The 121896-nt window shown below is 48.0% G+C and overlaps 3 protein-coding genes, 1 long non-coding RNA gene and 1 pseudogene across 10 annotated transcripts; 2 read left to right on the top strand and 3 right to left on the bottom strand.

Moving 5' to 3' along the window:
• Window positions 1–2346: 2346 nt before the first annotated feature.
• Window positions 2347–15175, bottom strand: LOC148162843 (cytochrome c oxidase subunit 7C, mitochondrial pseudogene; annotated as a pseudogene).
• A 10768-nt stretch (window positions 15176–25943) lies between these two features.
• SLX4 (SLX4 structure-specific endonuclease subunit) lies at window positions 25944–47284 on the top strand. 6 transcript variants are annotated; one of them, XM_028117536.2, is made up of 15 exons: window positions 25944–25983; window positions 27870–28575; window positions 29994–30218; window positions 32254–32443; window positions 33280–33492; window positions 35489–35685; window positions 35807–36108; window positions 36655–36895; window positions 37378–37466; window positions 38277–38423; window positions 39065–39234; window positions 40183–42431; window positions 44726–44825; window positions 45370–45786; window positions 46187–47284. In XM_028117536.2, exons 2-15 carry the CDS (start codon window positions 28233–28235, stop codon window positions 46575–46577), a joined length of 5274 nt encoding a protein of 1757 aa, XP_027973337.2. In that variant the 5' UTR covers window positions 25944–25983; window positions 27870–28232; the 3' UTR covers window positions 46578–47284. The 6 variants fall into 6 exon arrangements, with proteins under 6 accessions (XP_027973337.2, XP_027973336.2, XP_027973340.2 ...); XM_028117535.2 differs by lacking the exon at window positions 25944–25983 and adding an exon at window positions 25987–26064; XM_028117539.2 differs by lacking the exon at window positions 25944–25983 and having other exon boundaries at window positions 26483–28575.
• Window positions 32563–50075, bottom strand: LOC114219930 (uncharacterized). Its single transcript, XR_003611487.2, has 6 exons — window positions 49710–50075; window positions 49248–49422; window positions 48108–48216; window positions 42979–43092; window positions 35834–36186; window positions 32563–35543 (listed from the first exon to the last, which is right to left on the bottom strand). It is a non-coding gene; the product is annotated as an uncharacterized LOC114219930 (long non-coding RNA).
• A 302-nt stretch (window positions 50076–50377) lies between these two features.
• On the top strand, window positions 50378–82793 carry NLRC3 (NLR family CARD domain containing 3). Its single transcript, XM_028117547.2, has 20 exons — window positions 50378–50683; window positions 61162–61253; window positions 61654–61715; window positions 62006–62189; window positions 62288–64037; window positions 65011–65097; window positions 67797–67880; window positions 68347–68430; window positions 69871–69954; window positions 71256–71339; window positions 71848–71931; window positions 72618–72701; window positions 73220–73303; window positions 73831–73914; window positions 74396–74479; window positions 76554–76637; window positions 77054–77137; window positions 77995–78078; window positions 78498–78581; window positions 78864–82793. Exons 4-20 carry the CDS (start codon window positions 62030–62032, stop codon window positions 78952–78954), a joined length of 3180 nt encoding a protein of 1059 aa, XP_027973348.1. The 5' UTR covers window positions 50378–50683; window positions 61162–61253; window positions 61654–61715; window positions 62006–62029; the 3' UTR covers window positions 78955–82793.
• A 1379-nt stretch (window positions 82794–84172) lies between these two features.
• On the bottom strand, window positions 84173–116091 carry IFT38 (intraflagellar transport 38). 2 transcript variants are annotated; one of them, XM_028117574.2, is made up of 13 exons: window positions 116006–116091; window positions 113263–113374; window positions 112277–112361; window positions 111244–111423; window positions 107800–107895; window positions 105255–105338; window positions 100798–100931; window positions 98398–98539; window positions 97255–97327; window positions 96335–96412; window positions 91551–91658; window positions 88561–88616; window positions 84173–85196 (listed from the first exon to the last, which is right to left on the bottom strand). In XM_028117574.2, the coding sequence occupies exons 1-13, from the start codon at window positions 116025–116027 to the stop codon at window positions 85050–85052; spliced, it is 1317 nt and encodes a 438-aa protein (XP_027973375.2). In that variant the 5' UTR covers window positions 116028–116091; the 3' UTR covers window positions 84173–85049. The 2 variants fall into 2 exon arrangements, with proteins under 2 accessions (XP_027973375.2, XP_027973376.2); XM_028117575.2 differs by lacking the exon at window positions 96335–96412.
• Window positions 116092–121896: the final 5805 nt, after the last annotated feature.

The following is a 121896-nucleotide window of genomic DNA, read 5'->3' as shown; positions in this document are numbered from 1 at the left end:
ACGGCCAAGGTGGTTCCAGGCTACAGGGCGGGGAAGGGAAACTCAGACAGCCGGCCGTCTCCTTCAGGGGAAGAGACAGGAGGGCAAGGAGGCAGCTAGGACGTGGGGGCAGAGTGCTAGGGAGGAGGGGCTGCAGAGCAGGCAGAGCTCCAAGATATGCAGCTGAGGAGGAATCTGTACCCGTGTGAGACAAACTATGCGAGGAGCCCGGGGCAGGAATCCCTGGAAAAGAGCAGATGGAACCAGACCTCACACAGGGATGGCCCTATTTTATGTTCCCATAAGCCACCATGGTAAAGCCTCCCAATTCATAGCGTATCAGGTAGAATCCTCAGAAGGGGATTGCCCCTCACAATGGGGCTAAATTAGCTGCAGACCAAAGGCCCACCCTAACACTGCTCAGAAGCAAGCCTCCAAAGAATCACCTGATGCCAAGGAACTTAACTGTGTGCCAGACCAAGATTAACTCTATTTGAAGGAATGCAACAAACCCCAGCAACCAACAACATAAATTCACAATGTCCAGTATTCAATAAGGAAACGGCCAGGTATATCAGCTGGAGTCCAGCCAGGAGAGAGAAACCACATGGTATTTTAACAAGGGAAGTTTAGTATAATTATTAACCATTTATAAGGGGTTAACTAAAAGGAAACAAAAGAGAACTCTACAGAACACCCTAGGGTGAAGGGAGGTACCCAAGGAAAGGATTCACACCTGGGAGGTAGGTGGTCACCAGCCCACTGGATGGTGAAAAGTTCACTGGGCTGTCCCAGGCCAAAGCTGGAGGCTGACGACAACCAGTGTGGGTGCCAACAAAATGAGATGGGAAGCTGTGTGCAGAGGTGCTGATGAATTCACTGGAAAGCTGCCAGGAGGCCAGCCAGGATCCCATGGAACTTGCCTGGCAGTGCCTGCCCCTTCCAGACATACAGAGAGTATCAGGGCGGGCACCACAGGGGTGCTGCTGAATTTGCAGCCAGGAAACTGCCTGAAAAGGTGCCACAGAAACTCAGTGGAGTGAGCTCCCATGCGTCCTATGTGCCAGCCTGTGTCATAGAACAGAAAAAAGCAGAACACACAGAACCAGGAAGAGAGGCCCCTTCTCCTCCAGCACCCCCAACGGCGAGGACTGGCATCAGGCTAGCTGGCAAGGGAGAAACATTCCAGCATCACAAGCAAGCAATGAAGCGTGAACTGGTAACTGCTATACCAGGCATGTCAAAGAGCGAAATACGACCTCCGACCTTCAGAAAGACCATTAGAAACTGACCTAGCAAAGGCAGAGATATAGGAACTGGCAGACAAGGATGATGAATATTATTTTATAAAAATGCTTCACATATTCAGGACCTTAGAGGGAAACATGTGCATGATGGAGAGGAAAATGGAAGCCATAAAAAGACCCTAGAGATGGTAAGAATAGTCACTGAAATGAAAAAACATTAGTATGGGATTAACATCAGATCAACACTGTAAAAGAAAAGATCAAAGACTTTAAAGACATAGCAACTGAAATGACTCAAAGTAATACACACACAAATAAATAAATAAAGCATACAGATAAACAAGAAGCACCAGACACTACCAAGCAGGCCAACGTGCATTAACTGGAATCCCAGAAAAAAGAAGAGCAAAAAGGAGACAGAAACAGTATCTGAAGAAATAAAGCAAAATTTCCCAAATATGATCAAGACTATAAACTCGCAGATTCAAGAAGCTCAATAAAACCCAAGGAGAATAAACCTCAAAAGACCACCACCAAGGTACATCATAATCAAGTTGTTGAACACCAGCGTCAAAGGAAAAAAATCTTTAAAGAAGCCAGGCTTTTAAAGAGCACGTTATGTACAGTCCCAGCCTTGGGTACTGCTGCGCAGCTCTGAGGACTGCCACTGGCTGCTGCCAAAATGTCACCGGAGACTTCAGCAGACACAGAATCTAGTACATAAGGTCTTTCTTGCCTTTGGAGTGCTGTAGGTGGTACAGCTCCCCTCTTGATTCAGCATTTCTCCCAGGGGTTAGAGGTTTAAACTAGACTCTGACCATCTCATACCTAGAGACTTGAGTTCTATCCAGCAGTTTGCAGACTGTCAGCTGTGGACTCCAGTAGGTTTCTAATAATTATGTGAACAATTTTGTAGCCCTCAAGTGAGACCATCTGTGAACTGGTCATTAATTGGCCCAGTCCCCATAGATGATAGCTTTTTAGAGTTAATTTCCTATTTTTTTCATGCCATTTGTTTATTTATAAATATACTATGTTGAATTCAAGAGATTGATCAATTTTTCAAAGAGACTGAACCTCTTCAAATGCTCCTTTTCACATCTGTTTAATGGATTAATTAAAACACCCTTATTTCTTAACCGGTTGGTATCTTACTATAAAAAAAGGGTGCAGCAAATTCAGATCCAAAGTACAAAGTCACCATAATTAGTAACCACCATTCAGTTTTCCACTGAAAATGGCAAATTCTTCCCCGGGCCCTCCTTACAGAGTCTCCTACAGACCACAGAGGTTGTGAACCTCCAGATGCTCTGTCCCAACACAGCGCTGTTGGAAGTTCTGTGAAAGGCACAGAGACCTAAGACAGTAGAAATGTTTGTTTCCTATTTTTATCCATATTCTACTTCCTAAATCTATCTTCTAAGTTATGCTTTCAATTAGGCATTGGTCAGGGGTGGATGACTCTTTTCACAGAAGACAACTAACCAGAGACACTTTCTTCAATGTCACAGACTGTCTACACGAGATGCTGCTTTGGAAATAGCTTTGTCATCTGAGAGACTTGCTGTGTGTGTGAGACTTTCATCAACGCGCTATGTGGCTTACAGATGGGAATTCAAGTAAGAATGAAAACAGGCAAGAGGGCCCTAAGGGAGAAATACAGAGTTATTACCACTCTGGCACACCATTACCGGAGGATTCTAAAATTCTGGTTTGCATGCTAGCATGTGACTTACATAGCAACAACAGTTCAGGTGCACCAGACATGGGCTCAGTTTAATAACTGTTCCCTTGACATCAATGAAATGACGTAATGTTGAAGACACACCCTGCAGGGTGCCCAGCTGTAAGAAGGAAGCAGCGGTCAGTGTTGGGCCATTAGCCCACTCTCAGCTCAGGGGCTCTGGGCCTGGTCTGACTCTGAAACCTTGGTGCTCCCTCCTTGCCTGATGCCCAGTCAGTCCCATGTAAGCCGCTGGCTCCTGCATTAACCTAGGGATACCTCACTTCTATCTGTGCATTCAGCAGGGATCTTGCCCACTGTAACAAACTGAATAAACTGTTTATAAACATGAAAAAAAAAGCACATTATGTATAGATAAATAAAGGTAAGAATCCTAAGTGACTTCTGCTATAAGCTGGAGGGCAATGGAATGACATCTTTAAAACATAGAAAGAAAGGGAAAAAAGGTATCACCAGGAATTCTTTTACTCTACCAAAAATATCTTTCAAAAATGAAAGCAACAAACTTTCATTTTCCAGTCTGGCATGTAAGGAGTTTGGAAGCGGCTACTACTGTCCTTACAATAAAAAAGCTAAACAAATTGAAAAACAGTTCTTCTTAGATCCATCAGAGAACTGAAGTCAAAGGATAAAACATTGCCCAAACAATCAGAGGAACAGGCAAATACAGAAAATCACAGCTTACTGGAGCAGATGCCTGGGGCAGAAACCAGGGCAGGAAAAAGCAAAGTATAACGGAAGAATCTCTAGAGGTTAAAAGTGGACAAGTTCAAAAAAAAAATGTTTTTTAAGATTTTATTTATGTATTTGACAGAGAGACACAGCCAGAGAGGGAACACAAGCAGGGGAGTGGGAGAGGGAGAAGCAGGCCTCCTGAGGAGCAGGGAGCCCGATGCTGGGCTCGATCTCAGGACGCTGGGACCATGACAGACACATAACCAGCAAAGAAATTGAAGTAGTAATCAAAAATCTCCCAATAAATTGAAGTCCTGGGCCAGATGGCTTCCCTGGGGAACCCTACCAGACATTTTTTAAAAAGATCTTATTCATTCATTCATTCATTTATGAGAGAGAGCAAGGGAGCATGAGGTGGTGGGGGGGCAGAGGGAGAGGAAGAAGCAGTCTCCCCACTGAGCAGGGAGCCCGCTGGGGTACTCAATCCCAGGACTTTGGGACTATGACCCTGGCCAAAGGCAGACGCAACCAACTGAGCCATCCAGGCACCCCTCTACTAGACATTTAAACAAGAGTTAATACCCATTCTTCTCAAAGTGTTCCAAAAAATAAAAATGGAAAACTTCCAAACTCATTCTACAAAGCCGGTATTACCTTGATTCCAAAACCAAAAACCCCACTAAAAAGGAGAATTATAGGCCAATAACCCAGAAGAACATGGACATAAAAATTCTCAATAAAATACTAGCAAATTGAGTTCAACAGTACATTCAAACAATTACCCACCACAATCAAGTGGGATTTACTCCCGGGCTACAGGGGCGGTTCAATATTCACAAATCAATGTGATATACCATATTAATAAAAGAAAGCATAAGAACCATATGATCCTGTCAATAGAGGCATAAAAAGCATTTGAAAAATACAGCATCCTTTCCTGATAAAAACCCTCAACAAAGCAGGGGTAGATGGAACATACCTCAACATTTTAAAGGCCATATACAAAAGACCACAGCTAATATCATCCTCAATGGGGAAAAACTGAGAGCCTTTCCCCTACAGTCAGGAACAGGACAAGGATATCCACTCTCATCACTACTATTTAACATAGTACTGGAAGTCTTAGCCTCAGCAATCAGACAACAAAAAGAAATAAAAGGCATCCAAATTGGCAAGGAAGAAGTCAAACTTTCACTATTTGCCGATGACATGATACTCTGTAGAAAATCTTAAAGACTCCACCAGAAAATTGCTAGAACTCATATATAAATTCAGCAAAATCTCAGGATATAAAATTAATGTACATTTCTACACACCAATAACAAAGCAGAGGAAAAAGAAATCAAGGAATCAATCCCATTTGCAATTGCACCAAAAATAAGATACCTAGGAATAAATCTAACTAAAGAAATAAAAGATCTGTACTCTGAAAACTACAAAACAGTTATGAAAGAATCAAAGAAGACACAAAGAAATGGAAAAATATTCCATACTCATGGATTGGAAGAACAAACACTGTTAAAATGTCTTTATTACCCAAAGCAATCTACACATTTAATGCAATCCCCATCAAAATACAACCAGCATTTTTCACAGAGCTAGAACAATCCTAAAATTTCTATGGAACCACAAAAGACCCTAAATAGCCAAAGCAATTCTGAAAAACAAAAAACTGGAGGCATCATGATTCCAGATTTCAAGCTATTTTACAAAGCTGTAGTCATCCAGACAGTATGGTATTGGCACAAAAACAGACACCTAGATCAATGGAATAGAGAACCCAGAAATGGACCCCCCAACTATATGGACAACTAATCTTCAACAAAGCAGGAAAGAATATCCAATGGAAAAAAAAACAGTCTTCAACAAATGGTGCTGGCAAAACTGGACAGCCACAAGCAGAAGAATGAAACTGGACCACTTTCTTACACCATACATAAAAATAAATTTAAAATGGATGAAAGACCTTAATGTGAGACAGGAAACCATCAAAATCCTAGAGGAAAACACAGACAGGGCGCCTGGGTGGCTCAGTTGGTTGAGCGACTGCCTTCAGCTCAGGTCATGATCCTGGAGTCCCAGGATCAAGTCCCGCATCGGGCTCCCTGCTCGGCGGGGAGCCTGCTTCTCCCCTGAACCTCCCCCATCTCATGCTATCTCATTCTCTCTCTCAAATAAATAGATAAAATATTTTAAAAAAACACACACACACAGACAGAAACCTCTTTAACTTTGGTCGTAGCAACTTCTTACTAGACATCACCACAGGCAAGGAAAACAAAAGCAAAAATGAACTACTGGGACTTCAGCAAGATAAAAAGCTTCTGCACAGCAAAGGAAACAATCAACAAAACTAAAAAGGCAGCCCATGGAATGGGAGAAGATACTTGTAAATGACATATCTGATAAAGGGTTAGTATCCAAAATCTACAAAGAACTTAGCAAACTCAACACCCAAAAAACCAATAACCCAGTTGAGAAATAGGCAGAAGACATGAACAGACACTTTTCCAAAGAAGACAGCCAGATGGCTAACAGACACTTGAAAAAATGCTCAACAGAAATATAAATCAAAACCACAATGAGATACCACCTCACACCTGTGAGAATGGCTAAAATTAACAACATAGGAAACAACAGGTGTTGGCGAGGATTGTGGAGAAAGGGGAACCCTTTCACTGCACTGTTAATGGGAATGCGAACTGGTGCAGCCACGCTGGAGAACAGTATGGAGGTTCTCAAAAAGCTAAAAGTAGAACTACCCTTGATCCAGCAATTGCACTATGGGGTATGTACCCAAAGGATACAAAAATACAGATTTGAAGGGATACATACATCCTAATGTTTATAGCAGATTATCAACAATAGCCAAACTGTGGAGAGAGCCCAAATGTCCACCAACTGATGAACAATAAAGATGTGGTATATATAGGCAATGGAATATTACTCAGCCATCAAAAATAAAATCTTGCCACTTATAATGACATGGATGGAGCTAGAGTGTGAGTGTATTACACTAAGTGAAATAAGTCACAGAAACACAAATACCATATGATTTCACGCATATGTGAATTTAAGAGAGAAAACAGATGAACATATGGGGAGGGGAAAAAGAAAAAAAGGAGAGAGGGAAACAAGCCATAAGAGACATTTTTTTTTAAAGATTTTATTTGACAGAGAGAGAGACAGCCAGAGAGAGAACACAAGCAGGGGGAGCTGGAGAGGGAGAAGCAGGCTTCCTGCAGAGCAGGGACCCGACGTGGGGCTCGATCCCAGGACCCTGGGATCATGACCTGAGCTGAAGCCAGACGCTTAACCATCTGAGCCACCCAGGCGCACAGCCATAAGAGATTCTTAATGCCAGACTGAGGGTTTACGGAGGGAAATGGGTGGGAGATGGGCTAGAAGTGTGATGGCTATTAAGGAGGGCACTTGTTATGAAAAGCACTGGATGTTGTATGTAAATGAGGAGGAGTCACTGAATTCTACTCCAGAAACCAATATTGCACTGTATGTTAACTACCTAAAATATAAATAAAAATTAATTAAAAAGTCAATAGTCTAAATACACCATTTCAAAGACAGAGACTGTCAAGAGCACCTGGCTGGTTCAGTTGGAAGAGCACACAACTCTTGATCTTGGTGTCATGAGTTGAGCCCTACAATGGACGGAGAGATTGCTAAAATAAATAACTTTTAAAAAAAGACAAGATTGTTAGAATGGATCAAAAAATACTACCCAACTAACTATATGATGTCTTCAAGAAACCCACTTTTTAATTTTTTTTTTTTTTTTTTTTGAGAGAGCGCAAGCGTGAGCAGGGGTGGGGAGCGACTGAAGGAAGTGGGGAGAGAGAATACCAAGCAAGCTCCATGCTCAGCACAGAAGCTGACACAGGGCCAGATCTCACAACCAAGATCATGACCTGCGGGGCGCCTGGGTGGCTCAGTCGTTAAGCGTCTGCCTTCAGCTCAGGTCATGATCCCAGGGTCCTGGGATCGAGCCCCGCATCGGGCTCCTTGCTCCACGGGAAGTCTGCTTCTCCCTCTCTCACTCCCCCTGCCTGTGTTCCCTCTCTCGCTGTGTCTTTCTCTGTCAAATAAATAAATAAAATCTTTAAAAAGAAAAAAAAAAGATCATGACCTGAAACTAAATCAAGATTCAGATACTTAACGAACTGAGCTACCCAGGCACCCCAAAACCCACTTTAAATATAGAGATACAGGGGTGCCTGGGTGGCTCAGTCATTAAGCATTTGCCTTTGGCTCAGGTCATGATCCCAGGGTCCTTGGATCAAGCCTCATATCAGACTCCCTGCTCAGCAGGAAGCCTGCTTCTCCCTCTCCCACTCTCCCTGCTTGTGTTCCCTCTCTTGCTGTCTCTTCTCTCTGTCCAAAAATAAAAACAAAAATCTTTAATAAAAGAAAATTTAAAAAAATAAAAAAATAAATATAGAGATACAGACTAAAAGTAAAAGGATGGACAAATACATACCATGTTAAAACTAATCAAAATAAAGCTGGAGTAAGTATATTAATTTCAGACAGAAAAAACTTCAGAGCAATGAAAATTATCAGACATAAAGAGGAGCATTACATAACAATAAAGGGATCAGTTCTTCAAGAAGACATAATAATCCTTCATGTGTATGCATCTAAAAACAGAGCTTCAAAATACATGTGGGAAAAACATAGAACTTCAAGAACAGACAGATGAAACCACTACAGTTGCAGACTTCACTACCCCTCTATCAGAAATGGACAGATCCAACAGGCAGAAAATCAGTGAGAACATAGCTGACCTCAACAACACCATCATTCAACTGCATATAACAGACATATAGAGACTACTTTATCAAGCAACAGCAGAACATGCTTTCTTCTCAAGCTTACATAGAACATTCCCCAACAAAGACCACATATGGGCCATAAAACACATTTTAAGAAATTTAAAAGAATAAAAATCATCCAATGTCTACTCTCAGTCCACAACAGAATTAAACTAGATATTGGCAACAGAAAAATAGCTGGAAAATCCCCAAATACTTAGATATTAAATAACACTTCCAAATAACACATAGGTCAAAGAAGAAATTTCAAGAGAAATTAAGAAATATTTTGAATTAAATGAAAATGAAAAATAGAATTTACCAAAATTTGTGAGATGCACTGAAAGCAGTGCCTAGAAGGAAATTTATAGTATTGAATGCGTGTATTTGAAAAAAAGATCTAAAATCAGTAACCTAAGGTTCCACTCTAGGAAAAGAAATAAGAGCAAATTAATTCTAAAGTAAGAAGAAAAATAATAAAAATTAGAGCAGAAACCAATAAAACTGAAAATAGGAAATCAAGAAAGAAATTCAAGAAACCAAAAGCTGTTTCTATGAAAAGATGAATAGAATTGTAAAACTCTAGCCAGGCTAAGAAAACCAGACGACACATATTACTAATATGCAAAATTAAAGAGAGGACATGGCTAGAGATCTCATGAACATTAAAAGGATAATGAAAGAATATTATGCACAACTCTATGCCTACAAATTTGATAACTCAGAGGAAATGGACCAATTCCTTGAAAGCACAATCTGCCAAAATTCACACAGAAACAGAGAACCTGACTAGTCCTCTATTTAATAAAAAAATTCAATCAACCATAACCTTCTAAAACAGAAATTATCGGGCCCATTTGGATTCACTGATGAATTCTACCAAGAAATTATACCAATTCTCTATAGTCTCTTTCAGAAGACAGGAGTAGAGGGTACACTTCCTAAGTCATTCTGTGACGTCAGCATTACCTTAATGCCAAAACCAGACAGTCTTTATAAGAAAGGAAAACCAAAGACTGATCTCTCTCGTGAACATAAATAATAAAAAAATCCTTCAAAATACATAAACAATTCAGATCCAAATAATGTATAAAAGGAATTATATATCATGACCCAGTGGAATTTATTCCAGGTATTAAAGGCTCGTTCAACATTCAATAATCAATTAAGATAAATCATCACATCAAGAGGCCAAAGGAAAAAAGTGGGATCATATTAACAGATGCAAAAGAAAACATTTCACAAAATTCAACACCCATTCAATTAAGAGGAAAAAAAAACTCAGCAAGGGGCGCCTGAGTGGCTCAGTCGTTAAGCGTCTGCCTTCGGCTCAGTCATGATCCCAGGGTCCTGGGATTGAGCCCCGCATCCGGCTTCCCGCTCCGTTCTTCCTCCCTCTCCCACTCCTCCTCATGTTCCTCTCTCACTGTATCTCTGTCAAAAACACAAAACAAAACAAAAAAAACTCAGCAAACTAGAAACAGTGAGGAACTTCCTCAACATTACTCACTCTGTAAGAGAAGACATATACACAATCTAAGCCACAAAGAGAAGCCAGAGACAAGACTCTTTGGGAAGGTAAGACATTCAAAAAACAGCTGTGGGGCGTGCCTGGGTGGCTCAGTCAGCTGAGTGTCTCACTTCTGATTTCGGCTCAGGTCACGATCTTGGGGTTGTGAGATTGAGCCCTGTGTCAGGGAGTCTGCTTGGGATTCTCTCTCCCTCTCCCTGCATGCCTCCCTCCACTCATGCTCTCTCTCTTTAAATAAATAAGTAAAATCTTAAAAAAAAAAAAAAAAACAGCTGTGTATATGGAGGAACTGAAAAAGTCACACACAAACTAAGGCAAAACACAGCCTCAGAAAAGACCTTAAACTATCACCTTGGGCTGATCCCTAAGCTCAGATCAAGTCGATCCAAATCAGTGAAGGCACTGCCCAGGCACAGAACCAGTCTGCAAGCACAGGTAGAGGTGGCTGTTTCCTCAAATACATAACTTTCAACAAAAAAAAGGCATACAAAGAAGAAAATATGGCCTATTCGAAAAATAAATTGGCAAAAACCATTCCCGAGGAAGCACAAACGTCAGACTTACTAGACAAACACTTTACTTTCTATTTATTTGACAAAGAGAGTGAGAGAGCACAAACAGGGGAACAGCAGAGGGAGAGGGAGAAGCAGGCTCCCCACAGAGCAGGGAGCCCGATGCAGGGCTCGATCCCAGGACCCCGAGATCATGACCTGAGCCGAAGGCAGATGCTCAGCCGCCTGAGTAACCCAGGCACCCCTAGACAAAGACTTTAAAACAGCAGTCTTAAATATTCCATTCACAATAGCATCAAAGAGAGTAAACTGCTTAGAAATAAACAACTAAGGGGGCAAAAGATATACACTGAAAAGTACAAATCACTGCAAAAAGGAATTCAAGAAGGCATATATAAATGCAAAAACATTCTGTCTTCATGGACTGGAAGACTTAATATTAAGATGTTACTACTATCCCAAGTAACCTACAGATTCATGCAATCCCCACCAAAATCTCAATAATCCTTTTTATAGAAATAGAAAAACCTATCTTAAAATTTGTATGGAATCTCAAGGGACCCCTAAATAGCCAACAACAATCTTGAAAAAGAAGGATAAAGGTCTCACACTTCCCAATTCTGAAACTTAGTACAAAGCTACAGTAATCAAAACCGTGTAATACGAGCCTACAGACAGACATATGGAACAACGGAATAGAGAACCCAGAAACAAACCCCTGCCTATAAGGTCAAATTATCTTCTACACTGTTGTAGGTTATGTCTGTATAGGAAAAAACAGCATATACAGCGTTCGGTACTATCTGTGATTTCAGACACCCGCTCCGGGTCTTGAAATGTATCCCCCACAGATAAGGGGGAACCAATGTATACTAGGCAATGGGATCTCTGGCTTCCAGTTCCACAAGCAAGGAGCTTGGAAACTGCCACCCCATCCTAACAAGTAGTAAAAAACAGCTGACTAAAAATCAGTTCTTCTTGGATCCATGAGAGGGGACGACACAGGCCAAACCGTTGCCCACAAAGTTGGAGGGACAAAAAGATGAATTCAGGAACCTTAAATGCATATTACTAAGTGAAAGAAGCCAATCAGAAAAGGCTACATGTGGGGCACCTGGGTGGCTCAGTCGTTAAGCATCTGCCTTCAGCTCAGGTCATGATCCCAGGGTCCTGGGATCGAGCCCCACATCAGGCTCCTTGCTCCACGGGAAGCCTGCTTCTCTCTCTCCTACTCCCCATGCTTGTGTTCCCTCTCTTGCTATGTCTCTCTCCGTCAAATAAATAAAATCTTAAAAAAAAAAAAAAAAGGCTACATGCTACATGATCCAAACTATGTATGTGGGAAAAGGCAAAACCATAGAGGCAATAAAAAGATCCGTGGTTGCCAGTGGCTCAAGGAAGGAGGGATGGATGCACAGGTGGAGCACAGGAGATTTTTAGGGCCCTATTTTTTTAGGGCATTCTTAAGTACTCTATACGATACTATAATGATGGATACTTATCATTATACATTTGTCAAAACCCACAGAATGTAAAACAGCAAAAGTGAACCCTAACAAACTATTGACTTTTAATTTTTTTTTTAACATTTTATTTTTAAGCAACTCTACACCTAACATGGGGCTCAAACTCATAACCCCGAGACCAGGAGTCACCCGCTCTACCAGCTGAGCCAGCCAGGCGCCCCCTGGACTTTAGTTAATAATAATGATCAACTCTAATAAATGTAGTAGCACACCCTTGTGGGATATCAAAATTAAAGGAAAATGTGGTGGGGGAGAGGAAGAGGGTATATGGAAACTGTGCTTTTAGGTCAATTTCTCAAAAAACTTAAATCTGCTCTAAAAAATACAGTCTATTAGTTTTTCAAAACTAAAATGAGGATAAGACTGACTTCTGGCATGACAACATGAAGAGTTATGCTGACCTGCTCCCCAGTAAAACTGATGAAAGCCATAAAACACAACTCTCTAAAGTGTCTGGAAATGGTCCTAAAGGTGAACAGCAAATAAGAACATCCACGGAGGGGCGCCTGGGTGGCTCAGTCATTAAGCATCTGCCTTTGGCTCAGGTCATGATCAGGGTCCTGGGATCGAGTCCCGCATCGGGCTTCCTGCTCTGCGGAAAGCCTGCTTCTCCCTCTCCCACTCCCCCTGCTTGTGTTCCTGCTCTCACTCTGTCAAATAAATAAAATCTTAAAAAAGGAAAAAGAACATCCAAGGAAATTCAAAATTTGATAAGAAAGGCATGAGTCTGAGGTATCTGAACCAAGACTGCTCCCTTCCTCCCCTAACCCAGTTCAGCAGCAAGTGGAGACTCCGCTCCCTCTCCAGACTACTATCATCAAGAAGACAGCACCCAGACAGAGGGCTCTCTTCCCTGGAAGAGCAGGACCTCAGAGTTTTATTTGGCCCCCAGCAGCCTGTTCCTGAAGCTAAGTCTCAGGCGAATGCAGTAAAGAGAGGGGACTCCCTTCTTTTGTCCAGCCCCTAACTCATGGAAGAGAGGCTCTATCTTGGGCAGGATGATCTGAGTGGACTGGGGATCCTGATCACCTTTGTCTCAGCTTGTGATGTGGTAGATCCATGCCAGGAGAAGCTGAGTGTACCTCAGGTTGCTGCCTCCCTCCCCCGCCAGCCCAGCACTGAGAATGGGGTGTCACTCAGAGAAAAGCTTACCACTGGCCTACCCATCTCCACAGTTCTGGCTTAGAGATTTTTACCTAGTATAGAAACAGGCCAGAAAGCATCAGCTCCTAAACTGCTCCTCAGGAACTGACTTCATTTACATCAGAGGGTGAAGATGTTGAAGCCCCAAGAGGATCTCGAGAACGGCGGAGGTTGTGATAAAAGGCAGCTGGGAGGAGACTCAAGATACAGGCTAAACCATAGGCCAGCTAGTTCACAGGAGAGAACAGGGAAATAACACATGGGAGGAGCTGTCTTGGGGTGAGAAGAAATGTCAAACACTGACTTCAGAAACTATTCCTTCAATGGAGCTAGAATTTAATAGGATTAGTTTATAGAGAGATTTATGGACCCTAACTGCACTCAGGCCACTGGTATACAGTAGCAACAACATGCCTGTTGAACTAAACAACACAGGCCCACAAGACAGAAATAGGCCTTAGGGGAGATAAGCGCCAATCTAGGCATCATGGGACAAGCTGAATTCACTTTCAGTGAGGAACACTGTACTGTGCTCCCGCCTAGGGGCACTTGTAATTTACACCGATGCGTTGTGACCGCCCTCATCCCAGAACAGGTCAGAGTAAGATGTAACCCGTAGTATAGCTAGCAGGTCTAAGAAATATTCTACATAGCACTTGGATCCTCCCTGTAGAGAGAGGTGAGCCCCGTTATATAACACACAACGGAGACCAGTCTCAGTACAAGCCAATGAGCTGAGATGGGATAGCTTGTTTTGTTCCCAATTAACTTAGAATCCAGAATAACCGAGTCATGGTCAGTTATAATGATGCCTGCTCAGGATAACATCTGGCATACAGACAAGGGTCAATTCTGTTTGGAAGACAAAGCAAACACCTCTGTAATTCATACTCATCTGTTTTGTAATGAAACTGAAATATACTGTGATCATACTACAATATGGTGTAATACTTGTATTGTTGGTAAGATTCAACTACCTCATGTAAGTAGGTCTATGGTAGTACTGATATTAAAAATCACATTTAGGAGTGCCTGGGTGGCTCAGTCGTTATGCATCTGCCTTTGGCTCAGGTCATGATCCCAGGGTCCTGGGATAGAGCCCCCAATCAGGTTCCCTGCTCAGCGGGAAGCCTGCTTCTCCCTCTCCCACTCCCACTCCCACTCCCCCTGCTTGTGTTCCCTCTCTCACTGTGTCTCTGTCAAATAAATAAATAAAACCTTTAAAAAAATATTTAAAAAAAAGGGCGCCTGAGTGGCTCAGTCATTAAGCGTCTGCCTTCGGCTCAGGTCATGATCCCAGCATCCTGGAATCAAGCCCCGCATCGGACTCCCTGCTCCACGGGAAGCCTGCTTCTCCCTCTCCCACTCCCTCTGCTTGTGTTCCCTCTTTCACTGTTTCTCTGTCAAATAAATAAATAGAATCTTTAAAAAAAATAAAAAACATATACAAAAAAAATAAAGATCACATTTATTGGGAGATTGAGTTAAAGCCTCCTTTAAGGGATCTACGGAAAATGGCTGGCCTGAGGAAGAACATATCTAGCTAACCTTCAGCTGATTTCTACACTAAATAGTTCTGCACAAGCTTATCATAAAGTACAAAGAGCAAAAATTCAACATAAAACCTGCTTTGTTTTTAATTCTTCCATACGCCAGATCACTCAATCTTTTCACAAACATAGGGGTTGCTGAATACATGCTGGCCTGAACAAACACAAAAAACACCTTCCCTTCTTTAAACCACTTGTTACAAAAAATGTTTTCAATGAAAGAACTAAACATAGCTGGCAAATATCCTAAACATTTCTGACTATTCATTTACCCCCTACCCTGTTCTGTGTGCCTAAGGGACAGCTGGGGACTCTCTGAGCACACACAGGAGACTTGGCCAAACCAAAGTGACAGCTTTGGCGGAAGAGCCTTCTTTGATCAAAGAGCACTGTGATTAGCCTGACAGCTCCTCACCTGGCATGTTCCGCTACAGGGCATGTTTGCCCTTACTGCCATTTAATGGAGCAAATGCTGAGAGCAGGAGTTTCAGGTGAAGAGTACCACATCCAGGATTGCTTCCTGCGGCCCAGGGACCACTGAGGGATAGCTGAAGCCATGATGGACAATGGCACTTGATGACTCCTAAATCACCCCTCTTTTGGGGGCTCCCTTGTTTTCCTTCTCGTTTACTCTTTCCCTTTCTGTGTTACACTTAATAGGGACCTTGCTTAGCCCAAGAGGTGTCACAAAAATAGTCACAACCACCTGCTGTACAACCTTAGAAGGGACACTTAGCTGTACCCCTCAATGGCAGATGACCCTTTTGACCACAGCTCCAGACCCCTCTGGGGGCACACATCAGATGTGTTACAGAACACATCAATGGTGAAAACTCATTCCAGCACTTCAGGATATGGGGCTACTGGGAGATATGACATTTCTTCACAGGAGGGTCCAATTGCCCTGGGTTGGCAGGGACGGAGGGAAGCAACAGAGGAGATTCCTGATCTCTACGTCTGGGTCTCAGAAGGTATGGGGAGTTGAGAACACTGAACTCTCTCCAAATTCAAATAAGCTGCATCAATAGGCCCTGAGTTAGTTCAGTTATGCTCACCAGGGATAACCAGCCCCTCAGCAGGACAGTGCTCTCACTCTTCCACTTTTGAATGTATCTCATGCACCACCAGGTCCCTTTCAAGAAGTAAGGCTAGAAGCACAAGAGCCTCCTGGGTCCTCCCGCTCTGTTCTCTGAGCAAGTGGGCAAGAGCCCATGAGGGGTGACAATTCCACTGGCCCACGTGAGCAAGGAGGCAGGGGTAAGCATGTTCACTGCAGTGTTGTGTATAATAGCAGAAAAGAAACACACACCTAAGTGCCACCTACACAGACTGAGGGTAGAACTAAGGCCTGGAACTACCTTGGGCCCACTCCCAGCCAGCCCAGGCGCACAGCCACTCATGACATTCACAAAGGGGCAGCAGCAGGTCACTGGATAACCATTCTCTCTCCTGCTGCCACCCTCCCCCGCATCACTCCATATCATCATCCCAAGTATTTACGAGACAACAAACTGTGGACGATGCTAGGTTCTGTACAAATCAAGTTCTACTCTCCCATAAGACATGCAGTTAGGGAAACAAAAGCATTAATCACTTCTGTTCCATAATAGAAAAGCCAAATGTATTTTTGGGAAAGGTCAAAACAGTATTTAACTGAGGTGAATGTAAAGTACTGATAAGAATCCCATGAGCAGACCGGGTCAAGAGAATCAGATTTCACTCTGGAGGGTGAAGGATTAGTATTAGAGGATCTAAATGTAGAGAGGGAACTCCATTACCAGCTGGTGGAGGAAACTGCTAGATGTCTCAGTAAAGTTTAGAAAGGCTCAAAAGACTATTACATTATATAGGAAATGCAAAAACGTAGCTGAAGATCTACCCTAAAAGAGGTTTTAATGACAATGTTCTCCAGGGGCGCCTGGGTGGCTCAGGTCGTGATCCCAGCCCTAGGGCAGGCCCCCTGCTCAGCAGGTCGTCTGCTTGTCCCTCTCCCTCTGTCCCTCCCCCTCACTCGGGCATGCATGCTCTCTCTCAAATAAATTAAATCTTTAAAAAACCCACAAAACCTATAGTCTTGAACTTAAACAGAAATAATAGGGGGGCTCCTGGGTGGCTCAGCTGGTTGGGCATCCAACTCCTGGTTTTGGCTTAGGTGATGATCTCGTGGGTTGTGAGATGGAACCCCATGTCAGGCTCTGGGCTCAGTGTGGAGTCGGCTTCAGATTCTCTCTTCAGCTCGCTCTCTCTCTCAAATAAATAAGACCTTTTAAAAAAACAGAAAAAGCAGGAACTCACAATATTTTCTCTGAAATAGATATACTTCCTAGCTCTGATCACTGACAAGGCTGGAAACAATGGCCAAACTGGTACCAAAGAGCATTCCTAGTACCAAGGCTGTGATTCTGAAACACCATTTCCAACTAAAAGAAACCCAGGTTTCCTGGAGAAAAAGCTGATTCCACGTCTGGGTGCAGGAAATGTGCCTGAAACATCCTGACATACCAATGGAGGAGTTCAGAACATGCCACCCCAAAATAAGCTGCTTTGGCATATTGACTATTTTGAATTAAAGGCACCTGAAAACAGCAAATGTAAGAAAAACACTCCGACCTACCTTCTTTTTCTTAAAAGCAGATGTAATTCCCATATAAGAGAAGTCCTCTCAGTATCAGGAGAGTAACTTTTTTTTTTATAATGAGTGGCCCCCCCCTTTTTTAAGATTTTTATTTATTTGACAGAGAGAGACACAGCGAGAGAGGGAACACAAGCAGGGGGAGTGGGAGAGGGAGAAGCAGTCTTCCCGCTGAGCAGGGAGCCCGACGCAGGACTCGATCCCAGGACCGAGATCATGACCCGAGCCGAAGGCAGACGCCCAACGACTGAACCATCCAGGCGCCCGGAGAGTAACATTCTTATCAAGGATAAAGTTGAGACAGAGAGTTCTATAACAGACTTTGTTAAAAATAATTATGTTCCTTATCTTCCTTACCATACACTTTAGTCACTTTTTCACAACTGCCTCTTCATTCAACCCAATACAAAAGCAAGTAAGTTTCATCATTTCTTTGGCTTTTCATTCCTCATGAAGGCTCCTGTGTCATTTAAAATTTGTGTTACAGGGTGCCTGGGTGGCTCAGTTAAGCATCTGCTTTGGCTCAGGTCATGATCTCAGGGCCCTGGGATGGAGCCCCATGTCCAGCTCCCTGCTCAGCGGGGAGTCTGCTTCCTCTGCCCCTCCCCCCCCACATGCCCACAATCTAATAAGTAAAATTTTTAAAATAAAGTAAAATAAAACTTGTATTACAAAAATGTATATGCCTTTCTCCTAATTTGTCTTATGTCAATTTAATTCTCAGGCCCAGCCAATAGAACCCTAAGAGGGTAGAGGTAGAAATTTTGCTTCCCCTACACCAGTTATCAAGCAAACTCAATGACTGCTAGGACTGTGTCAAAAGGACTCAGGAGCCAAGTTAGAGGCTCTCATTGACCAAAGATGGGATTAATTGGGCTTCAATAAGAACAGTAACTTCAAAGAATTGAAACCCATCGAATAATTAAAATCCATGAGTTGATGATATTTTATTTTCAAGATTTATTTGAGAGAGAAAAAAACGCTCACACACGGGGGGGAAGGGCAGAGAGAGAGAGACAAGCAGACTCCCCACCGAGTGTGGAGCCTGATACAGGTCCAATTCCACCACCCCGAGATCACCACCCAAGCTGATATCAAGGGTCGGAGGCTCAACCGGACTGCACCACCCAGGCGCCCTGATAATATATTAAAAGAAAACTTGGGCAGCTGGGTGGCTCAGTCAGTTAAGCATCTGCCTTTGGCTCAGATCATGATCCCAGGGTCCTGGGACTGAGTCCCACACATCGGGCTCCAAGCTCAGTGGGGAGTCTGGTTCTCCCTCTGCTCCTCCCCCCACTTGTGTGTTCACTTGCTCTCTCTCATACAAAAATAAATAAATATTCTTAAAAAAAAAGAAAAGAAAACTAAGTGGTCACCTTCTGAGGATGAAAGAGAACCAATTCATTCCTTTGAAAACTAGATAAAGGAATCAAAGATTTACCAACCAGTACATAAGGGGGAGTCTGTCCTTATGAAATGATTCCAGCTAATATATGAAAACAAAATTATAATTAGAATATCACTTATCATGCAATCTCCAAAGAAGTAATAGATCTAGCCACTGAGCATCGACAGCTATTCTTTTTTAAAAAGCCAACACCCAGACATTATATGCCTCCCGATAAGTGATAAGACACTATCTATAATCTTGCCAAAGGATTAAATCCTAGCCTGATAAAGTCTCTTGGGTCCAGCTTATAAATTTACAAGAATTACAGAGTGCAGAGGAACATGTCAAACTGTAATGCAAATATAATAAGCAAAATCCAACCTGAAAAACTCTACAAATCAACCTGCCAATGTCCTTCAGCAGATATAAGGAAAATAAAGGGATTGAGGAGAAACATGTAGATTAAGAGATTTAAAAGGCATACTGATTTTTTCAATGTACAAGACTAAAACTAAGGGGACTAAGGCAGGGTACTGGTAAGAATATACTAGGCATAACGGCCCACAAGATGCATAAAAATGTGGAGAAGAAAGGCAATGGGGTCAATGGACTAGAAGTTCCTATCAAGGTTAGAGAAAAGATGTAATAGTAGCCAATCCCCCAAATGTAAACTCCAGGTTCCCTGGGATTTGGGGAAGGAAGATAATTTGGTGAGGTGGTCAGTTTGCATTTAGACACATCTGGGCTGAGTCCTGGATCTGCTTTGTTAGCTTCGTGACCTTGGGCAAATTATTTACCATGAGCCAATTTCCTCATTTATAAGTACAATAATATTTATCTCATACAGTTTTTCAGAAGATTAAGGGAGATAATGGATGGAAAAGGCCAAAGAAGGTGCCTAGGACATTAACTCATAAATGTTCTTTTCTTTCTAGAGGTAAAACTCAGTATTTATTCAGGGCCAAGTTCAGATTTCAAATTAGTAGTTTCCTTTACTAAGGGGGCACCTGGGTGGCCCAGTTTGGTAAGCGTTGGACTCAGTTTCAGCTAAGGTGGTGATTTCGGGGTCGGAAGATTGAGCCCCATCCGGCTCCACACTCAGTGCAGAGTTTGCTTAGGATTCTCTCTCCCTCTGCCCGCACCCCCAACCCCTGATCTGTGTGCACGCGCTCTCTCAAGCAAATAAATCTTAAAAAAAAAAAAAAAAAAACTTTACTAACTATACGGAGCTTTTCAATCTTGATATGTTTTTACCTAGTTACATGAACGTAACTAAATGATGTGATAAATGATATGGGCAAATGAATACGACACATGTTAAGTATGACATGTAAATTTGCTGAAAGCCACTCTTACGAATTTTCCTTATACTTATAACCAATCTGCTGACTCAATGAAATATTAAGTGTAACAGTAAAGGGAATTTACTGGGAATTTACAAATACTGAAGATAACAGCTCCTGGCTATCTCAGTTAGTAAAGCATGTGACTCTTGATCTCGGGATCATGAGTTCAAGCCCTGCATGGGGTGTAGAGATTACTTAAATATTTTTTTAAAATACTGAAAATAATGCTCTATTTCTTAGGCTGGACGGTAGATACACTTGTGTTTGTCAGTATTCTGTTTATCAATATTCTTTACACTACTTATGTCCTTATGGTATACAATGTTTCACAATAAATTGTTTAAAGTGAGGGACCCTTGGGTGGCTCAGTCAGTTAAGTGTGTGCCTTTGGCTCAGGTCATGATCCCAGGGTCCTGGGAACGAGCCCCACATCCTGCTCCTTTCTCAGCGGGGAGCCTGCTTCTCCCTCTGCCTGCCACTCCCCCTGCTTGTGCTCACTCACTCTCTCTGATAAATAAAATCTTTAAAAAAAAATCGTTTAAAGTGAAGAACAAGCTTTCAGTCTTGAGTGTTTTCCCCTAAGAACTGAGAAAGGATTCTGGCTGCATCAAAGAACTGGCCAACTTTTAAAAAATAAAAGGCTATACCATTTATATGGTGTATATGTACACCATATATAACCAAAGGTTAATTATACCATTAATATAATCATTAAAAATAAGCAAACACACATTGTAACATGTATTCCACTGGATATACATGTCTATGCCATGTTTTGTTTATCCACTCATCTACTGATGGGCATTTGGGTTGTTTCTATCATTTGGCTATCAGGAGTCGTCCAAGTTTTTGTTTAAACAACTTTTTTTTTTGTAAGATTTTATTTATTTATTCATGAGACACACAGAGAGAGAGAGAGAGAGGCAGAGGGAGAAGCAGGCTTCCAAGGAGCAGGGAGCCTGATGCGGGACCCGATCCCAGGACTCTGGGATCATGACCTGAGCTGAAGGCAGACGCTTAACCATCTGAGCCACCGAGGTGCCCAACAACTTTTTTTTTTCAATTCTTTTGGGCAAATACCAAGGAACAGAATTACCAAGTCATTCGGTAATTCTATGTTTAACCTACTGAGGGACCACCAAACTTTTTCCACAGCAACTGCACCATTATGGACCTCTAGCAATGTATGAGATTTCTGATTTCTCCACATCCTTTCCAACACTTATTTTCTGAGATTTTTGAACTTTCTTTTCCAAGCTGTCCTATGGGACGTGAAGTGGTATCTCACAGTGGTTTTGATTTGCGCTTCTCTAATGACTGATGATGCTGAGCATCTTTTCATGTGCTTGTTGGCCATTCGTATCTCCTTTGGAGAAATGTCTATTCAAGTCCTTTGCCCATTTTCAAAGTGGGTATTATCTTTTTGTTGCGGAGTTTAAGAGTTCTTTATACATTGTGGATATTAGACCCTTATCAGATACGACTTTCAAATGCTCTCTCCCACTCTGTGGGTTGTCTTCCCCATCCCTTGATAGGGTCCTTGATGCACAAACATTTTACATTTTTATTAAATCCAATTCTTCTATTTTTGTCTTTTGTTCCTTGCTTGTGCTTTTTGTTGTCATCTCTAGAATCCAGGGTCAAATCAAGGTCATGATTTGTTTTCTCCTAAAAGTTTTATGGTTTTGTTCTCCCATTTAGGTCTTTAACCCATTTTGAATTAACTTTTGTATATGATCTAAAGGGCCCAACTTCATTTTTTTGCATTTGGATATTCTGTTGTCCCAGAACCATTCATTCAAAAGATTCTTCTTTCCCCAAGGAATGATTTTGGCATTATTATTATTTTTTTAAGATTATTTGAGAGAAAGCGTGCACGAGCAGGGGGAGGGGCAGAGGGAGAGGGACAAGCAGACTCCCTGCTGAGCAGGGAGCCTGATATGGGGCTTGATCCGACAACTCTGAGATCATGACATGAGCTGAAGTCAGATGCTTAACCGACTGAACCACACAGGTGCCCCTTGGCATTCTTGTCAATAACCAATTGCCCATGAATGTGTAGGTTCATTTCTGGACTCTCTATTCCACTGATACATATATGTCTTGTCTTAGGCCAGTAGGCAGTCTTGATTACTGTAGCTTTATAGTAAGTTTTGAAATCAGAAGTATGCATCTTCCAACCTTGTTCTTCTTCAAGATTGTTTTGGCTATTTAGGGTTCCTTGCAATTCCACATGAATTTTGAGATCAGTTTTTCCATTTCTGCAAAAAAATAAGGGCTATTGGGATTTTGACAAGGATTACACTGAATCTACAGATTACTTGGGGGAGTACTGCCATCTTAATATTAAGTGGAAGATGACTTAATCTTAACAGCAAAATTACAAATGCCATTATCAACTTTATTGGAGAAAATACTGTTTTGCAGTTGAGGGCGTACATCTGCATGGAATCTCCCCTTAAACTCACCTAACAAAATTAATAGAATTACATCACACAAAAGGTAGCAGTGGTAGACTGGGAGAAACGCAACATAACCCAGAATGACTTCTGTACACTCTGAAATGTAAAAAAGTCCTTCCATCTGATTTCAACAATTTTAGCAGTGTAGGAAACAGGGTTATACAAGAATAAATAAAAGTTTATGTGACCAAAGAACTGAGGAGACAGACAATTCTCCTTTGTTCAATCTGCTCTCTCCCCAACTCCTGCCAAGATAAATGAGAGGGAGCTGGGCAGGTTTTGGTTTTGTGATTTATAACCAAACCACAGACTTGGGACAAGGGCCTTTCACTTCTTCCATGGAACTGTTTAAAACATTAACTCAGTGAAAGATGCCCAGTTTCCAAAAAGGAAACATTTCAGGAGAGTAAGCAAGTGATAATCACCATATTCAACTTTTGCCTATTTCCCCTGGACCCAAAAATGATCTACTCCTAAGGGCTTTGAAAACAGAGCCTTTACTTGGAGTAACACTCCTTACACTGTGTCTAAAATTTTCCATACACTTCTGCAACCATTTTCTCTTTCTGATAAACTCTGTAAGGTTTATTAAACATAACCTTTTAATATATTAAATGTTCCTTCATGTCCCTGGTTTTAGTGTTTTAGCAGTGCAGTTCTGCCACAAAGGCTGGCAGTTAACATGTGGTATTCCCAATGAAGTAACATGGACGTAATAACATTGTCTCTGGACACGTCGCTCAGCTTCGTCACAGGCTACTTCTGCCCAATTCCAGTGGAACAGTGTGAACCTCAGAGTTTCTGCTGGAGATAAGTCACAATAGGGTCCAGGTCAAGGCAGCTCCCATGGTTCACCCCGGGCCAAAGAGAAAGTTGCCCCAGAACTTTGTTCCTTGAAGAGAGAAACTATATCTAACTCTAAATCCCAATAACCTCTCATCCAGCTTTTGGCATCTCTTTTACACTTAGCCTATAAGATTGGATCAGTAGGTATCAATTAAATATAGTGATCATCAGTATCTAATCTAAAGATCATTAGAATCACCTGCGAAACTTTCAAAAGATACAGGTTGTTAGGGTTGCCCAAGATTTATTCAGCAGATCAAAGAGTGGTATCCAAGCATTTCCAGGTTAACATATTCCACAGGTAATTCAGTTGAGAATCTAAGTCTTCTAAAGAACACTTCCTTCTCTAAAATACACTTTGACTAACTAATTTTCCTTAAGAGAATAATATGGCCAGATTTTTTTTTCTCCCACAGGGGAGGGTTTTCTTCCCCGGGGCCTCTAAGAGATCTGAGTCCTAAACTGGGCTCAGGCCCCACATTTCCAATACAACTAGACAAAAATCAGCACCACCTTTACAGCTGGCCTTCATATCAACCCAGTCATGTGTATTAATCACTTTTTTAAAATTTTGTGTCTTACCATGTTTTGACATCTTAAAAACCTTGCTGGTGGGGAGAGACAGCCCTTCCCAGGGCTAGCTAATTCCTAAAGATGGGGATCAACTTACTTGGGAGCAGCCTCTCACTCCTCTCACAATCAACTCCTTTAATACTCAGAGACCAGACCAATATCTTCTCAGCCCTAAATCATCCCAGGGCCAGGGACCAGGCAACCAGAGACCACTGCTATAGCCCAAAGCCCACCAGAATTATTGAAACTAGCCTAAACTGTTTCCTCTGGCCTGCCTCACCTTTCTCAAAAATGAAGGCTCTGACCTAGGTTTTCCCCGTCTCCTGCTCTGCCTCTTGATCAAAACCTTCCCTGTGGCCCCATGTGGCATGGGGCATACCCTCTTCTATCTGGAAATATAACAAATTCTTCCAATGGCATTGGCCTATGTTGTCACCCAGTCACCTCTATAAATTAAAACCCTGCAGGTACAAATGAGACACTCCACTCCAACCATGCCTCTGTACTGCCACTACTCTTGTGCTGTTCACTGAACTAATCCAATTGGAAACCATATTACAAAGTAATCTAGGTTTCCAAAACCATAAAGAAAAAGCTCTTGGGAGTCCTATTAGCATTTGAAACTCAACACTCGCAACTAAAGGTAGTATGACCCAGCAATTACATTCTTAAGTATACACCCAAGAGAACTAAAAACACACAACTCCTACAACATTGTTCACAGCAGCATTATTCATAATAGCCAAAAAGTCCACCAACGGATAAACAGAATATGGAGTATCCATACAAGGGAGTATTATTCAGCCACTAAAAGAAAAACCAATTCATGCTACAACATGAACGGACCTTAAAGACATTGTGTTAAGTAAAAGCCAGACCAAAAAAGGCCACAGTGGCATTTATAAAAAGTGAACAGAATAGGCAAATCCACAGGAACAGTCGTTTGCTGGGGCCAGGGTGCTAGGGGAGATGGGAAGGCAGAAGGGGGAGTATCTGCTCCTGGATAGAGGGATTTCTATTTGGATTTGCAAAATGTTCGGGAATGACATGGTGAGGACTGAACAACCTTACAAATGTACGAAAAACCAATGAATTGTACCCTTTAAAGAGGTGAATCCTACGGTGTTACGTCTTGAAAACAAACCCAGCTAAAAGTATTCTCGTCCTTCCAAAGCTGCTCCTTCTCCTGTGTTTAAATGGAACCACACTCCACTCCAGACGCTCAAGCCAGAAAGCTACAAATCTTAACTCGAACACCTAAGTACTTCTCCATCCTTTCCGCTCCAACCTCCACTCCAGGCCACGCTCACTTCTCCTGTGGATCACAGCCTTCTCCCAATGGCTCCCCCGGCCTCCAGTCTTGCCTCTCCAGATCCTTCCTCAGGTGCGCCGGGGCTCCAAGCACTACCTGCAGCTAGAAGGTCCTCAAACTGGAGCCCGCGGCGAACCCCGCCGGCGGCACTTGACCGCGCGCACCAGCCAGCCCCGAGGGCGGGCGGCCGCTCCCTCACGCGGCCACCGCCACCCGACCTCCCGGCCTCCGTACGCTCGCTACCACCTCGGCCGGGGGGTTCTCCGGCCCCGACCAGTTGCGCTCGGCGCGTCTCCAAGACGCTCCCTCGGGCAGGTGCGCCCCGAGGGGCCGTCCCTGCCTCCGCAAACATTTCCTGTGGGAACCGTGGTGGACCCAAACTTCGACTACATACTGCGGCGTTGCCCTTAACTTACCCTGCCTGTTCCTCAACTTAGCAGACTTCGCGGGACGCCGCGCACACTTAAGCCACTCGGGCCTCGAGCGCCGCACTCAGCCGAGCCACGCCCGCCTCGAGCCGTCCGGAAACGCTCCCAGCCGCGCGCCTGGACCGCGTAGGACGACGGGAAGCGGGCGTCTCGGGCCGCTCCGCGCCTGCGCGGGCGCTATCATCCGCGAGGGGCGCTGGTTGGCGCATGCGTAGGCGCGAGGTTCTCCGTTGAGAAGGTGCCTCGGCGGCGCCGGAGGTAGGAGGAGTCGGGCTTTGGGGCTGGGAGTCTGCAGTCTGGAGAAGGTCCAGTCGTCTAGGGCCTTTCTCGCTGCCGGGGGTGAGGAAGAAGAGCCTTTCTAGCTCGCGGTGTAGCGGCAGGAGCCGCGCTCGGGTGGAGGGGGCTGAGGCCGCCTGGAGGGAGGAAGGGTGAGGAGGGGATCGGGTACCCACCGGGTCACTGCCCGGGGGTCAGGCTGGTGATCGGAAATCGCCTTCCGGCTTCGTAGCCGCCAGAGTCGTTGGCAGTTCTCCCCCAGGCCTAGCCCCCCGCCCGCTTGCAGTGTGTGTCACCGGGTCAGGGGGAGCGGGAGGGTCCGCCCCGCACTGCCCACTCATTCATTCCGCGCCAGCTGCGAGCTGGGCGGCCCGGCGGGTACCGGAGCCGGCGTAGACTCAAGTCCCCAGCCCTCCGGAAACTTGCTGCGTCCTTCGGCAAATACTGAGCGAGCACGTATAGGAGGTGGGCTGTTGTCGGACTAACGTCACAGGCCCGTGGAGACTCCGCGGGGTGTGGAGGGTGGAATCTGCTCTAGCTCCGCACGTCCCACGGGCTCGATTCAGGCGCCCGGACACCGGTCGCTGCACTGATCCCTGCAGCCTCCTCTCCCACTGTACCAAAGTCTTTGCGGTTGAGTGACTGTACAAATGTTGAGCTTTTTTTTTTTTTACAAATCAGGTGTCTGATCAGCCAAAGAGAATATGGAGTAAAATAGATGAGTCTGTGCCCTCCTTCAGTTTTGAACTTAGTAGGGGACAGAAAATAAGTGAATAAAAATGTAGGTGTAGATGCCCTAGAACCACCCGCTTGGCTTTGATCTTAGCTCTACCACTTCAAAAGTTGTGTAAAGTTAAGCCACTTCTTCATTCTTGGATCTGACTCCTTGCTGTAAAGGGAAGACAGTAGAGTCTAAGGAATAGGATTGTTGTTAGGGCTACATGAGTTAGACTTGTAAAGCAATTAGACCCATGCCTGGCCCATACCGTAAGCATTCGATAAATGTTATTACAAATGATTGTAATTTGTTATAAGTGTGATTGTGAAAACAATGTGTGATGACGGAAAATAATGGGCGTGGAGAGGGTCCACTTGGATAAAGGATTAGGGGAAGCTTCTCTAAGGAGGTGACATGGAAAAGGAGGATGGGCCGGGCCATGCGAAGTAGATTACAGGTATGCCTGTCTGTCTGGCTCCGGAAAAATAGGTGATTAATTGGACTACTCTGATGGAGGAGATTGCACTTTCTGTCACTGGGTCATTCAATTTTGAATTCTAAATCCCACTAAACTGTGCCAGTGTAAATAATTATGCCCATAAGGCCCAGGCTTTGCGGTGGTCACCATTCCAGTCACTTGAGTTTGGAGAGCTTGTGCTGAAGTGAGAGAGGGTGGAGAAAAGTGGCCCTTTTTTGATTTGGAAACATTGCCCATATCAGTGAAGGATGAGCCTCTCCTGTCTTGTTTCTTCCCAAGCATTCAAGTGCGTATTCTCTCCATTGGCTGCCCTGCACATTAAGTTGCCTGTTGATAGGGCCTAAGAGTTTTTCTGCATTTGGCCATCATCTTGTTTCTGTGGTGACTGCCCTTCATGGGATTCATTCCCCAGATTTCAGTAAAAACCATACTCTTCCAAGATGCTCACGTTCTTTCTCTGATGGGTTTTTAGATCCCTCCCCCTGTGTTGTATTGTGATATCCTGTAAGACCACGAGTTTGTGTTAACCAGGCTGTGGCTGAGTATTTGACACAGATATTGTTACTCTGAGGACTTTGCACATACCCCACATTCTCTTGTAGCTTCCTGGAAGAAATGGCATAAGATGCGGTGTCTGTCTAATTACGTTTAGATGCTTTTTGTTTTCCACAGATGTGACATTAAATGAACCAATGTGTTTTATCACTATGGAGATCTTGGAAAATCACCTGAGTGTGAAGTTCATATGTATCCTATCTCAGAGGCGTCTGTTGGACAACAAAAGCTCTCAGATGTGAACTTTAAACATGCTGTTTAACAGGGACTCAATTTGAAGATAGGCATTTTAAATCCTTATGGAGGGGAAGGCACTACTTTTTGCTCAATTGTGCAAACTCTCCAGGTGTCCTAGTGAGAAGCAGAGAGGAGCCTTAATGGAGCTGCAAGTGTGAATGAGGCCCTGCTAGGCTTGTTCTCGGGCCCCCCAGATAGACCTCACACCTCTGAAGACCACCTGCAAACCTTAAAGCTGGCCAGATGATGGATGAGTCAGATGATGATTTTAAGGAACTCTGCGCCAGCTTTCTCCAAAGGGTGAAAAAGAATGTCACCAAGGAAGTGTCGGGGGAAAGGAAGACACAAAAGGCCTCCAACAGCACTCAGATAAGCAAACCGAAAAGGACCAAACCAACTGCTACCAAAGGCAAAACCCTTCAAGGCCCCAGGGAGAAGAAAACTCAGTCTGGCAGCCAGGCCCCGAGGACTAAAAAGCAAGGGGCACCCAAGGGGCAGAGGAGTGAACCCACTCCCCCTGAGAATGGAGAGGGAAATGTGCTTGCCTCTGCTGTGCTCCAGGAGGGTGTGCAGAGCACCCAGACAGGTAACTGGGCCAGAACCACTGCCAGGATGTTTCCAGAGAGGAAACCAGAGGTGACTACTGATCTAAACCAGGGGTCAGAAAACTTTCTGAAAAAGGCCAGACAGCAAATTATTTTGGCTCTGCAGCCTTGGTCTCTGCAACTTATCAACTCCCTAGACAATCTGTAAGCAAATGAATGGGCTGTGTTTCAACAAAACTTCATTAAGGAAAACAGGCAGCTCCCTGAGGACCATAGTTGGCCAACTCCTGTTTTAAACAGTGATTATAAAAAATATAACCCCTATGTGAATTTTCTACATGATTATGTTTGGGGCCCTGTGCCCTTTTAGAATTTCCTATTAATGTTTACATTATGTATTTGACACAAGTAACGTGAACATGAAAATAATGCTGCTTCTCTCATTTTCTTGAATTCCTTCCAGAGTGGGTAAGTTGCAGTGGTGCCAGCCAGTTAGGTAAGGCTGCTCAGAAGGCAGTAGGAAGCTGCCAGATAGGTTTAGATCTCAGGAGAATCTTTAGGTCCTTCCTTTTTTCCTCCAAACACCTTTGTTCTTTTCTTTTCCTTTGTTTGTTTGCTTGAAGCAGGTTTCCTACCCTGCTGCCTTTGGTGTACTGAACCATATGTTTAACATGCATTCTTCAAGCAGAACTGAGAACCAGCCTTGCATAGGATCTTTAGGCTCCTGTGTTCTGTTTCTAAATATTTCTCACCTTCACTTCCTGATCTTAAATGGTATTTTTTACTAGTGTGGTCAGCATGATCTCTCAATGGAATAGTGGTAAAGAATTAACTCGCAGAGACCGTTGTAAGGCTTCAGTAGTGTTACTAAAACATCATTGGTCCTTCAGGCCCCTTTGGGAGCAGTGAAAGCTATGCATGATTCCCCCGAAAACCGCCACCCCCCCCACACCTGCGAAATTGGCATAAACCTGCAGGGTCTTCATGAATCCCCACCAGAGGCCACCTGTGGACACCAAGTTAGAGGAGAACTTATGACCTAGGAAGATAAAAATGTTTGTCATTAATATTTCTTTAATAACAGCTTTATAGAAAGAATTTACATTTTGTAAAACGTACCCTTTTAAAGTGGGCAGTTTAGTGGTTTTAGTGTATTCACAGAATTGTATAATCATTACCACTGGCTAATTTTAGAACATTTTTATCACTCCAAAAATAAACCCTGTGCTCAGTAGCAGTCACTCCCTGTGCCCCCTCCTGTCACAGATATTTATGACAGGTCTATTTATATTACCTCCAACGGTGAGGCTACCAATAATCAGTCCTCTCACACTTGAGAGTCAAACCTCAACTAGTTGGTAAGGGACCCCTTGAAACTTGGGTCTAACCTGTATCTGATGGAAGAGTCTTTGTTTCTCCAGCTAGAACAGATGCCTGTGAATGTTTCCCTCTTTGCCAGAGACTGCTCCAGACAGCAACTCCCAGTCCCCTCCTTCCTGTCTGACAGTGACAGCACCAAGTCCCTCCAAACCCCGGACGGCAGAGTTGGTCCTACAACGAATGCAGCAGTTCAAGAGAGCAGACCCCAAGCGTTTGCAGCATGCTTCGGAAGGGAGCTCTCTGGAGGCTACACTTGAAGAAAAGGCCCCAGAGGGCCCTCCAGAGGAGATGACAGCAGGGAATGGTATGATGGGAGTTTTGTATAGTCCCATCAGGGTTAAGTTCGAACTCTGGAGAAAGGCGGGGAGGAAGGAACCCGCGTTCCTTGAGTTGCTGGTGGGGGTGTGTGCTCTGCCTGGCACTGTACCTTGGCCACTTCATTGTATCTAGCCAGAGAATGAAGGGTCCCTGGGGTCATTTAGCTTGGGTCACTTAGCTTCTTTGACAAGGTACCTCTTCCTCTTTTTATTTTGATTTTTTATTATGAAATTTTTCCCATAGAGAAAGGTAAAAAAAAAATACTATAATAAACCCCCATACCCTCAACCTGTACTTAACAATTGTTAACATTTTGCCATGTATTTTTTTATATCCCTAAATATATGATTCTTCTATACCATTCAAAAGTAAGTTCCAGACATCATGATACTTCCCCCCACAGATCTCCTACATGATCACGGTGCTCTTGTCACACGTAATTCCATAATATTGCCTAGTGTCCAGTTCATATTAAAATTTACCCACTTGTCCCAAGGACAGCTTTATAGCTGGTTTCTTTTTTCCTGAGCAAGGATCCACCAGAACTGTAAGTCCCACACACTGCATATGCTATAGTCCATAGTCTCTTAAAGTCTAGACTCTGGAACAGTCCCCTTGTCTTGTCCTGTTTGTGTTTGTTTGTTTTTCATGATTCCAACTTTCAGAAGAGTCCAGGACAACTGTCTTTCTGAATTTCCCACTTTCTAGATTTGTTTGTTTCCTCGTGGTGTTGCATAACCACTTCCTGTAGCCCCCGGAGTGCATCACAGGCGAGTAAACCAGAAGGCCGGGTGGCCCCAGGTGAAGATAGCTTGGCGCCAACAGTGTAGGTGCTGTGCAGGGCACATTGTACACCCCAGAGGCACGTCATATCCCTGGTTCTATTCTTTACCCCCTAAACGACATAAGCCCTCATCTCTGGTAAAAATATACAAAAGGGGAAGAAATAGGGCAGAAACTGTATTGACGGCCCTACGGCTAACAAGTCTATAGTCCCCTGGTAGTGCGTTTGCAGACTGCGCTCTGGGATTCTCAGGCTGCCTGCCTCTAAGGTCCACACAGGCAGTGGTGGGACATCTGCCATGGCATCAGTCCCTGAAGCACCAATGGGGTGCGTCGGAGTTTCTCAGCCAGGACACGAGCTCAGCACCTGCCCTACACGTGCCTCAACTGTTCCCATAGAGCTTCACGGGATACCCAGTAATGCTCAGTGCTCAGGACAGAAAAACCATTTCTTTGTTTAAAAAAAAAAAAAAATAGGGCACCAAAATGAATTGTGATGCTTTTCTAGCTTCAGTGGAAAGAGTGCTAGGCCACAGGAATATTCAAGAACTGGGGATTTATGAAGTTCTCCAATCCCCCTGTGAGTACTTAGGGTCTGCTCCAGCCATATCAGATGTGACAGAGGGCCACAGCGGTGGGCCTGGCCACTTGGGGAGCCACCTCCACACTAGAGTCAGTCAGTCCATCCTTCTGTCTGCTACTGGGAAGGAGAAGGCGTTTTAAGAAAGGGGTTTCCCTTTGACTTGGTTCTTCTAGAATGGGTGACAAAAGGTCATAGCAGTAGGAAAGGCTGAGCTTTGAAGAGAAAACCTAGACTTATTGGAATAGGAGTCTTGTAAGCCTGGAACGCCTGAGGTAGACAACTTTAGCAGAAATGAGTAAAATGCAAGGCGCATTCTCTAGGACCTTGCTACTCAAACAGTGGTCCTGAACCAGCAGTGTGTCCTGCCCCAGGAGTTGTCCCAAATGGGGAATCTCAGGAAGCTCCATCTAGACCACTGGTATGCGAACCTGCATTTTAACAAGCTTCCCGGGGGTTCCTATGCATATTACAGTCAGAGAAGTATGCCCCGGGAGCCCTGTTAGTGCCCAGCTCACTGGGCAGTACTGGCAGGGGGCAGAGCGGTGCTGGGTCTGCGCTCTCCACGTTCCCTCTGCTGTCTGCGCTGTGAGCCCTGACAGGAGGTGCAGAGGTCTGAGGGTGCGCTCCTCCTCATGGAGACCATGCCTCCTCACAGGGTCTGGGCCCGGGCTTCCTGCCACAGAGAGCGACGCTGCAGTGGCCTTGGCTCTGCAGCAGGAGTTTGGGCAGCAGCGAGCACCCACACACGAGGCTAACCTGGAGGAGACGGGGTTGTTCTTCTGTCAGATCTGTCACAAGAACCTCTCAGCCATGAACGTGACACGAAGGGAGCAGCACGTGAACCGGTAGGAGCAGCTTGACTCGCTTCTCTGGGGTCACCTCTGCCATGGGTGTGACAGACCCAGGGGAATCTGTGGTGGGAATCCTGACTGTGACCATAGCCCCTCAGTGTTGGTGTCAGCCTGTCCTTACTGGTTCTTTAAACGGCTTTATTGAGAGATAATTCCCATATTACACAATTCATCTTAAAGTTAACAATTCAATGGCTTTTAATTACTACAGTCACAGAACTGTGCAGCCATTACCACAGTCGATTTTAGAATATTTTTGTTACCCCCAATAAAACCCTGTCCCCATTAGTGCTCACTCCCCATTCCCCCTCTGCCAGCCCCTGGCAACCTCTGCGGATTTGTCTGCTCGAGACATAAGTGGAATCACACAGACGTAGCCTTTGGTGTTTGGCTTCCTCTCCTCAGCGTAGTGTTTTCAAGGTTCATCCAGGTTGGAGCACGGATCAGAATTTCGTTCCTTTTTATGGCTGAAAAATACCATCTTGTGGGTAGACCACATCTTGTTCATCCATTGATGGCTATGGACTGCTTCTGCCTTTTGGATGTTGTGATAGAGCTGCTATGACCTGTGTTTCTCCTACTAGTTCGAGTACCTGCTCTCACTTCCTTGTGGTACAGACTCAGGAGTGGGATTGCCACTGTCTGACCTGTTCTTGCTCTCTTTAGCCACCTTCACTAGCAGAACCAAAATTTAGGGTTTGGAGGCTGGCTGCAGGCTGTGTGGAGGAGTTGGCTTTGGGAGAACAGGTTGGGCCCACAGCCTGTCCTTGCTGACATGGACGCATGTTACCAATGGAGAGGGTTCTCATGTGTTTACTCTCTTCCTCCAGGTGCTTGGATGAGGCTGAAAAGGCACTGACACCCACCACACCTCGGATCCCCGAATGCCCAATTTGTGGCAAGCCCTTTCTCAGCCCAAAGAGCAGAATCAGCCACCTGAAACAGTGTGCAGTGAAGATGGATGTTGGCCCCCAGCTCCTGCTCCAGGCTGTGCGGCTGCAGACAGCTCAGCCTGACGGGGCCTGTGGCACACTGGCATCGAGGTGAGTCAAATGGAAAGGAGGAAAATCAGAGAAATACTCTGATTTTTTCTTTTTAAAGCCTTTTGTAGCTTTAGAGAACAGTAGAGCGCTAGAACCCTCCTTGATTCTGGAAATGAAACATTTGAGGAGGAAATCAGGCAGTCTCCACCGGGACTGAGGAAGAGAAAGATTCTGTACCTTCAAAGGCTTTGAAATGGTCCGTGTGGGCGTGCCTGCAGAAAGGACTGGTTGGACTGGTTTCCTGAGGTCCTTCCTGAGATTTTTCCATTCTCGCGGTCCTGGTCCTACCAGTGTCCTCTGGAGCAGCGTGGAATCTGCTAACGCACTTTACCGTGTCCATTCATCCATTCCGGTGTGGCGTGCCGTGGCTTCCGTCTGTGCGGCCCGAGTCTCCTACTGTCCACGGAAGAGGACTCTGCACAGTTCACAGAGTTGGCAAGAAAGAACCACAGGCTTTTTTTTTTTTTTTTAACATGCATGAATTAAATGCTTAGGTGTTGTAGTAGGAGGCCTCGCTCCTAGCTGGGAACAAGCCCTAGGACTGCAAATCACAGGCACACAAGCAGCTCCACTCCCCTCATATTGCCCCTGGCTCTGTGGATGCCACATTACAGGGAACAAACTAGTGCAGGTCCTGGACTTCTGTAGGTTTGGGCCTTCTCTCCTTTGACAGCTCTCAAGAGCAAAGGGAAGGCCAAGGGTGGTGGCTCTGTTTGTCCTGGCCACTGCCTTGCACACAGGCTATGGGCATCTGAGCCGGGCCCATGTCTCCGGAGACTGGAGTTGGCAGAGCTGGATTCTTGGCTGGTGAGCCTGTCTATATCATAGCACATCAACACTAGCATCTCAGAATTGGAAGCCTTAAGGCCCTAGCATAGACATTATCTAAGCCGTTGCTTGCCTTTTGCCAGGACTGGATAGGAACCAGCTACTCAGAGGAAATATATTTGCTTTTTCAATACCTGAGAAGAGAAACGAGATGTGTGTGGGTCCTAGAAGGTTGATGAAGTAGAAAACTCTAGCAAATGGCCACCCTCACCTAGGCTTCGAGCCTCCTCTTTGCCTGAAGGCCAAGCCTGGGGTGTGTGGAACTCTGGGGTAGTCAGATGTTGGGACGGCTCCTTGCCTTCTGGGAGGCTGTAGTTATCGTGTGGGGTTCCCGGAAAGTTGAACTCAATTAGGCCTTGCTTAGATCTTCCGAATTGATACCTGAGATTCTTGAGCCATCCCGGGCCCAGGGGACAGCATGAGCTTCAGCAAAGGGCGCTTTCTGGGGCACCCCCACAGCTGGGTTTGAGCTCCCAGTTTTTCTCTCACCTTTGCCTTCCTATTTCTTGCTCAGCTTGTTGGGGTTCACCAGGCAATCTAGGTTCTCCAGCTGGAAAATCCTTTAAGCAAATCTCCTCCAAGCCAAATGCTGCTGTACACTGACTTCCAGGCTAGCTGACCATGTTGGTGGTCGAACCTGGGAGGCCTTTCCTTCGGGCCTTGGGCAGAGGAAATGCCCACAGGCCCCGGCGGGAGGGGAAGGGATCCTGTCATGGCCAACGTGGCCAGGACTGCCTGAGGGGCATCTGAAGTGTCAATGGGCAGAAGTTGGTGGAATCCAGGAAGCTGACTCAGAGCCATTGAGTGCTGGCTCCTCTGGAAGGGTTTGGCCACAGCTAGGGTATGCAGGGACCACTCATAGCTAACCACTCACACCTGCCAACAGCTAGCTCAGCAGGGTAGCATCACGTAGAAGGACCCAGACCCTCCCCTCTCTGGACTGCACGGCACTTGGCCCAGGATGGTGTGAGCTTACACAAGTCAATAGGATAAGCACAGTGAACACCCAAAGCAGTCGATGTCTCTAATGGGTAAACATTTATCCCTTTGCTCTCCCACCTTAGAGGAGAAGGGGTCCAGGCCTCTCTGGTCCAGCGGGAACGCCCTCAGAACAGGAAGTGCTCACACCTCTGGCCTCGCTAACTTTTCTGTTTGGCTGCCTTTTAAGCTTCAGCAGTCATGTTGGAGGTCTGAAGCGGAAGGGAGCCACCAACAGGAAGGAGCTGCAGAAGAAGCAGAAGGTCAATGAGCCCGAGGACCTGCTGGTGGCCATGGCTCTGTCCCGGTCCGAGATGGAGCGGGAGGCCGTGCCCACGGTGCTCAGACTAGAAAGCACTTTCCCTGAGAGGATAAGACTGGGGGCAGGTAGGTGTGGCCCCTGGCTGGCAGTGCCTCGCCGTACCGCTGCTGGCCGAAGGTGACCACGGCTGGGCCTCAGGGTGTGTGGCAGCTCTGTCACTGACCCTGTGTTTCTGTTTACGTTCAGAAAAGAAGAGTCGTAAGAGGAAAGCACCTTTATGCCCTCCGCCGTTGTTAGTCCAGGACCCGGAGACCACACAGAGGCAGACAGAGGACCGAGTGGCCCAGCTCTTCGCGGAGGAGATGGAGCTGTCCAGCACGCCGCCACTTCCTGCGAGCAGGATGGTAAAGGAAGAGCTGGAAAAGGCCGGCCGGCAACTGAAGCAGAACTTTCTGTGGGAGGGCAGCGCCCTGACTGGGGCCTGGGCTCTGGAAGCCTTCTACACCGCAAGCCTGGTCCCTCCCATGGTGCCCCAGCCGCCCGCCAAGGTGGGTCCTCCCTTCTAGGCATGCGGGGGCTCTGGGTGGAGGCAGCAGTCAAGACGGCCGTCGGCATCAACAGAAAGTCTGAAAAGGAAGAAAGGGCAGGAAGTCAGGCATGCCGGCTGTAGCGTGTTTCTCTGTACAGCAACTGATCGGGCTCTCCTGGGAAGAACAGGGAGGCCCACTGGTTCCCAAATGTATCCTGTTCCTGGAGGGTTTGTTTGAAATGCAGTCCGGGGCCCCACCCCCAGGGGGCTGGTATAATCTGAGTGTGTTGGGGCCCAGGAACCAGACAAGCTGCGGCAGGAGGGCCTGGAGTCACTAAATACTTGAGGCCATTTAGATAACATTAGGGGAACAGACCCCTCAGGGACCTTTGTGCTGATGTAGACACAATAGGCATGGCCTTCACCGTGACAGAGAAGCCTGCTAATGGTAATGGGAGAAAGCTTCCCAGGGTTGCTCTGGGCTGTGGCTGACACTCTCAGGGGCCCTCTGTGTGGTGGCTGCTGCAGTGGCCACACGGTCACGTGGCTTCCTGACTTCTTTCAGGGTCTTACCCAGGAGCCCACGCTGCCGCCAGTGCTGCCTGACGAGCCAGAGCTGGGTGTGCGAACGCCACCTGCTCTCCCCGGTGCCCCGCCTGCGGGCCATGGCCCCGGGAACCCCTCACCCTCCGCCAGCCAGAGAGAGCATCAGGCCCTGCAGGACCTTGTGGACCTGGCGGGAGAGGGGCTGAGTGCCACCCCATGGCCCTGCAGTGGGGGCCTGGCCAGCTCAGGAGGGGCCGCAGGTGAGACCCTGGATGGGACACCTGGATGGGACACCTGGGCCAGCCCCGCCCCCCCGGGCCCCCCTTCCCTGTGGTGGTGGCCGTGACCAGCTAGTCCCTGGGGCCTAGGGACAGCCGCTCAGATCCAAGGTGCCTTGGCTTGTCCCTGTATGATGGGGAGAACACAGTCTCTGTAAGTGCTTTCCTTTTTTTCCTCCAAGATGGATGTCATACAGGTGAGTCCGTCACAATCTCCTCCAACTTTAACCAAGGACAAAACCCTTGCCCAGAGCCAGTGATTGTGCAGACTCTCTGTTTTTACCACCTGTGTACCTCTGGGGAGCGGGGAAAAACTCAGTGGGTGGTTCACTCGCAGTGAAGAAGCCCTCGGGTAAAGAGCATCTCCAGGGCGCTGTAGGGTTGGCTGACAGACACTTGATGCTCTTTCTTGGAGACTGACGTTGCCGGGAGGTAATGTTCTTTTCTGTGGATCCTTCTCTCAGGGATGGATGTGTCACCCACTGGCCTTCGACCTACTGGGTTTGTCCTGCCACCTAAGGAAAAGCCCCTGGAGAGGGATAGCCAGGCTTCGGTAAGCACCGGGGCTCCTTGCTGTGGGCTGTGCAGCCTGGCCCTGCTCCCTGCTCTGTGGTCCTGGCCACCGGAGTTCGTCCTCTGCTCCGCACGGTCAGCTCCCAGCTGGCCTCCAGAGCCTCGCACGAGTCCGCTGGCCCCCTCGACAGCCTCTGAGCTAAGGCAGCAAGAGCCCACAGGAGCCTCCTGTTCCCCTCTAGGGCTCTGCCATGAGGCTTTTGTCCCTTCTGTCCTTGAACTCTGGGGCACCTCAGTAGCCCAGCCCCAGGAGCCTGCTTTGTCCTGAGAGCCCACAGGGATCCCCATTGCTCTGTGAGGTGGCCTCATGCCCCAAAGTTTCATTCATTCGTTCAGGATCAGCTGTGCACCTCTGACGTGCAGGACCTGGCTGGTCTCCAAGTAAGGGTTCACGTTCCGTGTCAGTGATGCTGGGTTGGAAGTTGGTTTTCCTCAGAGTGGATGTCAGCCTGTTAGTATATCGGTATCAGCCAAACACTTCACCCCAAGTTCTGCTGGATGACCACGGCGCGTAGTCAGAGAAGGACCGAGACTCTTCTCAGCCGGGTACCCGAACGGCATGGGCTCGGGGTCCCTGCCTGTCACAGCAGGGCCACACACGGTGCTTGTGAAGCGCTCAGCCCGGCTGTAGCTTCACCGCAGCCATCGTGCCTCCCCTTGCTTGCCACCCACCCCCCCACCGCCCCGTGTTAGGCCAGGGGACTCGGTGTAATAGAGAATTTGAGAAAGAAGCTAGCACCCCTGAAGTTGGGGAACTTGCTGTGAGACCCATGTGCTCCCCTCCTTCCAGCTCACCCTCAGTTTGCTGCTGGCTGACTTCAGAGCCATGGTTAATAACCCACACCTGAGTGACGTCCAGCTGCAGACGGACAGCGGGGACGTGCTTTACGCCCACAAGTTCGTGCTTTATGCCCGATGCCCCCTTCTCATGCAATATGTAAGTACGGCCCCCGCACCTCCTCCCTCCCGCTGCAAGCGCTTTCCCACACTCCCCTCTGGCCTCCTGCCCCCTTCGCTCCCCTCCACGCCCCCCACACATGCACCCGCCTCCCTGTCAGTGTACCTGCCTCAGTCCGGACACGTTTGAGGTTAGGAAGTGCTGTGAGGAGATGAGCTGAGGGTTGGGGAACATCAGATTTCTTGACCAGTTGAATAAAAATCCATTTTCCCTAAAACTTTCCCTTTTCCTCTATTTCTGTAATTATGAAGTCCTAATCGACCTGCTGACAGACATTTCTATGCTGACCTGTGCCAACATGCATCGGAATGAATGTTGTGCTGCGGGAATCCGGGAAACTGCTTCTGGTCTCTCCCAGAAAGTTCTCGTGCCTCTGATGTGTCTGTCAAAAGGGAACCAGCTGGGTGCTTGAACCTCTACAGTCCGATTTTGCCAAGAGAGAAGTTGTAGGGCCTGACTGCAGAGTTCCTGACCAGCAGCCTGGCATGACGCTGGCCAGTGCTGGTGCCAGAGAAGGACTGCGTGGAGGCATGGGTCACACGGAGCCCCCCGGGCCCTCTGTGTGGCGTCGCATCACATCTGTGAGGTTGTAAACCTTCTGTACTTTACTTCATTCTCAGGTGAACAGTGAGGGCTTCTTCACCGTGGAGGATGGCGATCTGCGGAGCCAGCGTGTGCTGCTGAGTGACGTGAGCACCGAGGCTGCCCGGGCGCTCCTGCACTACCTGTACACCGCGGACCCCGGTGTGCCCCCCCGGCTGGCCCCCGGCCTGAGCACTCTGGCCCACAGGTCTGATGGCTCTTTCCATTGACCTGCTAGTGTGTGACATTAACGATGAGCACGAGCAGGTTGACGGCTCGGAGGTGGCTCAGGGCTGAGTCCTTCCTGTACCTGTTAACCCCGGGTTTATGCTCAGTGGTGACTTTGCACGGGACATAGTGACTGGCAGTCTGGCCAGAATGGACACTGGCAGGAGAGCCCAGTGCTGGCTGAGGATGGCCTCTGCCGGGTCATGTGGCTCTTAGCTCCGTGGGTGTGATGAGGGGGTGGTCCTCAGCCTCAGCTGCCCCCAGGTGCTACCACTCCTTGGTCATTCGGCTACAGAAGCTGAATGGTGGCTGTTCTTTCCCAGGTCCCAGGAAACAGGAGTGTCAACAGGAGTGTAATGCCTAGTGTAACTCCCATGGGTTTGCACACATGTTCTATCTCCTGACAGGGCTGAGGCCCCTGGGATAAAACTGTGTTCGCCCAAGGCCCTGTTATCCCTCAGGTGCACTCCTGGGAAGGGATCAGCTCGGCCTCTGGGGTCCTGAGGTAGCCTTCAGACCAGGGAGCCCTCACGGAGGCGGCAGGCTGGTGTACCCCTCGGCCCAGGCTGACTGGGACAGGTTTGGTCTTTGGGGTTTGCTTCAGGTGCCTCTCAGGGCAGCACCCTTTCCAGCTTTGCAGCACCACTGATTCCTGTCGTCTTCAGCTCAGCCCGACGCACCCCTTTGTGTTTGGGCAGTAGAGTTAGTGAACCCTGCCCTAAAGGTCCACGAGTCTCTCCTCGAGCTCAACAGCCTGGGGTGTTGTTGGCTGGGAGCATGGGCACCGTCGCTGCAAGAGAGCAAGGGAAGGGCCAGGACCGAGCACGGTTGTCCTCCCTGCCAGGACTTGCGCTCCAATCCTTGCCTGTGCTGGGGCGCCTGGCTATCGCCTCTGCAGGGCAGTGATGCGTGGCATTTCCTGTTGCAGGTTTGGTGTTAGTGAGCTTGTTCTTCTGTGCGAACAAGCCCCTGACATGAGCGATTCAGAGGACAGACTGTGGAAAGAGAAGGAAGATGAGGAATGTGAAAGCCGCGCAGAGAACTTCCAAGAACTCTTGAGGTCCATGTGGATAGATGAAGAGGAAGAAGCGGAGGCTTTGTTGAAATCTGAGAGCCATGAAGAAGACAGAGAAAAAGTGAATGAAGCAGAAATGGAAGAAATTTATGAATTTGCAGCCACTCAGCGAAAGTTGCTCCGGGGGGAAGGAGCTACAGAGATCAAGGAAGAAACTGACCAGTTCGGGGATGATGGTCCAGCATCTGCGCAAATCTTAGCGAGTGGCCAAGTTAGTCAACAGCCAGAAAATGCAGAACAGATGGAATCACCTGGTGAGGGAAAGGAAGAGGCCCCAGCCACATGGAAAAGCGTGAGACAGTCCACGCCCCTGCCACTCAAGGGCCAGTGTGCGGATGAGGAGAAAGCAGGGTCCCCAGAGGAAGCACTGAGTCGTTCCGGCTCCCCTCACCCTTCTGGGGGCTGCAAGGCAGGGAGAAAGGAAGGCGTGTTTTGGTGCTCAGCAGATGCTCCTGAGGCCCGGCCATTTTCATCAACTCCCAGAAAATGCCGTGGACTGTCCCAGATAACGAGCCATCTCCAGGAAGGCAACAGCACCATCTCAGGAAAGAGGGCGGGGAGCCCCTCTACCCCTGCTCGCTGGCAGACACCCCTGTGGCGCCCATGCCTGTCACAGCCCCCTGGGGGCCAGAGGCCCGGCCGGCCACACCCTCATCCTCATCTTTGGGGTGAGTCACCCTCACCAGGGCCCCAGCCACAGGGCAGAGCTTCCAGGGGGGCCGCCCAGGACTCCCCAGCAAAGCAGAGGAGGGGCAGGAGCCTCCTCACGTTACTTAAAGATCCAGGCCTCCAGAAGGGCAAAGAACGTGGTTCCTCATTGGAATGCAGAAATAAAGGGGTTCTGGTCTCCCCAGAAAAGTCTCCATCCATCGACCTAACCCAGTCAAAACCTGGCCACTTGAGCTCCAGATCTCAGAATACTCTATCCAGCAAGAACAGAGAAGATGAGATTATCCTTTTATTGGATTCAGATGAAGAGCTAGAGCTAGAACAAACCAAAATAAAGTCCGTTTTCAATGGTCCCCTGGAAGAAAGGAAAGTTCTAGAAGTTAGCCCCAAGTCTTCTGAACTGTTTTCTGTCATCGACGTCGATGCAGATCAAGAACCTTTCCAAAGCCCAGCAAGAAAAGAGGCTTCCCTGCAGGGCAGGGAGGAGGGGCCGGCAGGGAACTGGGGCTCTGTGGGGGGCAGAGGGATCCCCTGGCTGTCGTGTCACCCCGAGAGTGGCCCCGAGGAAGACAGCACCACGGATACCTCATGGCTCGTGCCTGCCACGCCACTGGCCAGTGGAAGCCGGGACTCTTCCTCACAGACACAGATAACAGGCCTTAGGTCCAGGGCTTCGGTGGATCACGTGGCTCAGGTCAAGCCCTGGGCCCCGTTAGAAAACAGGGGTGGCTCCGAAGCCACAAGTAAGCTTCCGGTCATCACACCCCAGATGTCGTCGTCATGCCTGGTCCCCGTCCGTGCAGGCAGCCCTGACAGCAGGAGCCCTTCCAGGCCCCACCCCGGGCACCACCAGCACTGCTCTCTGGCTCCCTGTCCCGTCTCTGGCGGCCCCGGCGATCTCAGCGGGCAGCCCCAGAAGCACTCACACCCCAGGCCGAGCCTAGTGAGCCAGGCCATCACCAGTGAGGTGGTGGAGGTGGAAGACAGCGAAGACGAGCAGGAGGCGGCCTCCCGTCAGGCGAGCAGCAGCCCCCTGCTGGACGGCGACCCTCCGATTCCCCTGGACGGTTGCCACTGGCACGTGGAGCCCCTCTCCCCGATTCCCATTGACCGCCTGAACCTCGAGCGGACCGGCCCCCTGAGCACCAGCGGTCCAGGCAGTAGGGCCGGGGAGGCCCCAGACTGCCACAGGTGCTGCTCTCCCACCCTCCAGGGCACCGCCCCCGCCCCAGGAAGCTGCGCTGGCCGCACAGAGTCTCACGAGAAGGCCCATCGGGCCGGCTCGCCTGGGAGCAGCAGGCTGAGCTTTTTGAACTCTGCTCTGTGGGACGATTGGGATGGAGAGGAAGAGAAGTCTCCAGAGCTCCTTCCTCCGGCCCAGAGGCTGAGTGCTAATGTCGCTGCTCCGAACTCAGAAGGGCTGGAGACGCCAAGTGAGTAGCAGGAGGGTAGTTGTTACACTGCTTTACACTAAGGGGTTGGAGGGGGCAGTAGAGACAGCGTGGGGTGGAGGGGCTGCAGGGCCTGCTGGGCTGCGGCGAGCCCCCTCCCCACCCTCCCTTGCGGAGGGAGAACGGTCTTGCCCTTAGACGTGCTGCTTAGCCAGTTCCTCAACCTGCCTGGCTCCCATGGCTCGCCTGGGCCCCTGTTAAAAACCCCCAGCTGTGGACCCCACTCGGGCATACTGAACCAGCACTTCTGAAAGGCCAAGGCAAGCACCTCAGGTGCACTTAAAATTGGGCAAGCATGGTTCCTCACGGTTACACAGAGCATTGCCATGAGGACCCAGCAGCTCCCCTCCTGTGAGCGCTCCCAGAAGAATGGAGATCAGGACAGACACAGATTTCACAGCAGCCGTACTCACGGTAGCCCAAAGGGGAAGACAACCCAGATGTCCGTCAGCTGATGAGTGGACCAATAAAACGTGGTCCATTCATACAGTGTAGTATAATCTGCCATAGGAAGGCATGAAGCACTGACCTCTGTTACCTTGTGGATGAACCTCGAAAACATGGCGCTCAGTGAGAGATGTCAGTCACAGAAGACCACACAGCATGCAAGTGCATTTATCTGAAATGTCCAGAGTGAGCAAATCTGTGGAGACAGAAAGTAGACGAGCAGTTGCCAGGACGGGGGGAAGGGGAGAACGGGGAGTATGCTGGGTACGGAACCTCCTTTGGGGGTGATGAAAATGCTTTGGAGCTAGAGGTGGTGGTTGCAGTGAATTAGGACACTGAATGTACTAAGTGCCTCTGAATTGTTTGCTTTAAAACAACAGCAGATGGGGTGAGGGTGGGGTGTTGGCTGTGAGTCTTGGTCCTCCCTCATCTACCTCCCCAAGCCCATGGAAGGGTGCAGTTTCCCAGCTCATGTCAGTCATAAAGGAGAATCAGGGTCTCGAGGGTCAGCCCCTTGAGGTTCTGCTGCCCATACCCATTCCCCTGCCAGGCAGATGCTGGGAGAGCCAGGAAGGGGCAGGGTTGTGCAAAGCAGCGGCTGGTCGCAGGAAAGCAGCCTGTGGGCAGAGGATCTGCAGGTGACCTGGTGTTGCATTTCCTCCCAAAATCCAAGACCAGCTGGGCATGACTGACCAGCTCTCAGCCTTGAGTGGGGATCAGAACTGCCTGGAGAGCTTCCCACATACATGGCCAGGCCCCACCCCAGAGCGGAGACCAAGAATTTGCATTTCTAACCCGTTCTCAGGTAGTGCTATGAGAACCAGACTTCAGACAAGGGACCTTAGTCTGAACTTGAGGTGGACTTCCAGGAGGTGACAACTTTTCTCAAATTATATAAAAAATTTTGTGCTTTTTTTTTTAGGAGATAGCCTGTTTTCACTGGAGTCTCAAAGGGCTCCATGCTCTTGAAAAGGATAAGAACCAAAGTCCATATATTCCTGAGTTGTTCCATTTGTCTTTAAAATACTGATTTCTTTTTTAAAGTAACAGCTTTATTGGACTGTTACTCACATACCATAAAGTTCACCCTTTAAAATATACAATTCGATGGTTTTTAGTACATGAACAACAGGGCCAGGGGTGGGGGGTTGCGATCCAGGCTTCCAGTTATGGAATGAGTAAGTCACAGCAGGGAATACAGACAGTGGTATGATAGCACAGGGTGACAGATGGCAGCCACAAAACAAAAGCCAGACCACACAGTTCAGTGGCTTTTCCTACCTGAACAGTGTTCGGCAGCCATCACCGCTAGTCCCAGAACATTTTCACCGCACCCATCAGCAGTCACTCGGGTGCCCCTTCCCCCCGGCCCCTAGCAGCCATGAATCTGCTTTCTGCCCTGTTCCCACAGCTTTGGCACTGCACGGGGCCATGGCCCTGGCCACCTCTGTGTGATGCTTTCCAACGGGAAGACCATTCTCGCGTCCAGCGGTAAAGGGTGGAGCAGAATGGTGGATGGGCTTTCTTCAAACGCACTATTTCTCTCGGTGCTATTGCTGAGCTCAGAAGAGGTCAATCCAAGGGTGCCTTGGTGGCTCAGTCATTAAGCATCTGCCTTTGGCTCAGGTTGTGATCCCAGGGTCCTGGGACTGAGCCCCACATCGGGCTCCCTGCTCAGCAAGAAGCCTGCTTCTCCCTCTCCCACTTCCCCTGCTTGTGTTCCCTCTTTCGCTGTGTCTCTGTCAAATAAATAAAATCTTTAAAAAAAAAAAAAAAAGAGGTCAATCCAGATGCCTTGTGCTGAAACATGTTTCTTTTGTTCTACCTAGAAGGTGCTAATCGGAAGAACTTGCCCCCGAAAGTGCCCATAACGCCCATGCCAAGGTATTCCATCATGGAGACTCCGGTACTGAAGAAAGAACTGGAGAGGTGGGTGGTCTTGAAAACTTGCTCAGGGGTGGTCCACTCCCCGCTGTGCAGGTCCAGGCTTAGTGGGGCTGGGAGCTGAAGGACCAGCCGTGGGGCTCTGGTAACAGGAGCCGCTGGGGGACAGGAGCATGTGTGGCTGCTAGCTCTCTGCATGCTCTTCCCCAAACTACCAGCTCCCTGAGAAGCTACGAGATGAGACTCCAGGCACCCGTCAGTTGATAGATCTCCATGTGTGCAGTGGATGGAGATGGATCCTTGCCTTAATAGTCTGACCTGATTTTTTTAAAAGAACATCAAAAAAACTGTCACATCCCAGTCAGTGCTGCTCTTCACCTTGGGCCCCGGAGGTGTTATCACTACCACCATTGCCGAACCTGGGAATGGCCCTTTTGGAGTATTCTTCAGAGTAAGCTCAGTTGGTATGCAGAATAGACACCTCTGAACGCTCATAAAAGTCAGGCGTGTAAGATTTCATTTACACAAAGCCATTAATTTGCTGATAACTCTTTGCTCTGTGCTGAAGTTCACCTGTTTCCCCATTCAGGTTTGGGGTCCGCCGTCTACCCAAACGCCAGATGGTCCTAAAACTGAAGGAGATATTCCAGTACACTCACCAGACTCTGGAGTCCGACTCGGAGAATGAGAGCCAGTCCTCACAGGTGCTCCTGGAGGCTCCGCACAGCCAGACCCATGCCAGCAGGACCTCCAAGGCTTCCAGAGCTGTTGGCCATGCCTGGCTGGAGGCCACTTCTGGCCCTCTTCCCCAAAGGTCCAAGGAGTCCACTAAGACCAAGGACCCCCGACAGCAAAAGAAACAGCCTGGTGGAAGCATCCCTCCGATGAGCATGTCACAGGCCAACGAGGAGCCTCCAGACCCTGATGGGGACGCCCAGCTCCCGGCATCCCAGGAATCAGTGGCCTCCTCTGTGGACAGCAGTGACAGCTCCTTTAGCTCACAAAGGTAACAGGATGGGAGGACAGGGCCAGTGGCTTCATAGGTCCTCTGACCCCGGGTCTGTGAGTTGGCATAAGCCAGGCCTAATGCTGAGGTTGAGAAATCCCGTTGCCTTCTGGATTTGAACTGCAGGAAACCCCGTTGGGGCGAAGGACAGTCCCGTGAGCCTCCTGAGCAGACCCTTGGAGCTTCCGTGTCCTCGCCACACAGGATGCTCTCGTGAGGGGGCTGGCATCTGGGGTGCCAGAAGCATGGCAGCCTGGAGCTTCCCGCCTCCCAGGGAGGCCATCCAAGCCGGTGTCGTGCTCCGCAGGGGACACAGACACTCCTTCCATCAAAGGGGCTCCTGGTCTCGGGTGCTGGAGAGAAGGAGCGTCACAAAATGTTTTGGTCTGGTTCTTTTCAGTTCTTCCTGTGAGTTTGGAGTGGACTTTGAGTCTGCAGAGGATGAAGAGGGTGAAGAGGAGCTTAGCACATCCCAGGCGGCGGTGCACGCGGCAGCCACGGAGGAGGCTGTGAGGCGCTACATCCGCTCCAGGCCGGCCCTCTACCGCAAGGTCCTGCTGTACCAGCCCTTTGAGCTGGCAGAGCTGCAGGCCGAGCTGAAGCAGCATGGCATCCACGTGGCCACGGCGAAGCTGCTGGACTTCCTGGATGCCCACTGCATCACCTTCACCACCGCCGCGGCCCGGAAGGAGAAGCTCCACCGGAAGAGACTGCAGCCTGTGGGCAAGAAGCGGGGCCGAGCCGCCAGGCCGGTCCGCCCCTCCCCACCCCTGTCCGTCAGCAGCCTGTGAGGGTCCGCAGCCCCCGGCAGTTAGCCAGGCCTCCACGGGCGTTCCTGGGCCTGGGGACTGCAACCGGCCACCATGAGAGGGGCCGGCCACAGCACCGAGCTGGGTCAGCTGTCCCCAGCTCCATTTCCCGGAGTAGTGTTTGGAGCGTGGCACCCCCACGATGTAGGGCCCCAGCCCCTCCCTCTGTTGGCGCCCACAGTTTGTCTCCCTTTGACCCCACCGTGCCCCCGGGTGCTTCACAAGGGCCGCGGCGGCCACCAGCTGGCCAGGGCGGGGTCTGTCAGGCACATGTCCTCGCCTTGGATGGATGCCCCGGGCTAGCTTGCCCCTGCCCCGACTTCCGTCTCAGCCCTCAGACCATAATCCCAGCCTCACCAGCACATCAGGTGTCCACGAGCTTCTCACACTGCCCCACCTCAGGTGTTCTGCTGGCCCAGCCATCCTGCCCAGACACCTGTCCTTATCACCAGCAATTTCCAAACTGGGCAGTGCAGGAGGACCCACACAGAATTCGCATGTTCTTTGTTAACCGGCTTTGTTGGTGTGGTAAGGCTGTCTTCGGCCTCAGAAGCAGTGTGGAGCACAGGTGACAACCAGAAGGAAGAAAAGTTGGGGTCTCTACATCCTTGTGAATGTCTCGTCTGTTTTAAATACAGTGCAGTCCATTTTCTATGATGTGCAATAAAAACAAAAAGACTTTATAAAAATCTTCCAGATGCTACACTGCAGAAAGGTAATGAGGGAAGCTGGCTGGGAGCTTCACCCACAGCTCCCTTGCTGCCCTCATAACTGTGTCTGCAGAAGGCCTTTGTGCCTGTCCTTCATTGCAAAGGGTGACCCAGGCCTGCTGGCTCCTTATGTCCCTTTGGTTCGTAGATAAGAGATGTGTGTTCATCCATTCATCCACATTTGTGAATCTGTAGCCCCACATTAAGACAGCCCCTACCAAGCACTGAGCTCCAGCCCTTGATGAGGCCCAGGGCCCAGTAGCAGGACCGTGGGGATTGTTACGGATACAGGCTTGGGTTTGCCCAGACCTACTGAGTCAGAATCTGCATTTTAACAGGATAAGCTTGTGAAGCCCTCTCTGTCCTGTGTGCTGGGCCCCGTGGAGAAAGGTCAGAAATCAGCTGGTGCTTCTAGTCTTCAGCCAGACTGGCCTGTCCCTGTGCCGGATGTAAGGGTTGGTGCTCAGATGGCCTCCTGCAAGAGGGGGACTGTAAGCTGGGCCTCAGGGTGCGCGCAGCATCCAGGGAGGTGAAATAGGGTTTTTTGAACACATGCTGTGGGTCCTGGTCTGTGACCAGGCAGAGAGGGCTGGGCCCTGCCTGTGCACACTGCCCAGGGGCAGGGGTTAGAGGGAACAGTGGGATGCCAGGGCTCAGATCTCACAGCTAACAGCACAGGAGACTGAAGATGGAGTCTGGCCTGTGTTTCTCATACCAAGGACTTGCTCTCCTACCCTAGTATGTACTGTTTCAGGGACGTGAGATGGGGTTTGGGAGGTGGGAGGCCACTTGGAGCCCTTACCTGGCTTCACTGGCTCCTTGTGGAGATCCTGGACTCAGACGAGCAGCTCTGGATGTACTGGGAGCCCTTGCTCCTTGGAAGGCAGCCTAGACTGGCAGAAGCTTACCACCTGCAGGTTGATAAGATGTTGGGGGTGGGGTTGAAACAGGTAAAAAGCCGCAGGCCAGGGAAAGGTGGGGGGGAAAGCGAGGCCTGGTGGCTGAGGGCCTTGGCCAGGTCAGGTCCGGGCAGCGTGCCCTCAGGGGCCAGCAGTGGGCCTGGCCAGGGCCGGAGCCCATATGCAAGGCAGGCAAAGGGGTTAAAAACCGGCACTGCAGTGAAGACAGCCCTACAACAAGAGAACTGGCAGTGTCCTTGACCTTTCCACAGTAGCCAGACCTACTGAACTGGGCAACTGGGAAATTAGATCCAGCTTGCTGGTTGAGAAGGAAAATGGTGAGCTGCCCCATCCCAGCACCTGTGGTGAGGCTGGAGGAGCGGGGCCCGCAGTGGGCCTCATGCTGCACAGCGGGCAGACACTCCTTTCCAGAAGCTCTGCCCAGCCTTGTGAGGGGTCCTTAGCACAAGAAGAGAGCGTGCTGAGCCCCAGAGCAGTGGAAAGCCACACAGCACCCAGGTTTTGCTGTGCTGTGTTGAGACCTCCCAGGCCTGTCCCCTTCCTGTGGCCGGCCTGGCCATGGTCACTCAGGCAACCACAGGAGAGCCACAGCCCAGCTCGAGCAGGGCCCAGGCAAGGGAGCCCCCAGGGGCCTGCACAACCCCCAGGGAGGCCCCCGCCCTTGAAGTCAGGAAGCCTCAAGCTGTCTGAGTTGGGAAGAGCCGAGGCCACTGCCTGTCTGGCTGTCACAGGTCTGGGTGGACAGAAAGCCCCAGAGTGAGAACTGTGGGAGACCGTTCCCCAAACATACAAACGCCCAGGAGAGTCAGGAGGATGGCTCCCCTGCCCCCGGGAGCCCAGGGACCAGCCCTGTCTGGCCATGGGCCATCTGTGTGAGGTGGAGGCCAAAGTTGCAGGGGAGAGTGCCCCAAGACCCCCATGGAGGAGGCTGCTTCCTCCTGTGCTCAGGATCCCCCCTCCCTGAGCTGTGGAGGGGGGAGCAGAGCGGGCCTCTTGGCCTCTTTCATGTGACGGATACCCACCAGGCCCCTGCGGCTTCCAACATCCTGTGGGCGACCTGGTTTCAGACGCCTTCAGTGCACCTCACAGCCGTGGCTACAGTGCGCTCTGACGACCTGCAGCCTCAGCAGGCTTCTCAAGGGCAAGCCCCATGCGTCTCACCTGGCCCCTGGCCAGCTGCTGGGGCCTCGGAAGGCACTGCTGGAAGGGTGGCAGGGAGGGGGGCACAGAAGGGTGTCATTGCACGGAGTGCTTCTAATCTGCCACCTCAGTCCCCTCTGCCCCCACACCTCAGTCCCCTCTGCCCCCACTCCTCTGCCCCCAGCTCCCGAGAACAGGCTGATAGAAGCACACAGCCCCTCCCACCACCCTTTATCCACAAGCTGCCACATCATCTGAACCCACTACCCTCCCGCTCTACAACCATCAATGGCTCCCAGTTGACTTTTTTAGGAAAAGTGAGGTACCCATCCCTTGGCTCCCACCTTGCCTCCACGGCTTGCTCCCTGTCACTGGAGGATGTCCTGCACTTTTCCTCTATTGTCATGCTTCTCCTGTCGTCCACTCTGGGCATGCCCTTCCCCTTCACCCCTTCGCTCTCAGTGCCGCCCACATGCTGAGGCCCACCTCCGGGGCCTGAGGGAACTGCCACACTCTGCTGTTTCAGGGTGCAGCCGGCCTGCCTCTGGGAAGACACTGTGGGGTACAGCTGGGTCGCAGGTGCCTGCTGGGTGCTAGAGAGAGCAAAGCACGGGGCATTAGACAACATGATGAGGGCCTCGGCCACAGCACAGTATGCCAGCCTGGAAGTGAGAGGACTCTGCTCCAGACACAGTGGCCAGCTTCCTGCTGTGTGGCCTTGGGCAAGTCACTGAACATCCCTGCAGGTAGCCCAGTTTCCCTAGAGCCCCCCAAAAGCAAAGGCCTGCAGGTGGTGAGACTGTCTTCCTCTGTGGCCTTGGCTGAACCCTTCTCCTGAGCATGACGTCTACAGGGGTCCTCAAATCCAGATCCTGCCGAAACCCCCTGCCTCTCTAACTTACGGGGCAGTGACAGAGCCAATCCGGGCAGCCGCGGCTCATTGATTTGTCTGAGAGGCTGCTGGCTTTTGAAATCAGACAGGAAGGAGGGTTGAGGTGGAGCCCAGCACAGGAAGAGGTGAGGAGCCCCAGCTGCCGTGACAGCTGGTGGGCTTGGGGGACTGCAGGAGCCACCGGGCTGCAACCTCACCGCCCTGCACGGTCAGCACCTCCCCATCCCTTCCCACGGGACCTTGCTCCTGCCTTGCACAGATCCTGAGGGCTCGGGGCCCAGCTGACCGGCCACAGAGAATCCCAGGACATCCCCACCACCACGCAGCTGCTTCCATCCACTGGAGCAGGGCTGAGCCTGGGAGCACCAGGATGGAGCATCCCCAGCCCCCCAGTCTCGGCATCCCTAGGACCACGAGGCCCAGGAGGTAAGTCAACCCCAGGCTGCCTCAGCACAGGATGGGGGAGGAAGAAGGGACTGCTGGCAGGAAGGACCGTGACTTTTAAGGCCTGAGCTTCTCTAGGGGGCAGTGGCTGGGTGGCGCTGAGATGTCCCCATGGGTGCTGGATGCTGCTGAGCAGGACTAGTTCACCACGTGGAATAAACATGTGCCCAAGGACAACCCACGTTGGGCCGAGGGACAAAGCTCAGCTCCCCAGGTACCAATGATGGGCTAGGAGGAGCAGGAAGTCACCAGAAAGTGCTGCAGGCAGGCAAAAGGGAGGTTGAGCAGGGCAGACCAGGCCTGAAACCTGGAATCTGCAGACCCGGGCTCCATTCCCAACACCCTAATTCCACCTGTAAGATGTGGGGGGACAGTACCAGACCTGCCCCAGGGCCCTGAGGGGCCAAGAGTAGACGGTGCAGGAAGGCTGGGGTCCAGCACAAACACCACCCTTGTGTTGGGTGAGCAGCCCTGAGGGATCTCTTCCAGCCACACCTTTGGATGGAGATGAGGCTCATCATTTTGACAGAGACGGTAACCACAGAGGCCTTCTCAGAAGAGGTGCCACTGAGCTGGGCCAGGGGTGACTGCTGACGTGGGGTCTTCCCCATGGCCAGGCTCCTGGGCTCCCAGGGCTCCTCTGGGTCTCCTCAATGGGGGCAAGGCTTTCCCTGAGCTAGGGTCTCACTCTTGGCCATCAGAGGCCACCCTATGGCTGGCTCCCAGGTGGGGGCACAGGCTAGCTGCCCTCCTCTGTCCCAGGGGCAGTGCAGTGGCAGGAGGCCGTGTCCTGCAGCAAAGGCACCACTACCTCCCACCTCTGCAAAAGGCTGTTTGGTTTCAAGTGGTCTGTAGCCATGGTTCTGGGCTACCTCAAGGGAGCTGAAGACTGCGCTCTCGGGTCTTGGGAGGCAGGGTGGGGGCAGGGAGTTGGGAGAGAGGAGCACCCAAGAGGCCGTGGCCTGAGGGCAGCCCAGGCAGGAGGTCAGCACTGCAGGGCCCTTGCAGCCGCGGCGTGCAGGCAGGCAGAGAGAGGCCAGCTGTCGTGCACGGGTCACAGATGGCTAGGACTCGGGCCCCAGGGGAGGGGAGCGCAGGACAAGACAGGACCTGTTGGCAGAGACGATGAGTCAGTCGGGACCTGTGTCTTCTCAGGGATGAGACAGAGAAGCTCAGCTGTCGAACCTGAGGGACAGCAACACCAGGGAGCACAGGTCCTCTGCTGCATCCTACCCAGTGGATGAGGCTCCAGAGAACACACGGGCAAGGGGAAGCCAGGCTCCTGGGGAGGGGCGTCTGCCTGGCCTGGCCCTGCCCGCAACAGCGCAGACCTTCTCATACTGACTGACTTCTGGCCTTCAGATCCCCCAAGGCAGCCCGAGGCCCACCTGCCCTCTGTCTTCCCCATTGAGGCTGGCGCAGCCTCCTCCCACTCTCCCTAGAGGCTGTCTACACTGGGCAGGACCTGACTGTCCCTGGTGGATGTGTGGCCACCAGATCACACTCCACTCAGAGGTCTGGGGCGAGTTCCACCCTGCAGGGCAGCATCTGGGCTGCACACAGGTCCTGTTCACACGAGCAGCCAGGTAGCTGTCCCATGGGGGGAGCTCTCTTGTCAGCCTCCAATATTGGCCCTGGGTTTTAAAGTATAAGTATATCCCATGTATTATATGGGATATACTTATACTGAAAGAACCATTGTTTATCTGAAATTCAAATTTTACTGGGTGTCCTGTATCTCAATTTGCTAAATCTGCCACCTCTAGCCCTGAGGTCAGCAGGGCAACAAGGATGGCTGTCTGATTCAGAGGAAGCGCTGGTTTCCAACACGGAGAGGCTCACCCCTCCCACCTTCCCATACAGACTCGGTCCTATCTCCTCTCCCCTCATTCTTGTGTGCTGTCGTCCCTCCTCTGTCACTTGCCCAGCCTCTCTGGTCTAGCGGTTCTCAATTCTGGCTGCTCCTTACAATACCCGGGTAGCTTTAAACTACACCGTGTTAAGGCCCTACCTCACACCAAATACATCTCTAGGTGGTTGCGCTAAGCAGAGGCATTTTAAAAATAGTGCTCCATAGAAGGACGGTATGTCAGCAATTCCACCTCTGAGTACATATACCCCAAAGAACAGAAAGCAGGGATGTGAACAGGTATCTGTACACCCGTGTCCACAGCAACATTTGTTCACAAGAGAAAAAAGGTGGAAACAACCCAAATGTCCACTGAAGGATGAATGGATAAACAAAATGTGGTCCATCCATAAAATGGAATATTATTTAGTCTTAAAAGGGAATGAAATGTTTATATATGTTAAAACAAGGATGAACCTGGAAAATACCATGCTCAGTGAAAGAAGCCAGACACAAAAGGACAGATACTATATGATTTCACTTATATGAGGTCCCTAGAGTAGTCAGATTCATAGCAACAAAACGTAGAAGGGTGGGTGCCAGGGGTTGGGAGGAGGGAAACGGGAAGTTAGTGCTTAGTAGGGGCAGAGTTCGCGCTTGGGGGATGAAAAAGTCTAGAGGTAGTTGGTGGTGATGGTCTCACAGCATTGTAAATGTACTCAGTGCCACTGAGTGTAAATTGTACACTTAAAAAATGGTTACAATGGCAATTTTTATGCTGTACATATTTTAATAAAAAATTAAATTAAAAAAGAGCGCTCTAGACACTGTCCTGCCAGAGTAGAGATGCTCTGAGCCTGGCCCTTCTTCACCATGGTCCCCTCATACTCCTGGCCACCACCCCACCCCCAGCAGCAGCACTCTGTCACCCTTGGGGGCCTCTGGAGTCCAGCCCTGGGCCATGGCCTGACATCACCCATGCCAACAGCTGGACAGAGGCCCTAGCATCCTGGCCTCATGCACTAAGAGGCCGCAGTAACATTGCTTCCTTTGGGTTTAGGCACATTTGCATTTGTAGATGGCTGCTAGCATAACTGTTTTATTTTTATTTTTTTTAAAGATTTATTTATTTATTTGACAGAGAGAGAGAGAGAGAGAGAGAGCGCACAAGCAGGGGGAGAGGGGCAGAGGGAGAAGGAGAAGCAGACTCCCCACTGCGGAGGGAGCCCAATGCAGGACTCGATCCCAGGACCCTGGGATCATGACCTGAGCTGAAGGCAGGCGCTTAACCGACTGAGCCACCCAGGTGCCCCATGACTATTTTTAAACTGACCTATAACTTACAGATAGTAAAGTGAACTCAGTGAAGTTTTACATATGTATACACCTCTGTGTCCATACCAATCAATGATCCGACTAATCATCCAGATCAATGTGTAGAGGTTTCCAGTGCCCCAGAACTCCCACAGGCCCCTGCCCAGTTGGAACCACCCCCAAGGGCAGCCACTGTTTTGACTCCAATTGCCTCATTGGTTGGGCCTGACATTAAACTCCCCGTAAGTGGAATCACAGAGTATGTTCTCCTTTCTCTCACTCCACATGTCTGCGAGAGTCAGTCACACTGCTGAGTGTGTCCGTGGTTTATTTTTTGTCATTACTATGCAGGACTTGATTGTATGAACGTACCAAAAAAAAAAAAAAAAAAAAAGGAATCCCATTCTATTGTTGATGGATATTGGTTGTTTCCATTTTTTTGGACACCATGAGTAAAGCGGCTGGAATATTCTGATACACTGTTTTGATGGATATAAACAATTGTTTCTGTTGGGTATATACCCAGGCAGGGAATGGCTGGATCACAAAAATAGGCATATTTAGTCTTATCACTACCAAACATTTTTCCAAAGTGATTTTAATTTGCATTTCTCTGATAAGTAAGGATATTATATATATATTAATTATATATAATAAATTATATATATATTACTATTTTTAAAAATTTTTTAAGAGGGGAAGGGGCAGAAGGGGAGAAAAAGAATCTTTTTATTTTTATTTTATTTATTTTGACAGAAAGAGACAGCAATAGATGGAACACAAGCAGGGGGAGTGGGAGAGGGAGAAGCAGACTCCCCGCTGAGCAGGGAGCCCGATGTGGGGCTCGATCCCAGGACCTCAGGATCACGACCTGAGCCGAAGGCAGATGCTTAATGACTGAGCCACCCAGGCACCCCGAGAAAAAGAATCTTAAGCAGGCTCCATGCCCAGCACAAAGCCTGACACGGGGCTTGATCTCATGACCCTGAGATCATGACCTGAGCTGAAATCACGAGTCTGATACTTAACAACATGAGCCACCCAGGCAGCCCTCTGATGACTAAGGATATTATCTTTTGTGACATATCTTCAATTTTTTGGCTCATTTTTAACTAGGCTCTTACTGATTTTTAAATGTATTAGAGACATCTCCTATACAAACTGGAGACAGTCTGCTTTCTCACCCTTTTAAAACTGTCTTCTGTTGAGCAGATATCCCTAATTTTAATGAAAACCAATATATCACTCTTTTCTTTCCTGGTTAGTGCTTTTTTTGTGTGTGCTCCATAGAGTTTTTACCAGGCTCAAATTCCTGAAGGTATTCTGTACTTTTTTCTAAAGGCTTGGCTGTGTTAGCATTCATATTTAGATCTATGATCCAGCTTGAATTAATTTTCGTGTATGGTAGAAAGGAGGGGGTCAAGGTCCGTTTTCCTATAAGAATATCCCATTGGAGCAGCACAATTTAATAGAAAAACCGTCCTTTCTCCGCTGAACTACAGTGGAGGCCTTGTTGTACATCTGCTGATCATACATGTGCGGGTCTGTTTCTGTATGGTCTGTTGTACTGCATTGGTCTATTTGTCTGCACTTGTGCCAATACCTAAAGTGCTAGACTAAGCGTTGATATTGTGTAGTATAAGTCTTCTGGCTTTGTTCTTCTTTTTCAAAATAATTTTGGCTACTCCAGAGTCTTTTGCTTTACACGTCTATTTTAGAATCAACTTGCCAATTTCTACCCTCCCTTCCTCACCGAAAAAGCTTGCTGGAATTCTGATTAGGAAGTCATTCAATTTATAGATCGATTTGGGAAGAACAGACATTTTAACAATATTAAGTCTTCCAATCCATGAATGTGGTAAATCCCTCCTTTAGGTCTTCTTTAATTTCTCTTAGTATTGTTTTGTAGTTTTCAGTGTAGAGGTCTTACAGAGAATTTGTTAAATTTCTTAGATATTTGCTTTTTAAATATTTCAAAAATTTATTTTCGGGGCGCCTGGGAGGCTCAGTTGTTAGGCGTCTGCCTTCAGATCATGACCTGAGCCTGATCCTGGGTCCTGGGATCAAGTCCCGCATCGGGCTCTCTGCTCAGTGGGAAGCCTGCTTCTCCCTCCCCGACTCCCCCTGCTTGTGTTCCCTCTCTCGCTGTCTCTCTCCGTCAAATAAATAAAATCTTAAAAATAAATTTACTTTCAATTTCATTATTGCCACTAAGCAGAAATATACATGATCTTTTAATGTATTGATCTTGTGTTCAGAAACCTAAGTTCATGTATTAGTTCTAATCAATTGTGGATTCTTTGGATTTTCATTGTATACCATCATGTCAACTGTGAATAGGGACAGTTTTTTTTTTTTCCATTTCCAATCCTGATACTTTTTATTCTTTCATTTTCCCTATTGCACTAGCACCTAATTAAAAAATGAAACAGGGTACCTGGGTGGCTCAGTTGGTTAAGTGACTGCCTTCGGCTCAGGTCATGATCCCAGAGTCCTGGGATCAAGTCCCACATCAGGCTCCCCCTGCTCTGCGGGGAACCTGCTTCTCCCTCTCCTCTGCCTGCCACTCTCCCTGCTTGTGCTATCTCTGTCAAATAAAAAAAATACAAAAATAAAAAATAAAAAATGAAACAAAACATCAACCAGAAAAGGTTACTCCTAGGGAATGAAAGTGAAGTATATACTTTACTTGCTTTTATATTATTTAAATGTTTTTAAATAGCATGTATTACTTTTATAATTCTGTAAGCAATCTACTTAAATGAGGTGGGGAAGTAATAAATGTTTGTTAGCAAAATCTAAGCAACTGAAATTTACAAAATAGGGGTGCCTGGCTGGCTCAATTGGTAGAGCATGCAACTCTTGATCTCAGGGTCGTGAGTTCAAGCCTCACATTAGGCACGGAGCCTACTTAAAAAAAAAAAAAAGAAATTTACAAAATAAAAAACAATTTCTTAATCACACTGTCCTACATTTCCAGCTTTTCTCTATAAGGCCAGACAAAAATGGGATCTGATTATCGCAACCCGCCCCCCCAAAAAGGTATCCTATCATAATTCTCCATACCTTAATTTTTTCCATATAAAAATACACTATAAAATATCCAGGAAGCTCAACAAATTCTAGGTAAGATTAATTCAAAGAGACCCGTACTAAGACACATTATAACCAAACTTTCAAAAGACAAAGAGAAAATATTAAAATCAGCAAGACAGAGCAAATTATCACATAAAGTGATCCTCAATAAGATTATTAGCAGTCTTTACAGAAAAAAAAATTAAGGCACAAGCTAGTAGTACTGTAACTTTGGTTTATAACTCCAAATTTTGTTTCTACATAATTTAAGAGACTAAAGAAGGGGTGCCTGGCTGGCTCAATTGGTAGAGCATGTGACTCTTGATCTCGGGGTTGTGAGTTCAAGCCCCACACTGGGTGTACAGATTACGTAAAAAATTTTAAAAATTAAAGAAAAGAGACTAAGGAATTTTTAAAAATCATTAATTTATGTTTGAGGGCACACAATGTATAAAGATGTAACACTGTGACACCAATAACCAAAAGGGGTCAGATAGAGTTGTAAAGTAGCAAAGTTTTTGTATGTTGTAAAGTTAGGCTGGTATAAATTCAAATTAGTGTTGGAACTTCAGGATGTTAAATGTAATCCCATGGTAACCACAAAGAAAATAGCTATAATATATACACAAAAGAAAACATGGAAGGAATTTAAACTTTTCCCTACAAAAAATCAACTACAGGACCCACAACTATATGGTCAGCTAATCTTTGACAAAGCAAGAAGGAATATTCAATGGAAAAAAGACAGTCTCGGGCTCCTGGGTGGCTCAGTCGTTAAGCAGCTGCCTTTGGCTCAGGTCATGATCCCAGGGTCCTGGGATCGAGTCCCACATCGGGCTCCCTGGTCTGCGGGAAGCCTGCTTCTCCCTCCCCCAGGCCCCCTGCTTGTGTTCCCTCTCTCGCTGTCTCTGTCTCTGTCAAATAAATAAATAAAATCTTAAAAAAAAAAAAAAGACAGTCTCTTCTACAAATCATGTTGGGAACACTGGACAGCCTCATGCAGAAGAATGAAACTGGACCACTTTCTTATACCATACACAAAAATAAATTCAAAATGGATGAAAGACCTAAATGTGAGACAGGAAACCATCAAAATCCTAGTGGAAAATACAGGCAGAAACCTCTTGGACCTCAGTCATAGCAACTTCATACTAGACACAGCACCAGAGGCAAGGGAAACAAAAGCAAAAATGAACTATTGGAACTTCATCAAGATAAAAGACTTCTGTACAGCAAAGGATACAGTCAACAAAACTAAAAGGCAGACTATGGAATGGGGGAAGATATTTGCAAATGTCATAGCTGATAAAGGATTAGTATCCAAAATCTATAAAGAACTTACCAAACTCAACACCCAAAAAACAAGTAATTCAGTTAAGAAATGGGCAGCAGACATGAATAGACACTTTTCCAAAGAAGACATCCAGATGACTAACAGACACATGAAAGATGCGCAACATCACTCATCATCAGGGAAATATAAATCAAAACCACAAAGAGATACCACCTCATGCCTGTCAGAATGGCTAAAATTAACAACACAGGAAACAACTGATGTTGGCGAGGATGCGGAGAAAGAGGAACCCTCTCGCCCTGTTGGTAGGAATGCAAACTGGTGCAGCCACTCTGGAAAACAGTATGGAGGTTCCTGAGAAAGTTAAAAATAGAACTACCCCACATCCAGCAACTACACTACTAAGTATGTACCCAAAGGATATAAAAATACAGATTTGAAGGGGTACACACCCCAATGTTTATAGCAGATTATCAACAATAGCCAAACTATGGAAAGAGCCCAAATGTCCAACAACTGATGAATGGATAAAGATGTGGTATATATATACAATGGACTATTACTGAGCCATCAAAAAGAATGAAATCTTGCCATTTGCAATGACATGGTTGGAGCTAGAGGGTATTATGCTAAGTGAAATAAGTCAGAGAAAGACAAATACCATACGATTTCACTCATATGTGGAATTTAAGAAACAAAACAGATGAACATATGGAAAGGGGGGAAAAGAGAGAGAGGGGAACAAACTATAAGAGACTCTTAGTGATAGAGAACAAACTGAGGGGTGATGGGGGGAGGTGGGTGGGGAATGGGCTACATGGGCAATGAGCATTAAGAAGGGCACTTTTTTTTTTAAAGATTTTATTTATTTATTTATTTGACAGAGAGGGAGCACAAGCAGGGGGAGCGGCAGGCAGAGGGAGAGGGAGAAGTAGGCTCCCCACGGAGCAGGGAGCCCAATGCGGGGCTCGATCCCAGGACTCTGGGATCATGACCTGAGCCAAAGGCTTAACCAACTGAGCCACTCAGGCACCCCTTCCTAACTCATTCTATGAGGTCAGGTCTACCAAAGCCAAAGACATTACAAGAAAAGAAAACTATGGACCAATATTCCTTATGAACATTAATGCAAAAATCCTCAACAGAAAACAAATTTCAGGAATTTAATAAATTTAATCATTTAATAAATTCAGGAATTTATTCCTGGAATAATTTTACCAAACCTCTTTGAACAAAAATTTAGGTCTTTCCCATTCAACTTCTTGTTGTTACAAAGAATGCTTCAGGATCATCCTTGTGGTCACATCTTTGTGCACTTATCCACTTATTTCTTTGGATAAATTCCCAGAAGTGGAACTTCTGGGTAAAAAGATATTTAATAGCAACAGATAATGGTAAAATATGATCCAGAATCATACTAATTTACCCTCTCACCAACTCTGTGTTATGATTCCTACCACTCCCACATTCTCACCAATGTAGCCTGTTATGTCATTATAATCTTTGTCAGAAGATTATAGAAAAATATGTCAGAAAAATAGTTCATTGTTTTGTTTTTTTCTTGATCATTAGCGAGAATGAGCATCTTTTCAATGTCTTGGTCATTTATACTTCCATGAATTATCTGTATCCTTTTCTCTATTTCTATCTGTGTCCATAATTATCTGTCTGTATCCAAATAATTCTATTTGTTTACTTATTTCTTATTGATTTACAAGAGCTCTCTCTATATTATGGATATTAGTGCTCTTTCATGTATATTGCAAAGGTTGACTCCTGGCTTGAGGTTTTTCTTTCAATTTGATTGATGGCTTTTAATGTTATTTGGAAATTTTATTTTATTTTATTTTAAAGATTTATTTATTTATTTGAGAGAGCGAGAATGAGAGAGAGTACATGAGGTGGGGAGGGTCAGAGGGAGAAGCAGGCTCCTTGCTGAGCAGGGAGCCTGATGTGGGACTCGATCCCGGAACTCCGGGATCATGACCTGAGCCAAAGGCAGTCGCTTAACCAACTGAGCCACCCAGGCGCCCGTTATTTGGAAATTTTAAATTAAGGCAAGTCTGTTAGTCTTCCCCTTGTGATCCAAGATTTTATGTCTTGCTTAAAAAAAGCCTTCCTCAGGGTGCCTGGGTGGCTCAGTCAGTTAAGTGTCTGCCTTCGGCTCAGGTCATGATCCCGGGGTCCTGGGATCGAGCCCCACATCGGGCTCCCTGCTCAGCGGGGAGCCTGCTTCCCCCTCTGCCCCTGCCCCTCCCCCACCCCCTGCCTGTGCTCGCTCTCGCTTCTAATAAATAAATAAAAATTTAAAATATTTAAAAATATCTAAATACAAATAGGATTGGCAAGATCCACATGAGGGAAAACAGTTTTACTAAAGGATCTAAAGGAAGACCAATGACACCCACACCAGTCTATACACATTAACATGATTTCAGTCCCAAATCTGGTTTCTTCTCTCCCCGGTTTTGACGCTTAGAAGAACAAAAGCGTGAGAACAGCGAGAGGATCTGAGGAAGTATAAGGAGCGTGGCCTTGCCTGGCCTTCTACTAATGCTCCCAGATTCCCCCGGCTGGGCTGGACACCATCTACCCTGAATTCACTGCGCTAGTTAGTTCTTCAACAGTGCTATGAACAGAATGGCTGGAAAATGCTATTTTACTTGTCGCCGAGCTTCTTTCAGCATTTTCCAGGTAAAAAGGTTCATCCTGAGTTAAAACGCTAGGAAAGCCCAATGCAAATACAAGGGCAGGGAGACTGTTGCACCCTTGGGGCTCAGCCAGTTGACCCCTCATAAGTGACTGGCACTGAGACCCAGAGAACCACAGGGCTGGGAGGCATGGGTCAGACCCATCTCAGTGAGCTCTTGCCACCTGGAGCACTAGCTGGGACCTCTGCCCAGGGCTGTGTCCTGTTTTCTCCCCTAGACCTGTGGACAAGGGATGGCCGACCCCCACCCCCTGAGTTCGTGGGGCCCAGCGGAGGGGCTGCCGTGGGCTGGACATCCCGCCCGCTGCAGGTGAGGAGGGGAAGGGGGTAGGTTGGGCTTGGGGTCCTCCAGTTCCAGTGTCCACCTTAGCTGAGGGAGGGACACATGGGGGCAGCCAGCCTTGGCTACAGGATTCACTCAAATCCTCAGAGAGGAAAAGGAATGTGAGCAGGTGCTCCACCTCATTGTGGCTGTGGAAAACAGTGCTGCGGAGGGTCAGGAGACCCAGGGAAACACTGAGATAAACAGCAACACTCCTGGAGATGTCCACTGTAGGAGTTTGGACAAGCGTACCATGGCACGAACCCACCACTGTAGGACTGTGCACAGTGGCTTCACTGTCCTAAGAGCCCCCTGGGCTCCACCTATCGACCCTTCATTTGCCCTTTCGTGTGAGCGGAACTGCACTTACCCTCTTGTCTATTTCCAGGTCACAAATGAGGACACCACCGCACCAGCAGCTTAGGCGGCCTGCCCAGCGTCACACAGCTGGTAAGTGGCAGAGCTCACGATCCAGCCCGGACCCGGGTCTGATCCACTAGCCCTGGGTCTGATCCACTGCCCCCCCCCCATGTCTGAGCCATGCTCCTGGCGTCAGGGGCACCTCTCACCGTCTGGGAACAAACAGCACTTCCAAGCCCTTCGTGGAGGCCAGACCGAGGGCCACCAGCAGGCTGGGGAAGGACAGAGAGTGGATGCCTCCCTGTCCCTGGAGGCCCACTCACCTGTCCCAGGCCAGGGTGGTGACACGGCACACAGCACTTCAGGCCCTCTCTTCACAGCTCCTGGCAGCAATCCCGGACTCCATGAGGAAGCAGGAGGTGCGGACGAGTGGGGAGGCAGGCCAGGGCCGAGGCCCCGGCTCCCCGGCAGGGCAGGTGAAAGCCCTCATGGACCTGCTGGCTGGGAAGAGCAGTCAGGGCTCCCAGGCCCCACAGACTGCAGACAGGACGCCACACAGTGACGGTAGGCAGATGGGAGGGTCTCCCCCCGCCCTCCCCCCTTCACCCCTCCCTCCCCTCCCCCATCTTCCCCAGCCCTCCCCTTTGGTCTCTGTCCCACAGACTCAAGGATACAGAAGTGCCAGGAGGCTCTGCTGAACAGGGCGAAGGGCAGCCCGGAGCTGAGCAGCCCCTCGCCCAGGCTGACCAACCTCCTGCTGGTGGAGGGGCTCACAGACTTGCAGCTGAAGGAACATGACTTCACGCAGGTGGAGACCACACGTGGGGGCTGGCACCCGGCCAAGATCATCGCCCTGGACAGACTCTTCCTGCCTCTATCTCGAGTGTCTATCCCACCCCGAATCTCCATCACCATCGGGGTAGCTGGCGTGGGCAAAACCACCCTGGTGAGGAACTTTGTCCACCTCTGGGCCCAGGGACAGGTGGGCAAGGACTTCTCTCTGGTGCTACCTTTGACCTTCCGAGATCTCAACACCCACGAGAAGCTGTCTGCAGACAGACTCATCCGCTCCGTCTTCCCGCACACTGGGGAGTCTGGCCTGGTGGCAGCAGCCCTCCCCAAAATCCTCCTGATCCTGGATGGCCTGGACGAATGTAAGACGCCTCTGGACTTCTCCAACACTGTGGCATGCACAGACCCCAAGAAGGAGATCCAGGTGGACCATCTGATCACCAACATCATCCGAGGCAACCTCTTCCCAGAAGTTTCTGTCTGGGTCACTTCCCGCCCCGGCGTGGCTGGCCAGATCCCGGGGGGCCTGGTGGACCGGATGACAGAGATCCGGGGCTTTACTGAGGAAGAGATCAAGGTGTGTCTGGAGGAGATGTTCCCCGAGGACCACACCCTCTCAGACTGGGTCCTGAGGCAGGTGCAGGCCGATAGGGCCCTGTACCTGATGTGCACGGTCCCGGCCTTCTGCCGGCTCGCAGGGTCGGCACTGGGTCACTTGAGCCGCAGCAAGCTGGGGCCCCAGGATGCAGAGCCGTGGACTCCAAGGACCCTGTGCGAGCTCTACTCTTGGTACTTCAGGATGGCCCTTGGTGGGGACGGGCAGGAGAAGGGCAAGGCGAGCCCTCGCATCGAGCAGGTGGCCCACAGCAGCCGCAAGATGGTGGGAACTCTGGGTCGGCTGGCCTTCCATGGGCTGGTCAGGAGGAAGTACGTGTTCTACGAGCAGGACCTGAAGGCGTTTGGCGTGGATCTTGCCCTGCTGCAGAGCGCCCTGTGCGGCTGCTTCCTGCGGCGGGAAGAGACCCTGGCCTCCTCGACAGCCTACTGCTTCACCCACCTGTCCCTGCAGGAGTTCGTGGCGGCCGCGTACTATTACAGTGCGTCCAAGAGGGCCATCTTTGACCTCTTCACTGAGGGTGGCGTGTCCTGGCCCCGCCTCGGCTTCCTCACCCATTTCCGGAGTGCGGCCCAGAGGGCCATGCAGGCTGAGGACGGGCGGCTGGATGTATTCTTGCGCTTCCTCTCAGGACTTCTGTCTCCGAAGGTCAACGCCCTGCTGGCGGGCTCCCTGCTGGCCCAGGGGGAGCACCAGGGCTACCGGGCCCAGGTGGCTGAGCTCCTGCAGGGCTGCCTACGCCCCAACGTGGCCGTCTGTGCCCGGGCGGTCAACATCCTGCACTGCCTGCACGAGCTGCAGCACACGGAGCTGGCCTGCAGCGTGGAGGAGGCCATGGAGAGCGGGCGCCTGGCAGGGCTGACCAGCCCCCAACACCGCGCCGCCCTGGCCTATCTCCTGCAGGTGTCGGATGCCTGCGCCCGGGAGGCCAACCTGTCACTGCGCCTCAGCAAGGGTGTCCTCCAGAGCCTGCTGCCCCAGCTGCTGTACTGCCGGAGCCTGAGGTGGGCGCTGGGGCTGGGCTCACCAGGTGTGCGGTGGGGGGTGGAGCAGAGGTCCCGGAAGCTTCCTCCCTTCCACCACGCGCCCCTGGGTCAGCATCCTGGGGCTGCCATAAAGAAGGACCACAACATGGATGGGTTAAGGCATCAGAAACTTACTCTCTCACAGCTCAGGAGACCAGAGTCCAAAATCAAGTTGTTAGCAGGGCTGAGCTCCCTCTGAAACCTGTAGGGGAACATCATTCCTGCCTCTCTAGTGTGTGCTGTTTGCTGGCATCCTCAGCTTGTCCACACATTACTCCCATCTTTGTGGCACACGGACTCCTCCTCTGTGTCTCGGTCTTTGTGTAGTGCTCCCTCTGCTGAGCACACCAGTCATGTGGGGTTACAGGCCTAGTCCGCTCAGAATGACTTCATCTTAACGAATTACATCCGCAATGACTCTATTTCCAAATAAGGCCACATTTTTGAGGCACTGGGGGGTCAGAACACCTACCTATCTTTCTGGGGAACACAGTTCAACCTCCAACACCCTGTGAACCATCCCAGTGCTGACAGAGGCCACACCCACACACCCCACCCCCAGCCCAGCGTCCACCCAGTGCTCTGGACCTTAGGAAGGCTATAAGACCAGGGCCATTCTGGACCTGAGAGTAGATGCCACATCCTCAGGAGAAGGAGAGCTAACAACCCATGTCCCATAGACTCACAGGGTGTGCGGGGCTGCTGGGAAGACACCCCTCCGGGTAGGAATCCTGGGGCTCAAAACACTGAGCCTCCCAGTCCACCCTCACGGGAAAACACTGAGCGTGGTGGGTGTGCTAGCACAGACCCCTGAGCCACACAGCGGGGGCTGCATCACGATGGAAACGTTGGCCTGGGCACCTCTGTGGCTGTGATGACGGCCCTTTGCCAGCGCCTTGCTCCACCTGCTTGCGGGCGCTGATACCACTCATCATCGTTCTTCCTTCCGCAGGCTGGACAACAACCAGTTCCAGGACCCCGTGATGGAACTGCTGGGCAGTGTGCTGAGTGGGAAGGACTGTCGCATTCAAAGGATCAGGTAACGCTGACCCAGGAGACCCGATCCGGGATGCTCACCTGTTGCACAGGGTCTGGGGCTCCTTTCCCATCCTCCTCTCTGCTCAACCGGCCAGGGGTGCTTTCAAGGAGAGGTGCCTTTGAAGCATGTGGCTCAGGATACATGCTGCTTGTTTCTACCCATTCCAGAAAGTTCCAGAGGCTCAGGTGCCTCATCTGTGAGAAGAGGGAAAGGACAGGGTGAGGGTCAGAGGCTATCATGGACATGGAAGCATGTCTCTGAATACTCTATGTTCGGATGTGGTGCCAGGCCCAGTCTTCTCTAACATCCTCTCAAAGTTGACCCTCAAAACAGTATCAGAGGCACGGGATCACATCTTTAAATCAAATTTTAAAGTTTTTAATTTAAAAAATGAGTTTAAACTTAAAGTTTTATTTAAATGAATGCAAAAAATACAATTTAAACATTGCATCTTTAAAGTTGTAATTAGACAAAAGTCTATATGCTGACAGCAGAAGAGATTTTTGTGTTTGTGAAATCTCTTCTTGTGATAACATTTCTGAGTCTGAGTAACACCCGGGTTTGGAGCTGAACTGGTGTGATGATCTGGGGGTAGCTAGAACTAGGGAGATGAGCTTGGAGCATAGGATCCAGAGGGGAATTCTTCATCTTCATGTAAGCCTCCCTCCGGGTTCTGAAATCATCTTTATCTGAGAAAACAAAAACAAATGTGGAACGGGTCAGGAGCAAAAACAAGTCACCAAGGACCGCAGTGAGAGTGGTGGGCCCTATATGGCCCTGTACTGTCACTTCTCTGCCTAAAGAGGATAAAAATGGGGTGAAAACAGTATCTGTGAGTCCAGGGGTCCCCATGACCCTCCAGGTTCAATGATTCACTAGAAGGACTCACAGAACTCAGAAAAGTTCTTGTACCCACGGTTGTGGTTCATCACACCAAAAAGATACAGATGAAAATCTGCAGAGGGAAGGTACGTGGGGCAGGCCTGGGGAGACCAGGCAGGCTTTCACTTGTCCCTCCTGGTGTAGTCATATACACAGTGCCTCCCTCTCCGGGTGACCACCAAGCATTCCCGGCAGCGAGGCTCACCCGGGCTTGTGGGCAGTTTTCATGGGGGGCTGGGCATGGGAGACATACCTCACTGCCCATAGGGAAGCCCCTCCAGGGGTCAAGCTGCTACTGTGGGGCCCCAAGTCCCCCTGGTAAACAAAGGTCAGCTTTCAGGAACTGGGGGCAAGGTTAACCCTTTCCTGCACACTAACTACCTCTTCGGGTTGTCGAGCAGCTCCAACAGGTTAATACAAGGCAAGTATGAGGACAGGCCAGGCACAGATTGTACAAGGGCTAGCCGTTCTAAGCAGGGTTCTCTTTGACTTGTTAGCCAGAGATATAAATGCAATCCCTTTGAAAGAAACATGATAATGACAACTATTCATTATTTTTTCCTTCATGGGAGGCTTCAGCAAAATAGTCAACTTCCAGTGTTTTTGCATAAAGGAGTCTGGTTAACGCTCAGAATGTTTTCTGAACAAAAGCCCCAAATTTCTTTGATGGCCACATGTGCTTCTTCACCTCCCTGTAGTTGGTTCTCAGGGCCACATCCCTGTGTAAAATGCCCAAGGCACCGCTCAGAATACACACATGGCTCATGAAATATTACTTATAAAATGTTATAGAAGTCCTGGGTGGAGGGGGACAGAGGCGCTCTAGAACTCGAGAACGTTTATATAGAAGGTGGTCTGGATGAATGGTCTTCAAAGTTTAAGCAACAGAAGCCTTTTTAAAAGTGGTCTATCAGGCAGGACCCCAGTAAGAGATGGGCAACTGGGAGCTGCTGGGATTGAAATAAGAGGGGTGCTTGATTCCTCCTCAGCCTCTAGGGGCTCCTGAGGCTTTTCTAAGGAACACCAGGAGCCCTTGAAACACAGCTTGAAAAGCACTGGGGATTCTAACTGTATCCCCTGGGGATGCTCCACAATTTTAAATGCCTAAGAAACTGTAAAAAATCTCAACTAGCCACCATTTCTGAAACTGGGTCCATGAAGCAACATGATCCACCAGCTTATTCCTGAAATCACCCTTTTAGGGCAGACACAAGTGTTTTTTGGTTTTTGGTTGTTTTACTTTCAAGTTAGTTCTGTAATAAGTACCCTCTTCCTTTCTTGTATTAGAAAAAGGGCTGGGGCCAGTGGAGAGCCAGAACTATGAATTCAGCCACTGGTTCATGAGAGCAGATTATTCAAGTTTTGGGAACTTCTGCAAGCTGGGAGTGCTTGAAATTGGCCGTGGGAGAGTGTTTACACCACGGAAATTGGCCAATGCTACACGTCAGTGTTTCTGTATTTTGTTTCTTGCAGCACACCACTGCGCGGGATCTCCACGGGAGATTTCTGTAACTGCCAAGGCTCTCTGTGGCACTGCTGGTGTAGAAGCTTCTGTGCCAGATTCTGGCCAAACTCTGCCCTGTGACTCTTTGCCTGTGTGAGGGTCTGTCCCCCCCCACTCTGGCCCTACCTTACCTGGCTCAGAGGCTTTTCTGGGCTGGGCACTTCCGCTCCAGGGCTCACCTCATCGCCACCTGTGTTCAGGGCCTCATGATGCTGGTGAAACCGAGAGGTTTGGATCACAAGCCTGGTGTTGAGGAAGAGGCAATGAGATTTACAGACCTGCAATAACCACCCCTCTCCTTCTCCTTGCGCAGCTTGGCTGAGAACCAGATCAGTAACAAAGGGGCCAAAGCTCTGGCCAGATCTCTCCTGGTCAACAGAAGTCTGACTGCTCTGGAGTAAGTAGGACACATAGGCCAACCTTCCACCATTGGGCCACGGACAGCTTGTGAGCCATCTCGTGAAGTCACCTGGACCACACTCTCCCCTGGGTGGGGTGGAAGGACAGCTGAGCAAGCAAAATCCTGGCTCCTCCTCAGCTGTTGGGACCGGCCCAAGGAGGCACCAGAAGTTTGGCCCTGAAGCTGGCGTTATTCTCCCTGCTCTCCACACCTGGCCCAAGCCAAGTCCATCAGATCCTTCTTTCTTTGCCCCATCACATGGGGCCATACTGAGAAATTCCTTACTTGTTCACCTAAATAAGGATCTCGGCAAAACATGAAATCCTAAACCCCAGTACATTATTTTCAAGGAGCATAGATTTAAAGGTCATGTAATTTCTGTTCTTTTTTTCCCTCCCTGGGAATTGGATTAAAACAAACAAACAAACAAAAAACAGTTCTTTTTCTCTCTTCCTTCCGCCAGCCTCCGCAGTAACTTCATTGGACCTCAAGGGGCAAAGGCTTTGGCAGATGCTCTGAAGATTAACCGCACTCTGGCTTTTCTGAGGTATGTTCCATCTGCTCCCTGTCCTGGTGTAACCAGTAGAGGACCCAGAAAACCCTCTCCCAGGTGCCAACCATGGAGTGGGAGATGATTCAAAATGGCGGGCATGCTATACTGGCTCCCATCTAGGTGGATACTACATGATCTTGTATCCTACACAACTTTCAGGTTTCAGCTCTTCCCTGGTCATTGGCCCTGTGTTTACAGCCAAATCAGGGGATTGAGGAGAAGGATGATGGGGTTGTACAGAAATGGAAAGGCAAGATAATCTACGAGGAAAACCTCTTGTCCTCCAGTGAGTGGGAAACCGCCAAGGCCATGGTGTCAGAATGTTCCCCTGAGGTGTTTTCTAGGACAATGAAAAGCCCATCTTCCAGAATATTCCTATGGTTTGCTGTGGTTTGCTGTGCTTTTAGGGGCCTGTGGTTGTATCCATCCTTAGTTGAGTGTGTATTGTCATTTGTTTTTTCATTTATTTATTTTTAGTGGGGTGAAATTCACCATTTTAAAGTATACATTTCAATGGCACTTAGCACATTCACAGTTGTTCATTCATCACCTCTGTCAGGTTCCAAAATATTTCCATCACCTAAAGGTAGACCCTGTATCCATTAGCAATCACTTCCCATTCTCTGCTCTCTGCCCCCCTCGCCACCCCGGCAGCCACCAGGGCCTGCTGTTTTCTGTGTCTATGTTTACCTACTCTGGAGATTTCCTATATATAGAATCCTTCAGTAAGACCCTTTTGTCTGGCTCCTGTCGCTGAGTGTCATGTCTTCAAGGTTCAGCCACGTTGTGGCAGGTATCAGTGCTTCATTCCTATTTATGGCTGAGCCATACTCCACTGTATGGACAGACCAGAATTCACCCATTCATCGGTTGATGGACATGTGGGTTGTTTCCGCCTTTTGGCTCTTGTGAATAATGCTACTGCACCCATTCATGCACACACATTTGAGTACCTGTCCTCATTTCTTTGGGGCAGACACAGACCAGTGGAATCTGCTGTGTCATATGGTAACTCTGTTTGACCTTCTGAGGAACTGCCAGATTGTTTTCACAATGTCTGCCCCATTTTACATTCCCACCACCAATGGGTGAGGGTTCCAATTTTTCCACATCCCTGTCAACACTTGGATGCTGTGGCTTTTAGCTGTAATCAAGACTATTGATAACCTAGTTATTGTTATCCAGATGCCTTGGGCACCTTGTTCTCAGTCAACAGACAAATGCTTAGAAATCCAGAGGGAATCCTCAGGCCAGAGCAGCACTGGAAAGAACCAACTCTTCCCAAATCCTGTGTGGTGTGCAGTAAGCGCATGAAGCAGACAGCTGCCCACCCCCCATGCCTTGGGCCTTGGTAACACTGCCGTAGAGGTTAAGGCCACCACTGGGCACCCTCATGTACGCCTTTGCTGATGCACTTCTTCCTTGACTCCACAGCCTCCAGAGCAACTCAATCAGGGATGATGGTGCCAGGTCCATGGCTGAGGCCTTGGCTGCCAACCGGACCCTCTCTGTGCTGCAGTAAGTGGACATGCTGACCAGCAGAGGGACCCCCTTCTTCTCTCCTCTCCTCCTCCAAGGGTCTCTCTGTCTGTTTTCTGCAAGGAAGGATGATTGGGGAGATGGCCTGAGGCTTTCTGACCCATCTGGATGGCCCCTGGAAATCTTGATGTCCACTGTTTTCCATAGAACAAGTGTTGGAAAATTATTAAAAATAAAGCCTTCTGCCAATGCAGAGAATCCTCTCCACAAATGTAGTAAAGAATGAAACAGTTTAATTATTTGAATAATCAACTAGACTGCAGTGTACATCATTGGCTACCTACCAACGAGACGGCAAAGACAAAAAAATCTCGCCTTTTTCTCCAGCCAAGCAGATACAATCCATGATATGTGCGTTTCAAGATAACTTGTCCTCAAGTAAGAGGACTGGACAGCACCATTTGTTGCACATAGTTTTTCTTTAAATTTGCCTGGTAGCTGGGGTGGCCAGCTGTTTACTAATTGCCTTTATCCAAAGGAAAAAACCAAACTTCCCCTATCTTTATGACAACTTAGAATCATGCTATCTTCCTTAATGTGTACATTTCAAAGAGATGGCTCCATGGTCCCTATAAGCTGTAAATCTGGCAAGAGGTTTATTTAGTTTTTAAAAAAGATTTACACACTTCTCAAAGGGACAGCTTTACCACTGCAAGTTTTCCCAAAGAAATACTGTAAGGGAAAGGAAGGTCTCTTTCCCTTTTGGAACCAGGGAAAATTCCCTTTTGCTTACATTGTATTTAGCCTTACACAAGATGGGTCCTGCCCTGCCTGTCTTCCTAGGAGGGCACAGGGGCTCTTGGCAACATCTTCCTCCTCCAGATTTAGTATAAAGGGAAGTAGCTGTTGGAGAAGGGCCTAAATGGAGGGTCTGCCCTAGGGAGGACTGCAGGGTTGGGAGGCAGGCTGCTCGTTGGTCTAGAGGGAGGTAGACTGTTGAGTGTTGGGAGGGTTGACTGGGTGAGGAGCTGGAGGGACTCGTATGTGGAAGTCGCCACTCTAGAGGCTGCTGGGTATTACATGTTCTCTGATCACTTCCCAGTTTCTGACGAGGGAGGGCCCAGCTGTCCTTGCCTCCGATGGCCCCCAGAACCATGTCAGTCTGCTGACATCACTTTGGCAACAATCCACAGACCTTTCCTAGAGACCACTCTGCCAATGCTGTGATAAATGGAGAGGGCATTCGAGTAGTCTCTGAGCTCTCACCTCGAACCAGACTGTCCCTGGCGTGGGAATGGCTGTGGCCAGCTTTGCTGAAAGACGTTTCTCCTCTCCCACAGCCTACAGAAGAATACCATCGGGCCTGTGGGAGCCCAGCAGATGGCAGATACCCTGAAACAGAACAGGAGTCTGAAGGAGCTCATGTGAGAAATGCAGAAAGGCGAAATTTGTATCCTCAGTGACTGGCACAATGCCCAGCCCATCATAAATATTTGTGAGCACGATGGATGGATGGATGGATGGATGGATGGATGGACAGATGGACGGACGGACGGATGGACGGATGGATGGTAGTATGGGTGCAAGATAGCTGGCTTTGGACTCCAGATTCCCAGGATTGGGACTGTCTCAGACTTAAATTTACTGCCTTCCCAACACTTCCTGGCTACCTTCACATAAAGTATCACAAGAGTTGGCCCTGCCCCCCCGCTAAGGAGTCAAGTACTTTGCTACCTCGATGTCTTACAGGCCATAGGGAGTCACTTGCAGAGGCGACCAGCCACAGACTCAAGCCGAACAAGCTCTACACTGGGCACCCTTAACACAACAGAGAAAGCACAGCCCTGGAGCGCTTCCCTGACCCTGATCCCAGGCCACCCCCCTGCCAGGCTGCTCCAGAAACCCAGCTCATCCTTGTCTCATCTCTTACAGATTCTCCAGTAACAGCATTGGCGACGGAGGGGCCGGGGCCCTGGCTAAGGCCCTGAAGGTGAACCAGGGCCTGGAGAGCCTAGAGTGAGTCTGCCTGATCACCCTCTAGAAGTGACCGCGGGCAGTGGGTGACTCCCCTGGTTTCCCCATCTAGAAGGTGGGCGGGTCCTGGAGGAGGGCTGTCAGTCAGGACCATGACTTTGCCAGAACCCAACCAACCACCAACAGTGGGCATGCTGTGATCTCAGTCTCTCTCCATGCCCACCTCACTGTTCCATCCCACCCCACCAGCCCCATTTCCCTAGGCAGTTGTGGTTGGTGTTGATTGTGGAGTTTTCAGAGTGACAAGCACTGAGTGCCCTTGAAAACCTGGCACAGGTGGCTAAAGAGGGCGTCGGCTGCAATGGCCTTGGTGGGGGGTGGGGGAGCTCAGTGCTGCCCCCACAGCGGGGAGATTCAGCTGCACGACTTTCTCTGGGGGCTGCAGACACAACACACACTCCGACCCCGGACTATTTGGAGCCACTCAAATCAAGGCAGAGTCTGAGCTTTGAGGCTGATTATGCTAGACCCTGCCCTGACCAAGGTCTGGAACGTGGGGAATGGGGACAGGAAGAAGGGATGATCAGAGCAGAGCAGTGTGGGGTGGCACCTGCTCCCAGGGTTCCCCAGCTCTGTTGAACCTGATGCCGGCAGTCCGCAGGCTGGAGCAGTGCTCCCTGCGAGTCCTGGGATGGCCACCCCAAGCGTGCCCCATCCTCTGTTTGCAGCCTGCAGAGCAATTCCATCAGTGATGCAGGGGTGGCGGCACTGATGGGGGCCCTTTGTGCCAACAAGACCCTCGTCAGCCTCAAGTAAGTCCCGCTTCCCTCTCCAGACGGGGTCTCCCTTTGGCCAAGGGGTCTGAAAGGACTTTGGGACTTGGGAGAAAAGCCCACACCTCCCACTGTGGGCCTGTTCTGAAGATAATCTATGGTTGGGCAGCTTGGTTCTGGGGCCTGGCATCCCGCACACTGCCTGCTCTCTCAGGAGGGCAGGGGACAGCTGGGGCCCTCAGCTCCCCAGTTCTGCTGCTCCCTTCTGGTGCCCCAGCCCTTGAGGCAGCCAAGCCTGCCCCCAGCCCCCTCACCTCTGAGGGCCTGTCAATGGATCCTCCTCCTCCTGATGGGTCCCGCCATCGGCAGTCCAACAGGGGAGACGCTTGGCGGGCTAGCCATGGGAGTCCGGATTGCTGGAGGCTCTTCACACCTCAGCCCTGATCACTCAAGAGGCCCTGAGGTTCCTTGGGCTCGAAAGGTCTGAGCACCGGGGCTTGTCTCCCCTAGAGTCCCCACACGTCTGGTCAGCAGCTCAGGGTCTTCTCTCTCCCCAGCCTGCGAGAAAACTCCATCAGCTCAGAGGGAGCCCGGGAACTGGCTCGAGCTCTCTGCATCAACAGCACCCTGAAGAACCTGGAGTACGTGAGTGGGGTGCAGGCTGTGCTTCCCATCGCCCCTTTAGCTGAGGGCCTGGCTTACCCGGAACCCTGGGGATGGGGAGGGCAGGTCCTCATGGCCTTGCCACTTTATAGGCTGGAGAAGGACCTGGTTGGGGAGGGGTAGCCAGGAGACCTGGCCTCTGGTGGCAACTCCTCCACTCTCACGTCCTACGTTACCTGTGGATGAGGTCTGTGGGGATGCTGCCTGCCCTTCGCCCCCCTCCCCACGGCGATGTGGGAGGGCCCAGGCCTCAGGGGTAGTGCCGTACAGGGATCAGGTGGGTGATCTGTCCTGGAACCTCACTGAGCTGAACCTGGGCCCCTTCTCCATGCGCCTGTCAGGATTCGGTACAACAGCGTAAGACACATGCTTGGCACACACCAGTGCTCAATAAACATGAGCTAGGCCGGTCCTCAGGGAGGAGGGGAGCTAGATTCCCAGGTAAGTAAGGGGGTTCAACGGCCAGCTAGCTCCTGCTTACTCACCCCTGTTCCCCTCTTCCCAGCCTGACAGCCAACCTCCTCCACGACCAGGGTGCCCAGGCCATCGCGGTGGCAATGAGAGAAAACCAGGCCCTCACATCCCTTCAGTGAGTCTCTGGCATCTCCCCACCCCATCCCCTCTGCAGAGCTGCAGGGCCATCACACCAGCTCAGGCAGGAAAATGAGTCTGGCTTTGGGGCCCTTCCACAACACAGCCTTGGGGGCCTCCAGGAGGCTGTGCCCTGCCACCTGCTCTGTTTCCTGGGGCTGATCCACAGAGAGGCCAATGGTGGGAGGTGGGCACCCATGCCATGCCTCCAAGTGTCCCAAGCTTCATTCAGGGGCCATGTGGAGTCTTTGAGCCTGCCCCTGTGTCCACCCTTAACGAGAGAGTGCTTGTAGACCCCTTTTGACTAAACCTGAGGTAGGCTGCAAGAGATCTGCCCATCAGTGGCCAGGACCCTGTCCTGCAAGGACTCCTTTCCTGCTGCCAGACCCTCCTGGGAGAAGTCCCCTCTTTCTGGAGCCTCCAGACCCTCCTGGGCTCTGCCCTGGGCCACGTGGTCACATGTGTCTGTCTCTGCCCAGCCTGCAGTGGAATTTCATCCAGGCCGGTGCTGCCAAGGCCCTGGGACAAGCACTGCAGCTCAACAGGAGCCTGACCAGCCTCGAGTAAGTGGGGCCTCTGCAGGGGCTGCAGGAAGGACAGGGGAGCAAGGACATTTGAGACCTCGGTGTCCACCAGGCACATGGCTTGGGCCAGAGACCCTCAGCACACAGCCTCCTCTGCCTTAAGGCCAGCAGGAACATTTCTATTCTCATCTGCTCCAATAGCTTTATTGATACACAATCCAGGTACCACAAAAACTACCCATATAAAGTGCACAATTCATTGGTTTCTAGTATATTCACAGTCGTGCAACCATCACCATCACCACAATCCATCACCCCAAGAAGACACCCCAGACTCATTAGCCATCACTCCCCATTGCCCCCACGCCCCAGCCCCTCGCAACCAAACGTCTGCTCTGTCTCTATGGAGTCACCTGCACTTGATGTCTCAGTCACATGGATTCATACCGTAGGTGCCTTTTCAACCGAGGTCTCTCATTTAGTGTCATTTCTTCAAGGGTCACCTGGGCGGCAGCATGAATCAGAGCTTCCTTCCTTCCTATGGCTGAATCCTAGTCCACTGTGCATAGACCATGCTGGGTTTATCCACTCATCCACTGATGGACATTTGGGTTGTTGCCACTGTTTGGCTCTTGCTAGTGATACTGCTGTGAGCGTTCGTGCACAGGTTTCTGTGTGGGTGTGTGCTTTCACTTCTCGTGGTTACACACCTGTGAGTGGAACTGCTGGGTCGAAGGGTAACTCTGTCTTTCATCAGGATTTCCCACCTCTGGCTTGTTCTTCTGTCTGACTGACATCCTGGTGTTCCCTAGGGTTCTGTCCTAGGCCGTCTTCCCTTGAATGATCTCTTTTCCAGAAGCTCTTCTCTCCCAGGCTCCTTGCCTTCAGAGCCCTGGTACCCCCACGTCTATCCCCCAGACCTCTCTCCTGAGCTCCAGACCCATGTCCTCCCTGCCCCCTCAGCATCTCCCCTTGGGGGCCTCGTGGGAACTTCAAACCACTCTAACTCCCTGCGCACAAGCCTGCTTCTCCATCCCCACCTCATGAATGGAACCAGCCAGTCGTGCAAGCAAGAAATACCACCTCTGCTCTCGCTTCCCGCTTGCGGCTCTCCTCCGAACGTCCCACCGGTTCCCTCCGCCCCCATGGCCAGCGGCATCACTCACCTGCGTCACGGCAGCAACACCTCTATGCCCAGTCCACCGTCTCACACTGCTGGCCAAATATCTTTCCAAAACGTAAATCTGTCCCTGTCCTGGGTGAGAGACTTAAATGCTGCCCAGTGCCTGCAAGTGAAGGCCAACCCTTAGTGTGGCTTCCAAAGAAGGCCCCAAGGACCTGCTTCCTTTGTACCTCCTTGGCCTCTTTTCATGTGCCAGCGACTTGCCTGGATTTGGGTTCTGCAGATGTGCCAGACCCTCTCCCCCATGCCACCCTTCAGGTTTTGGTTTAGACCTATTTCTTCTGGCAGCTTCTGTGATGACACAGGGGTGAGAGACCCTGTGGGGTCCTCCGTGCAGTCGGCACGTGGCCTTTGGTGCCTGCTCATTCAATCACAACTCCTCACCTGAGACGGTCCTGGGCCTGTACAATTGTGTGGACAAAATACACACTCAAATGTGTTAAAATTATTAACGCAAACTCTCCCCTAAACACACTGATGCCCACCTGAACTAAACTCTTAGCCACTGACTGCCCTAGGGCCTACTACTTTACTCCAATGTGGAAGGGAAGAAAAAAAAAAGATGTAAAACACTGACCAGCAAGACTGCCCAGGGATAGAAGGCCTTGGCTTAATTCTCTGGCTGGCACATCCTTTTTTGTCCCTTTTCCATGTACCCCTTTTCTTGTTTGCTTCTGATGGTCCAGGTTCATGCAGACCCCAAAGCCCTCTGCATGTTAAGTAGGAGGCCCTGGGGACGGTTATCCCCAACGCAACGCTGGGAGTCCAGTCCATGGTGTGTGTGGTCTGAAGGAAATCTAGAAGGTCCCTGGGAAATCTAGTCCATGGTGTGTGTGGTCCGAATGAAATCTAGAAGGTCCAAGCTCAGCACGTCCTGCCACAGTGCTAGCGTGGTGCCCTGTGAGCCCAGGGGTCACGCTCTGTGTTCAGTTTACAGGAGAACGCCATCGGGGATGAAGGCGCCTCTGCAGTGGCCAACGCACTCAAGGCCAACACGGCCCTCACTGCGCTCTAGTAAGTGCTAACGTGCACAGCAGCCCAGAAGGCCGGCCCGCACACTACACATCAGTTTTGCCTTCTAGTCAAGGAGGGTGTGTTTGATTTTCCTAGTGTTAGCAATTGGGACATCGAACATATGGAAGCTAAGAAGTAGGGGCTCGGGGAGTGTTCTCCCTCAAACAGGAGGCCAGCTCTCCTTGCTGTATCTGGAGCATCCAGATCTCTGTCCTAGGCTTCAGACAGTGCACACAGGGGGCGCAGCATTCCTTGGACAGATCACGGGCCAACAACCTTCAGTGCTGTGTTGCCACTTTCAGCACTAATTCCAGGGGTGGTGAAAAGGAAGGACAAGTATGCGTGGATGCTGGGTCAGGCAGGGTGCGGGCTGGCGAGGCCCCGCCTGTCCGCATTGACTGCATCTCTTCCTCCAGTCTGCAGGTGGCCTCCATTGGCTCCCGGGGGGCCCAGGCGCTAGGGGACGCCCTGGCTGTGAACAGAACCTTGGAGATTCTCGAGTAAGTATTCCAGTCTCTGGCTATAGTCTCTTGCCCCAAGAAACCAAGCTGTTGATTTGAAATGAAGATATGGAAGGAAAAAAAAAAGTCAATTTACACGGAAACTCACAAATCATTTAAACGTCATCCTTTAGATCAAGCATGCCCCAGCTTCTCCATTCCCACTGCACACCTCTTCCCTGGGAGTCACACTGTTGGGCCTCCTCTCCTTGAGGACCTGCTCTCCTCAGCCTTGCCTAGGCTGTCCACGTCCCAAGGTCCTGTGTAGGGGTCCCTGGCCACTGACCTCAGACAATGAGAAGATCCAGACTCCTGGGGGAGGGGGTTAAGCTCAGTGGGGCTCTCAGGCATGTCCCAGTCGTCCCTGCTCCTGTGGTCCTGAGATGCTGAGGGTGTGAGGACCGCGGGATGAAGTGTTCCCTTTCTTTTCTTTTTTTTAAGATTTTATTTATTTATTTGAGAGAGAGAGCATATGAGGGAGGGGAGGGTCAGAGGGAGAAGCAGACTCCCCACCGAGCAGGGAGCCCCATGCGGGACTCGATCCCAGGACTCCAGGATCATGACCTGAGCCGAAGGCAGTCGCTTAACCGACTGAGCCACCCAGGCGCCCTGAAGTGTTGCCTTTCTTGTCTCAGCCCCACTCTCCTTTCTTTGGGATGGAGGAGGGGGAGGGCTCCAACAAACCACCCAAATTTGTCCGATCTCCACTCTGCACCCAGGAGTGAGAAAGAAGCAACCTCACCCCCAGGGTTGCTGAGTCCATGCTGCCTCTGCCAGGAGCCCATGCTCATCAGAAGAGGTACAGTTTTCACCCCACAGCTGACACTGTGCCTTAGGCTTCTTATCTTTCCGGACAGCTTACGAGGAAATGCCATCGGGTTGGCCGGAGCCAAAGCCTTGGCAAATGCTCTGAAGGTGAACTCAAGTCTCCGAAGACTCAAGTGAGTGGCTATAGAGACCTACCTGCATCCCAGAGCAGCAGGCTTCTCTGCTGAAACCTCCCCCATTAGAGGAGATGCTCTTGATTTCCTCTGTAGCTGCTTCCTTCCAAATATAAATAGCTCTGACAACTAGAGTCCCTCTTGCAGATGGGTTTGTTCATTCTGTCTAGCTTATGCCAGAGCTAAGTCACTTAACATCTGCATTTTCGGTCTTGCCCCTTCCATGGCACTTGGATGGGACCACCCAGCTACTTGTAGACACTGGTCTCAGGGGTAAACACCCCCTTGCTGTGAACAAATCATCCCCAGAAGTGCATATTTCCTCCACGGCCCCCCAAGATAATGCAGGGCTGCTTCCTGGGGCGGGTTCTAACATACCGAATGGTTCACGGTGGTGTCTCCATCTTTTCTCTGCCTAGTCTTCAAGAGAATTCCTTGGGGATGGACGGGGCAATATTCGTTGCCACTGCACTGTCTGGAAACCATGGCCTCCAGCACATCAAGTGAGTGGGGCTCAGCAGCACCTGCCTTTCCCTGCAATTCTTGCTCATCCTTAGAACAACTCCCAGCTTCTCGGAGCCTGCTGACTCCCGGGTCTTTCAGCAGCTCTGCAGGGAAACTCGGTATAAAGGGGAGCCATTCTGGGCCTTCTCCGTGGGAGGGATCCTGGAAGTATGAAGGTCTTGGCTGGAGCTCTGCATTTCGTGCTCTTTACTAAAGAGAACCTGCTGGCCTCTAGGCCTTGAGCCCATCTCTCAAGTCCTGCCCTAATCCTTCTCTTGTAGTCTCCAGGGAAATCACATTGGGGAATCTGGTGCCAGGATGATCTCAGACACTATCAGGACAAATGCTCCTTCGTGCACTGTTGAAATGTGAGCAAAACAAGTTCCTGGTGGACCTGGTGGGAGGACAGACGGAGCAACAACTGGAAGCTTCTGAACGGAAAGACCATTTTCCAGGGTTCCTTCCTGTGGTCTGGGAATGATGCTGACCCACACAAAAGCTGGTCTCCTAAAAGGAGGCAGGAAAGGTGCTGCCAAAGAGGTCAGGAGCACCTGTCCTGGACCCGGGTCAGTCCAGGCAGGGGTGAGATGGATTCTCTGCTACGGCGCAGAGAAGGGAAGGTCTCCATCAAGGACACAGGCCTTAAAGCTCAGCATGTACGAAGCCGGTGTGAGCTTATTTATACACGGAGGTCTTCATGTGCCCCTAACTTTTATTATTATTGCCCTTCTCCACTGGTTAAAATCATCCCCCTCACTTTGAAATGAGCTGCCATCTTCAAGCCTATATAGAGGATCAATTTGGCATTGGTGACAGAAGGGACCTCTTTTCTCAAGAAGACTAGATGGTCTTAGCAGTATAATCCTTAGAGACACATGGAAAAATTATGAGAATTTTTTGAAGAGAAATGAAGGATTTAATGACAGGATTCTGGAGACAAAAAAAAGTTGTCCAACGTTCTTGCCATCTTTTATCCATTACAAAATCTCTCAAAGGCACGGATTATGTCTGGCATATGTTACGTGGGGTCTGGCACACTGGTTATCAACAGCATGTTAAATGTGGATGTCCTAATAATGTGCTTCTACATTGGGCTTCCAAAACCACTGCTGTGCCTGCAGCTTCTCCGTGAAGGTGAGCAAGCTGAGCCTCCATGTGGTACAGGTTCCCTTGGGTGTCTGTCTGTGATGAAGGGAAAAAGATCCTAAGGGACACCACAGCTGTCATCCACTAAATAACCAAGGAAAATGCTTATGAAGACTATAATTATCATTTTAAAGTTTGAACAGGAAGCATTTTTGTTCCAAACATGCCTTTAAAAATGAATATTCAGGCAAGAATCCTCGATGGATGCTAAAACCATGGATGAAACTCTATCGAGGAAGAAGATAGCCACCCAGACTCAAAATCTCACCCCACAAGGGATAGTTACGAAGGGGAAAAAAGGTATCTTTAAAGATGGACAATTTTGCATATACTTTCTTAACAAAGTAATTAAACTTAACATCACCAATAATGGGACGGATGGACATAATGTGCCCCTGATGTGATGAACTGAGGACACACCGTGTCAAAAATACTGATTTGAATCTGATCAAGAAGGAAAAATTGGACAAAATCCAAATCAAGCGGCATTCTGCAAAAAAATAAAAATTAGCCTAACCTCTTCAAAAATGTCAATGTCATGAAAAATACAAAAGGCTGCAGACTATTTTAAATTGTAGATTACAGAGACCGAACTACTTAATGCAAGATCTCTGATTGGATCCTCAACTGAAGAAAAACAATCAGCTATAAAAAAAGTATTTGGAAATGGGGGACATCTGAACGTGGGTCTTGTGTCGTATTTATTTGGATTGCTGGGTTTTTAAAGGTTTTTGTTTTTGCTGGGTATGGAATTTTAGGCTGGTGTTTGGCTCTTGGTACTTTCAAGATGCCACTATCCTGTCCTCTGGTTTGTGCAGTGTCTGGCAGTGTCTGGCAGTGTCCACCTAGTTGTGACCTTGACGGAACAAAGAGTTGCAGTAGCCAAATGGTGGAGAAAGCGGTGCCTTGCAGGAATCCAGCACCAGAGAAACCTCAGGGGCCATGAGAAAAATCATGCTCTTTGGGGACTTGAAGAGCAAGCCACACCAGAGAGGGAAGGAGAGCCCCTTCCTTCTCCAAAGTCTCCACAGCAGCCTATTGCCAAGGCCCACACTCTTGCGAGCCGGCAAAGCGGAGAGGCTTTACAAGGACTAGCTCTACCCCCGTAGGGCAGGCCGGAGGGTGAGCACAGCTGAGGCAATAAACCCACCGGCGCAGCAGGACTTCTCGTCTTTTCAGTTTGAGCAGTTCCCCTTGCTGTGTCTTCACAGTCAGCATACTGTCCACTTCTGTGGTGCCTCAAACCACAGTGTGTGTTTGCACGGTCTTTGTCGCGCTTCTTTAATCTCTAGAAGTTCTGAGATTTAGGTCTTCCTTCTCTCTTCTTAATATGCTCATGCCTCCCTCCACCACCTCAGTATAGGGATGAGAGTTAAAAACTATCCGAATGTCCTTTTTTACTAAGTCTATCAACTGTCATTTCTGGGTCATTTCTTGATTTTTCTCATTACGGTAATTTTTGATTGGATACCAGATACTGGGAATTTTATCTTGTTTGGCTTAGATTATTTTTATATTCCTTGCAATTCTTGAGCTTTATCCTGGGACACATGCCTTAGAAACAGCTGGATCTTTTCAAAGCTTGCTATTTTAAGTTTTGTTAGCCAGGATCAACCATCCTTATTTGAGGGCTACTGTGGCCCAACTTCTGAGGCAATGTCTCCATATTCTGGGTACTCTACCTGATGCCCAAGTCAACAAACTGTTTTGGGGCCTTATCTACAGCAGACACTATAGAAATCTAGGTGTAAAAGATTGTCACATCAACCAAAGCCAGCTTACCCTAAATGGTAGCATCAGGGGGCGCCTGGGTGGCTCAGTTGGTTAAGCGGCTGCCTTCAGCTCAGGTCATGATCTCAGGGTCCTGGGATCGAGCCCCATGTCAGGCTCCCTGCTCAGCTGGGGGTCTGCTTCTCCCTCTGCCCCTCCCCCCGCTTGTGCTCTGTCTCTCTCTCAAATAAATAAATAAAATCTCCAAAAAAAAAAAATGGTAGGGTCAGACCAGCTGGTTATCTGGTGCGTATGTCTTCAATACACAGTATGGATTTAAACAGAATGACTCCTAATGAAGCCTTTGCTTCATCAATTACACACACTCTCTCTTATAGATTTAAGCCCTCCCCTTCCACAAGCTCATTCCCTCCAGCTGAAAACTCAGGCTCAAGTTTTGCTCTCAAAAAACCAAACCAAACCTCCCCCGCCCCTCCACAATGTTCTTCGACCACACGTTCTTCCCCTGGCCGTGCCCTCTTTCCTCTTGTGACCGCCCACCTTTCCGAACACTCGTCAATACTCACTGTGTTCATTTCAAAGTTGAACCGCTCTTCGACCCATCGCTAGCTACGTGACTGCTCCTGGCTAAGGTCACCAGAGATTTCCTAACTGCTGATTCCAGGGGCCTCTCTGACTCAAGCTCATTTATGACAAGGATTTAGCACTTCTTCTTTGGAGATTCTCCCCTGCTCTGGCTTCCCTAACAGAACCTTCCAGTCCTCCCACCTTTTCGTTACCCCTCTTCTTCAACACTCTTTGGAAAATAGAACAGTTTTTCCTAATTATTAAAGTAAAATATAGTCACTTTAGAAAACTTAGAAAATACTTACCCAGTCTCTTCTTCTGGCTCCTTGTGGCCCATGCCCCTGAGACACAGGCACTTCTCAGGCTTCCACCCTTGGCTCTCTTCCCATCCCACATGTTCTCCCCTGAGAAATCTCACAAAAAAATGATCCTTAAACCTCGGTCTCCAGCCCTTACCCTTTCCCTGTCTATAGATTTACCTTTTCAAAAATTCATCAAAACAATATTCATAGTAACACACAGTTTAAAAAGCCAAAAATTACTAGGCTTATAAGGGAAAACAGCAGTCTCTGTCTTGCCCCCCTTCCCAAATAACCCTACTCCCCAAACTAAACATCCTGCGTGTGCTATTTCTTGTCTTATCATCTTAGAGATTATCTGTTGACTTCTATATGGGAAAGGGCACTTGGATGTCCATCAGCTTACATCCCCATTTTTTGTTTCTCCGTCCTTCCAACATAGTTATTAGAATTAAATCGTTTAAATCATTAGTGTTTATCTTATGACTTGATTAGTATTCATTACTCCTGAGCCATTCTCTCCTATACAATTATTCTTTTTAGAATTAACAGTGCATCATTTAAAAACTTAATTTTCTATGTTACTCTTGCTTAATCCTTTCCAGACTGCCCAACAGAGGTGTCAAGTGAGAACACTGTGTCTCAGACCCACGGGTTTCCCGTCAGTGACATGTTTCCCTGATGAGCGCTCTGTCCTCCCGGCTCCAGGAAGGGCTTCTGCTCTGGCCAGTTTCAGTTCTCTTCCAAGGCTGCCAGGCCCGGTTCCAGCACCTAAGGGTCCCCTGGACCAATTCAACAGCGGGGATACTTATGCAGTGTGTTGCTGTCATGAAGGGACTCCGCTTCCTTTCAGACGGGTGACACTGAAAGTATAGTTTAAAATGCTAACGAAAGAGCGCTTGCAGGTCTTCTTCCCGTCCCGGCTAAAAGGGAGACAGTTCCTTGGACTCCCCAATGCAAGTCCTTGGACTCTGTTCTCATGGCTGCCACCGATAAAAATTAAGGACTTTAAAAATCTCTTTATATTTTCTATCAATATACATGTTGTAAAGCATTTTAGGAGGTCCTTTAATCACACAGTTTGAAACAGTAACAACTGTCGACAATGATCTAAAGACTGGTTTTTCACTGACCTAATCACACAGTCTTCTCTGGGGTGCGAGTCTGCTCTGATGCTTGGCCAAAACCAATGGCACGAGGTCAAAAGGCACTTGCACACACCTGACTGCGGGGTCTGTCACGGCAGCGACAGACAGACGTTTGTAACTACAATCAGGTGCTTGAAGCTCCTTGGCTGACAGGAGCTGCTCGAGTAAGGAAGTGCCATTCCATGGTGAGACTGCACAACAGGTAACCAAGGGATGCCTCTGTCTGTGGAGGGGTCACCTGTGGCGCGGGCCACACTCCTGTGGTAATGCCCACTAGAAGAAAGCATCACATTAAGAAAATGGAAATACATTTTTTTTTTTTTTAAATATAAGGGAGGTCAGACTCAGGGAAACCAAAACTAGAACATCCAAGAAGACGCAATGACTTTTGCACCTTAGAAGCCACGGCACCTGAGGGGGTTGGCATGGCTCCCGACACTCCCATTTCCCTTTTACATCATCCTTTCAACAATGGCACATCTCAAATTGCTAGTGAATTAGCTGAATGCTGAATGTTTAAAAAAGGGGGTAATGTCTTATGTAGGAATTAGGAAAAGGCAGAGAAAAAAGCAAAGATAGAAATAATTATCACATCGTCTCCTAAAAATTTACATGTACCATAGTAACCTGTAAACATCTCCCAAGTATTTGTTATAGGTGCAAATAAACAACGTAATTCAACTTTCAAGTAAAACTTAATGATATAAAAAACAAGGACTTAAATACATTTATTATGAGTCAAGTAACTCCAGATGTCTTCTGACTTTATAAGTGAAAAATAAATGAAAACTGCTGTGCTTTCCATATCAGAAAAACAAAACAAGTCCACCTGTCACTTCTCATTTCACATCAGGGTAATTATTCTAGTGCTACTCAACCTAATACATTCTGGTTCATCTTTTTAGAGTCAGAAACACAAGTGTGTACCAACATTTCTTCTTTAATTTGCTTTCCTAAGGAGGAATGTCAACCTTCTGAGAGAAAATGGAGCATTTATATTCTGGAGCATCTCTCTGTTATCTGATCTTTAATGAGAGTGGGTTTTCATCTGACTTAGCTAACTTTCATTCAGAACAAGCTTGGTATTGTGAACATACAGAAGAAAATAAGACAACGAAACAAAAGCTAGAATTAAAAGCCAATATACCGTAAATGTCCAAAATTGTACACTCCCCCACAATTCCTAAAGTGAGTCCTGGTGCCCAGCCCCACGTCCGTCCCCCCGACTCTGAGAGGCAAATACATCACAACAACAACAGCCAAGACCTGATGGTGCCGACCCTTATTTCTCCTTGGGTGTTTGTCCCGTGCATGTGCATCTCTAAGAACACATGCATTCCCCAAGTTTCAGGACATAAATAAGGCAAAAAAACACATTCTCTTTGGGGCTTACTTCAGTTCTTATTGAAGCTCTGTGGAATAACACAGAGGAGGCTAAAGAACAACTAGGTGTTGCTTCATTAATGAGTCCAACTAGTTTAGTGAACAAAATAGGTTTCCTTCCTAACCTTCCAACTTCCCATTTACCTATATAGATCTGAGGGATTTAATCAGTCTGGTCCCTTGGGCAAGAGGGTCAGAAGTCATTGTCGCTCTCATCCAGGGGCTCGGGCTTCCGGACCCTTCGAATGGGCTTAGCTGGCGAGAGGGCAATGCTCTCATCTTCCAAATCGTCGTCTTCTTCATCACCCTCCATGTCAATCTCACTGTCCTCGGAGTCCTCCTACAGGAAGACAGCAAAGACAAGTGAGGGCCCGTCCCACTAGCCGCAGCTTGTCAGCCGAGACCCTTACCCACCAGCACTCAATAACGAGTAATGCCCACATGTGAAGGAAGAGCTGGGCAGAGCAGCAGTCAGGCTGTGGGGGCGTGAGAGGGGGACCCACGTCCCACACTGCCAGCGGAGATACAAACATAACTGGCTCAGCTAACCAGTGACCTTCAGACACCAGTGTGCAGCCATGCTTGGTGCTGCAGGGGCTGGCTTTCCCACGGAGGTCTCAGCAACATCACTGGATCTGCACCGCAGCTCACCGGAGGCTGCTCTGCCCCCGGGGGCCCAGACACCCACCAGGGGACTGCAAGGAGGGTAGGGCTTGGAGATTACAAGGGTTGGTTTTTTTTGTTTGTTTTTTGCCTTTTACCAGATTAGGGATGGAAAGCCACACAGGAAATGCGCATTAGGAACAAAATAAAAGGAACGCTCTCTCCATCACCTAGATCTAGGGTGACCAACTCAGCCAGGTTTTAAAACTGCAAGTCCTGTGTCCCAGGGAAACCAAGATGGCTAGCCACTCCCACCAGCATACATACATGCTACTATTTCCTTCTTCTTAAAAACACAACACAAAACAAAAACCCCAAAATTAATCCCACCTTCCTCCCCAGCTGCTCTGCCCTGTTCTTCTACCCACCCTCCCAACAATAAATTCCTTGAAGGAGTTTTGAACCCACCACCTTGCTGGTTCTCTTCTCACTGCCTCCTCAAAACACTCAGCAGGCTTTCACCTGCCAATCTACTGAAACATTCAGCAGATTCAAATCCAATGAATGAGTCTCAGGTGTCTCGTGACCTCTAGGCTGCATTGGGCACAGGACGGCTCCTTCCTCGAAAGCCACTCTGCTGCAGGGCACCCTTCTCTGTGGGCACTCGCCCCACCTCACTCCACATCTTCCCTGTCTCTCATACCCCCACGCCCTCCATCTCCCTGACTCTGCAGCTGGCTCAGTTTAGAGCCTTGGGCCTCCTCTTCTCTTTTTACTCTCTCCCCCACACCACCACATGTATCCTTGTGGCTTGAAGACCACCTAATTATGAGGGCTCCCAAATTCAACTCCAGCCCAGACCTGACCCTTGCACTCTAGACTTGAACTCCAACTGGCTACTCAAACACAGCATGTGGATGGCTGGCAAGCAATGCATGGGTAGAATGTCCATAACCAAAGTCCTGCTCTGCTCTCCAAGCCCCTCCTCAGGCCTGCCCTATCTCGGGGAAAAGCAAACTCTATGTATACTATTAGCCCATTATGACACAAGCAAGGCCTCCTTCATTTCTCTCTCTCACACCCCATGTCCAATTAACAAAACTTCATGGTTCTGACCTTGGAAACATCCAGAATCTGGCCACTTCTTAACACCTCTGCTGCCACTACCTCAGGCTGAGCCGCCAGCACCTCTGGACTAGTGCAAATGCCTCCCGATGGGGGTCTCTCAATGCCAGTTAGCTCTTGGCACTACTGGGCTCACGATTTCCATGCCCACTGTACTCAGAAAATTCCGGGTCCTCATCACGTCCTGCAAAGCTCTGCACAGCCCCTACTGCCTCTTAGTGCTCCTGCCCCCAGCCCACTCCATCCCAGTCACGCCACCATCTCTGGTCCTCCGATGCAGGAACCCCATTCCCTGGGCCTTGGATGCCCCACTCTGCACCACAGCCCTCCTTCCATTCAGGCCTCTGCCCAGTGTCACCTTACCAGAGAGACATGGCCTGACTGATCAAAAGACATCAATCTCCTCCTTCAACCCTGCCACTCTGTTCCCCGAACTGCTTTGTTTTCTTCTTGCCATTATGACCCAATGTATCCGGTTGATTACCACTGGAATGTAAGCTCCCTAAGGGCAGGGGTGTATTGCCCATAATCTGTAACAACACCTGCACATAACAGGCACTCGGTAATGATCTGTCAAGTGGAAGAGTGAGCACACGGGGACAAGCCTGTGTGGCTGCGGAATGTGTGCAGGCAGCCTCCTGGAAGCAAACAAGCGGCACGAGGCACAGGGGAGATGTCGGCTGTAGCCTGGGCATTCGTCCTGAGAAAGCTATGCACATGACCAAGCAGATCGGAAGATGAAGGACCAGATGGTGCCGTCCAGGCATCCCCAGGACCCACGCCAGACTTCTGACTCCTGCCTCAAATGGGTAAGATGGATGGGCAGAAGCTACTAACCACCCACCCCAACAGTTAAAAATGTTTGAGGTGTTTCTCTGCTTCTCTAAGACTACCTTCTGTGATTTCAAGGCTCAATCCTCTCTGTGCATTTTGGCCAGCAAACCTGAGTGACCTTTCCCTCTGTGGATTTTGGTCACAAAATACACTGTTGGCACTAAATAAAAGGATCTTTTGTACAAGAATGTCAGGCTCAGCCTGTGTCCCTGTGTAGCCACTAGTGCCATGCTCCAGACACATGTGGCAGATGACCTGATGAGGAGGTCTGGGGTCTGGTGGTCTAGTCACCCTTTGCCTCTGGGGCCTCACAGCTTACCAGGGACTGCCACAAAGAAAGCAGACCCAGGGTGATGGACGGGGCAGCCCTGGCAGCAGGGCCCCATTCCACTGAGTTTCCCAGTCAGTATTACCTCAAGGACACTCAAGGCACCAGCAGCCTGATGCCGCAGCCTCCTGCCCAGCCTCTCTGAGGCTCTTGTCTCAAGAGAGCCTCCTTTTCCTATTTCTTCCCCAGAATGGAACAGAAGAGAGGGCTGGCCTTGGCCTGGGGTTCCCACGTTCCCTTCTCAACAGGTTCCCTTCTTTTCCAGGTTATACTTCAAGGTCCTGATAACCTTGGCTCAGCACTCAACCCTCCTCTCCTGCCAGGGACCTTTAGGCAACTGCACCGTTCACTGAGTGGCTCTTGCCCAGCAAGAGGCATCACTGCTGAGGAAGGCTCTCTGGGGGTCCTAAGCCGGCTAACTAACACACTAACACACACATACACGAGATGAAAAAGAAAACCAACCTGCTTCTTGGAGCTGGAATTCTTGCATTTACCTAAGAGAGCTGGTGCTGCTTCCATCTTTAGAAAGTGAGAATGGAAAGAACAGTGAGAAGGAAAAAAGGGGGGGGGGGGGCAAGCACATTCATTTGAAAAGAAAAGAGCCATCAACAAGCAGAGAAGAGTCCAGCTCCTTGGGAGGCCGAACTCTGGCACACACCCAGCAGCAGGCCAGGCTGAGAGGCCGCCCCTCGCGCTCAGCTTGTCGGCTCAGCTAGTCTACGGCTCAGCTAGTCTACGGCTCAGCTAGTCTACGAGGCCAGCCTGAGACTGGGAAGAACAGAGCTGCTAAAGGGAGCCAGTTGGGACTCACGTCGTCATCAGAGTCTCCGCCTTGCATTGTGCCCACGATGCGTTTGCTGGGTCTTCCTGAGGAGAACCAAAGCATGAAAAAATTAAGAAAACCTTGTTAAAAAAAAGAAAGAAAAAGCAAGGAATGGCATCCAAGACTTGTTTCCTTTAGAAAATTGGGAAAACAAGAATCAACTAAGAAATTTACTTAAGTTGCATCCAAATAATCAAAACTGCCAGCAAACAGTAATGGATTTTCTACATTTCCACTTTGAAAAAAAGGAAAAGGGTAATAAAATATAATCACAACTCAGAAACCAGAAAACTAAATATGCATCCTGTACAAGTTTTCCAAAAAAAAGAAAAAAATCACTGAATCCCAGGGTAGCTCTATTTTTAATTTTTGAGGAACCTCCACACTCTTATTTACCCCAAAGATACAGATGTAGTGAAAAGAAGGGCCACATACACCCCAATGTTCATAGCAGCAATGTCCGCAATAGCCAAACTGTGGAAAGAGCCGAGATGCCCTTCAACAGACAAATGCATAAAGAAGATGTGGTCCATATATACAATGGAATATTACTCAGCCATCAGAAAGGATGAATACCCAACTTTTGCATCAACATGGGTGGGACTGGAGGAGATGATGCTAAGTGAAATAAGTCAAGCAGAGAAAGTCAATTATCATATGGTTTCACTTATTTGTGGAACATAAGGAACAGCACGGAGGACATTAGAAGGAAGGGAAAATGAGGGGGGGGGAAATCGGAGGGAGATACGACCCATGAGAGACTATGGACTCTGAGAAACTGAGGGTTTTAGAAGGGAGGGGGATGGGGGGATGGGTGAGCCTGGTGATGGGTATTAAGGAGGGCACATACTGCATGGAACACTGGGTATTATATGCAAACAAAGAATCATGGAACACTACATCAAAAACTAATGATGTACTGTATGGTGACTAAAATAATAAAAAAAAAAATCACCAAATACTGCTCTATCTGTGTGGTAGAACAGCTCTACTATCTGTTGAAAAAAGAAATGCAGTCTCCCTCCACGGACCAACGTTACTTGTATTTGAATCTATGTCTGAGCTCCAAAGAGGAAAACTTTTGAGGCTCACCGTTAGTTCATCTTTCAAAACACCCACACTATCTCAGTGATTCTCCACTCTCCTCTGGAAGTCACGTTGCCTGGCTGTGACTTCTGCAAACACCCAGGAGCCGTCCTTCCTTGGCAGGAGGCAGACAGCTGCTCCTCACACCCAAAGGCTGAGAAAGGAGCACCCAGGACCCAGTTCCATGCTGCGCGAGGGGCAAAAGCAGAGAGGGCAGCTCACAGAGGAGCTCGCTCAGGACAGGCCTGGGGTGACCACCAAGAGCTAATTATAGACTTCCCTTGGTCAGATAAAATGCAAACCTTATGTTGTCTAAAGCCCTTATTTATAGTTCTTAGATTTTACTTCTGGTGGCTGAGCAGTCAGCAGAATTTAGGAGCACGAGTGCCTTTATTAGGTTCTCCTGAGCCAATCCCATACCTTTTCAGAGCCTCAGTTCCCATCTATAGAATGGGAGTCATAACGTCTAGCCTCTATTTATATCATGAACCTGTTAAAAAATAAAAGGAGAGGGGCGCCTGGGTGGCTCAGTTGGTTGAATGTCTCTTGATTTCAGCTCAGGTCATGATCTTAGGGTCATGGGATTGAGCCCTGCGTTGGGTTTCACACTCAGTGTGGGGTCTGCTTCAGATTCTCTCTCCCTCTCCCTGTTCCCCATCCCGTGCTCACTTCCTCTCTAAAATAAATATTAAAACCTTTGAAAAAAAAAAAAAGAGCACTTAGCAGCAAAACTTAATATAAAGTGAAGATAATTTGCCTCTGAAATGTATCATGTATATAAAAATGCAAACTGCTCCAAATATTAACAGATGGTAGACAGATGTTTTAAAGGCAAATATAGAGCAATTTAGTAGTACCTATCAAAACAGGGATTTATATAACCATTGACCTAAGAATCCCACATCTAATGGTATGAACACTACAGATAAGCAGAAAGATGTATGTACAAGGAAAAGAGGAAAATAACTTAAATATACTTTTTTAAAAAATATCTTTTAATATGGGAATGCCCGAGTAAATCATGGGTACAGTCATGCTATGGAATACTATGCAGCTGTCAAAAAGAACAAAGCAGATTTCTAGTTTACTGACATGGGAGGAGTTGTTCTAATATATTTAATAATAATTTTTTTAAAAAAAGCAAGTTGCAGAACTATACACAGAGGCTGGTCCCATTTAAGTTAAAAAATGTCTTAGGGGGTGCATGGGTGGTTAAGATGGTTAAGAGTCTGCCTGTGGCTCAGGCCATGGTCCCGGGGTCCTGGGATCGAGCCCTGCATCAGGCTCCTTGCTCAGTGGGGAGTCTGTTTCTCCCTCTCCCTCTGCCCCTATCCCTCTGCTCATGCTCTCTCTCTGTCTCAAATGAATAAAATCTTAAAAAAAAAAAATGTGTCGGCTGATCTTTGTGTATTTCATGGTATGCGTGTGGAAAGGCAATTTGGAAGGGCACACCCCCAAGCCCTTCTAAAGGTGGAAAGTGAGGAATGAAGAAGACCCTCGGGGAACACCCACATTTGCTCCACAGATTTTTTTGCTTTAGTCTTTAGCAATGAAAAAGTAGAAACTAGAAGATTTTTTAAATGGCAGAGATGGTTGTGTGAGTCCTTTCTCTGTGCATTAGTTCTCTGATTATAGGGGATGCTACTGCACTGAGAGCAGTGTGGACCCAAAGTGGGTAGAACACAGCTCTGTGACAGAAGCCGTGTATTCCCGTGGCCTCTGTGAGAAATCCCAGGCCACAAAGAAGAATCAGCTATTCTTGGGACCACAGGTAAGAGTATTAGCAGCAAAGGTGACCACTGAGCAGTTTAAGAGCTGAATCCTGATACACAGGAGGCCAGTGTTCTGTGACAGGGCACAGCGGGGAGGGCAAGCGAAAGCAGCTGCGGTACCTTGCATGAGCACCTCCATGGCCGGCCGCGGCTTGGACAGCCGCCTCTCCTCCAATTCACTGTCAGATTCGTCATCTTCCTGGATGTCAATGTCTGAGTCATCATTACCTGGGAGAACACAAGTACGCAAAACAGAAGGGCAGCTCCATTATTACCTCTAAAACAGCTTCTATCCACAAGGCTCTTGTGCAAAACCATCTACACTTCTCAGTCTTTCTTTTAGTGCATTAGATTTTATGAGACTATTTGCCTGTAGATACTTAGGAGTTACTGCAGACAATGATATACTGGTTTGTTTTTTTTAAACAATCTTTCAGGGTGCCTGGGTGGCTCAGTTGGTTAAGCGACTGCCTTCGGCTCAGGTCATGATCCTGGAGTCCCAGGATCGAGTCCCGCATTGGGCTCCCTGCTCAGCAGGGAGTCTGCTTCTCCCTCTGACCCTCTTCCCTCTCGTGCTTTCTATCTCTCATTCTCTCTCAAATAAATACATAAAATCTTTTTTAAAAAAATAAATAAACAATCTTCCAAAGCAAGACAAAAGTGGATCAGAATATATCAATTAGAAACACTTCTGGCAGCTGAAACTAAAAGTTGAATAGCCAGGGCACCTGGGTGGCTCAGATGGTTGGGCGTCTGCCTTCGGCTCAGGTCATGATCCCGGGGTCCTGGGATCGAGTTCCGCATCAGGCTCCCTGCTCCTTGGGAGCCTGCTTCTCCCTCTGCCTCTCTCTCTCTCTCTCTCTCTCTCTCTCTCTGTCTCTCATGAATAAATAAATAAAAAGTTTAAAAAAAAAAAGTTAATAGCCAGCTGTCAAGGTAGCTGAAAGCTCTTGGTTAGTTGGGGGGGGGGACCCATTCTCTGTTTAGTGTTAGGTGATGTTACCCCAACTTGAGCTCTTTGTGGATAACAAAGATGAGGAAGCGGAGACCCCCGAAAAGATGAGTGACTGCGCCAAACAAGCCCGCAGGCAAGACGGAGACCAGGCCAGGAATGGCCGAGCACGGCGGGCCTGAGAAAGATGGCGACCTAATGAGTGGCAACAAGAGCTGGTACTCAGGATACTGCTTCCGGGAGAGAATTCATCATAGACAAATATAAACAGAGATCGTTCTCAGTGCAACAGCCTTATACATTAATTTCTTAAATACTCTCCTGGAGTCAGGTTGGACATTTCCTACAGTCAATCTATAGAAGGAGAGTTTCCACAGTGGAGAGAAAAAGCTTTCACTGACCAGCCTGATTCCCTACAACCAGGGAGAGACACTGGTTTTGGAAGGACGGAAGTGGAGGAGTTTGCAGTTGCTGTTCTGTTCACCGAGTCAGCAGTTTGGAAGGATAGTAACTGTGCATCTATGAAAAGGCTTCGCTTAGCCCCTGTGATAGGGGGTAAAGAAATGGCAGCTGCCTCTAGCTGGGCTCCGCTTTCTTCACCACGGAGGTGTGTGAGAGAGCTGTGCTCTCTGACATGGAAGGGCAAACCTCGGAGCCAGGGAAGTGTGAGGAAGAGCATCCTGCCCGGGCCTCCACACAACCTATCTGAAAACTACCACCTTACAAAAGCCTATACAGAGAATATGGTGAAATATTAATACAAATTCATGACTATAAATTGAAATTACTATTCAACTTTGCTCACTTTTTATTTCATCCAGGAATATTATGACATTATATCATTACCTCATGCAATATAAATCAAGTATTACAAATTTTAAAGTATCAACACGTTTCTCAGGCTCAACATAATTTCTTCTGACAAACTCCAGCCAATACACTAAATTAATGTATGCTGACCCTGAAATCACCGAGTTATCAGTGATGCATTAAAATTAAGTACGGCAGGGGCACCTGGGTGGCTCAGTCGGTTAAGTGTCTGCCTTCAGCTCAGGTCATGATCCCGGGGTCCTGGTATCAAGGCCCACATCGGGCTCCCTGCTCAGCAGGGGAGCCTGCTTCTCCCTCTGCCTGCCGCTCCCCCCTGCTTCTGTGCTCTCGCTCTCTCTCTCAAATAAATAAAGTTTTAAAAAAATAAAATAAAATAAAATATGGCAGACAAGAGCGCCCATAAAATTCAAAGAGGAAAGAATAGTCTTTCCAAAAAATGGTGCTGGAACAACTGGATAGCTACATGCCCAACAATGAGGTTGGACCCCTACCTCACACCACATGCAAAAATTAACTCAAAATGGATCAGAAATCTAAATAAGAATTGTAACTATAAAAGTCCTGCAAGAAAACCTAGGGACAAATCCTGATGACCTTAAATTAGGCAGTGGTTTCTTAGATATGACACTAAAAACACAAGTAACAAAAGGACAACTGATAGTGTGGACTTCATTAAAACTCTGTGCAGCAAAAGCCATCACCAAGAAAGTAAAAAGATAGTCCAGAGAATGAGAGAAAATATTTGCAAATCACAAATCACATAAGGATCTAGTACCCAGAATATATATAAGAACTCTTGCAATTCACTAATAAAAAAATAACCCAATTTGAAAATGTCCAAGGACATGAATAGACATCTCTCCAAAGAAGATTTATATGAATGGCCAATGAGTAAAGAAAAGATGTTCCATTTCATTAGCTATCAGAGGAACTCATATCAAAACCACAAAGAGATATACTTTATACCCACTTAAACAGTTTCTTTGTGTCTCCTTTGAGATCAGCACAGTCCAACAGAAATGTAATGCCTGCTGGCAGATGTAATTTAAAATTGTCTCCTAACGGGCACCTGGGTGGCTCAGTTGGTTGGGCGACTGCCTTCGGCTCAGGTCATAATCCTGGAGTCCCGGGATCGAGTCCCACATCGGGCTCCCTGCTCGGCAGGGAGTCTGCTTCTCCCTCTGACCCTCCCCCCTCTCATGTGCGCTCTCTCTCTCTCTCATTCTCTCTCTCAAATAAATAAATAAAATCTTTAAAAAAAATTGTCTTTAAGTAACTACGTTAAAGTAAAAAGGAACAGGTAAATTAATTTTAGCAATGTTTTACTTAACCCAATATATCCAAAATATCATTTCAATAAGTAAACAATGTAAAATATTAATTAATGAGTAATTTTACTTTTCTATCATACTACGTCTTCAAAACCTGGTGTATATTTTCCACAAACACCAAACCTCAATTTGGACCAGCCACACCTGAAGTGCTTAAGAGTCACACATGGCTTGTGGCTAGGTACTGGGTGGCACAGTTCTAGACTCTGAGCTTCCTGAGTACCTCATCCATCACTGTGTCCCGAATGCTGGCATGATACCTGACATGCAGTAGGCATGCAGTAAAGTAAGTGTAAATGCAGGAACATCTGCTCTTCACTACACCATAAAAACCACAGCAAGGTTACTAAAGTGTTTTCTAGAAATTTCTGGGTCATTTTATGAATTTATCACCAGCAGTGAGGGTTTAAAAGGATGGTGGGAAGATGAAGGCTGCCCTTACTTCTATTACAGAGCATCTGAACAAAATACTTGGCCTTTTTAATCTCTGGGGCCCCTAGGGCATTCTCCTGTCTCTAAGCACTCAGACTTTCTCTCTCTTCTTCAAGTCCCTTCCTCCTAAACCCACAAAGCCAATTTGGTGACTTCACCTCCTGCTCAACAGAGAAGACAGGAGCATCAGATGGGAGCCCTTCGGCACATGATCCTTCTTCCAGCTTGTCTGTCCTGCCTGAGTTCAAGTCCTGCATTCACACATTTAGCAAAACTCATCGCCTCACTGGGCTCTGGTTCCCACCCTCTCTTACAGACTCCCAGGACTCTCCTCATCTGGTACCTCCTTTCTCCCCAGATCCACTTACTTAGGCTTTGCTTAAATAGCATCTCCTAATGAGGCCTACGCTGACCCCCTATTTATTTTATTTTTAATAATTTATTTATTTGACAGAGACACAGCGAGAGAGGGAACACAAGCAGGGGGAGTGGGAGAGGGACAAGCAGGCTTCCCGCTGAGCAGGGAGCCCGATGCGGGGCTCGATCCCAGGACCCTGGGATCATGAGCCGAGCCAAAGGCAGCCGCTTAACGACTGAGCCACCCAGCCGCCCCAACCCCCTATTTAAAATGCAATTCCATCCCACCCTCCCCATCCCCTTCTCTGTTCTACTCCCCCCCCCCCGCCACCCCCGCTGCCACCCCACCCCCACCCCCAGGGCATTTTTCACCTTCTGCTTGCCTGATGTTTGTCTCCTCACTGGCAAGTAGACTGGTTAAAGCAAAGGTCCCTGTCTTTTGTCCACTAATGAATCCTTTGCTCCCAGAAGAGATATTCAACAATGCTTTGTTGCACTTAATCAGCTGCCTGCAGAGTGGTCTAAATATGATGATCTCTTCCAGCTCCTGCATTTTGCTCATTCTTGCCCCTAATTCATGTCTGTGTCCTATTAGGTTTTTATGTCAGAGAAGTCTTTCAGAAAGTCTTCCTTTTTCTATCTCCCCCAATCCCAATTCTCTGGTCAATGTTCCCACATATATAGCAAAGAAAGACAGAACACCCTAAAAACTTTAGGGTGAACAGAACTGAGAATGGTCCTTCATATTTTCTTAACTTCTTTGCCCACCCCAAGCTAATTAAGTGCTATCCTTTATTCAGTTGGTTTAAACTGGAAATTATTTTTCCAAAAAAAGTATATCAGAGATGCTCCTATGAATGCTTGTCCTTCAAGAGATCCCAAACCTATGGATAACAAAATTAAAGTGTGAGTTCAGAAGAATAAATCAAGATCAGTGAGAAAGGTCTTACATGCTGGCCCGGGAATGGAGCAGGGTACAGCCGACCAATCAGGGCTCTTACCTGTGCCGGGCCACTCAGGAGGGGATAAACTCCATGCAGGCTTATCATTTAGGGCCGCTTTAGGCTCTCCTGGCTGACCTGGAACCATAAAGGTGAGGGGCTGCTTTGGCTAGAGAGGCCCTTGGAATTCCCTAAACTTGCCCCTAAAGGATTTTCCAGCAGTTCCTATTCTCCTTCCAGAGTTTCCTGAGATTTAGGAGGGAGAGGCGTAGAACAAGTACAAAAGGAGACAGAGAGAGAGCTCACACGCAAGCCTGAAGTTCCAGGTAAAGTATCCTCAAGCACAAGAGAATAAAATATTTCATCATCAAAAAGAGAGCAATAAGCAAGAGAAGGAGGCACCCTGAGACATACAGCATGAAGACTGTGCGCTGCTACGGCTCCCGAGCCTGACCTGACACCTCAGTGAAGTTCGAGGAGAAGCTCGCTAACCAGCGACAGAGAACAGTCCTCCCCAGCATCGAGCTCCTATATATAGGTAACCCCCATTTCCCTACAGACAACAGCCTCACTGAACCATCTTGGATTACTGGGGGACCTATGACGGCTAGGTAGGTAGGGGGACCCATTCACAGGCACAGCATTACGACCCTTGCTTTCTACCAGTCTGCCCTAATGTAAGGAACCCTACAGACCTCCAAGACCCAGTTTTCTTTCATAGTTACATATTATATGCAATTCAAACTAACAGTATCATTTAAACAGGAAAACAGTATTTTAGTTGACAAGAAAACCAAAGTGCCTTAACTGTTATGTAATTTGAACCAGCCTCTTAAGCTCTTGCGTGAATTAAAATGGTACCTGATACAAAACTTGTGAGAAAACTGCCTTTTGAAAATAAATAAAATATACACAAAGATTTTTCAAGGCTACCGCCACCCGCCCAGAGGAAAGAGCCCCGTCTGTGAGCGTGGCCTTACTTCCACTCCGGAGCAGGCGCTTCTCTTCCTCCTTCAGCTTGTTCTGCATCAGGCGCAGAGTGTTTTCAGCTTCCTATGGGACAGCAAATACAAGATTCAGAAGAGAGGACCCTTTTATGGACTGTTTTATTATTCTTTAGAATTTGGGTAAGTAGGGCTACATCTGTACTGAAGAACCAGTGAAGATCTAAACCGCACGAAAAGAACGAACACCGCCTGAGCAAGGAGCAGGGCCGGACCCCAGGGCCCCCGCTCTCTGCCAGCAGGAGCAGCTCAGACAAAGGAAGGCAGCCAGAAGCGGTGCAGATGGCCCTCCAAGCCCTGCAGAGAATGGAACAACGGGGTGACAGGCCATCACATGCGAGACTGTAGACCAATTTCATCATGAACAGATTCCATTTTTGGGTTAAGCAAAAATATCCCCAAGGGATTAGGGCAATTCAAAGAGTGATAGTAGGGGCGCCTGGGTGGCTCAGTCGCTAAGTGTCTGCCTTCGGCTCAGGTCATGATCCCAGAGTCCTGGGATCGAGCCCTGCATGGGGCTCCCTGCACCATGGGAAGCCTGCTTCTCCCTCTCCCACTCCCCTGCTTGAGTTCCCTCTCTCGCTATCTCTCTCTCTCTGTGCCAAATAAATAAAAAATCTTAAAAAAAAAAAAATAAAAAGCAGTCTCTGATAAACTGGTTTGGATGATTCAATTAACCAGGGCCCCTGAAAAATCTTTCACTAAACTGACCAAGCAAATTTTTAGATCTTTACCCAAGACCAGTTACCTACTCTTGGGACTTAGTGCAAATTAAAATGCACTTAAAAATTATGAAGAATTTCAAGCCAATGATAGCATAGCATTGAAGCAAGCACAGGCCCTTCTAAGCTGAGTCTTGTGCAATGACACAGGTCATGTGTCGGTCCTGTCCGCAGTCCTAACTGACCAAACCCATCAGAGAGCTGACAACCCTGGAGGCCAGGCTACACTAACAGCAAAACAAAAGAATTACATGAGCAATCCTCAGACTTGATCGGGGAGAAAAAACATTCACAGATTTTTTTTTCTACAATGATATTTACAAACTGACACATCAACAAGTACAAACTAACCCAGCAGAAGGAACGGTCTGTACAGAGATGTGGGCTAAGTACTTACCTCAAACCTCTCTTGCTCCATCCTATGATGGTCCTCGAGCTGCTGTTCCAGATAAGCCAGATTTCGAAATTTCTCTAGATAAATGTCATACTGCTTTTGCAACTCCTCCTCGATCTTCTCATATTCATCCATAAAGGCTGGCCTGAAAAAAACGAATGAAATAAAAAGTGAAAGATTAATCAACATACAGAAGTTTGAACTAGTACTCTGAGTTCCAGGTCCCATCATGGTTTGCTGTGGAAAGCCTTTAGCTGGAGATGGTTCTTCAACTTGTAGGGGCTGAAAGTTAATTTTCCTTTTCTCCTCCCTCCCCTTGAAAGGAACATACTTTTTTTTTTTTAAATCAAAAGCTCTTAGGGGCACCTTGGTGCCCCTAAGGCTCAGTGTCCGCCCTCCACTTGGGTCATGATCCCAGAATCCTGGGATCGAGCCCTGTGTCGGGCTCCCTGCTCAGCGGGAAGCCTGCTTCTCCCTCTCCCTCTGTCTGCCGTTCCCCCTGCTTGTGCGCACGCTCTCTCGCTCTCAAATAAAATCTAAAAAAAAAAAAAAACAAAAGCTCTTTGTAAATCTGAAATAATCCCAAAAGTATGAAGACTAAGGTAAAAATTATTCATAATCCAGGGCACCTGGGTGGCTCAGTTGGTTAAGCGACTGCCTTCGGCTTAGGTCATGATCCCGGGGTCCTGGGATCGAGTCCCGTGTCAGGCTCCCCACTCAGTGAGGCGCCTGCTTCTCCCTCTGATCCTCCCAGCTCAAGTGCTCTCTCGCTCTTTGTCTCTCAAATAAAAAAAATCTTTAAAAAAAATTACTCATAATCCTATCACCAGATAAAGGACTTAGTATTTGATAAGCATCCTTCCAGACTTTTCTATGCATGGACACATACAGGAATGTATTTTTAAGCATCATTAAGTATATTACCTTCAAAGAAGATTTGCAGTCTTTTTTTCTTACTCAGCATGCCCTGGATTTTAATAGACTTAAAAAGTAATCATGCATCATATACACCTCACAAAATCAAGAAGTTAAATATATGCATTATCTTAGTTGAGCATAATATTCTGCTGTCTGAATGCTCCAAAATGTATTCAGTCCCCAAAAAAGGGAAACATAGGTTGCTACATTAAAGCTAAATTCTTTAAAAAGACTTTATTATTACTATTTTTTTTTTTTGAGAGAGAGAGAGAGATAGAGAGTGTGTGCACAGGGAGGGGCAGAGGAGAGGGGGAGAGAGAATCCTCAAGCAGACTCCTGCTGTGTGGGGAGCCTGATGTGGGGCTGGCTCTCTCTCATGACTCTGAGATCATGACCTGAGCTGAAACCAAGAGTCCAATGCTTAACTGACTGAGCCACCCATGTGCCCCTAAATCTAAGTTTTTAACAATATAAAATCTAAAACCAAAACCATAACACAAAAACCTGTTTCAACTGGTTTGCTGAATCTATTCTTTTCTCTTATTTTTGATCTTAAAGGGAAAACGCTCTTCTTTTAAAAATATAAACAGATACACTCAGAAATAATAAATCTTTGGGAGTAGAGCAAAACACAGAAACTTTTCTATTGAAAGGCCATGAGGCTTAACAAAAATGAATTTATGCCCAAGAGGCAGAATTTTTTAATGAGATACATTTATCAGGTGGCCCAGATTCCAAAGGTGGAAAGGGCGTGGGTTTGCCTGTGGCAAACCCTCATGTCCCCAGGGGCTGCCTTCCCACAGATGTTAGGACGGTAGCCAGGGTGTGGCCCAGTCACCAGTATCTCCAAAGAGTACCACATTTAGACACATGCAGCAGCTACACAGATGGAGAGAGAAAAATAAAGGGAGAATGAAAAGGATGAGTAGTGGTGCAGGAGAAAAAATGACAAAGAGACGGAGCAAGAGAAGGAGGGTGCAAAACGAGAGAGAGAATGGTTCCAAGAAAACGTGAGGAACCCACTTGAAAGGCTCTGAAGACCTGGAAGGTATTGTGCACCACCATTATCCATTCATATTCCCTGGAAAAGGTACTTTCAGAGAGGGAAAGTCAAAAGAAAGATGAATTACTGGTGAAGAAATATAAAGATCTAAAATCTACTCAAACCAAGAAATGGGAGTATGCTTCTGTTTCCACATCGAGCCTTGCATAACTTTCACCATCTGGATTCACTTACTCTGCCCTGCATTCCAAGAAGCTATAAAAGCCTAAAGGGAGGTTCAAGAAGTGAGCAGTTTCCCAAGCATACTGAAAGCAGTAAAGACAATGAGTTTGGCAGAGCATTTGTTAGAATGCGCGTGGCCCGTACACTTTCAGTCCAGATGGCCTTACACCTGAGAGGCTACCACCACTGACCACATGTCCTCACCCTGCTTGAACTTCCGAAGACAACTTTCTACCCACTCTTCAGGTGTTCGGATCTACCTGACACTCTGCAGAGTCTGAAGCCGCTTCCGATTTCGTTCCAGTTCTAATTTCCTCTTCTCGATTTTGGCTTCTAAATTAGCTTCATCAGAGGCCACATTATTGAGCATATCTTTAGTCTTCTGCACCTGCGCCTGCATTGAACAGGAAATGAATGAGACAACGTGCCAGTAAGGAACTCCCACCTGACTCCTGGAAGAGAGGAATTCCACAGCTCCTCAGGCACAGCGACATCATGCTATATAAAAGCAAAAGTAAACACACAGAACAAACCCTCCCCCAAGCCATCACTCAGTTAGCCAACTATTTCCAGACGGGAGGTCACATAGGCCCAGAAAAAATGATCATCCTTTTTCCACAAGAAGAGGGTGTTTGTACCCAGGACAACAAATGAAGATGGTGAGAACAGTGTCCTGAGCAGAGGGGAGCAGGCCCAGACCTCTTGGGCAGCTCACTTGCTCACACTGCTTCCATACCACACTCGAGTGTCAGTCTGCCTTTATTCATATCATTCAGCTCACTCCCCTAGTTACACATATGTGCCTCACAGAATATATGCACCCACACATGAGGCTTTATTTAGGAGGGGACAAAAAGAAGTATTAGGTGGTCCCAGCCCTCATCCACTGCCTGCTGGGACTAAGAGAGAAGGTTCTCTTCCCTCCCACTGACAAGTACAACTACAGACTAAAACAGAGAAACCACTCCATGAAGTCAGCGAGCAAACGGCTCCATTAGTGGACCCAGCTTTTGGAGGGAGCCTGTGCAGCAGGGGCAGAGAAAGAAAGTGAAGGGGAAGAAAGATCATGGACAAAACCCACACAAGAGCAAGTTCATCTGACAAGGGATAATCAGAATGAATGCACGGTCTTCACACTTGTCTTGTCTGGGGAAAATGTCCAGGTTGGGCCTGTGGCTCCGTGGTGATCCGCCTTTTTTTTTTTTTTTTTTTAGGAACAATGTCTGGAATGGAGCCAGCTGAGTGTGCGACTGCCTTCCGAGTTCTGACGTCCCAACTCTCCTTAGTTCCTGATGCCCAACATGGGTTCTCCCCACCAGTACTTTGGCACAAGGTGTTGTGCCCCACAAAGGCTCAGTGACGGTTTACCTACAGGTCTCTGAGACGCTATGGGGTCCACAAAAAAAATCATCGAAGGAGCCCAGACACTCTCTGTAACAGTCAAAGACAGTGTATATTTGGAAGCAACCACTTTCATTGTTTATTTATGGTTGAGTTTTTTTCAACTAAGTACACTAATCATTTCCAAGATGTTATCATGAAAATAATCTTATCACTATCCATTTGCTACAAGTGCTTTAAAAACCCCACATGAGACATGAGTTTACTCTCACAGGAAGACAAGGTGAGTTTCTGAACAACTCACACTGATGGCAACTATTTCTCTGAACAAGTCAGATTAAACCTAGTGAATTTATCTGACTTCAAAAATAAAAGCAATTTGTTAAAGGTACATTCTCCTCAAATATGAAATATCAGTGGGGCGCCTGGGTGGCTCAGTCGGTTAAGCGTCTGACTCTTGGTTTTCACTCAGGTCATGATCTCGGGGTCGTGGGCTCAAGCCCCGAGTTGGGCTCTGTGCTCAGCAGGGAGTCTGCTTGAGATTCTCTCTCACTCTGCCGCTCCCCAATGCATGCATGAGCCCACACGCTCTAATAGACAATCTTAAAAAAAGTTAAAAAACAATTATCAGTGTGATAAACACAGTTTTCCCTAGCTTTCTGAAACAAATGGCCTATATACCATAACCCCTTTTAAGTATCCATATTGTTGCTTTGGTTTTGTTTTTAGAATTATCACATATCATAGATATTTTGCAACAACAGATATATTAAAAGGTGTTCACCAACTATGTTGTACACCTGAAACTAATGTAACATTGTGTGTCAGCTACAGTTCAAAAAAAAAAACAAAACAGAAATAATAGGGCACCTGGGTGGCTCAGTCAATTAAGCATCTGCCTTCGGCTCAGGTCACGATGTCAAGGTCCGGGGATCAAGTTCCCTGTTGGGCTCCTTGCTCAAAGGGGAGTCTGCTTCTCCCTCTGCCCCTCCCTCTGCATGCGCACTCTCCCTCTCGCAAAAATAAATAATCTTTTAAAAAAGGGAAAATAATACATACATACATACATACAGGGAATCACCAAGAAATGAATGATGCCCTCATTTCACTATTCTAATTTATACTTAGTGTTAAAGGCACATTCATGCCATGTTAACTTGATCCAACCAGGACACTGACAAGCACAAGAGCATCAGCAGATAAAAGAGTTTTAAATTGAAAAACAATCACAAACTTAAAAATAGCTGGATTAGAACATAAAGCATTTTTTTTCCTGACTTAGGTCAGAGTAGGTTGCTGATCTGAGGTCCCATCACCTCTAAATATTTGTGTATATTTCCTATGAATAAGGACTTTTTCCTTCACATCCATGACACAATCACTGAAACATGAAATAAACACAGATGCACTATCAACCATCTAATCCTCAGACCCGCTCAGATTTCCCCACTTGTCCCTGTGGAGTCTGTAACATCAGGCGGAGTTCACCCTGGCACTCAATAATTAATCACCCGATTAAGCGGTTGTCTGCCAGGATTCTCTTGTGAAGTCACTCTTTTCTCCTTTGTAATTACTAAGTACTTTTGGGCGGAGCTACTTTGAAACTATATGAAATACCTTCTCTTCATCAGCTTTCAGTATGTTCACTTTTATTTCAGTAAGAACTCATGGTCTCCCATTTCATTCAATGGTCTATAACCCATTACACTAATTTATTTATTTTGAAGCGTAATTGTCCCTGGTTTGACCAGGGGAAGCCCACTCAGGCTGGCATCTGTTTTGCAAGGGATTTTGACAGATCCCTTTCATTCTCCGGGCATTTCCTTGCTCTCCAGCACAAGAGGATCTTGTACTTTCCTGTCCCTGCTCTGGACTCAGACACTTCTCCCCAAGAGTCCTGGTTCCTTTTAGTGGAGAATGCCATTTAGAAGCCAAGATCTGGGTGCTAGGTGTGCTCAGAGCTAGGAAATGTATGAATGTGTATGTGGGTGTGCATGCGCATGTACATAAATATATGACATACACTCATGTACGAAAACATGCATGCATAGCAACAGTATTCCTAAAGCTAGCTAGCTACCTACCTATCTATCCAATGAAAACCATGCATTTAACCATCACCTCCAACTTCAGGGTTCATTTTAAATTTCTTTTTCATATCTGCAACTGCCTTTTCCAACAGTGAGAACCTTCGCTTCCGTTATCTTTAACATATTTACCTATGTGATCAGTCTGCCTGTATGTAACAGACCTCCCACCTCAGCTGCCCTGCCCTCCTCACCTGCTGAGGCAGAACCCTGGTGCTGGGTCGCCCAGGGAGTAGTATTGTTTTATGACAAGGATATTATAAAAACCTATCAATCTTAGAATTTACAACTCTCAGCAAATCCTTGTTTTATGCTACTCCTACTTTACATAAGGCTCTCCTGTGTCTACTGAATAAAATGAATCCCTAATAACGACTGAATACCTACCATGTGCCAGAGACTATGTACAACACGCACTGTCATAATGAATGTACATAAGGACCCTATGGGGCAGACACGGCCATTCTCCCCATTTTACAGTTGAGGAAAGTGAGGCACAGGGAGGTTAAGTAACTTGCCTAAGATCACACAGTGGGATTCAAACCCAAGCAGTGTGAGTCTGGAGTCTCCCTCACTACTGCCCTCCAAATGAATATGTCAGATGAGATAAGCAAATAATTGATTGTGGGTAAGCAATAAAGGATGGCAGTCATTCTGTTCTTTACAGCACTAGTTAGAAATCTCTGCGCCCAGGGGCACCTGGATGTCGCCATTGGTTAAAGTGTCCGACTCTTGGTTTCAGCTCAGGTCGAGCTCGGCATCAGGTCTGCTCTCAGCGAGGAGTCTGCCTGAGATTCTCTCTCACTGTCCCTCTCCCTCTGACCCCCGCCCCCAGCTCATAGGCTCTCTCTGAAATAAATCTTGACAGAGAGAGAGAGAGAGAGAAATCTCTGTGCCCAGGTTTCAGCACCAAAAACACCCAAAAAACAAAAAAAAAACCTCTGGGAAAATCACTTAAATGCCCAGCAGTGAGGAAGTGGTTAAAGTGTGAAGAGTCCATTAAATAGAGCATTATTTATGAAAATTATTGAAGAATTTAAGCAAATTACTAAATTATTAAAACTGACAAATTTTTAGGGAGAAGTTGTTCATATTTATAACAAAGGGAAAAAAACAGAAGTAAGTAACCTAGGTATCCTAGAATCTCTTCTGCATCTTCCCTTTCCCCATGATCATATACCTTCTCTGTCACTAGGCCTAGGGTTGTTCTGTCTTAAGAAGGCAGGGAGTAAATCAGTATTTTCAAGTCCCAGGCACAAAAACATTAAATAAAAGCAAATAAATCTTACCAAAATATCTTTTATTGCAATTCTCATCACTTTGTCAGTCTCGTTTATTTCCAGAGGTCTGGCAATTGCTTCTGTTCTCAGTTCCTATGAGAAACAATGAAATGAAATTACATGTACTTTCAGGAAAGGAATTCTCAAAACCAATCCCCAAATCTGGATATGGCTTATAGACTAGTTCTCGAAAGTTCCATCACAGGGTGCATCTCTGATGCAAAACCACTTCTTCCAGCCCCTCTTCCAAACGTCTTTCTTTTTCTTTAAGTACTCTCTACACCCAACGTGGGGCCTGCACTTACAACCCAAGACCAAGAGTCATATATGCTCCACCAACTGAGCCAGCCAGGTCTCAGTTGGTAATCCTACCACCAACCTGGCCTCCCTCCGGTGCCCTGGGCCTTCCCCAGCTACAGGCCCCACATTCTCACAACACAAGGGGCAAAACTGAGCTTACCCCTGTCATCTTTTCTCCCAAATTTGCTTCTTTACCTACATTCGTTCAGGTGAACCCCAAACCAAGCGCAGCTCAACCTGCTGTCTGAACCCCCTGACAGCCCCTATCATCTTTCCTATGATTAATTTCCTCTAAGTTGCCTGTCACTGCCCACTGCAACCAATGAGAGGAGTCACCTTGACCCTGCCCCTAGCATTAACCATTAACCAATCAAGGGAGGCATTTGTGCCTACCACACCAGCGCTAGGAACTTCTGAGACATGGGATTTCAACACCAATGCAGTTATGAGGTTCCTGTAGCACTTTCCCAAACTGTCTTGGGCTTCCTTTATTTCATGGTACCCCTCAGCTCCAGCACTGGTAGAAAACTATGGAGGGCAGGGATTATGACCTACACAGAGCCTGTCTGTGGTTGGAGCTAGTCCTCAAGGAATGTTTGTTGAGTGTATGAAAAACCAATACTGGATAGAGGATCTTCCTCAGATCACAGCTGTATACAGAATTTGAGTAGCTGGCTCCCATGGCAACACTTCGGCCACTGATTCTTTCAATTCATTACAGGATGGTGCCAAGAGTCCCCAGTGGAATCCTGGATGAAGTCTCACAATGAAACCAGTCTGTGGCAATTACCAAGTAACCAGCTCTTGACAGGTCTGTCTCTAGGTCTGCTAGACATGTGTGTAGACACAGGCACACAACTGCACTATAAAGAGAAAACACAGAAATCCTGGAGCTGCCTTGTTAGTTATCTAAATTAGCTATTACATAGGAGTGGCAGTTTTGTTCTGTCAACTGCCCTTTACCAGGTGGCAATCGCTAGGTTAATATATCAATGATGGTGAGCTGGCACCCCAGTCCCCTGCTCCCAGTCTGCTCCTGGGGCAGAAATGAAAGGCCAGAGGAAAAATACCATTACACTAGAGCCGTGATGCCAGAACATAGGCCAGGCGGTGAGAGAGGTCATGGCTGACACACCTGATTGCAATAAAATGAATTAAATGCATTTAATTTAAAAACACTAGAGGTGAGCATGTATGCTTCAAATGCCATAAGTCCTTACAGGTAAGAATTAAACAATACTCCATTTCTTCTTAAACCACTGGGTCCCAAACTCTGCTGCACATTAGAATCACTTGGAGATCCTTAAAAGCTCGATGCCTGGAGGGTGCCTCGGGGCTGCAGTTGGTTAAGCGACCAACTCTTGTTTTCAGCTCAGGTCATGATCTCAGGGTTGTGAAATCAAGCCTCACACTGGGTTCTACACTCAGCGAGGAGTCTGCTTGAGATTCTCTCTCCCTCTCCCTCTGCCCCTCCTGCTTGTGCCTCTCTCTCTCTCAAATAAATAAATCTTAGGGAGGAAAAAAAAGGCTGGATGCCTGGCTCTCACCCCCAGACATTCTGATTCACTGGTATGGGAGACAACCTAGACATGAGGTGATTTAAAAGGACTACAGGAGCTCTATAGGGGTTTTAGGAGCCATACTCTTATTCAACAGCTCGATAAACAGAGTAGTTGAAGTATTCTTAGTTGGCATTGGCTAGAACAAGGATTGCAAATAAATTTTAACGGTGACACCAACTTTAGCTGAGGAATAGTGACAGCCCTTGTTGGGCTGTCCAGCACTGCTGCACATTAGAATCACTCTAATGCCCAGGTCCACTCCAAACCAGTGACATCAGCATGGAAGCCAGGTATCAGTAGTTTTTACAGGTCCCCACAGGATTCCACATGGAAGGAAGGTTTGGGAACCAGGGGCTCAGAAGAGCACTTTGTAGACAGGAATGTTGAGTTCCCCAGGAAAAACACCATGACCAGGAAAGTCTGCCACGGGCGCAAGGAGGAAAGTTCCAGCAACATGCTACATAATTGCCATTCCTGAACTAGAAGTTAAAGCTATTAAAAACAGACCAGCGGCCACTAGAAGCAGGAACTAGAAGCAGGAACAGCAGCTAAGGCTATTACCACCCTGTAGATCATCTCACTTAATCAGATACAGTGTGATGAAATGAGCAGGCCAGGAAAAAGCAGAATCGGAAAGAAAACCTTGAAAATGCTTAGCTGAGGAAGTATTTAAGTATCTGAACATGGCTCACCCTCAACTCTACCTCCTTGCCCAGCAGGTCATACAGAGATGCTCCTTTGGAGGTGATTTCAGAAGCAAGCTGCCTGGCTGCTTTCAAGTCTGCAATCTGGAGGGAAAATAGCAAAACCAGAAACTTCAGTGACAGGTTTTTTGCTTTTTGTTTTTTTGAAGATTTTATTTATTTGACAGAGAGACACAGTGAGAGAGGGAACACAAGCAGGGGGAGTAGGAGAGGGAGACGCAAGCTTCCCGCGGAGCAGGGAGCCCGATGTGGGGCTCGATCCCAGGACCCTGGGATTATGACCTGAGCCGAAGGCAGACGCTGAATGACTGAGCCACCCAGGCACCCCCAGTGACAGCTTTTTAATAGACATTCAGAAACAACCAGTTTGGGGCGCCTGGGTGGCTCAGTCGGTCAAGCGTCTGCCTTCAGGTCAGGTCACAATGTCAGGGTCCTGGGATCAAGCCCCTCGTCGGGCTCCCTGCTCAGAGGGGAGTCTGCTTCTCCGCCTCCCTCTGCCCCTCCCCACTGCTCGTGCGCACGCGCTCGCTCTCTCTCAAATAAATAAAATCTTTAAAAAAAATAAAAAAAGAAACACTTTGTTAATATCAATTCCTGCCTCCCATCAGGATACCGGACTACTGAACACGTTTTCCATAAGACACGTATTTACATCCTGTGGAGGAGTGCTCCCAGGACATCTGGGTCTCTCTAAAAATCCAAATCTCAAGTCAAATGTAATCTTTAACCAGAAACTGTAGGGGGGTGAAAGTGACATTCTTCCTGTTTGGACGAGGTCACATCAGGGGACCCCGACAGTAGCAGGACGACCAGAGGGGAACCTGACAGACACATGTCCTACTGCAGAATCCTGCTGCCCCCCGGCTCTCCGCCTCTGGACGGCACGGCACAGGGCTGCTGCGGCTCCCACGAGTTAACCAGCACACAGCCCCACGGCAGTACCTGGCTCCCCCAAGGGTGGCAGCTGCTGCGAAGACAGCGGCCTCTAGCGTGCAGCACGAGCTTCTTCCTTAGAATGCATAGGTCACCCCCACTTCCTTGCATATGGTAATTTCTCCAGAGAACCCAAACATTTCCTTGCTCTGTTCACTCTTCCTCTCTCCAATTCCCACCTTGCTTTTATTCCCAAACCACCAGCAGCACATCTCCCTCTGCATTCACAGCTGCTGACTTTCTTCCCCTTCCCTTAGTCCTCCAGGGTTCTGCTCCCTCCAGCTCCAGCTCCCCGCTCCCGAAACCACCTCATAGCATCAAATATCCCATTTCCTTTGCAGGAGTCTCATCATCTCCCCTGCTTCCCAGCCCTGGAGCCATCAGAGTTCAGTTGCCTAAACTCTTCTCCACTCACACTCCCTCCTAAGCTCCTGGCTGTAACACCTGCTACAACCCGAGGCCGGACACCTCATACTGAACGTGTTCCAACCCAAACACTCCACCTTTCCCACTAGGCCCGCTCCTCTCACACTCCCCTCCATTTCAGTAAAGGCAACTTCGCCCCTGCAGGTGCTCAGACCAAAAACTTCAGAGCTATGGTGGCTAAAACAGTATGGACTTGCCACACGTAGCCATTTCAAAATGTTAAATTATTTAAATTTATTTTATTTTATTACGTTGTCAGTCACCATACAGTATAAATTATTTAAATTTAAATAAAATTTAAATAAAATTATTCAGTGGTGCTAGCTACATGTGGCTAGTGGCTGCTAAAGTATGGCATAGAGGGGCGCCTGGGTGGCTCAGTCGTTAAGCGCCTGCCTTCGGCTCAGGTCATGATCCCAGGGTTCTGGGATCGAGCCCCGCATCGGGCTCCCTGCTCAGCGGGAAGCCTGCTTCTCCCTCTCCCACTCCCCCTACTTGTGTTCCTGCTTTCGCTCTCTCTCTCTCTCTCTAATAAATAAATAAAATCTTTAAAAAAAAAATAAAGTATGGCATAGAGAACACACCCATCATCACAGAAAGTTCTAGTAGACAGTGTGGCTGTAGGATCTTCTTTGCATGGTCCGTTTTCTCTCAACCCACATCCCACCCCACAAGATCCACATTCAAATTAGGTTCTAACCCCTGGCCACTTCTTTCCACTGGGGAGTCTGGCTCCTGGTTAAAAACCTAGGTGTGATTTCCCCGGCCTACCACAGGTGATCACAAAGGCTTTCCCCTGCAGGCCTGATGGGGGTGACCTGAGCCCAAGCTCAGCAAGACACTGCAGGCTCTGAAGGGACTGGCAGTCAAGGACTCAGGGCCTCTGGCCACCCCCCCACCCCCGCATTCATCATGTGCATTCCTAGCCCCGGGGCCTTCACTCCCAGGTCTCTTCATGGCGGGCTGAGGTCCTCTTCAGCACCTCTGCCGCGGCCTCCTTGTGGGGGAGCTGGGGAGAAAACCTGAGGACACTCTTCCACTCCTAGTCCTCTCCCACCTCAGAGTACATAAAACTGCCAGAGCCTTTTGTTCAGAGCTCCCTTGGGAGACAACCCCTTGAAGGGTGTGCCATCTCCTGGGAGAAAAAGGAACAGCGTGGCGGGAGGGAGAGGTGACGCTTCCTCTGCTTTTAACCCCTTGACCAAACCATTACAGTAAGTGATTAAAGACTTAACTTTCATTTTTGGCTTGCTGCTTTCATCAAGTCCTCTGATGCGTGGCAGCTCGGCTCTCTCCCAGCTCAGCTGAGCTCCTGACATCACCAACCACTCTGTTCAAAGTCACTGTCATCTCTTGCTTTCTAACAGGTCTGCTTACACCCTCACTCCCCCTTCAGTCTGATCTCAACCCAGCAGCCAGAGGGATCCTTTTAATATGAAGTTTCAAATCATGTACTTCTCTGCTCAAAACACAATGATTTTCCACCTCAAAATCAACCTCTTTACAGTGGTTGTGCAGGCACCACAGGGCAGGGTCTGTCACCGACCCCTCCGAGTTCTCATGCTCTCCTCGAATGCCCCGTTTCCTCAAACACACTAAGCACACTTTTGTCAAGGATTACCTTTCCCCTTCCACTGCACGGCTTGCTCCTTCCCTCCTTCAGATCTCTGCTGAAGATGTCACCCATCCCATCTCCCTGCTGAAGATACCTGCCCCAGCCCTGCTTTACCATCCCCCACACCCTGACCACCTGACCTGACATTCTTTCTGCTTTGTGGTTAAGTCCGACTCCCCCACTAAGCCATAGGAACAGATGATTTCTGTCCTTGCTGTTCACGTCTGTATCCCCAGCATCTGAACTGAGCCTGGAATATAGTGGGCTTTTGGTAAGTAGTTGGATTAATTTACTGTGACTTCTTTTTGTATCCAAATGCTAATGAGCACAGAACTGACAAACTGCTCTCAGTCAAGGAGTAAGGAAAGAAGCGATGACATGAGTATGTGACATGTTCCCTTTCAGAGTTTAAGAAATACACATACTGTCCCACACTGGGAGCCTTTCATTGCCCTTACCTTTGAGCCAAGATCAAACTTGAATTTGCTGATGTCCTCCTCTCCTATCTTAGAGCCCTCCATCCCTTTGGTCTTCATGGCATTATAAAGGACAGAGGTGATCTTCAAAAGCTCTTTCACTGCATACCCATCTGCCTGATAAAGCTTCTTAGTATTGAGTTTTATATGTGCCTTGGTGGCCTATTTTCAGACCAAAAAAAAAAAATAGTGTAAGGCCTTTTCCACGTAAAATCTAAATCAAATCCCATGTAAGTAATTTGCAATAACCTGATTGTATTGAGTCAAACTTCCAAGTGACTCAAGTGCTGCAAGTGGGTGTCTAAACTTATATAATCTTGATGGAGAGCTATTTGATAAATGACAATAAAATTAGAAATCCACCCATCTTTGACGCAGCAATTCCAATCCTAAGAACTTACCCTAGGGATACAGTCACAAAGTGATACGTACAGGTTATTCACTACAGCATAGCTTCAAAGAGCAAAAGTTACAATCTAAACGCCTATCTATATATAAATTACATAAATCATGGTATACTCATGAAAGCAATACTACTCAGGTATAAGACAGAATGAAGAAACTGGATATGTATTTGGAAAGTTCTCCAAAACGTACCATTAAGTGAAGAAAGCAAGATTCTAAGCAGTGGTGTACCGTACGCCACCATTTGTGCAAAAGGAAGGGGACAGAAGGTATACTGTGTTTGCTTATCTATGTGTAAAAAACCCTGGAGGATGGAAATGGGAATGAACTGGGTCAACGGCAGACACGACAAAAAGTCATTTTACTCTATACTGCTTCTTAATTAAGAAAAAACTTTGAACCATGATGTATATTACCTATTCTAAACTAACTAAATAGAATTCTTAAAAAATAATGAATTAAAAACAAAAACCGAAAAACCTGTGCTGCCGAAATGCCTCCACAGGAACCTAGTGACCAGATGGGCTTAGACACCGTGAAAGCAGCCCCAGCTGGGACTCATCTGTAATGTACTTAATATCAAAATTCCAGCAAATAAATGTCAACTAACCAGAAACTGGGCAATTGCCTTAATGAAGAAAACTCGGTCTTGTTCAGTCTCAACATCGGAAGGGATGTCGGTCTGAGGTTCATATCTTTCAGAGAAAGAGAGAAGACAAGTTAATTAAGTACAAAGTTCACAAAAGAGAAAGTAGGCAGCTGAGAGGATCTGTAACAGCAAGCTCTCTGAGTCCCAGCTAAGGTAGTAAGATTAAGAGAGACTTCAAAAGCAGCATAAAATGCACCCAAGGGAGTGAATCCTCACCTAAGAATAGATTTAAGTGATTTCAAAAATCAAATTTGGGGCTCAGCTTACAAAATTAAATCTCAGACCTCAAAGTTTAATTAAAATAGAACTATTACTCTAGCTGACAGCCCTTGACCCAGGGCTAACTAGTTAGCTTGAGAAGCAGCAGCGTTATTGGAGTTCTTCGAGTTACTGATGACCCACCAGGGGTCAGCGGACTGCAGCCCTTGGTCTCTTTCTGTACAGACTGAATGCTAAGAAGAGTTTTTACATTTTTAAAGGATTATCACAAACAAAACACATGGAAGAATATGCAACAAAGATCTTATGTAGCCTGCAACACCTATAATATTTATGATCTCAAAAAAGTTCGCCAACCCTGAATCATACCAGGTTTTTCACACAAACTGAAATCTCAATCTAAATGATTTCTACTTCAGTATAGTCATTAGAGTGTGTGGACAGATCCCTGTCACTCCCTGATCAAAGTGAGAGCATGAAGAGGAGCTTGGACCAGTGCCCAGTGTCAGCTTCTAACTGAGAAATCTCCTTTTACCATCGCCTGGTATATTTCCTCTCCACAGTGTTCTTCATACTCAACTGATTTTTAACAGGTTACAACTAAGTCTGTCAAACTCAAAATTTATTGAATTCTTCCCTTTGCTTCATCACAATATCCAGTTTCAATAGGTGGCTATGGAATAAAATAAAGCGCTCATTCTTAGATCTTAATAAAGTACATTTCTAACCGTTTCACAAGCCAAAGCAGCACTTCAGACACAAGTCCAAAATTTGGTGTACGGAAGTTTTCCATAGAGATATGGCGAGGGTATCCCAAGGCTCTCATCATCTCTGTAAAATCTGTCCAGAGGTAAAATACAGTTCAGTCAGTTCCCCATCAAAGAGCAACTACTTATTTACTTAGATACTTTCCTTGATTTCCCTTTTTATTCCCAACGTACTGACAGTTTCAGGGACTATTTATCAAGTCTCTAAGAGAGAAAGTAAAAAGGACATGAAAGTTAAAATACATAATCTGCTTCCTGAAAAACATTTAAGTTCAATGTGAGGAAAGTGGAAGCTGTATATTATAATAGGGTTTAGGGATTGGCTGTGAATAAATTTCTCTCTTTGATATGTCATTTCTCTCTTGGATATCTTTCTCTTTACCACTCAAAATGAGAAATACCTGGTTTTATAAAATGTCATAAAGAAAAAATATGTTGGGGCACCTGGGTGGCTCAGTAAGTTGAGCGCTGGACTCTTGATTTTGGCTCAGGTCACGATCTCAGGGTGAAGAGATCGAGCCCTGCATGGGCTCCACACTTAGCGGGGAGTCTGCTTGTCTCCCTCTCTCTGCCCAGCCACCCTGCTCATGTACAAGTGCACGTGCGTGCTTTATCTTTCTCAAATAAATAAATATTTAAAAATATGTTAAATGTTAACAGTGGTTATGTTTAGGGGTTATAGTGGTAGGGCGAAGTTCACCTCTCTGAGTCATTCTGGAGTTGGCTTTTTAATCTTTTTTTTTTTAAGATTTTATTTATTTATTTGAGAGACAGAGAGAGTGAGGGGCAGAGGGAGAGGGAGAAGCAGACCCCCCACTGAGCAGGGAATCCAATGCGGGGCTCATTCCCAGGACCCTGGGATCACGACAAGAGCCAAAGGCAAACCTTAACCAACTGAGCCACGCAGGTGTCCCAACTGCATTGTATTTAAAGAAATCTTAAAGAGACTGGTTGAACTATACAGCAATATTTACATTTTTTATAAATCAGAACAAGAAACAATAATACTAATACTAAACCAGAGGTAGTGGTCACTACGCTTTAAGCAAAATGAGAAAATGAACACAACAAACGTTTTTTGCGTTTCCACAACATGCCAAGATCTACGTTTGGTGCGCTTCTGGCTGTATGTAATGCCTGTCCTTGCTCTTCCTGAAGGTTCCAAATATCTCAACAACATTCACAAAAAAGCTACCTGGGCACCGGAGCTTAGGTTAGATCTCACCAGGCAATAGAAGGTACGAGCAAAGGAAAGAGCAAGGGCACAGAGGGCCCTTGTCACTGTTTTCTGGGAAATGTGAACAGAATGATGATCAATAAAACGAATGATGATCAATAAAAAGAATTCTTCCCAGCACACAGCCAGGCATTGCCTCAATACTTCTTCCCATTAAGTAGTAGTCAAGTTCTGTTAAATCTGCAAAATGGGGACCATTTGACTACAATGCCTATCATAAACTGCACAAATGTATAGTATTCATATAGGGTCAAAACATTCAGAAATCCCTTTCTTACACCTTCCTTTTAGCAGAACGCTGGCCTCCGCCTGCAAAGGAGGAGAAACCTGTCTCTACAACACACAGTCGCCACAAACCCTCAAATCCCAAAGAGCATAATTCACACTATGGTGCTACTATATAGTGTGTCCCCTATATTTACATGGTAGAAAAAGAGCGATTACTAACTGAAAGGAGTAATCGTTAATGGTGCAACATCCAGCAATTCGTTAGAAAACTGGCAGTAAAGATCGCGCTCCAGATCACACCAAATTGGCAATCACCTGCTACACCTATGCAGGTGGAGCCAGTTAGTCAAACAGCTTCAGATTCAGAAAATGACGGCACATAAAAAACAAAGAATTTTGACTCAGCCCCACGGCTCCAATCGTGCTTTCCACTCAGTTCTAGCTGCGTGACTTAAAGTAAGCCACTTGACCTCTCTGTGCCTCCAAGTATTTCATGTAAGGATCGCACTACCGACCTCACTGTACACGTGAGGACGAACATCAGATACTGAATATAAAACGCCTGGTGTGTTAACAGGTGCCCCCAAAGGAGTAGGAACTAATTCGCTTATCTCCATTCCACTCCCCACTCTCCTAGCAAAGGCCCTTGGGTTCCCTTCTCCTCGACAGTCCCCTTAGGAAGGATGAGGCTTTGGAAGTCAGATAAACCGAATTCAAACTCCCGCGCCAGCTCCCCCCGCCTGTGTCCTTGGGCCGAGTTCCCTAACCTCCCTGCCCGGTTCCCGCTCTCTGAATACACAAACAGTAGTTCAGAGGAGTCAATGAAACGATGCACAGGCATACAACAGGAACTCCCCGGCAGATCGTAAGAACTCAAAAAATGCCACCCGCAATTGTCATTCACTAGTCCCCTCCTCCGTTTTGTTCGTTTTTCTGAGCTCTTCACCTAACCCAACTCAAAAGCGGTCTCAGCGTTTTCCAACCCGGTAGCAAGCAGCCCCATGTGGCCATACAAGTCATCTAAAATTAGACAAAATTAACACTTCGGCTCCTCATCCGCCTAAACCCACGAGGCCAGGGACACACACAGCACCTCCCGCCAGGTCGGAGTGCTGACAAGGGGCGGGGGCGCTCGGCCTGGGGGGCGGTAGCGGCCAGGGACGCCCCGGAGCCGCACAGGCCCGTGCGGGGGGACTCGGGCCGCGAACCCGCAGGGGACAGCGGGCAGGGCGGCCTTACTGCGGAGGTCGCGGAAAGACATCGTGCTCTTGGTCCCCGGCAGCCCGGCGCCTGGGCCGCTCGCCCCTCAGCGCTCATGGGTCTCTATGGCAACGCACGGAGCCCGCGACGGCGCGCGGCGTGGGCCAAACAGGACCGGAGGCGAAGCAGCCCGGGCGCGCGTGTGCGCATGCGCAGGGGCGAGGCGCAGGGCGTGTCTCGGGGACGCCAAAGAAACCTGACCGCGGCAAGGGGCTGCGAGCCGCGCGGCATCTGGGTCCTCCTAACACACTTTGCAAACGTAACATCTGGCCCTGGCGGACACATTGTGAGCACCTACTTTGTGCCTGACGCTGTGCTAGGCGCTCTACGTACTGCTTCTCATTTATTCCTCAACTCCCTAGAATGTACGATAATGTTACGAAGCCGGGTCTCCCTCCTGGGTCCTGTGCCAAGCACATTTCTCCCTAGCATGGGTAAACTCGCTGGTTTCGCGGGCGACCGAGACCCTCGAGAAACGGCAAAGGGATGAAAAGGCGAGGCCGGGGAAGTGGGAAGAGAAGACCCAGGCCAGCCGCGCGGCGGCGACAGACCACCCGGCGGCGGCTGCGCATGCACAGCTCGCTCGGGCTTCACAACAGGCCGGAAACCGGCCCGGGTCCTCGTTCGCCGGCGATTGTCTTGGCAACCGAGGCTCTTGGGGCGGGGACGTGGTCGTGAGCCCGCGGAAGGACGGCGTGGCTGCGGGAGAGCTGCGCGCGAGACGTGGCCTGCTCAGCTGGGGGCTCGCCTGGGAGTCTTCCCTGTCCCGCAGCCACGGTGGGAGGCTGGCGACCGAGAAGGGCTGGGGAGGGGAAAGAAGTGTGGCGACCCGGAAGGGCGGGCCCAGAGGAGGGACTGCCACCCGCCGGCCGCCCTCCCCCCTCCCTTGGCGAAGGGACACACAAAAACGCTGGGACCTCAAAGAGATCCTGAGCTAGAGCCACACGCAGCTGGTCAGTGTGACAAGGGTGGCATTGCTCTTCAGTGGAGAAAGAAGTCTTTCAACAAATGGTTTTGGGACAATTGGAAATCCATATGCAAATAAATGAATATCTGCCCTTTCCTAAATGTAAAACTTAAAAAGCTGTAGAAGTTTTCTAGAAGAAAGCTTAGGAGAAATATTCTGTGACTGTATTAAGCAAGATTTCCTAAATACACCAGAGGTATGATCCTTTAAAAAAAAGGGGGGGGGTTAGGGCGTCTGCCTTCGGCTCAGGTCATGATAACAGGGTCCTGGGATGGAGCCTCACGTTGTCCTCCCTACTCAGCCGGGGTTGGGGGGGTGGAGTCTGTTTCTCCCTCTCCTCTCCACTCTTGCTCTCTATCAAATAAAATCTTTTTTTAAAAGATTAATTTTTTTTAAAGATTTTATTTATTCATTTGACAGAGAGGCACAGCGACAGAGGGAACACAAGCAGGGGGAGTGGGAGAGGGAGAAGCAGGCCTCCTGCGGAGCAGGGAACCCCATGCAGGGATCGATCCCAGGACCCCAGGACCCCAGGACCATGACCTGAGCCAAAGGCAGACGCTTAACGACTGAGCCACCCAGGCACCCTTTTAAAGATTTATTTGAGAGAGAGAGAGCACAAGAGGGGAGAGGGTCAGAGGGAGAAGCAGACTCCCCGCTGAGCAGGGAGCCCGATACCGGGACTCCATCCCGGGACTCCAGGATCATGACCTGAGCAGAAGGCAGTCACTCAACCAACGGAGCCACCAAGGCGCCCCTCGAATAAATAAAATCTTAATAAAAAAATAAATTTTTTTTTATAAATTGCACTTCAACAAAATTTAAAACTGTTCTTCAAGACACTTTTAAGAAAATGAAAAGATAGCCCACTATCTAGAAGAAAATATTCACAAAACACATTTGATAGGAAGACTTGTATCCAGAATACATAATGAACTCTCAAAACTCAATAAAACAATCTAATTAGAAAGTAGACAAAAAATTAAGATACTTCACAGAAGAAGATATATGGCAACTAATAAGCAAATGAAAAGATGCTCAAGATTATTCATCATTAGGGAAATGCATATTAAACACAATGAGGTATCACTAGGCAGTTACTGAAATGGTTAAAGCAACAAACAACAACAAAGACCCTTACAGTGCCAAGGGTTTGAAAGGATGTGGAGCAACTTGAACTTTTGTACGTCATTGGTGAGAAAGTAAAACAGTGTAGCCCCTTTGAAAACTGGTAATTTTTTATAAAATTCAATATACATTTTACATATGGCTCAGCAGTCCCACTCCTAAGTATTTGCCCAAGAGAAACAAAAACTTGGTTTCACACAAAAGCCCGTACACAAAGAGCAGCTTTATTCATAATCTCCCAAAACTTGAAACCATTCAAGTGGCCCTCAATTTATGAATGCATAAGGAAATTGTAGTATATCCATATAATGGATTACCACTCAGCAATAAAAAAGAAACAAACTGCTGATATACAGAACAATGATGAAAGGCCAAAGCATTATGCTAAGTGTAAGAAGCCATACGTCCTGTATGATTCCATTCATACGACAATCTGGATACGATGAGAATATAAAGACAAAAAACAAATCAGTGGTTGCCAGGAGGAGTTAGGTGCAGAAGAATTTTTTGGGGTGATGGAACTGTTCTATAACTTGGTCACGGTGCTAACTACATGACGGTAGGTGTTTCTCAAAACATAGAACTAGGCATTAAAAAACCCCTCAATTTTACCATATCTGAAATTGTATCTCAATGACTAAAAACAAAAAAAGCCTTAAAAAAGCAAAACTATTCAATGGTTTCCCATTGCAGTTCAAATAAAACTCATACCCCTTAGCTGTGTCTGTTTTTCTTACTCTCTTTCCTCCATCTGCTCTGGCTTGCTTTCCCCTAAACATGCCCACCATCTTCCTGCCTCAGGCCTTTGCACACGCAGTTCCCTTGGCCTGCAGTGCTCTTCCCAGCTTCTTCAGATCTTTGTGAAGAGGCCTCTGGACTGCCTACACCAAAGCAGATACTTCCCAGCCCCTGCCTGTCACATTACCCTGTTTTATTTTCTTCACAGTGTGATCTGGAAACAAGCAAACGCTTGTTTTCTGTCTCTCTGGTCTGGACAGGTAGGCTCCATGAAAGCAGATACCTATTCTGCCCTACTCTGGACTCTCCCCAAGTCCATAATAGTATTTGGCGCTCCGTAGGTCCTCAGAACGTATTTGTTTAATACCTGACTGGCCGAATGAATGAATGAAGTCACCTCGCTTTGGTGAAAGGTCTTTGAGGAAAGGCCATGCAGTCTGTTTCCTGCCCTCCCACGCCACCCCCATGCCTGGTGCTGGCTGTGATGCCCACTTCCGGGCTGGCTGTAGGCCAGGTGCTGGTTAGCTCCAGACTTGTGTGCTCAAAATAGGCCACTGGAAAGCCCACCAGTTCTGCTTTAAGTTAGAGCAAACTCTGAACACTGTCCCTAAAGGGTAGCAGTCCGCTTGATCCTGTACTGTGATGTAGTTTTGGAATATAGGTGAGGTTGGTGGGGTGAGATTCAGAGCCCACGACCAAGAAAAAATTCTTTAGATGTCTTTGGTGCAAAACGATGGTTTTATTAAAGAATGGGGACGGACCTGTGGGCAGAAAGAGCTGCTGCACTGGTGTTGTGAGGGGTGACTGATTATATACTTGGGAGTTGGGGGAAGTAAGGAAAAGGGAGGTGTCCAAAAGGACTTTCATGTGCTTTAGAGGACCTACAAGATACTGGAGGCCTGGCTATTGTCAAGGTTGTTTTTCCCTCTAGCAAGGCATATCAGGTTATTGATATGAATGCTTTTTTCCTTGTAAATCACTAAAACATTTGTAAATTGAGGGAGACTCATGTCTTGCAGGATTATATCTCCATTTGTTTTTTCCTTCCCTTAGCTTTAGGGCAGACAGGGGTGCCTGAGGAATGTCACACATATCCCACCTGGGGAAGGGGGGTAGGTTTGAGGGGTGTCAGCTTGTGCTTTATCCTCAGCTTGCCTTCTGCTCCCTCATTAACTGTACTCAGCATCCACTATAGTTGGCAGAGCACAAACGAAGCACTTGGAAGGGAGTCAGAGCCTCCTCCCTTGTTTTTTTTTTTCAAGATTTTTATTTATTTAACAGAGAAAGAGAGAGCACAAGTAGGCAGAGCGGCAGACAGAGGGAGAGGGAGAAGCAGGCTCTCCGCCGAGCAGGGAGCCCGATGCGGGGCTCTATCCCAGGACCCTGGGATCACGACCTGAGCCGAAGGCAGCTGCTTAACCGTCTGAGCCACCCAGGCACCCCTCCCTTGGTTTTTAATTTTTTAAGTTAATTAATTAATTAATTAATTAAAGTAATCTCTGCACCCAGCATGGTGCTGGAACTCACAACCCTGAGATCAAGAGCCGCATGCTCTCCTGACTGAGCCAGCTGGGCGCCCCGGATCTTAATTTTTTAATAGTTTTATTGACATATGAAAAATGCACATATTTAAAGCGTGCAATTTAGGGCGCCTGGATGGCTCAGATGGTTGGGCGTCTGCCTTCGGCTCAGGTCATGATCCCGGGGTCCTGGGATCGAGTCCCGCATTGGGCTCCTTGCTCGGCGGGGAGTCTGCTTCTCCCTCTCCTTCTGCCTCTCCCCCTGCTTGTTCTCTCTCTGTCTCTCTCGCAAGTGAATAAATAAAATCTTTAAAAAAAAAAAGCATGCAATTTAATGTTTTGATAAGTATACACATGCAAGAAGCTACAATCAAGACAGAGAACAAATCTTCACCCCTGGTTTTTTTGTGCCCCACTCCTCCTACTCCAGGGGAACATTGCTCTGCTTTCTGTCACTGTAGATTTGCATATTTCTAGAGTTTTATATAAATGGAATCATACTGGGGCACCTCGCTCAGTCAGTTGGCTGTCTGCCTTCGGCTCGGGTCATGATCCTGGGGTCCTGGGATCGAGCCCCATGTCAGGCTCCCTGCTCAGCGGGGAGTCTGCTTGTCCCCTCCCTCTGCCTGCCGCTCCCCTGCTTGTGCTCTCTCTCTAATAAATAAATAAAATCTTAAAAAAAAAATACCTGTTCTCAATTCTTTGGGATATAGGTGGGAGTGAAATTACTGTGTCATATGGTAATTCTGCGTTTAACTAATTGGGAACTGCCAGACTGTTCTCCACAGTGGCTGCACCATTTTACATCCCCACCAGTAATGTCCAAGAGTTCCAATTTCTCCACATCTTCATTAATACTTGTCATTTTCCTTTTTTTAATAGCCATCCTGTGGGAGTGAAGTAGTATCTCACTGTGGTTTAAATTTGTATTTCCCTAATGACTACGATGTTGAACATCATTTCATGTGCTTGTTAACCATTTGTGTATCTTTTTTGGTGAAATGTTTATTCAAGTGTTTCATTCATTTTTAAATTGGGTTGCCTTGGGGCACCTGGGTGGCTCAGTCGTTAAGCATCTGCCTTCGGCTCAGGTCATGATCCCGGGGTCCTGGGATCGAGTCCCGCATTGGGCTCCTTGCTCGGCGGGGAGTCTGCTTCTCCCTCTCCTTCTGCCTCTCCCCCTGCTTGTTCTCTCTCTGTCTCTCTCGCAAGTGAATAAATAAAATCTTTAAAAAAAAAAAGCATGCAATTTAATGTTTTGATAAGTATACACATGCAAGAAGCTACAATCAAGACAGAGAACAAATCTTCACCCCTGGTTTTTTTGTGCCCCACTCCTCCTACTCCAGGGGAACATTGCTCTGCTTTCTGTCACTGTAGATTTGCATATTTCTAGAGTTTTATATAAATGGAATCATACTGGGGCACCTCGCTCAGTCAGTTGGCTGTCTGCCTTCGGCTCGGGTCATGATCCTGGGGTCCTGGGATCGAGCCCCATGTCAGGCTCCCTGCTCAGC

The sequence above is a fragment of the Eumetopias jubatus genome, unplaced genomic scaffold (assembly GCF_037043125.1).
Source record: "Eumetopias jubatus isolate StellerSeaLion01/CBP00866 unplaced genomic scaffold, mEumJub1_p1.0 scaffold_12, whole genome shotgun sequence".
Lineage (NCBI taxonomy): Eukaryota > Metazoa > Chordata > Mammalia > Carnivora > Otariidae > Eumetopias > Eumetopias jubatus.
This window is presented reverse-complemented; position numbering and strand designations above follow the sequence as displayed.

Bases quoted from the DNA above. Each gene is read 5' to 3' on its own strand.
- IFT38 (XM_028117574.2), bottom strand. From the start codon at position 116,027: ATGTCTTTCCGCGACCTCCGCA. The intron at 100,932-105,254 runs GTAAGATTTATT...TGTTCAATGCAG, and splicing joins TTGCAATAAAAGATATTTTG to GCGCAGGTGCAGAAGACTAA. The intron at 91,659-96,334 runs GTAAGAGCCCTG...GTGTTCTCCCAG, and splicing joins TCCTGAGTGGCCCGGCACAG to GTAATGATGACTCAGACATT.
- NLRC3 (XM_028117547.2), top strand. From the start codon at position 62,030: ATGAGGAAGCAGGAGGTGCGGACGAGTGGGGAGGCAGGCCAGGGCCGA. The intron at 72,702-73,219 runs GTAAGTCCCGCT...CTCTCTCCCCAG, and splicing joins AAGACCCTCGTCAGCCTCAA to CCTGCGAGAAAACTCCATCA. The intron at 77,138-77,994 runs GTAAGTATTCCA...CTTTCCGGACAG, and splicing joins AGAACCTTGGAGATTCTCGA to CTTACGAGGAAATGCCATCG.
- SLX4 (XM_028117536.2), top strand. From the start codon at position 28,233: ATGATGGATGAGTCAGATGATGATTTTAAGGAACTCTGCGCCAGCTTT. The intron at 30,219-32,253 runs GTATGATGGGAG...GCCTCCTCACAG, and splicing joins GGAGATGACAGCAGGGAATG to GGTCTGGGCCCGGGCTTCCT. The intron at 36,109-36,654 runs GTGGGTCCTCCC...GACTTCTTTCAG, and splicing joins TGCCCCAGCCGCCCGCCAAG to GGTCTTACCCAGGAGCCCAC.